We start from the raw sequence: 144,179 nt of genomic DNA, 5'->3' as shown, positions 1-144,179 counted from the left end.
CAATAACTAGCTGGTTTTAGTAGTAAGTCCTATCTAGGCAGTGCAGCAAGATGGAACTTCATAAGATTTAAAGTTAAAGTAGGAAGAGTAAATAGTTTGAGAGGCAGGAAGCAGAGTTTGAGGATGGAGAATAGAGTATCCTACTCTCTCCCTTTTTCTCGAAGCAGAAAAACAACAATTTAAATCAGAGAGAAACAATGGCAAAAGCAGGTCACTGTAGAACAGAGACCCTAAGAAGAGGAGAGAAGGTAAACCGAAGTGAAAGAAGGAGGAGGAAAGTCTTCATTTTCCACATCTATAAAATGAGGGTAGTAATAGTAGCAACCTCAGGACCACCACATCATAAAACTCCAGAGGAAAATGAGGCTACTCACCATTCTTATCAGGACTGGCCAAACACTGTGGCCCCAATCTCTACTGCAAAGAGTTCCTGCAATGATTAAACAAGAAAATATGTTGAGTGTATAGAGCAGTATCTGGCACACAGTTAATGCTAAAACAACTGCTCGCTATTCTATGCCCCCAATTGTTTCTTTTCTACTGCCTGGTTGCAGAGTGACCAGTTTCCCCTTTCATTCACCAATTTTCTCAACAATTCCATTTACTACTGAAGCTACAATCCTCCAAAACCTCTTCCTTAAGGCCTAGAGCACTGAAAACGTCCCAAAGAAAAGTCTAATTCCTAGCTCACATTATCTTCTCTGCTGGAACTCTGGCACTGCTTGTCAATGGATTTAGATCCATCCTCCACCTAGACCTGCACTGTCCAGTATGGAAGCCACGAGTGATCTTCAAACTGAGCACTTGAAACGGGAGGAATTAAAATATCTCATTAATAATGTTTCATATCATTAACTTTTAAAGTGATAAGATTTGAGATATATTGGGTTAAATAACATATATTACAAAAATTAATTCTGCCTCTGTCTTCTTGGTGTTTTTTTTTTGGGGGGGGGGGCACACCACATGGCTTCTGGGATTTTAGTTCCCTGACCCAGGATTGAACCCAGGCCCACAGCAACGAGAGTGCTGCATCTTAACCATTGGACTGACAGGGAATTCCCTCTTCTTGCTTTTTTAAATTTTTTTTTTTTTTTTTTTTTTTTTTGTGGTACGCGGGCCTCTCACTGCTGTGGCCCCTCCCATTGTGGAGCACAGGCTCCGGACGCGCAGGCTCAGCGGCCATGGCTCACGGGCCCAGCCGCTCTGCGGCATGTGGGATCTTCCCGGACCGGGACACGAACCCACGTCCCCTGCATTGGCAGGCGGACTCTCAACCACTGTGCCACCAGGGAAGCCCCTTGCTTTTTTTTAATGTTCCAACTGGAAAACTTTGGATGGCACATGTGCTTCACATTATGTTTCTATTGGACAGCATTGGTCTAGACCCTTTTTTTAAGACATACTAAATAAACATTTTGTTTGGGTCATTTATTAATGGCATTTGTATCTGTTCTCTCCACTCCCACCATGAACTGATCTCTCCCAGTTTTGTCCTCCTAATCTGGATGTGCTTAGTTCAGGCTTCACCCAACTCTCAGGGTCCCCAGGAACCCCTGACATAGCTCCCTCCAGTTGGGCTTATGCTGCTGCCCAGGGCCTCCCAATCCTGATGGCCCAGCAGAATCACTCACATGTGAGCTTCTCAGAACACCCAAGGACACAGCCCAAGCACCTGAAGTTTTTAAACCCTCTACAGATGACTCTGAGGTGCAGCCAGTTACAAATTACAGTTTCAAGTCCAAGTTCCGCAAAAGTTGATGTTTGGCAAAATATAACTATCACATATTTGTTGGGTAGAAAAAAATATAAGAATCAGTGAGCCATTTCTGTGTTACTCCTTCACAAATTATGGAAGAGAGAGCATGTTTACCCCTGGAGGAGCCCATGCCCCATGCTGACAAAAACATAAAGGCCACAGCAGAAACTAAGCCTACTTCCTTGTCTAGAAGCCAAAATTTACTGGACTCATTAGTATCTTGCGGGCGGAGAGAAGATAGCGGAAGAGTAAGATGCGGAGATGACCCTTCTCCCCACAAATACATCAGAAATACATCTACACGTGGAACTGCTCCTATAGAACACGCACTGAATGCTCGCAGAAGACCTCAGACCTCCCAAAAGGCAAGAAACTCCCCACGTACCTGGGTAGGGCAAAAGGAAGAAGAATAAACAGAGACAAAAGAATAGAGACGGGACCCACACCAGTGGGAGAGAGCTGTGAAGGAGGAAAGGTTCCCACAGACTAGAAGCCCCTTCATGGGCAGAGACTGCGGACGGTGGGAGCTTCGAAGCTGCGGAGGAGAGCGCAGTAACAGGGGTGCGGAGGGCAAAGCGGAGAGATTCCCGCACGGAGGACCGGTGCCGACCAGCACTCACCAGCCCGAGAGGCTTGTCTGCTCACCCGCCGGGAAGGCAGGGTCTGGGAGCTGAGGCTCGGGCTTCGGTCGGAAGCCGGGAGAGGACTGGGGTTGGCGGCGTGAACACAGCCTGAAGGCGTTAGTGCACCACAGCTAGCCGGGAGGGAGTCCAGTTGAAGTCTGGAGCTGCCGAAGAGGCAAGAGACCTTTTCTTCCCTCTTTGCTTCCTGGGGCGCGAGGAGAGGGGATTAAGCACGCCGCTTAAAGGAGCTCCAGAGACGGGCATGGAGCTGCCGAAGAGACAAGAGAATTTTTCTTGCCTCTTTTGTTTCCTGGTGCATGAGGAGAGGGGATTAAGCGCGCAGTGTAAAGGAGCTGTGTGAGCCGCGGCTGTAGGCGCGGACACCGGAGACGGGCGTGGGACGATAGGGCTGCTGCCGCCGCCTCCAAGAAGCCTGTGTGTGAGCACAGGTCACTCTCCACACCGCCTCTCCCGGGAGCCTGTGCAGCCCGCCACTGCCGGGGTCCCGGGATCCAGGGACAGCTTCCCCGAGAGAACGCGCGGTGCGCCTCGGGCTGGTGCAGCGTCACGCCGGCCTCTGCCGCCGCGGGCTCACTCCGCATACATGCCCCTCCCTCCCCGCGCACTGAGTGAGCCAGAGCCCACGCATCAGCTGCTCCTTTAACCCCGTCCTGTCTGAGCGAAGAGCAGACGACCTACGCACAGAGGCGGGGCCAAGTCCAAAGCTGAACACCAGGAGCTGTGCAAACAGAGGAGAGGGGGCGGTCTCTCCCAGCAGCCTCAGAAGCAGCTGATTAAAGCTCCACAATCAACTTGAAGTGCCCTGCATCTGTGGAAAACCTGAATAGACAGTGAATCCCAAGTTGAGGAGGTGGACTTTGGGAGCAAGATATATTATTATTTTCCCCTTTTTCTCTTTTTGTGAGTGTGTATGTGTGTGCTGCTGTGTGAGATGTTGTCTGTATAGCATTGCTTTCACCATTTGTCCTAGAGTTCTGACCAAACCGGTTTTTAGGGTTTTTTTAATAAAATTTTTCTTCTTAATAATTTTTTTTATTTTAATAACTTTATTTTATCCTACTTTATCTTCTTTCTTTCTTCCTTTCTTCTTTTCGTTCTTCCTGTCTTCCTTCATTCCCTCCTTTCTTCCTCCCTTTCTTCCTCCCTTCCTTCCTCCCTTCCTTCCTCCCTTTCTTCCTTTCTTCCTTCTTCCCTTTCTTCCTTCCTTTCTTGCTTCCTTCCTTCATTTCTTCCTTCCTTTCTTCCTTCCTTTCTTTCTTGCTTCATTTCTTCCTTCCTTTCTTCCTTCCTTCCTTTCCTGCTTTCTTCCTTCTTCCCTTCCTTTCTTCCTTCCTTCATTCATTTCTTCCTCCCTTCCTTCCTCCCTTTCTTCCTCTCTTCCTTCCTTCCTTTCTTTCTTTCCTTTCTATTTTTTCTCGCTTTTATTCTGAGCCATGTGAATTAAAGGCTCTCAGTGCCCCAGCCAGGCGTCAGGGCTGTGTCTCTGAGGTGGGAGAACCAACTTAAGGACACTGGTCCACAAGAGACCTCCAGCTCCACATAATATCAAATGGCAAAAATCTCCCAGAGATCTCCATCTCAACATCAAGACCCAGCTTCACTCAACGACCAGCAACCTACAGTGCTGGACACCCTATGCCCAAGAAATACCAAGAGAGGACTACAGCCCCATCCATTAGCAGAGAGGCTGCCTAAAATCATAATAAGGCTACCAACATCCCAAAACACACCACCAGACGTGGACCTGCCCTCCAGAAAGACAAGATCCAGCCTCAACCACCAGAACATAGGCACTAGTCCCCCCAACCAGGAAACCTAAACAACCCACTGAACCAACCTTAGCCACTGGGGACAGACACCAAAAACAATGGGAACTACAAACCTGCAGCCTGCGAAAAGGAGACCCCAAACACAGTAAGCAAAATGAAAAGACAGAAAAACACACAGCAGATGAAGGAGCAAGGTAAAAACCCACCAGACCTAACAAATGAAGAGGAAATAGGCAGTCTACCTGAAAAAGAATTCAGAATAATGATAGCAAAGATGATCCAAAATCTTGGAAATAGACAAAATGCAAGAAACATTTAACAAGGACCTAGAAGAAAGAAAGAGGAAGCAAGCAACGATGAGCAACACAATAAATGAAATTAAAAATACTCTAGATGAGATCAATAGCAGAAGAACTGAGGCAGAAGAACGGATAAGTGACCTGGAAGATAAAATAGTGGAAATAACTACAGCAGAGCAGAATAAAGAAAAAAGAATGAAAAGAACTGAGGACAGTCTCAGAGACCTCTGGCACAACATTAAACCCACCAACATTCGAATTATAGGGATCCCAGAAAAAGAACAGAAAAAGAAAGGGACTGAGAAAATATTTGAAGAGATTATAGTTGAAACTTCCCTAATATGGGAAAGGAAATAGTTAATCAAGTCCAGGAAGCACAGAGAGTCCCATACAGGATAAATCCAAGGAGAAACACGCCAAGACACATATTAATCAAACTATCAAAAATTAAATACAAAGAAAACATATTAAAAGCAGCAAGGGAAAAACAACAAATAACACACAAGGGAATCCCCATAAGGTTAACAGCTTACCTTTCAGCAGAAACTCTGCAAGCCAGAAGGGAGTGGCAGGACATATTTAAAGTGATGAAGGAGAAAAACCTACAACCAAGATTACTCTACCCAGCAAGGATGTCATTCAGATTTGATGGAGAAATTAAAACCTTTACAGACAAGCAAAAGCTGAAAGAGTTCAGCACGACCAAACCAGCTTTACAACAAATGCTAAAGGAACTTCTCTAGGCAAGAAATACAAGAGAAGGAAAAGACCTACAATAACAAACCCGAAACAATTAAGTAAATGGTAATAGGAACATACATACCGATAATTACCTTAAATGTAAATGGATTAAATGCTCCCACCAAAAGACACAGACTGGCTGAATGGATACAAAAACAAGACCCATATATATGCTGTCTACAAGAGACCCACTTCAGACCTAGGGACACATACAGACTGAAAGTGACAGGATGGAAAAAGATATTCCATGCAAATGGAAATCAGAAGAAAGCTGGAGTAGCAATTCTCATATCAGACAAAATAGACTTTAAAATAAAAACTATTACAAGAGACAAGGAAGGACACTACATAATGATCAAGGGATCGATCCATGAAGAAGATATAACAATTGTAAATATTTATGCACCCAACATAGGAGCACCTCAATACATAAGGCAAATACTAACAGCCATAAAAGGGGAAATCAACAGTAACACTATCATAGTAGGGGACTTTAACACCCAACTTTCACCAATGGACAGATCATCCAAAATGAAAATAAATAGGGAAACACAAGCTTTAAATGATACATTACACAAGATGGACTTAATTCATATTTATAAGACATTCCATCCAAAAACAACAGAATACACATTTTTCTCAAGTGCTCATGGAACATTCTCCAGGATAGATCATATCCTGGGTCACAAATCTAGCCTTGGTAAATTTAAGAAAATTGAAATCGTATCAAGTATCTTTTCCGACCACAATGCTATGAGACTAGATATCAATTACAGGAAAAGATCTGTAAAAAATACAAACACATGGAGGCTAAACAATACACTACTTAATAACGAAGTGATTACTGAAGAAGTCAAAGAGGAAATCAAAAAATACTTAGAAACAAATGACAATGGAGACACAATGACCCAAAACCTATGGGATGCAGCAAAAGCAGTTCTAAGAGGGAAGTTTACAGCAATACAATCCTACCTTAAGAAACACGAAACATCTCGAATAAACAACCTAACTTTGCACCTAAAGCAATTAGAGAAAACAGAACCAAAAAAACGCCAAATTTAGCAGAAGGAAAGAAATCATAAAGATCAGATCAGAAATAAATGAAAAAGAAATGAAGGAAATGATAGCAAAGATCAATAAAACTAAAAGGTGGTTCTTTAAGAAGATAAACAAAATTGATAAACCATTAGCCAGACTCATCAGAAAAAAAAGGGAGAAGACTCAAATCAATAGAATTAGAAATGAAAAAGGAGATGTAACAACGGACACTGCAGAAATACAAAAGATTATTAGAGATTACTACAAGCAACTGTATGCCAATAAAATGGACAACCTGGAAGAAATGGACAAATTCTTAGAAATGCACAAGCTGCCGAGACTGAACCAGGAAGAAATAGAAAATATGAACAGACCAATCACAAGCACTGAAATTGAAACTGTGGTTAAAAATCTTCCAACAAACAAAAGCCCAGGACCAGATGGCTTCACAGGCGAATTCTATCAAACATTTAGAGAAGAACTAACACCTATCCTTCTCAAACTCTTCCAAAAGATAGCAGAGGGAGGAACACTCTCAAACTCATCATATGAGGCCACCATAACCCTGATACTAAAACCAGACAAAGACGTCACAAAGAAAGAAAACTACAGGCCAATATCACTGATGAACATAGATGCAAAAATCCTCAACAAAATACTAACAAACAGAATCCAACAGCACATTAAAAGGATCATACACCATGATCAAGTGGGGTTTATCCCAGGAATGCAAGGATTCTTCAATATATGCAAATCAATCAACGTGATACACCATATCAACAAACTGAAGGAGAAAAACCATATGATCATCTCAATAGATGCAGAGAAAGTTTTTGACAAAATTCAATACCCATTTATGATAAAAACCCTGCAGAAAGTAGGCATAGAGGGAACTTTCCTCAACATAATAAAGGCCATATATGACAAACCCACAGTGAGCATCGTTCTCAATGGTGAAAAAATGAAACCATTTCCACTAAGATCAGGAACAAGACAAGGTTGCCCACTCTCACCACTCTTATTCAACATAGTTTTGGAAGTTTTAGCCACAGCAGTCGAGAAGAAAAAGAAATAAAAGGAATCCAAATCGGAAAAGAAGAAATAAAGCTGTCACTCTTTGCAGTTGATATGATACTATACATAGAGAATCCTAAGGATGCTACCAGAAAACTACTAGAGCTGATCAATGAATTTGGTAAAGTAGCAGGATACAAAATTAATGCACAGAAATCTCTGGCATTCTTATACACTAATGATGAAAAATCTGAGAGGGAAATTAAGAAAACACTCCCATTTACCATTGCAACAAAAAGAATAAAATATCTAGGAATAAACCTACGTGAGGAGACAAAAGACTTGTATGCAGAAAATTATAAGACACTGATGAAAGAAATTAAAGATGATACAAATAGATGGAGAGATATACCATGTTCTTGAATTGGAAGAATCAACATTGTGAAAATGACACTACTACCCAAAGCAATCTACAGACTCAATGCAATCCCTATCAAACAACCACTGGCATTTTTACAGAACTAGAACAAAAAAATTTCACAATTTGTATGGAAGCACAAAAGACCCCGAATAGCCAAAGCAATCTTGAGAACGAAAAATGGAGCTGGAGGAATCAGACTCCGACTTCAGACTATACTACAAAGCTACAGTAATCAAGACAGTATGGTACTGGCACAAAAACAGAAATATAGATCAATGGAACAGGATAGAAAGCCCAGAGATAAACCCACACACATATGGTCACCTTATCTTTCATAAAGGAGGCAAGAATATACAGTGGAGAAAAGACAGCCTCTTCAATAAATGGTGCTGGGAAAACTGGACAGGTACATGTAAAAGTATGAAATTAGAACACTCCCTAACACCATACACAAAAATAAACTCAAAATGGGTTAAAGACCTACATGTAAGGCCAGACACTATCAAACTCTTAGAGGAAAACATAGGCAGAACACTCTATGACATAAATCACAGCAAGATCCTTTTTGACCCACCTCCTAGAGAAATGGAAATAAAAACAAAAATAAACAAATGAGACCTAATGAAACTTAAAACTTTTGCACAGCAAAGGATACCATAAACAAGACCCAAAGACAACCCTCAGAATGGGAGAAAATATTTGCAAATGAAGTAACTGACAAAGGATTAATCTCCAAAATTTATAAGCGACTCATACAGCTCAATAACAAAAAAACAACCCAATCCAAAAATGGGCAGAAGAACTAAATAGACATTTCTCCAAAGAAGATATACAGATTGCAAACAAACACATGAAAGAATGCTCAACCTCATTAATCATTAGAGAAATGCAAATCAAAACTACAATGAGATATTATCTCACACTGGTCAGAATGGCCATCATCAAAAAATCTAGAAACATTAAATGCTGGAGAGGGTGTGGAGAAAAGGGAACACTCTTGCACTGCTGGTGGGAATGTAAATGGATACAGCCACTATGGAGAACAGTATGGAGGTTCCTTAAAAAACTAAAAATAGAACTACCATACGACCCTACAATCCCACTACTGGGCATATACACTGAGAAAACCATAATTCAAAAAGAGTCATGTACCAAAATGTTCATTGCAGCTCTATTTACAATAGCCAGGACATGGAAGCAACCTAAGTGTCCATCAACAAATGAATGGATAAAAAGATGTGGCACATATATACAATGGAATATTACTCAGCCATAAGAAGAAATGAAATTGAGTTATTTGTAATGAGGTGGGTAGACCTGGAGTCTGCATACAGAGTGAAGTAAGTCAGAAGGAGAAAAACAAATACCATATGCTAACACATATATATGGAATCTAAGAAAAAAAATGTCATGAAGAGACTAGGAGTAGGACGGGAATAAAACACAGACCTACTAGTCCATGGACTTGAGGATATGGGGAAGGGGAAGGGTAGGCTGTGACAAAGTGAGAGAGTGGCATGGACATATATACACCACCAAACGTAGGGTGGATAGCTAGTGGGAAGCAGCCGCATAGCACAGGGAGATCAGCTCGGTGGTTTGTGACCACCTAGAGGGGTGGGATAGGGAGGGTGGGAGGGAGGGAGACGTAAGAGGCAAGAGATATGGGAACATATGTATATGTATAACTGATTCACTTTGTTGTAAAGCAGAAACTAACACACCATTGTAAAACAGTTATACTCCAATAAAGATGTTAAAAAAAAAAGATATATCTTGTTTTTTTAGGGGAAGGCACTAATTTAAATATCAAGATGGTACATAAATTTAAGAATATAAATAGCTGATAACACTGCAAGCGGTTGATTTTCTTTCATACTAAATATTGAATTTTTTTATTGTTTGTTTTCCTTTCAGCTCATGTCTTTTCTCTCATTACATATCCCAGTGAGCTGCTCATTGATTTTTCACTAGTGACTATAGACGATGATTTGAAATGAGTCCTATTACATCTGGGAATCAGCCAAAGACTTGTTGGTTTAAGAGAGCTGTTTGATTTCCTAGGCCAGACTTATAATAATTCATAGGTCATTTATAGCAGTGCCCGCTGGTAGACTGCCTATCATGCACTTGCAGGACTGTGGAGACTGAAAGAAATGAATTGCCTCCCAATGTTACAGGTAAAGAAACTCTTGGCATTTAAGAATCTCCCTCCTGAGCAGAAAAGACAAAGATAATCCCACATGCAAAATTCAAAATGAGAAAATCAAGAATTTTTACCCTAAAATGCTCATGTGTTTACCCAACCCCTAGCACAGTCCAGAACATAACAGGTGCTTATGGAATATCTGTTGAAATAATTCATTAATAAGTTAATTATTTCTGAGAAAATGCTGGCTGATACTTTAATAAGCTTTGAACTTGACTATCAATAAGACCAAATGAAAATAATTTCAATGGAATTTTATAATCATTTATACATAATGACCATTTATATGCATCTTTTGTTGCAAAAGACAGCTTAGGTTAATACAATGTAGAATGGCAGAGTGATAATACTTTGGATGTCAGTGAGAATACTGAATTTGACACTAGTTAGGTAGATAACTTTTAGGCACATTACTTAACCTCACTGAACTTCACGTTTCACAATGAATATACATTAATTTCTTAAGTAGAAAAATAATAATAAATTTTAAAAGTAAAAACTGTGCTTTATGTAAAGGGCTGAGTATCTATCCCTAAAAGAGCATATAAATATGGTAAGATGCTAGAATTACAAAAGGTAGTTATTTGAAAAATGAGATATTGACCAGAAACAAAAGGGCAGCATTAGAAAAAAATTCCCCCCCCCCAAAAAAAAATAGAAAAGGAAAAAAAATGTAAAGAAGGAAATGTGGCCAAGTGGGAATTGCATTTCTAGAATTGCAAATGGTAACCTGGTAATTATAAAGACATCACATATGAAAATTACCTAACTAATAATATTCGCCTGGGAGGAGATGAGATTCTTTGGGGCTGGTTTGTCTTCCGTGTGCCCTGGCAGACTTCATCTACTGTTCTGGGAGACTCCAGACATGGAATTGAGAACACTTTGCAGATCACAGAATGCTTAGAGATCTGGAAAGAAAAGCCACCCCCATCTCTGGATCAGTGTGGATCCAGGAACCCTGAAAGAGAGGAAAAGAAGCCAGCGTTTCATTGGGGTTCAGACACAGAAAGACTTAGAAGAAATTGCACCTGAAAGAGAAGCGGTAGGGCCCCTAAGCCAGTCAGATGAGTGAAGGGGTCTGGCAGAGTGAGCCAGACTAAGCAGCTGGTCTGGGATTTGAAGGGAACATGATGTCCAGGTTCAGCTGAGAAAGAGACAGGAAGGAATAAAAGGGAATTCTAGTTAAAAAGTAGTAAACAGAACACATACATTTAGTTCTCCTCCCTCCCAGGCCCCTGTTAAAAATAACCATGTGGAATATTTAATAATGTTTTGAAATTTTCAATGGCTAATTTCAAGGGTCAAAAAAATGGGAAAGGAGAGGATTAAAAACAGAAATTGGAAAAGCAGAAGGGCTTGTAATAACCACTGCCGTAGACTTGAGAAAGTTGAACCCCAAAAGCCGATACTGTTAAAGCTGAGGAAGAAAATCAATTTGCTGTTCTCAGAAAAGGCTCAGGAGTTGATGGCTTCAGACATCTATGGGAAAGGTAACCAAAAACAGGAAGGTTAGTTGAAAGTGTGTTTAAAAAACAAATACTCCTGGGCTTCCCTGGTGGCGCAGTGGTTGAGAATCCGCCTGCCGATGCAGGGGATACGGGTTCGTGCCCCGGTCCGGGAAGATCCCACATGCCGCCGAGCGGCTGGGCCCGTGAGCCATGGCCGCTGAGCCTGCGCGTCCGGAGCCTGTGCTCCGCAACGGGAGAGGCCACAGCAGTGAGAGGCCCGCGAACCACAAAAAAAAAAAAAAAAAAAAAAGAAACAAATACTCCTTAAATCTTAAATCCTCTCCCCAACTCCATATTGATGGATACATTCCCCTTCCTCACCCCTGAAAACTATAAAAGAGAAAGTGGACTGGAGAATATCAGACACCCTAGAAGTTTGGAGATGCACAATCAACACAGAGAGATTAAGTGAAAATTCTCATACTAAATTTTGACACCATTCCCTGCAGGCTCTTATCACCAGTCAGCTACTAAAACAATGGAAGTAAGGCCCGTAGCCTCCATGAGGAAGACTGGAAGATTCTTCTCTGAGCATTCTGATTAGGCCAAGAGTAAGATGGTAAAGGTACTGACTTCTGGGTTCACCAAGGAAATGGTCAAGGCAACTTAATTTTCAGTGAAGCTCTGAGTTGACACATTCATATATACAGTGGTTCCAATCAGCTTTTCAGTGACTCGTTTCTCAGTGAGAGGACAGCCAAGGACCACACTGCTGCTAGGGAAGCCCTTACACAAAAAACTGAGATGAAAGCAACTTGGGAAAAATCAGAGATGCTACAGGCAGAAGAAAATTACAAAAATAAAACCATATTCTCAGAAAGATAAGAGAAGGTATTTCACCCATAAACTAGAATAGGATGAGGGCTCTTCTAATACAGCAGTTTAACATAAACGAAAACTTCAGTAGAAGGTTTGGAAGACAAAATTAAGAAAATCTTTCAGAAACTAAAGGAAAAAATGACAAGGAGATGCAGTATAAAACTGAAAAGATCAGGCAATAAGAGCCTAAGAGGACCAACCTGGATAATAGGCCTTTCAGAGAGAGAAAAAAATAAATAAAACAGAAAAAAAAAGAGGAGAAGATAATAAATAAATAATTCACGAAAAGTTTCCATCCCCGAAGGGATGTTTCCAGCACAAGAGAGCCTATTGTGTGCTCAGCATAGTGGACAAACGTAAATCCACATTAAGGGCACAGCATCATGATATGCTGGAGACAAATAGAAAAGTTTTAAGCATCCAGGGAATGCAACCAAAATACGAAGTCACAAATAAAAATTAGAATTCAAAGTGACTTGAGAATTCTCAGTCACAACACAGATAGCTAGAAGACAATAGGCGAAGGCCTTAAAAATGCTGAGGAGAACTGACTTCACCTTAGATTTCTATACTCTGATAGACTATCAGTGCATCATGATGATTAAAAAAAGAAAGTAAAAGTTTCAGATATTCAACACACCAATATTTTACCTCCCATACACATTTTCTTAGGAAGCTACTGGAAGACAGGCTCCACCAGTAAAAGAGAGTAAACCAAGAAAGAGGAAGGCATGGCATATAGGAAATAGGAAGGAAATAGGAAGACTATCGTAAGAAAGAGATGAAGGGTTCCCAGTCCAGTAGGAAGGGAGATCCCAGGTTGCCCTCTGTGCCACAGGAAACGAGGAAAGAGTGGAAGCAGACTGGAACAGGTCAGAAGACTCCTGGAGAGGCACCCCCAAGAAAATGCAAGTGAATTACCAGTAATTGTTTTTGTACAGAGAGAAGATTAAACAGTTGTGGGATAGTTTGTGGTTGGACTGCCATTAAATACCTAGAAATTTAAACAAAAATATGAGACTATTATTAATTCTAGGAAAAACAAAATGTGTAGTCAAGAAAAGGTAGTCATGGTTTTCCACATAGCTTACCCATGAAAATCAATTGCAATAGTCATAACAGCATCAGAGTACATACCCGATGCTTTGATATAACTATATTAAAGGGGTAAAAGGATGCAAAATAGGAAAAGAAACCTTCCAGAGTTGGAAGTCAATAGAAAATGGCTACCACTGGATAATTAAGGAATGGCCGTATAAATATTTTATTTAAGAAAAATGAGATGGCAAAAAAATAGAAATAGAGAAAATGGTTAAATAGAAAATTAAAAGAAACAAATAAATACCAAATGACTCAGATAAACTCAGAAATGGCTGATTGTGGGGATGTAACAGGGCAACAGGTAAGCATGAGACTGCTGTTTTCCATAACAAATCTTATAACAAGTAAGCTTTTGAAAGTATCCGTATTTTTGAGAAAAAGAAAACTGCCGGAAGCCGTCCAGCATTGCCAACCATTGCCTGAGCAAGGCTCGGCAAGAAGTGCTGGTGTGAGGAAGCAAGGCTCCTCCAGTGGTGGACGATGGAAGGCCCTCCTCCTCATTCTGGGAATATTGGGACAAAATTTTGTGGGAATTTCTGGAGGATTCAAACCGAAAAGATGGAAGTGGTACAAACCAAATCCCCCAACTTTTGACACCACAGTTCCTCCAATTACTACTAAGATATAGAGCACAGGAAGTGTTTTGTAGACATTTTAAAGATGAATTATTAATACAATTTAAATTTGAGGTAAGATGCCCTCCCCGGCGTTCAGAATGGTAGACCTTATAAGCTTGTACATAATGTTCCTAGTAGTATTAGTAGCATAAGGGAAGTGGGATAAGGGGAATTATGCTTGCTCAAGCGAAAAGAAGAAAATAGAGTATTGAGGTTAGACTAGCGGTATCCTGTCTCATGTGAAATTTACGAGAAACCTGGGTACAGTACAGCTTCTGCTTTTTAGATCTAGACATGAGATATCCTTCTTCTAGTTAAAAATAGTGAAAGAGCTTATGCAATGCCTAAGAAAGTATATAATGCTGTAGTCTGTCTTGAATAAAAAAGAAGAATCTCTGCACACATCTACCTGTCTCCTCTGAATTATTCTCCCCGCCGACGCCGTTGCCTCCATCTCGAGAATCCCTGGACTGCTGGGGCTGGACCCCAGCAGAAAACAATTTTAAAAGAAGTAGAAGGAGGAGGAGAAGAAAGATGAGGAGAGAACCATGTCGTTAGGAACCCCCCATTGCACTTCTCTGAAAATCTCAGGGGAAAGTTGGTCACAAGAAGCAAAAGTCACTTCCCTGCTGGCCAGAGAAGGAACAAGATCCTACAGGCTGACCTTTCAGAGATGGCTGGTAGCTCAGCAGTTGCCAGGGGCTGTGGGAAGTACAGCCACAATGGTCACTGGAAGGAAGAGAACCCAGAATAGGAGAGCTGCAGAAGTGCAGGCATAGCTCTGACCATGAATAGACACGTCCCTATCCACAACCGCCAACTCCACCTTAACTAGAAATGAGGTGGACCTCTTGCTAATCAAGCCAGACCACATTTAAAGTGTCAGTGGAAATAACACCAGCGACAGTGTTACGAAAGACTTCACAGTGCTTCCTGATTAACTGGCTATAAGGAGTCAGGGTAGGAAGAGTCCAATAGAGTGCTATGAATATGTAAATATATTTACCCAACTAAAATATATTTTGTAAGTTACAAATGGGTGTTACAATAACCGCTTCTTGTGGTACGGTCCAAAGGACAGATGAAAAATCTATGCGACTTAAAATATTTTTCCCACAAGTTTGCTAGATGTTGAACGTTCTCCATTCTTGATGTCACCCATGAAATTCCTGAGACACTGTGCATATAGCTAGCAAGATAATGGGATAGTAACTAAAAGCCCAGGTCTCGTAAGTAATTAGATTGAGGTTCAAATGCCAATGTCACTAGTTTCCTATTTTATGACCTTACAAAATGTTCTTTAAACTATGTCTTTGCTTGTTCTTGTGAAAAGTGGTAGAGTAATACTAAAAAAAAAAAAAAAAAAGATTGCTTTAAGGGTTATGAGAAAATGTGTGTAAATCACTTAGCACTGTGCCTTGCATACAGAAAATGTGAAATCATCAATAACAGATATTACTGTATTCTCAGGGAAGGACTATAGAACAACAGGGGCAAAGAAACCAATGTGTGTTGTTCTCCTCACATTCTAGAAATATTGTATGTGCTTTTATTTAAACTTCACAATTCATCCAAGGTCACAAAGATGGTAACTGGTAGAGTTTGGATTTGAATACAGGACTATCTGACTGCAAAGACCATGCACTTTTCACTAGAATTTCTAACCTGAATTCTCTTGGTGTATCATCAAAGGTTAATCAATCAGATCAAAACCCCCTCTCTCTTTCTGATCTCCACACATCCCTTAGAAAGGAACAGACCTTTGAGGACATAGTATAGCTGAGAGAAAATGTTTGATAAAAAGAATGAAATAAGCAAAGCCCCAGAAAGCTTGGCCCTACATAGAGGATCTAACACATGGGACCCCCAGGTATCAGGTGAACTCACCCAGATGCCAAAGGAGTGGAGGAGATGGAGGAGTGTGAGTGGAAAATGAGACAGTTTAGAACTATGAAGATGAAGCTACATAAGGGGCCCTATCCAAAGCCAAACACTTCTCAGGCCAAATATTTAAATTTGGAGTCATATCAGAAGTCTTAATATTTTATTATTGCTGGATCAAACACTGAAACTTACTTTGTTCTCAGTACAACAGTGGAAGTTCTCATGCATATCCCTTGTGGAAGACAGAATTCTAAGACAGCCCTCAAGGACTACTGCATAATTTTCCCCTTGAATACGGGTGGGATCCCAGAACATCTGGAATTTCACTCCTGTGATTAGATTACATTACCTGGCAAAAGGGAAGAGATTTTGCATATGCATTTAAGGTTCCAAATCAGTTGGGTTTGAGTTCATCGAAAGACAGATTATCCAGGGTGGGCCTGACTTCATAAGTCCCTAAAAGAGGAACTTGATCCTTCCTGAAGAGCAATTCTCTGGCTGGCCTTGAGGAACCAAACAACCATGAGTTCTAGAGCTGTGAGGAAATGAATTCTGCAGACAACCACCTGAGCTTGGAGAAGAACCCCAAGTCTCAGATGAGACCACAGCCCTAGACTACATCTAAATTGCAGCCTTGTCAGACCCTAGGCAAAGAACTCACCTAAGCCAAACTCAGACTTCTGAGTGAGAGACAATAAATCTGTGGGTTTTTTTTTTTTGAAACAAACAAACCAAAAAAAAAAAAGTTACTTTGTTCTAATTAATTAATACTTTGAATATCAGTGCCTGCATACTCTCTTGTTCCATAGAGATAGAAAAAAACAATCTGTACCTTTAGGGAGTTTACCAGGCGGTGCTTCTGGAAAGACATTCTCAGACAAAAACAACGCTAACAATACACCACCATGTTTGGGAAGCATCTAATGAGTGGTGCTCAGAGAATCTGTGAAAGGAACTCAGAAACCAAGAGAAAACTCTCATTTGGATGAAGCAGGGAAAGTTTCACTTGAGTTAAAGCTTGAAAATGTATTTGAAATAAAGGGGGAGGCAGGATTTTGGAGGAGGTGAAAGGGCATGAGGATACCATTGTATGTTGGAGGGGCAGTGATTAGCTTTGGCTGGTGATGAGAATCTAGGCTGAAAAGTTATAAAATATAAGGCTGAGAAAAACTGGCTTTTGCTGAATGACAGAAAACTTTCAGTGTCAGGCTATGGTGTTCGGGCTTTACTTTCTAATAGGAAGGAAAGGCTTGGGTTTTGTTTGTTGTCTTAGTCAAGAAATGATGACCAAGGGCTTCCCTGGTGGCGCAGTGGTTAAGAATCAGCCTGCCAATGCAGGGAACATGGGTTCAAGCCCCGGTCCAGAAAAGATCCCGAATGCGGTGGAGCAACTAAGCCGCTGCGCCACAACTACTGGGCCTGCGCTCCACAGCCCGCGTGCCACAACTACTAAAGCCCACGTGCCTCGAGCCCGTGCTTTACAACAAGAGAAGCCACGTCCATGAGAAGCCCGCGCACCGCAATGAACAGTAGCCCCCGCTCACCACAACTAGAGAAAGCCCTCGTGCAGCCACGAAGACCCAAGGCAGCCAAAAATAAATAAACAGAAAAAAATTAATATAATTTAAATTTTTTAAAAAAGAAATGATGATCAAAACCCCATTCCTCATCTCTTCCCCCCAGTTTGATCTATAGATTCAAAATGCAATCCCAATATAAATCCCATAAAGCTTTTTTGGGTAGATATTGACATGCTGATTCTAAAATGTACATGGAAAGGTAAGGGAACTAGAATAGCCAATTCTGAAATTCTGAAAAAGAAAAAAAATCTTTGCTGATGATCCTGCTGGATCCCTGTGTGCAGGAAGACATGGCTACTACGTGGTTCTCTGTGTCTCTCAAGGTGTATTTTGTTTTTTTTTGGCTTCTCCACACAGCATGTGGGATCTTAGTTCCCAGACCAGGGATCAAACCCAGGCCCCCTGCAGAGGAAGCATAGAGTCTTAACCACTGGACCACCAGGGAAGTCCCTCAAGGTGTATTTTTGATCACACTAGTCCCAAAAGAGGTACTTGAAAAGTTCCAAGAAAAAAAATTAAGGGCTTTGAATAAGCCTTGAATAAATCAACCTGTTTAACTTCAGCTCATGTAGTATTTCTCAAACTAGGTTGAACTCAGAATTTTTTCTTCATGTAAATATTTATTAACTTTCCTTGGAGGTGGTTTAGTAAGATACACTTTGAGAAGCACTTAGAGATGTTGGAATACACTTTTACACTTTGGATAATACTTGAAAGATTAATTTTATTACTTTTAATTTTTTTATAAATTTATTTATTTATTTGTTTTCAGCAGCGTTGGGTCCTCCTTGCTGCACGCGGGGCTTTTTTTAGTTGAGGCAAGCAGGGGCTACTCTTTGTTGTGGGCTTCTTATGGCAGTGGCCTCTCTTGTTGTGGAGCACGGGCTCTAGGCCCACGGGCTTCAGTAATTGTAGCTCCCAGGCTCCAGAGTGCAGGCTCAGTAGTTGTGGTGCACGGACTTAGTTGCTCCACGGCATGTGGGATCTTCCCGGACCAGGGCTCGAACCCATGTCCCCTGCATTGGCAGGTGGATTCTTAACCACTGCGCCAAGATTCTTAGCCCCAAGATTAATTTTAGAATTAATATTAGAATTAATTTTAGAATTAAGATTTAAGATTAATTTTTAAAAAAGTGTGTTAAGTCCTAAGAAATTTGACAGATTTGGGTAAACTGTTTTTACTGCCCATTTGGAGACTGTGTTGATATTCACGTTGCTAAGGTTCAGTCAGGATGCTCTGAGAAGCCAAATGGGAACATGAAGAGGAACTTGTAGGGTGATTTAAGGGAAGGTGTCTGAGTGACTACCTGTCCTGTGGATCCACACGAAGCATCTAGTGGTGGGCTTGGGGTAGCCGCTGGTCAGCAGGCAGAGCCCTTAGGAAGATGGAAGACAGCAAGGACAGGCTGGAACCGCTGGGTCTGATCTATTCTTTCAAAGTTGAAGACCTTTAGAGAGGAATGGCTGCCCTGGAGCTTCAGCCTTCTAGATCTTAGGCAGATCAGATCTCTTTGGCCAACTCTAACACAACTATACAGGGGAAAAGGATGCTGGAAAATGTGGTTCCCAGTTTGATGGCGTTGCACAGAGCAAACCACCACAGGGGTTACTAGTGAAATGAAAAAGAACAAAAAAGCATACCTCCTTTCAGTTTGAAAACAGCATTCATATGACTCAGACTTAAGGAGCTTTGGGGGAATTCCTACTCAGTGTCAGGCACTCTGCCAGATATTTTCACACCCACACATACACACACACACACACACCCCTACATAAACACAACTTCTCTAGTAGCATCACACCATATGCTACCTTTCCCCATATCTGTTGGTCACAATGAGAGAAAAATGAAGAAGAGTTTGGGCAGACCAGGAACTTTACTAACAAGATGTAAACAACAATACAGTTGAATATGATGTTGTGTCATAGTTAGAAGTGAAAGCTCTAGAGTTTCCAGGTCCAAATCGTGGGTCCTGTGACATGAGAGTTAAGTGATCTCGGGCAAAATATTTAATTCCTCTATTTCTCAGCATTGCCATTGCAAATTTCAGATAATACTCACCTTACTGGGTTGTTGTAATGATTATATGTTATAATATATGTACAGCACCTGGGGTTAAAAAAAAGAAAGCTCAGTTTAGGAATAATTGAAAAATAAGTATTAGTGAGATTTTTACTTGTGTCTATAAATGCATATATATTTTAAAATATTCTATTGCTGAAACAGAATGGTTTTAAATTATAGTTATGTATTTTTAACTCATGTTCTCTCTTTTTTTATTATCTATCAAAATGTTTATACCGATAACCAAATATGTTACATATATCACAGTCTCAAAATCCAGGATATTCAATTTTTAAAATTATAATTTGCAGTAGAATACATAAGTATGAAGTGACATAAATAATTCCAATTACTGAATAAACAATTTAAAATAATCGAGTGAAAGGCAGCAAAAGTTGCATTTTAATAACTTAAAAATTATGATAGGATAGTCTATTTCCCTGTATATTGTTAAATCTATATGTCTGTATAAAGTTCCTGTTAACTACAGCTTCATGATCTGGATTTTTGCCTAAATTAATGTCAACACATTAGCCCTTTCTCTTCATGATTTCCTGATAATCAATAGCAATCTCCTGTCCTTGATCCTTCCTTTACAGCTATTTGTCCTAAATGTTACAATGATTCATTCTGCTACAATAAGATCCCTTGGCTCTTTGACCATGACTCTCAAATCACTTGTCATTGACTCTCAGTTGTTCAATGCTTTGCACTCCTTCCTCGTAAGTTCTTTCCTTCAATCTTGATTAAACATAATATACTTCTCTGGATAATTTACAAGCTGCTTAAAACAAAAGACCTTAGGCAGAAAATACAGTTTGGCTAGCAAAAATGGGATGAATTTTAACTCATACTTAATATTGGCTGTTACCTTTTAAACATTCTGATCAATACTATTAGTACTGGCGTGTTCTTTGTACCTCATATTGAGTGCAAATTAACTGGAAAGGGTTTTGTTTTAACTGCTCTGTTCTTCCTTTTCATACACATGAAAACACAGCATTATTGATTGACTCTGTAAAGCTCATTTTAAATTAAAGGCTTATTTTTATCCATTGACATTACTCAGCAAAGTGAGAGAATCAGATTTAAGCTATTCATAGTTATCCATTTCAAAGAACAAGCGAGCACCTACCCACTGGTTACATTTCACATACACTATAATTTGTACGACTCTTAATCAAGGGGTTTTCTGATCTAGAAGGCAGTAAGTTATTCCCTAGCAATGATATCATTTAAAAATGCATGTCCTTAGTCAGGATGTGCTAAAACATATGGCATATATTCAGCTGACCATCGAAAGTTATCCTTAAAAGACCCATGACAATTTGCCTGAAGCTCATGCTTTATGAAGCAATGCCACATTTGGCCAGTAGATAGCACTCAAGATATTCCACTAAACGGAGAGAAGGCGCCTCGGTGCGATTATCACTCTGCCAGGGAAACATTAGACAAGTTCATTTTAGATCAGCAGAGGGGAAAAGAGATGCCCCCAAACACCTAGAAATTGGGATTTTTGTACAAAACGCCAGCAGCCACTAATGTAAATCTGTACTTTATTAGGGTAGGAAAACTAGCCCACTTGTTTCCTAACACAATTTCCAATTTCCATTGGAAGACAAGGAAAGTACCACTCATGTGACACAGACTGAAATAAAACATGAAAGCAGCACCTGAATGGTAATGTTGAGGTCCAGAGAGACCACAAGTGGAATATGCCAGTTGCCTTGCACAAAAAGACTAAAAAGGCAAAATGCTGTGACTCATCCATCCTGCTAAAAGGCCACATGCATTTCAGAATGCAATGTTTAAATAAATAAGAACCTGGTTATAAACAAAAAATGAATTGTAACTGCTTGAAGCCAATGGACAGTGCCTTGGCGTGATTAGACCTACGAATAAGGGTAACTACTGTTACGCTTTGATAAGTGACAGCTTCCACGGTGCGTAAGAACCAACTCATGTTTGCTCAGAGGCAGGAAGTGGTAAAGGGAGCTGCTCCCATGATTTGGAACTATCTCCCACATGTCGCGAGCTCAGTTCATTGGATACAGCAAGTACGGGTCTGTGTTAAACAAAGTAATGGTTATCAAGCTGCTGTCCAAGCAGACACAGAAAGCTGGAGTGTGAGAAGCTAGGAGATGAGAATCATTCAAATATCTATCAAAGAAAAAGTGGAGGCACATGAGCTAGGGAAGACCATGTCAAGGGAAAAAAGACATCTGAAAAAAAAATCAGTGAAAAACTAAAGAAACAACTTCAAATTCCTTCTGCAGAAAATTGGTGGTGTTTGGAAGGGAGGTGGTCAGGCTCTTACAAAAGTCAGTTCCTAGGAGGACAGGTTTTCATTCCCTGCTCTCCAGGGTCCAACCTTAAGCTTTCTACAGCTGTGCTCCCAGCCCACTTTCATGGACTTACACACAGAATGGCTAACCCAATATCCTGCTCAAAAATTTCTTAATTTAGCCTCAAATTGCCTGAAACTACCTTCAGCCTTTGAACTTACTGTTCCCATGAGCCATTAAATGGCTCTCTGTTGTAATTGCTCAACTTGTTTGAGCTGTGTTTGGTCATTTGCAACCAAAAGTCTCTTTTGACTGTGCTAGGCTTACTCTGGGCTAGGGTGGAGCTGTGGAGTGCCTACTGCCTGATCCACAATGATTACGAAGAAGACAGCAAGGGAAAAACACATTGATTACAGAATGCTATCTTAGCCAATCAAAGGAAAATTTTCCAATTTGAGAATGCTTAGGGTTCCTAGAAGGAAGACAGAAATCTGGGATGAAAAGAGATTGGATTGAGCTCTCCCTTGCACTGACCCTGGAGTCTAGCCTTCTTCTGCCACAGTCTGGCTGTGTGACCTTGAGAACATCACTTTCCATCTCTGGGCCTCAGTTTTTTCATCTATAAACTGAAGGGTTAAGCAAGATGTTCCAATTCTAACCTTCTATGGCTCTGTTCTGCCTTCTTTCCATATAGGAAGCTACATCTGAAAGAGGTTAAATGATTTCCTAGTAATGACATCCATCATATTCGATGCACCAGTAGAAAAGGTGACTATTCAGTCAAATAATCATGCATATATGAACAAGGCATGGGAACACACACAGAAAGACAGTGACAAGTTTGCAGAAGTCAGTCTGATTTGGTAGAGATGCTCTCTCCTGCCTTGTCGGTCTAGAGTGATGCTCTCTTCACCCAGGCACCTTCTTATCAGAGGACCCACTGGGACCCCCAGACTGCCTCTCTTCCCCTCCCTCCAGCCTCTCCCCTTGGCTGCTGACAGTGGCATCAGCCACCAGTACACCGCTGGCAGCATCTTCTGATGTCCAAGGGAAGAGCTGGTGAAGAGAGAGAGTTGCGGCAAAAAAACAATTTCACTGTAGAAGAATTCTTTGATTTGTGTTTGAACTTGGAACAACTGATACGTTTGTGTGATAAAACTTCATAAATTCCCCAGTCATGTCGAAATGCCTACAAAGAAAATGTCCAGTTCTCTCCTGAAAAGTTCTATAAAAACTAAGGATGTAAATAGGTTCTGATGATGTTCTGTTAAAGCCTGAGTGCATTCCAAATGTGGGGCCTATGATTCTGTAGGGGAAGGAAGGAAGGTGGGGGAGGGAGGGGGTAAGAAATGTTTCCAGTAAAGCAGTAGTTCTCAACCATGGCTATACAGTGAAAGCTCCGGGTGAAAAATACCAATGCTTGAGTCCACTTTTAAAGAGGTTAAAGTCCCCAGTGCCATCAGGGTTGAGAGTCAATGTAATACAGCATCATTTTAATAAAATAGCGACTCAAGAATATTCAATTACTCAACAAGAATGGCAACTCAAAAGGATTTTCATTGTTAAGAATTGCTACCACAAAGCCCACCAGCTTCTTATCACAGAGGTCTAAGAGGTCCAAAGGGTCCCAGAGAATTCCCTCTATCATTGGTGTAAGCACTGCCATGTTCTTGAGTCCCCAGTCCTCCTCCTCTGAGGCCTGCACAGCTGCTCTGAGCCCTGTACCATGTAATTCTCCATATCTCTCACCCTTCTAAAATTATTACCTGATCAGTGCTTCAGGCTCAGTACAGTCAAACCTCTTTTCCTGATAATAAGATCGACTCAGGGGCTTTTAACATCCGTAGATCATTCCTGTAACTCTTATTCGCTAAAGGTTCGTTCATTCACTACATCACAACTTTTACAACTGCTGGCCAGTTGAAAAATACCTGAGGCAGAGTGATGAATTGGAGACACCGCACCGAGAAACTGAAGGCCTTGAATCAAGCTTCAGATTTGCCCATGTCTCTCTCCAGATGATGTGATGCAAGTCACGTAACATTTTGAGCTTCCATTTCCTTAAAGGTAAAGTAAGAAATCTGGCTAATGTCTGATATCCACCGCAGCTCTGAAATGTTATACTGCAGATGATGTTCTTATCCACGTTCTGGTAATGATGCTAATGAACAGTAAAGGGTGAGAAGGTGGGCTTCCCTGGTGGCTCAGTGGTTGAGAGTCCACCTGCTGATGCAGGGGACACGGGTTCGTGCCCCGGTCCGGGAAGATCCCACATGCCGCGGAGCGGCTGGGCCCGTGAGCCATGGCCTCTGAGCCTGCGCATCTGGAGCCTGAGGTCCGCAATGGGAGAGGCCACAACAGTGAGAGGCCCGCGTACAAAAAAAAAAAAAAAAAAAAAAAAAATTTAAATTTAAAAAAGGGTGAGAAGGTAAGTGCAGAGGAGAAGCACAAGGAAAAAGCTAATGGTCCCGGTGAGCCACAAGTTGACAGACTGGCTCCCAAAGCATCGACAATATCCCTATAAGTTACCTTTTTAAAAGACTACAATGGAATCTTAAGGCAGTAAAATTTGGTAGGTTCTACTTTCTGCTACTTTGTCTATATGGAAAGACCATTTTAACTCCCCTCACACTGGGAAAACCACCCTTTCAAAATGAAAAGGCAATGATCTGATTCTCCAGTTGTTAAATTGCCTCTAAGAGGAAAAGGGATTATGTTTAAAAAAATTCCTCTAATATGCTAGAAAAGTTTTACAATATTCCAACCCCAAGTTCAGTTCCTTCTTCCTCTGTAGGAGCTCTTGCACCCACACCTCTTCATTCTTTTCTTTCCAGCAACCATGACCATCTCCTCATGCAGCTTCCTCCTTAAGACAATCCTGCCTGCTACCACTGCCTATATCTTAATGCTACTTGATGTCTGACTTTTCTACTCCAAAAAGTTTGAAGACCAAACTTTGGTCTTATTTCCTGCAGACCAAGTTAATCTATTGATATTTAGCCTGGCGTTCCCAGATCCCTACAGTCTAGCTTGTAACCTACTTTTTCTCTCCCTTTTTCTCAAAGCCAGTCTGATCCACTTTATTGTCCATCCCTCAGTTAAGTCACATGAAGTCCCTCCACTGGGCATTTGTTCATGCTGTTCCTTCCACATGGAATAGCTTTCCCCATTTCCTCCCACATAGACTAACCTTGGCCATTCTCAGAAACTGAGCCAGCTCACATTTTACCTCTGCCATGAAGCAGTCATGCTGGTTTACAATGATCTGTCCTTCCTCCAACTATACTAGGCGGCACTTAAACTTGAACTCCCCTGTATTGTCTGCCTTTTGTTTGTTGCATGTTTCCTGGTTAGACTGCCTGTTCAGAATGACAGTCCCTGTACTTAATGCTTCTTTCCCCCTTCTTTTCTCCCTCCCTCCCTCCTTCCCTCCTTCTTTTCTTCCTTCCTTCCACTTTCCCTTAGTACTTACAGTAAAACTTGGGGAATACACTAAATTAGCAGTGGTCACCTTATAAATAAACACAGTAATACCAGACTTTAGTCAAGGGGGTCCTTGGTGCTTCTCTCTTCTACAGTCAGATCAACGGGACACACATTCTCTTGTGTCCGTTAGCTCTTAGCTTGGAATCCAACACCCTTCAGCAAGTTCCATTGTGAGAATACTTAGTATTATTAGGACACATGTCCAAGTTTAGGTTCTAAAATTTTATGCATATATAAAATTCCCAAAAGGGTAGAAATGGTCGAAATAGGAACAAATTTAAAGAAAAGAGTGAAATATTCCAGTCATTAAATCACTTATTCATTTCAATAGTGTGTTAAGTCATGCGCTCCTCATTTAAAGAGCTAATGATAACAGAATCGGAAACTACTAAATCAAGAAGGGACCTCACCTTCTGGTTTTAGAGATGAGTCAGCTGGGGCTCCGGCAGAAACACTCTATATGAGGTACTGCCTCTTGCAATGCTATGTGCCTTCTTCCTCTTCTAGCAGCCCCTCTCCAAAAAGGGGTTCTTCTAATGTCTGCCAAACTCGTTCCTTATTAATCACTTCCCAAAGATTGTCTGTAAATAAAATGCAGAGACAAAGTTGGATAAGAAGATCAACCTACAGAGATCGCTCCCAATTTTTGAAATTATCTTATTTATGCTTCTAGGATAGAATAACTTTCTAGAAGTGAGCTCTAAGCCTAGGTAAAGAGAATTTTTGTGGAGGGGAAGGGTAGCTATAGGGAGGTGAGTTATATATTTAGATATGCAAATAATGATTTTGTTTGTTTTTGAGTCTGTTGCAAGGAAAAGGAAGAGCCTGAGGACAAACAGAAGTGGATTCTTGCTGCTGCAGCCTTTGCCATGGGCCCTAGAATCCCCCAGTCAGGCTAGGTGAGGCATTAGGAAGGATATACAACCCTAGCTTGTCTCTCTTCCTCCATACAGGGAATGGAGTTGTATTAGAGAGGTACCCCACCTGCAGCCTCAGGGACAACTTTCAAAGTCACATTGGGACCCCAGAACACTCTGGAATGACCTCCCTCCCCATCTGCACAAAATTGACACACCCAGTGAAAGGAAGGGTGGGACCTTGCCCTACCCAGGTCAGTCCTCCTGCCCTTGGTCCTGCACCATTCAAAGACTTACCAACTCCCCTTTCATTTTATTTGGGGGTAGAAGAGCGGTAAGTGGAGGAGATGGAAACGTTTTTCCCCTAAAATTCCAACCCAAATTTCACTTTTTGTGGTTTTATTTTTTTAAATAAAAATCTATCTCAATTCCACTCTCTTGCCTCAACTTGTTTTTCATTTGCAAGAGGATGTAGGAACTAGCCTTGCCTTGAGTGTTCTTTTGAAGTAGCTGCCTAGAGACTCGTCCCTGGAGAACTGATTTTACCTCTCTGGACCTTAGATTTCCCATCTGTTCAATAAAGAGGTTGATGGATGATGTCTAAATTCTCACTCGCCGCAAACGTGGGAGTACCTGAGCCCCAGTGCCCCTTGACTTTTCCACTCGAGGGTCCAGCACAGAGATAGTTAAAGGTTAAGGATCTCTCCAATGGAGAGTTGTTAACATGGGGTTGAGCGATCGCGGGCAGCAGGTTTCTGGCCTCGCCCAGCCGCGGCCTCAGAAATATCCCTCTCCAAGATTTCCCAACTGGGAGGCCCTGGCAGGGTCTCCTCTCCTTATTCTCCCCAGGCGCCCAGGCGCAGCTCTATCCTCCTCCTGGACACCAAGCAGCAGATAGCATCCTCAAACCCGAGTAAGCCTGGACCCCTACACCTAGCTCGGTTTCTCAGAGCCCTGTCGCTACCCCTCCTCAATGTCCCTCTAGGTGCCCACTACTTTCCACTTCCAGACATTCTTCCAGCCGCACCAGCCTCACTTTGGACCCCCTGCGCCAGGCTCTGAGAGCCAAGGCTGCCGCGGAGCGGGGCGCTCTCCCGGGGCGTCCCGGGCTCCAGCACCCCTCCACACCACCACGCCCCCGCCCCCCGCCCCGCCCCACCTCAGGACCCTGCCGTCGCCTTCCCCTCGAACTCCCTGAGTGCTCTCCCGGCGCGCTCCTTCCTACATCCACTCAGGGACACCACCCACCCCCCCCGCATCCCCGCTGCCACCTCCCCGGCAAAACAAGAGCTGGTCAGAGGGCAGGGTGCCTCGGCCCAACCGGCCCTCTGCTGGGCGGGGGCGGAGAAGGCCCCGAGCCTCGCAGGGCTCCCGGGCGCCCTCAGCTCTGCCGGGATCCCGAGAGCAACCTCGCGCGGGAACCCCGCATCAAAGCGCCGGAGCCGCAGCCTCCCGCCCGCGGGCGCCCACCGCGCTCACCCCGACCCCGGGACGCGGGAGCCCCGGGCGCCACTGGAACCCCGCGCAGCACGCCGGAGCTCGAGCGGCCCCACACGCTCCTTTTCCGGCCCCCTCCAAGGAGGGGCGCGCGGGGCCCCAGAAGCATCTCCCGCCCGCCCTCCCCCACCCCTTTCCCAGCCCGCCCACCGGACCCGCGCGGCGTGGCGCCGCGCTGCGCTCGGATTCCGGGAGGGAAGCGCCGCGCGGAGTCCCTGGCGTCCTCAGTCCTGCCCCGCGAAGTGGAGATGCGCGAGAGGCAGGCTAGGGCGCGCAGCTCGTGAGACGCCGCGCCAGCCGGCACCATGCGCCTGCGGCCGCTGCCCCTCGTCGTGGTCCCCGGCTTGCTGCAGCTGGTGAGTGCCCGGCCCGCCGCGCGCCCCGCGCCCCACGCGCCCAGGCCGCGTTTCGGCGGGAAAACAGCTCCGGCGGCCGACTCGGAAGCAGAGCCTGGGGCTGCTTGGGACATGGGGTCGGGGGCGCAGGCAGTGGAGGAAGTTTAGGGTTGCCTTAGAGGTTGAAGGGAAAGAATCACGGAATGGGGATCAGAGGGGACCCTGAAGCGAGTGCGGTGCTTATGGAGGACTGGGACTGGAGGGCTGGGCTAAAGACGGCAGAAAGTGTCAGGGAAGAAGGTGCGAGAGAAGGAAGACGTTTATTGAGGAGCGGTCGAGGAGGGGATAAGCGTAGACGGACGCGATGAAGATGGGCTGAAAGACCTGCCTCTAGCCCAGAGTTTAGGGGGCTTGGTGGTTATTTTGCCCGGATGCTCGCAAACACTTCTAAACCACGGCATCGTGCATCCTCGTTCTCAGGGCCGGTTGGTGGCTCCTTGCTGGGGAAAACTTAGGCAGAAGACCGATTTGGGAGGCAGATTGGATTTCTCTTCGTTTTCCGTCTGGCGCTGGGGACTAGGATGGGGTTTTGTGCCGGCGGGAACGCAGGATGTAACTTTCAAATCCAACTCCACACAGGAGCCCCCTCCCCGTCGTCGCTAAGCATTTTGTTCCCGAAGACCTCTCCTGTCTGGTCTGGGCGGCTCAGGGGGCGCTGAAGAATATGAAGGGTATTAGAAGGTGGTTGCAGGGTCCGCCAGGGAGGCTCTAGGCGACTGTTTCAGTGGTGCCTCTCATCTCTCCTCGCTTTTCCCGCGTGGCGCCACCCTCTTCTCCTTCCGAAATATACCTGTATGCTGTATGGATTGCTAGTTAATTCTGTTTAAGGGAGATCCCAAGTAAGACCTTCAGGACAACAACTTTTAAAGTAAAATTATAGAGGGGGATTGCTTTGGCGCAGTCCGCCTCTGTGACGGATTTCTCCTGCTCTTTTGGCGCTTGTCTTAATACGGTGCTATCAAGAGGGCTTTCTCCAGAAGCCAAGGTTTCTTTGGTCTTCATATTTAAGACTTTACCCAGTTTAATCTGGCTGTTAAAACAGGGTTAAGGAACCCAAGCATGATGATCCTTCCTTTTTTCCTTACTTCCTTCCTCCCTACCTTCCTTCTCTCTCTCTCTCTTTCTCTCTCTCTCTCTCTCTCTCTCTCTCTCTCTCTCTCTCTCTCTCTTTCTCCCTCCCTCTCTCCCTCTCTCTTATTTCCCTTTAGAGGGAAAGATCAAGTAACTTATTAAAGTTCCTCTATGATACATATGATATTGTAGACGCAAAGATACTCTGTAAGTTTGAGGATGGAAGGAACTCTAAAATGTCTTAGTGAAGGGGAGAGAGCACGAAAGGGCCTGTCCATTCCTTTCCCACAGAGATTAGCTTCACCTGCACAGCGTTAAGAAATTCTTCAATGGCATCAAGAAAAAAATGCAGTGATGTTCCCAAATGCCCTTAAGTGAGCCACAACATACTGCCTATATACAATATGGCATGTTAAAATAAATTTTACATCTAAGGCATTAAGCATGCCACATATATGTCATAATACTCTTCAGTATCCCTTGCTTTTTGAAATGTTTGATCTGGATTCCAATAAAAGGTGATTTAACAAAGCAACATTTGTATGGTGTGTGTAAGTAAAACTGTAAAAACCTGAGGAAATCAGGTTAGGTAGGATCTTCAGAATATCTTCATGGATCTCTTAGTTCATTCATTTAATTTTGCATTCAGTGATCATGAACTGTGTATCTGTTCCACTATATTAGACTCTTAAAGATGAGGAGCTATATTGGGGGATGTGTTGGGAAAAGTTCTATCAGTTTACTGTATTGGGAATGTTAGATTCTTTTTTTTTCACACCACCAGTCAATAGGGAATAAGAAATACATCTTGACAAGATTATATACCCTCCTTAAGAGCTAGATTCTAATATTACAGCGTGGCTTGATTTATCAGTTTTTAAGGAAGTGTATGTCAAATTCTAATCCATTTTTGGATTGTGCTTGGGTTGTAATGTTTTTTTCCTGGAGCACTTTATCATGGTAAGTGAGGTGGGGAGCTGCAGCTGTGTGATAAGCATACATTCCTTACACTGCCATCCTTTTGGACAATAAAAAGCTGTTTACATTCTCCACAATCTTAGAGCTGTTTCCAGCCTTATAACACAAGGGGGTTAGGATGTGAAAGGAAAACAGAGTGGCTGAGCGAGGTAGACTTAAATGAAAACACCCTTCAGTCCCACCATTCGCCCCACCCCAGTAGGTAATCAAAAAAAAAAAAAAAAGTTATAATTTGGCCCTTTGGATGGCTTATAGTTTTAGTTTACTTTTTCAGCTAATATTGAACTTCTTTGCTAAATCCCAATAGCAAGTGGATAAAATGTTTGAAAACTAATTTTTTCATTTTCTAGGAACCATGTGTACATAGCACATCTGCCCTTGGGGGGAGGGAGTGGAGATGAGGTTGGGTTATTGTTGGAACTGGATTTTACTTTTCCATTCCTACTGCCATCCTAAAATGCTAAATAGTTTTAAATGAGTAGTGGATTCATTTGGGGATATTGAAATTTTAATTTTAAGAAAATTGCCTGATTCATATGAAAACAGTCAGAGAGAGTTGGGCCCAAATAAGTCATTATCATATAATACTGATACAATAACTAGAAGATTTTTACTTATTTGGGGGATATTTATAAGTTTTAAGAAAACAATAAGCTGGATTGTTAAATATTGCAGGTAAACTATGAAGTATGTGTGCTTGTGATTTGTCCTTACCCAATTTTCCTGGCTTGTGTCTAGTGTTTTAACAGACAGGTTGCTATACCTAATTAATAAGATTACTAGGCATTTGCAGAATTAAGTATCAATCCTGAATATATTATTTTCTTTGAAATTCTTATTCAGCAACATATCTTTATAAAAATATTAATAGCACATTATTTCTTGTCTGCCATCTAATGAAGAGAAAATTAGCATTTGAAGTTAATATTATAATGAATGTTATTTTGTGACATGATACAAGGTAAAGACTTCACCAGTTGACAGCTTCTTACAGATTTGCATGATTATTTGTAACTCATAATAAGTGTAATTTTTGCCTCTAAGTAAAATGCAGATTGTAAAAAGATTAAATTTGAATTTAAATGGATGGTACGCTTGAGTTTAAGATAAAATTTAGTGGTGATTTTAAAAATTAGTTTGTTATACATTTCAACTTGTTTTTCTGTGATATAATGATGAGTTTATCAAGTAAAATATAAATTAAAAAAGCGATGCAAGTTAGCAAATTTTTAGAATCCTATAAAATCAGAATACTTGTGATGCAAAGTGTTACAATTTTAAGTTCATCCTCATTATATAGTATCATCCCACATGAACTTATTGAGGATATTTTTGTTTATCTTAACAAATTATTGATTTTAATATTTATTTAGTGTCATAGTCATAACATATATTTATTCCCAGTTCTGTATTTTCAAGAAGTGATAACTCATGGCTGTCTTCCATTCAGAAATCACAATTTCCCTCATACAGTTTTGATCAATTAACATCAAAACAGTATTTCCCAGTGTAGGATCAATAGTCGTCTGTTGCCTAGATGACAATGCAGAGGAGAAGAAAATACTGCCATATCATGGTTATGACTTAGAGTTGGCTGGGCTTTGAGATTGACTCCTCATTAAAAGTGTCATTATCTTAGACATTTTTAAAAATGAGAGCTAGGATTAGACAATTAAGTCCTCTATTCCAGCCACTCACCTCCCAGTATAAATTGTGTTCCCTTGGCCTATTTTAAGATTAGCTTGCTGTAGTTCAGTTTTAAATGCCTTCCACATAGGAAACTGACTCCTCTTGGGAACTTATTTTATAGCTCAATAGATTTCCGAATGGAAAAGAAAAGCCTTGTTACTTTTTGTTCCGTTGTTTTTTTCTTAATTTTCTTTTTCTTATTGTTTCTGATTAGTGGTCAAAATGCTAAATAAGGCAGAAGGCTTTTTTTAAAAAACTTTTAGAGGTTTTACATTCTCAGCTTAAAATGTGTAGCTCTTGCAAATCGAATAAATTAAGAAATGTTGATTTTTTACAACACACTGCCCACCTTTTATCTATTAAAGAGCTAATCAATACATTGTGAATGATTTCATTATTTAGTAGTAGCAATCAGAGATGAATATAAGTGTGTCACAGGTTTGTGATTTTGTAAAAGCTCCAGGACTGTCTCCTCCTGTTTACATATTCTGCTGTCTCTTTTACCTGAAGCTTTGCTGGGTAAGATTTGAAAAAAAGAACTATAGCCACACGCTCAAATGCCTACAGTTAGGGCTGTGTCAGCATTTCTGTGAAGAATCTCATTTCTATCTTAGCCATAAGCATTATTGCCGGTTAGAAGTTGGCATTTAATATCTTGATTTGGGAGTCAATTATTTTAAAGCTGCTTTAAAAAATTGGTCCAAATGATTTTGAACACTCATCCATGTGAGTTTACTCTCTAGATATTCTTATAGTATGTGGAATGATGATTTAAGAAACTAATTTCTGTATCATTCTTGCACAGCGGTTATAATTTAAAATGTAGCATGTTTAAATTATTTTCACTAATCTCTTCCAAGTTAACCTATTTATTGAACCACTGTAAGATATTGTAACACTGTTTCATCACGAATAATTTTAATTGTGCCAAATGGAGATGCCTTAGTTGGTCTTTATTAACGAACAATTGTATGAGTCTTTATTTGCTAACAATCTATTTGAATTTTTTATTACTTGTGATGTGACTAATGGTATTGATGACAACTCTGTTCTTTATTTCAAAATCTTGCTCAATAAAAATAGTGTCTAAAGCAATTTACAGTATAGATTTTCATATTATAGACTGAATTCTAAGATATGATTGATTGAAGACTTCCAATTTATGTTGTTTTTAGTTTATGAAGATCTAGATGAAAACCTTCATCTAAAAGGTTTGGTTCGTTATGCTGTAAGATCAGTATCTAAGAAGGAATTCTGTTTCTTTATACCATTAAAAATGAATATTTCAGGGCTTCCCTGGTGGCGCAGTGGTTGGGAGTCCGCCTGCCGATGCAGGGGACGTGGGTTCGTGCCCCGTTCCGGGAGGATCCCACATGGCGGCTGGGCCCCTGAGCCATGGCCGCTGAGCCTGTGTGTCCGGAGCCTGTGCTCCGCAACAGGAGAGGCCACAACAGTGAGAGGCCCACGTACTGCAAAAAAATGAAATAAAATAAAATAATGAATATTTCATTATCTAAACCCAAAAGCTATAAGAAATAATTTTCCTAGCCAGATCATTCAAGAAGTTAAAATAGTTGTCTTTAAAATTGTCATGCTTGTAAATTTTGCTTTTCTTAGATTTATGGACCCACAGTAAGAAAACTGGGAAGTTTTACAAATTTAAACTACAATGATAATAATGCTCTCTTAGATTTGCATATACCTACCTGTTTTCAAGTTTCTTTCACACAGTTTATCACATTCTGTTCTCCCAAAAAATCTACAAGAAGGACATGTTAAAAGTTTCCATTTGTATACTGGAAAGAACAAAGCATTTGGAGTCAAAAGACGAGTTCTATCTCTAAATAAATTGCATATTCAACAAATATTTACTATTTTGTCCCTGACTTTACACTGAGACTGTAGCAGACATTGAGGACATAATAGTAAACAAAATGGAACTGCCATGAGAATATGAGTGTGTGTGTGTGTGTGTGTGTGTGTGTGTGTGTGTGTCTGTGCGCACGCGTGTGTCTGTGTGTCTTGGGCTGATCATTTAACAACCTCTAAATCCGTCATCTGTACAATGACGTCATCAATGACAAAGAGAATGAAAAATGATTTCTAACATCTCTTTCCTTTTTTTAATGTACAGTAACAGTGTTACTGTATTTTTCTTTTTATGAATTATGTACACTTTACTGTACAATTTAAAGTATGTCTTACCTACAAACATAATTGCTTTAAATATAAGTTTTACATGGAGTTTGTGCTGTTAACCATATCACAAATGGTACATATATTTAGAAATAGATTTAAAATACTACAAGACTGATTAATGTTATATCTTCTTATGGAAAAGGACAATTTAGTGAAACTAGGCAAAGGGAATTGACAAATACTTATTTAACACATATAATCAGCAAAATCAATAAAATTTAAATTAAAATGGTACAATAAGGGCTTTTCTCCCTCTATACCATTTTAAAATTGTAAACCACTAACATCTACTCATTTCTTTAATTTAAATAAAAAGTAAATTGGCTCTCAGTTAAATTATAATTATTAAGATAAGCAGCATTACAGCTTAATACTGTACTTCAACCAGAAAACTAGCATGTGACTTTTTGTACGCCTCAGTAGAATCCAACCTATTTAAGTCAGGAATACTATTAACTAACTCCAAAGGTCTTGGGAGTTCTGATGTAAATGGTGTGAAATTTTAAAAAGAAAACCAAGGAAGAACTGGCATGTGAGACCTATCAAAGATGGAAGAAATTGTTAATGGTTTTAACATCAGGGGACAAGTCAACTGAAACAGACTGACTAGTCCTGGGGTTCAGTCCAACTATGTTTTAAACAACATGAATGTCTTTAAAAACGAAACTTGACTTTGTGATAGTGACGGTTTGGGCCAAATAAAAGGATTCTCAGGTCATAAACACACTTAAGTAAATCTCTTTATTCAAGATTATGCAAGATTTTGATTTTCAAGCATTACCATATATATTGACAGTTTTAAAATCTCATCAGTTTTACCTTAAGTTATATGGCATGTATATTTATTTATTCACTCAAAACTGTAACTTAGGAAATAGTTGAGATTACTTGAAGGGAGAGACCACATATGTAATTTATATGGCTGTTAAAAGTCCATGATCTGCATGATATTTTGAATGGATAATGTATACAGTAAGAGAATAGGGACTCAAAAGAACCATTTAACACTTTGTAGCAAGGATAACAATCATTTTTATTAATACAGTTTTTGCATTTGGATAAGCCAAACAGAAGACAGTTGGGTTCAGTATAAGAAATGTGGCTGCAGAAATGAAAAGGGAGGTGAAGTTTTCAAAAGTGTGTTTTCCACAGTCATGAATTCACCTGATGCTTCCATGTTAATGACTCCCAAATTTGTACCTCAATTCCTACACTACTGCACAGCCTCCAAGGCCATCTCTCCATAGCTCACTTTCTTTGCCTTGGGTGTTTTACTGCCAACTGACACTCAACATGTCCACAGCCACACACATCTTTCCTGAGCAAGTAACCTTCCAACATTCATGGATTCAGATCTTGAAGTCACTACCTTGTCCCCCTTTTTAATGTCTGGTATCTTTGTGTTGGGACAAGATAGCATGCTTCAGTATAAAGCATTACATGGTTTATAAGATCATTTCATGTGTGTGATCTCATGGTTCATCCTCACATCAGCTCTGGAAGGTAAACAGAGCAATAGTTTTTGCATCCATTTTTTAAAATGAACACACAAAGGCATGGAAGATTTCCAAGACGGACTGTATACAGACCACACCAAAGGCACAACTTGAATTGTCCACCCAGTCCATCCCCAAGGTCATGGTTGCATCTGTTTGTAGCAGAAGGCTGTGAGATCCATCACAGACCCCCAGAGAGAAGGGCTTGAGGGAAGTTTCCAGGAAATGTTCTGTTGTGCTCAGCAGCCATGCTGAGGCAGAAACCTTGACTCACTCATTCTAGGAAGGTTTTAAACAGATTTGCCATGAAGTCAAACAAGTTTAACAGAGTAAACAGATTTTTAGAGCCTGGCTCTTAATCGGGAGTCCTGTTTAGAATTTAGCCTCAGAGTTTAGTTTCCAGGTGCTCCAGCTTTTACAGCTTTAGGGCTAAGTGGATGGCCTTAGGGATGTGGTTCCAGTTAGGATCAGCAGAGGGTTTGAGAGTTCCTATAATTCCTCAAGATCTCAACCTGTCCCGCTTCAGATGGAAAAGGTGAACAAGAAGAGAGAAGGGCTTTAACGACTATGAAGGGCTACTTAATCTTGGTTTTTTAATGGACAGGTGGGAATATGAGAAGGAGCCAGTGGGGTCGGGGGAGGTTTCTAGTAGGTGCTGACACCTACTAGACTCGCAGAACTTGTGAGCTTTCGTAGAAGAATTTACTCTACCAGTAGCATTCTTGCTCTTGCCCTCTCTCCCTTTCTTTATGAAAATATGTATTTGATTACAGAGGTGGTATAGCATAGTGAATGTTATCGGCTTTCCACCCAGATCCCTTTGGATCTCTCTTTTTTTTTTTTTTTTTCAGTACGCAGTCCTCTCACTGTTGTGGCCTCTCCCGCTGCGGAGCACAGGCTCCGGACGCGCAGGCTCAGCGGCCATGGCTCATGGGCCCAGCCGCTCTGCGGGACGTGGGATCCTCCCGGACCGGGGCACGAACCCGTGTCCCCTGCATCGGCAGGCGGACTCTCAACCACTGCGCCACCAGGGAAGCCCTAACATGTATTTTTAATGCAATAATATACTGTGGCCATTTTTATACAATGTACAACTTATATTTTTGAGAATTCTTAGTATTTCATGGCATTGATGTGCCATAATGTATTTAATCAGTCTCTTATTAACGAGAATTTTGATTGTTTTGAATTTTTTCAGTACATTTGTGAGTATATTTATAAAATGAACTCCTAGGGGGGTGGTGGTGGGATGAATTGGGCGATTGGGATTGACATGTATACACTGATGTGTATAAAGTGGATGACTAATAAGAAAATAAATAAATAAACATTTTAAAAATAGGAAAAAAAATAAATAAATAAATAAAATGAATTCCTAGAATTGAAAATACTTGTCCAAGGCCGGGAATGTACAATATGAATTTTGATAAATATAAATTTTCTCCTTAATGACTATACCAAAATACAGTACCACTCACAGTGGAGATGCATCCTATATCCCTATCTGGATAGTGTTTTTTTGTTTGTTTGTTTACTTTTTCAATCTATTAGAGGAAAACACCTCATTGTTTTTAAAATCTGTTATATATTACTTATTAAGAAGGTGAAGTTTGTTCTTATATTTAATAACCCTTTGAATTTATTTTGTGATTCTTTCCTTTTTAAATAATTTCCCATTTTTCAATTCTTTTTGTCTACATCTTTTAAACTTTTATAGTTTTTTTTTTATATTGCTCTCGCACAATTGTTTATTTTACTATTCCTGGATATTTTATACATTATGGGGTTGTTGTGGCTACCATTTCTAGGCCTGATATTTTTAAATTGATTTTTGCTGGAATTTAAAGAAAGCTACTTATTTTAGTATATTTATTGTATCAGTTCTATTCATGAACTGGATTATTAGTTTTAATAATTTTTAATTTGATTCTCTTGAATTTTCTGTATAGACAATCATATTACCTGTAAATAATCGTATATTTGGTTCTTCCTATTGAACATTTATGCTTCTTAAATTAAAATTTAATCCCGTAGTGTACTGGGTAGAACCTTCAGAATATTATTGACTAACACTGTGAAAATGGATATTTTTTCATATTTCCCACTTCAGTGTAGACTTTACTAAATATGATGTTTGCTTTAGTTTCTAATAACCTATCAGGTTAAGAATATACTTTTATATTTCCTATATATTAAAATAAAGTTATGTGGCTCACAGAGGTTTATTTCAGATACCTATTTAGCATCCCTCAAAATGATCATAGATTTTTAAAATGTTAACTTATTTATGTTTGTTATTTATGAGCAGGCTTCCTAATATGCTTTTTTTGTTTGTTTTGTTTGTTTGTTTTTTTGTGTGGTACACGGGCCTCTCACTGTTGTGGCCTCTCCCGTTGCGGAGCACAGGCTCCGGACACGCAGGCTCAACGGCCATGGCTCACAGGCCCAGCCACTCTGCGGCATGTGGGATCTTCCCGGACCGGGGCACGAGCCCACGTCCCCTGCATCGGCAGGCGGACTCTCAACCACTGCGCCACCAGGGAAGCCCCCCTAATATGCTTTATAAACAAAGTTAAATTATCTATATTTTAATACACGATATATGTGTTTTATGTTTTTAGTATTTTATTTAGGACTGTGATGCCATATTCATAAGTAAAATATAGCAAAAGTGAAACATGTCAGGTTTCGCATCAGGATTATTCTAGGATCATAATTAGAAGACTTCTATTTTATTCCCCTCAGTTGTGGGAGAAGTTAAAATAGTTGAGAATTGTTTTTCCCTTGGAAGTTTGTCATGTTCTCATCCATTTGAACCTTTTTGTTTTAGGAGAGGAGATCTTTCATAAACATTTCATTTCCTTTATGGCTACTTATCCATCCAGGTTTTTTTTTTCAATGCTTATATGAATCCCTTTTACTAATTTTTAAAGAAAATTATGCATTTTTATGTCTTCACATTTACTTAGAATAAAATTATAATACCGTTATCTTAATGTTTAAAAATTTACTCCATACCTGTGATTTATGCTGTATTTTTCCCCTAGTTTGTATTAGTTGTTTTGGAATAGTAGCTAAGGGACTGCCTTATTCTCTTTCTAAGTCTACCACTGTAAATAGAAGCTTTCTGGGGCAGATTCCATAGCTAATTGACTAAGTGGTCTAGGTTGAATGAAGCCTGGAGTTAAGGGGTGAGCATTCAGGACCTCAGCCCTCTTTCTACTTTAATGAAGGACATGCATCCTCCTGGTAGCTGCCCTGCGCCTGCTTGCACTCCCAGCTCCTCCCGTGCTAATTTTGGTGGTGAGAAGAAAGGATTCTGTCGGGGTGTAAACCCCTGTTCAGGTACTATTCTCTTTTGCCTTTGTTTGGTTACTGGCTGCCCAGCACACTTGGCTTCTCCATCATTCTGATTCACTCTTCTTTACATCTTCCAGAGATTCTCACATTTTGTGGACCCTTGGCATCCTTTCCTCTTTGTAGCACCACTAGGCACTCATTCTTGTTTTTGCATTCCTAGTTCATTTCATTGGAAATTTGTGAGAGAGGCAAGGTAAATACATTCACTCATCTTTCCTCATTGCAACTCAAAATTTTTTAGTCATTTTTGGCTCATCTTTCTTCATCCCCTACAGTATCCATTCAGTTACAGAATTCTGTGAAATTTCCTTCCAGATCCATCTGTAAACTGTCTCTTTCTCTCCACCTGCTGCCATTTCATCACTACAGCAGCCTCCTAGCTGGTCTATTTTATTCCAACATGAGCCTGCTAAATGCATTCCACATGTCACAGATCATCTTTCTTAAATTCTCCTTTGATTTACTATGCCACTCCACTATTAAGGATGAGATTGTGATTCCCTTTTCCTTAATACATTGAGTCTAAGTTTCTCTTTCTGGTTTTCCAGCCTTAAATCTCCCATCCCATATTCATCACATACTCTTAACTGCAGCCAGGTCTGTATCCTCATACTCCATGAATACTTCAGAGTAAAGGGAAAGCATAGGTTTTGATGTCAGACTGACTTGGATTCCAATACTTTTTCTGGCACCTTGGACAAGAGAACACATCTACTCAATTTCAGTGGGGTTTTTTTCCTGAAATAATGGTAATTATAGCTATTTCTTAGGGTTATGGTGATTCTATACCAAAAAAGTGAAATGCCTAGTACTAGCATTAGCTTAACAAAGGTCAGTTTTCCTTTCCACCTGCAACAGCTTAGGTTCTTTGTGTGTAAGCAATAGAAACTGACTTTGACAAACTTAGAGAAGAAATTCGTGAAAACAGTGTAGCTCACAGGAAAGGTTGGAGAATCAGGCATGTCTAGAGCAAAATCAAGGGTTTAGGTATCGGGAAAGTATCAGTTGGCCAAGATGATGAATAAATGTCCATCTTTTTTTCTTGAGTTTTTCTTTCACTTCATTTAAGATGCCATGTTCTGGTTGAGAGAGCCTAGATGGCTTGGGTCATATGCCTTGGCTTGAGAAGGGTGGGACACTTTGATGAACAGTTCCATGCATCCTAGGGAATCAACACTATATGTTCCTGTTAGAGAACCTGTGATCAGAACTCCCACCACAGGAAGAACTCAGAGAAAGAGACCCAAGCACCCACAATGAAGACCCATTCCAGCTTTGTGTTAATCAACCAGATCTCCACTGGTAAATAGACATAGACCACAAGATCACCAGACATTTAAGTGAAATCTTCAGCAAAAAATAATAAGAAGGAGAAGGACAAAGAGAAACTAACAGAACCTACCCTGGAAGAAACAAATAATACAGGGGACAGATTTCAATTTTTAAAATTCCTAATTAGGATTCTCAGAGAGTCAAGAAGATATTGCATCCTAAAAATAAGGCCTTTTCACAGACTGCTATGAAGAAAGATCAACTGGGTAATAAGAAGGAGTTCTTGGAAGTGAAATATATGACAAAATTAAAACATCAGGGAAGGGCTTCCCTGGTGGCACAGTGGTTGAGAATCTGCCTGCCAATGCAGGGAACACGGGTTCGAGCCCTGGTCTGGGAAGATCCCACATGCTGCCGAGCATCTAGGCCCGTGTGCCACAATTACTGAGCCTGCGCGTCTGGAGCCTGTGCTCCGCAACAAGAGAGGCCACAACAGTGAGAGGCCCGCGCGTGCCACAGCTAGAGAAAGCCCACACACAGAAACGAAGACCCAACACAGCCAAAAATAAATAAGTAAAAAAATAAAAAATTTTTTTTAAAAAAAGATGATAAATTTTTTAAAAAAATAAAAAACGTCAGGGAGAAGGTTAGGAAGAATAGGAACAGAGATCATGCTGGTGAACTGTAAGGTGAAGTCAAAGGAACCTGCCATGACAGAGCCAAAAGACCAACATGGAAAATACAAGAACAGCGACAACACATAGAGGATAAATCCAGCGAGGAGCCCCAGAAACAGAGAACAGGAGGCTATGAGGGGAAGGAACATAGTCAACAGGGTTGAATGGGCTGATAGAAAAAATAAAACCCTGGTGAAATTCCTGAACTCAAAGGAGAAAATAGAAAACCCTAAGAGCTTTCAGAGATTACTAACAAAACAAACATACACCTCATCAACCACACTGGATGTTAGAAGCAATGGAGCAATGCCTTCAAATTTCTGAATATTCTGAAAGAATATTGAACCAACAGCCAAATTATCAATCAAACATGAAGGGGAAAAGTAGGAGGAAGGGAAGGAAGAGAAAATAAACAATGACATTTGGAGCATGCAGGCGTCTCGGGGGAGTTACCACTCACTCCATATGGAAAAAATCCTCAAAGAAGTACATCAGCAAAGCAAGAAAGAATATAGCACAAGGGGATGATGTGGGGTAGCGTGGTATCTGAGTATGACTCAGAAGAAGTGAAGGAGGCTACAGAAGGGCCCGTTAGCCTCTGACCCAGGGGAGATGTGGGTTCTGTTTCCTTCTGTGTGGTCCAGTCACACTGTGGCCCTACTGGGAATTTCATTTAAACCATTCAGTTTTATAAATGCTATTTATTAATTTGCTGTGTTTAAAATGGATTTGTACGCAAAGCAGGAATGATTTAAACATAGTTTAAGAATGGAATGTAACTATAATAAATGTTAATGAACTGAAATAATATAATAAAAACTGGAGGTAAAGGAAATACAAGAGGTGAAGCTAGGTGAGCATATCAGCTTCCTTGTTTATCATAGTAAGAACTTAAGCTGTCTAATGTTAATAAATTAAGAAGTAGACTTAAGGGCTTCCCTGGTGGTGCAGTGGTTGAGAATCCGCCTGCCAATGCAGGGGACACGGGTTTGTGCCCCGGTCCGGGAAGATCCCACATGCCACGGAGTGGCTGCGCCCATGAGCCATGGCCACCAAGCCTGTGCGTCCGGAGCCTGTGCTCCGCAACGGGAGAGGCCACAACAGTGAGAAGCCCGCGTACCACAAAGAAAAAAAAAAAGAAGTAGACTTAAGAATAATAATACAACCAACCAAAACCAAGAATTGGAGAAAGGGAGATAGGCACAGTCATCACCCTTCATAAAAAGAAGTCAATGATATTATTTAAACTGAAACAGAGTAGTAAAAAAATCAAAAAATTTAAAAAAATATTCATGGTGAAAGAAATAGGCTTAAAGCCTTAAAATCTACCAAATAATAGAATTGAAAATAATACAACCAACAAAAATTCAGTATGTAAGTTTATTTACTCTGTGCTCTAATTTCTTCTATCATTTAAATAGATTAGAAAATGAATATTAACATCTGGAAAAGGCATTTTGACCTTAAAATGTGATTTGTATTTGTGCCCTTCTTTTTCTGTAGTGCTTTTGACAAATATCATTCCTCAGTGAATTTCAAGATAAAGGAGGTCTTTTCAGTGGAAGGAGCTGTCCAGCAGTTGTAAAGACATGCTCAGGACATGGCCATACGTGCGCCTTCCCTAGGAGGTGATAGATACGTTTATGGTATAGATTGTGACTTGATGGTTTTTCACAGGTGTATACTTATCTCCAAACTCATCAACTTGTATACATTAAATATGTCTAGCTTTCCATGTGTCAATCATTCCTCCAAAAAAGTCATTTTATAAAAAAGAGGTAAGCAAAGGCCATCTGTTGGGTCATGCCTCAGGGAAGGGTTTCTCAGCCTCAGCACTACTGACATGTTGGGCCAGATAATTACTTGAGTGGGTGGAAGGGGTGGGAGAGAAGTGGCTGCCCTGTGCCCTGTAGGATGCTTAACAGCATCCCTGGCCTCTACCCACTTAGATGCCAGCAGCACACTCTCCCAATTGTGACAACCCAAACTATCTCCAGACATTGATAAATGTCCCCTGAGACTCTCCCAGTTGTGACAACCCAAACTATCTCCAGACATTGATAAATGTCCCCTGAGAAGCAAACACACCCCAACTGAGAACCACCAATGAAGGGAATTCCTGGCTGTGAGAAGCTAAACCAGGTGAGCTCTTTGGCCTCTCCCAATTAAATACTTTGTCTTTGAACTGTTGGGAAGGGGTCAGCATTTTGCAAAGATCTAGTTTATTTCTCAACACTTCTTTCCATCTCAGGCAAGTTTCCTTCAGTTCAGTTTTTGAGTGCCAAGTCCATCAGGCACTATGCCCAGTGCACACATCTCTGACAAATTTTCCTTTTTGAGGGAAATGATTGATGAGTGACCCTGCTGATATTCCTCTCCTGGATAAGAGTTCCCTCCAAGAAAAGTTCACACATTTCATCTTGCCTCAGGTACGCAACTTACCAGTTGTTAGGGCTGGCTCCAAGAGTTTTAGGAAAGCTTTCGAATTTCCATATTTTACAATGCAGTAATGAGGAAGCATTACTTTGTAATAAAGATAGCAAATACAACTGAAAATGATAACCATAAATAATAGTTAGTTAATAAAAATGTGAACTAAATCACCCTCGATGTGCCTATTTGTTATAATTAAAATATAGTGGGGTTACATTCTTCAAAGAATTTATCACAAACCCGGATTACACTATGGATATCAAAACAGGACAGTAACACTTTTGAGTGGAAGATTTGATCTAGTTTTGAGATTTTTAAAATGTAGCTTAAAACTATTCAGTTTAACTCTTTGGGGCTAGAAAGCATTTCTTTTTGTTGAAAATTGGGGATTTTCAAGTTTACAGATGTAAACTGTGAGTTACTCTATTTTTTATAAATGGTATATGAATCACTTTCTCCTACCTCAGAATGCATTTTTAATTAAGTTTCTCCTTTAAGGCAATTCTCATTTCTTAAGAAATTGTATCTATGAAGGTACTATAAGACTTGCATCTTCTTCCCCAGAGATAAACATGGTAAGAAAAAAGTAAAAAGAATCCCAGCTGGTGTTAAAATTTGAAATAGAGTATATTTTCATGAAATTAAAGCTATACATAAATAATGACCTTACTTATTGGGATAAAATCTGAGAACTCCAGTGAACTGCAGCTGGGCTGCCACTCCAGGGATGTATAAAGGGATATATCCCTTTATGTCAAGGGGGGTGGGCCTTTGTACAGGCTCCTGTAGCTTTCTGAGTGAGTGTGTTACAGACACGCCAGGCAGGTCAGGGCTCCTGCATTCCAGCCCATGCCTTTAATACATACACACATACATGCACACAGATGACATTCTCCTACTGAACCTTTCCCACTACATCAAAAGTGGTGTCTTTTCCCTTGCAAGAGGATGTGTTGTCTCTACCGTGAAAGTTACAGACCTGTATAATGCTTCTGTCACTGTACAAATGCCTAAATAAGCCGTTACTTACTGATATACTCTTAGCTTCCGTCAAAGATTAATGTAGGATGTGGCTGTAGGAAAACACTTTTTTGGTTAACACATTTTCACATTTTCATTCATTGCTTTATTCGACAGTTGAAGTGTCTACTGTAGGCATGGCACTATGCTAAGCCTTTCTTTAGAATATATTCCTAAGGACAAAAACCTGTTTTCCTGATAAATCAAGTATCCTTATTTAAAGAATGAGAGTTTCAACTCAATTTGGTTCCTTTTTCACTTTTCCTACCAGGAAGAGCAGAGGTAATTTATAGCTCATTTCAATAAATACCTTTATTAAGCCCATTTTCTTTTTTTTTAAAATAAATTTATTTATGTTTATTTATTTTTGGCTGTGTTGGGTCTTTGTTGCTGTGTGTGGGCTTTTTCTAGCTGCAGAGAGCGGGGGCTACTCTTCATTGCAGTGCATGGGCTATTCATTGCGGTGGCTTTTGCTGCGGAGCACGGGCCCTAGAGCACAGCCTCAGTAGTTGTGGCGCATGGGCTTTAGTAGTTGTGGCACATGGGCTCAGTAGTTGTGGCTTGTGGGCCCTAGAGTGCAGGCTCAGTAATTGAGGCACACAGGCTTAGTTACTCCGGGCATGTGGGACCTTCCCAGACTAGGGCTCGAACCCATGTCCCCTGCATTGGCAGGTGGATTCTTAACCACTGTGCCACCAGGGAAATCCAAGCCCAGTTTTCTTGACATTTTCTCTCCTATTATATAGTTCTTGACCTTGTACAAATGGTCCTGTTTTATATGGCTTATATAATGCACCTTGGAAATGCTCTTTGAAAGTATTTGGGCCAAAATTTTCTTTGCCAGCTGTTCCACCATTGCTGTCCTAATGTGCCCGAAATCTGATATAGTCACTTCAGTCCTGTGGGTGTGAATTTCCTCTAAAATTCTCCTTCTGAAAATGGAGGTGATTGGAGTCGGTGATGCCCAAACGCTAGTTCATGGGCCGGCTGCAGCGAGAGTGTTTTCAGAGTCTCCAGGCATGTTACATCAGTGCCTCCAGGCTGGGGCCCAGGCACCAGGTGATGCTGGGGCCCAGCCAGACTTGGGAACCCCTAGAGCAGATGGTCTTTTAGATGTTCCTTGGCTTTATGAATTTATAATGCTGCTGGAACCTTGGCCCTTGGTTGGTGGATTATAAGCCAGACCCAAGGAAAAGAGCTGCAGTTATACAGATTACACTGCCAGTGACACAGGAGGAAGAATGCCTCAGGTCTCCAGGGGTCACCTAGCTTTTCAGATCTCCCCTCCAAAGATACCTTTGTGTTAAGTGTGTCCCTCTGGGCTCCTGCACACTGTGCATACCTCCACTGTAGTATTTATCTCATGGCACTGTATCTGCAGGTGCTCTCTTTGCATTCCACTTAACCCAAGTGAAATCTATGAACACAGAATGTGGATGTCAGTCTGTGTAACACCACAGCCCGTCCCATAGTAGGCGTCCAGTAAGTGCTCAAATGAATGAATGAATGAGTGAACCATTGAGAGAAATCACTCAGTATCCTTCCTGAGAGGCTGTGTTTCCAAGTCAATGGAAAACTACCTGTGACTGACTACAGAGAAGTTTGGCTGGCAAATTAAATCCAAGCCCTAAATCTGCTAGTTGCTGAACTCCTTCAAAGTGTTCTTGAAGCCCTTTTGTTCTGAAGCTCTGGATTTACATGGGAAAAGGCCCTTAACTTTTCTTATTCTTAGCAGTATCATAAGGCTCCTTTGGGACAAAACTTCTACACCTAGGTTAAAGTGCCAAGCTAAAATAGACTGTTATTTGTTCTGTCTGATTCTCTCAAGACTATGTCTGTTTTTTTATATTAGAACAAAGAAAGGATATTCTCAGTAGCCAAGGAACTGGTTTGTTCCATTTTTTACCCTTTTAGAAGTAAATACAGGTAAGCCACAAAAGATGTTTATCCACAAATATCCACTTTGTAATGCTTTACAATCTCTTCCTATCATTATTGACTCGTGTTTTTAGTACAATATGCCATGCTCTTGTCCTTTTTAATATCAATATTTATATAATTAGAGAAGAAATAATATAGGGAAAAATTATTTCTAAAGTTTATAGTCAATCATAAGGTGGAAAAATACCTTGAAAATAAGGATTTAGATATTCAGCAATTTTAAATTTATGATCAAGATTTCTGATCTGGTTTTTAACTGTGATATTTTAGTGCTTTTCTACATTAAGCTCCTTATTTCATTTATTTATTTTTTTTGTGAGGTAATAGGTTTAATTTGCTGACATTTATATACTAAGGGCTTTTTCTTAGTATAGATTAACTTACTCTCTTTTCAAATTGCAATCACTATGAATCAGATTTTTATTTAACATTAATTAAGGTGATCATTTCATGATTTAGATTATTTTAAAAATTTCAAAGACCAGCTATGGTTTTAACAGTCATCACTTTCCCTACCAATAAGCACTGTAACTTTGTTGTAACAATGAGATATGCCACAGCTCTCCCACCTTCTGTACAAGTAGATGAAACGTTACATAATGGTGCATGTAGGTAGGGACAGCCTGACCTGAGGCACCAGGCATGACTCTGTAGGGAAAGGTCCCTCTTCTCATTATACTAAACTAGCATATTTCCAGCAGATAAGGGAGAGATCTACTTTCAGTTGAAGAGCGCTATCTGGTTTAAGCAGGACACAGCCCACAAGCTCCCATGAGATAAAGGCATCCTCTGTTTATCCACAGCAACCCCATAGAGGCTGTCAGGGAAGGAATTTTTCATCCAGGAAAGGCTTTTCTTCTGGGTTCTGAACAACAAAAATATCAGGGTATAATGAGCCCTTCTCATATGTTGCACAACGTTTGAGTTGGTAGACTAAAACTGACACAGTGAAGGCACAATGACCGAGTAATTAAGTGCATTCCTTCTATAATATTTGGTTTTGATTTGTTTGTCTTTGGATTTATATTGGGGAGATGTAGAGGCAAAGCATCTGTATCCAAGTTGTTACTAAATGAAATGCCTACAATGGAAGAACAGTCTTTTATGAGTGCCTGCAGTGAGCAAAAGCTGTCAGCTTTGAATGTTATTAATGAGAGATTTGAAGTTTGTATTAAGAATTCTGGGATGTTCAAGGCTTCTGGGTAAACTGCTAAGCATGGGGAGAGACGTGCCAGTATTGGCATGAAATCTGGTTCCTTTGCTGATGTAACAACTGTCATAGCTCGTGGACTTCTTTTATGTCAAGTTGACCTTGTTGACGATAAAATAGAGTGTAGTTCAAGGCTCTCATCTCCAGATATGTCAGGGGTAGGCTAAAGGGTGTGCTATGAAAGAAGCAGAAGTCTTGCTTTTTGTCCTCACATCTGCTCCCTTCTCTCCTCTCACATACACTCAGCTTTGAATCTGCTTAATATGCTTTCCAACAGAAGCGCCTGCTAAGCTCTTTCTCTGGGGACCCATGTTGTCCTGGCTACTTCCCGGTTCTGTATATACCATCCTTCTCTAATCCAGGAAAGAAACTCTCTTAAATTTCAGTTGTACCTGACCCTTATGCTACTCTGGATTTTAAGAAGCCCAAACCTTTGCCACTGTAGACTCTGAAATGTGATGACCTTTTGTATATTTAGCACGACTCCCATGACATCCCCTTCGAACACCTACAAGCACTTTTAAATGGTTTGCTTCAGACGCCTGGCTTTTACTTTTCTAAATTTCAGAGCTGCTAGGTTTCTCTTTAACTGAATCTGCCAACCTTCTTTTTTATCTTCAGATGATACATACATTTAAATGCACACGATAAAACGTATTTTGCTTCAGATATGTACTTCAATCAGAATCTTTGAGAGTTAAATATTCTCATAGCTGCAAGCGGCCGGAAAACTACTTTCCCAACTTTATTTTAGTGAACTTTGTGGGTGGGAAGATGTACTCGGGTACTGATGCCCCATCCAGGATCCTTGTTTCTCAGCTTCAAATGGCACAGGAAACCCCCTTCAGATTTCCAACATACTCTCAGAATAGCACTCATTTCTGTTGCCACAGAACATGCTTCAGCTTCTTGCTAAAACCAACAGGAGGCACAGCAGATGTATTAGTAAATCACAGAAATTTCAAAACTGCAAAGAAATACAGCCACATCACATTGAAAAGCTCTGATGCATAGGTGTGACTGGGAAGTGGGCTGCGGCCCCTGACTGTTGGGGACCTGGCCAAGAAGCTGGGTGTCAAGGCTGCCCCATTGCTAGAGCAATTGACAGCCATAGGTGAGTGGTAAGGTCAGGTAATACAGATCAGAGAGAATGTTTGGCATAGGGGTTAGCCCTGGGCAGCCAGAGAACATTTTAGAGACTGCTCTGGTGAAATAATTAGTTGAGGTTCGGCAGAGCCCAGGCAGAAAAGACTGGAACGGCCTGGATAAGGTCAAATGGAGGGGAGGGTTGAGGCATACGGCAGCAGTAGGTCAGGCACAAGGACAAAACTTTGGAACTTTATGGATCTCTGAGTTTCAGGTAAAGCTAGCTCCAGCACCCTGAAATCCCTTTAGGATAGTAGATGTTTACCTGGTCATGGTATTAGTCAGTTGGAGGCTTGTAGGTGCAGAGCCTGGTTTAGTCAGGTGGCCACTCTTGCTCCGAATATTCACTCGGCAAAGGGAGATCAGGCCTTTGTCCAGAGCATGGTTTATGTAAAGAACTGAAATTATTCTTCTCCCGCCAGCATTTGGCTTCAGAAAGAAGGTCCACGTCTGGTCTGACTGAGAACTCTGCCAGCCTGTCCACTCAGCCTATGCGTCTGGAATGTTAATCTAGGAAAGTGGCTCTCAACTTTGAGTATGCAGCCACCTGGGAAGATTGCTAAAGATGCACATTCTTGGGCTGGTGCTCAGGAGATATAGATACCAGGTGTTGAAGTTTGGGCCCAGGAGCCTGAATTTTAAGCAGCATCTTGCAGGGCTTCCGAGGCAGATTTTGGAGGCAATTTGAGAAACACTAGCCTAAAGGGAGCTGGTTCTACTTTGTTTTAGAAAATATTCCTCTAAGGACATTATGGCTTTTTTTTTTTTTTTTTTTTTTTTAATTTTTTTGGCTGTGCTGCATGTGAGATCCTAGCTCCCCGACCAGGGATCAAACCCGCACTGGAAGAGCAGTCTTAACCACTGGACTGCCAGGGAAGTCCCGACATTATGGCTTTTAATGACAGACCATTAGCTAAGGATCTTGACAGCATTTCTCCTCCAAAGCAGGGACCCTTTATGTGGCGAATGAGATGTGGTTCCCCATATTCTACATGTAGCTTCTCAGGATGTCACTGTTGGTGAGCATGTTTCTAACAGACAGCTCTTTCTGTTTCAGAGGGTCAGGCTGAGTGATCTTAAAACTTAAACAGATACTGAGTATGGGGATAGACTCAGAACATGCAACAAGGAAAAGAGAATGGTTTGCAGATGAGTTTATTATTGCCCCCTAGTGGCTGGGGAGCAGGTAGCCCACTTACTTTACTGCTGTGTCACTAAGATATATAGGTATTTGTTCAACGTAGGGTTGGGTTTCTTAATTTTCCCAGTTGTCTTTGAGAATGAACAAATTGTAGGTGAGTTTTAACTTTTTAATTGGGGGAAAAAATTTTTAGGTTGTGAACAGGAAGCCTTTTTCAGAATGATTGTTAATTTAAACACTTTATAGAAGAATAGTAGCAGAGGAATCTATAACAGTCACTATTGGCTGGCTGCCCCAATCATCGTCTACAACTTCTTTGTTCTTTGTAAAATTCTAACACAAGGTAGCTTATAAGACCTAGGTATGGCCAATGTCATATGAGTAGAAATTTACTGAGTGCTACTGCCAGGAAATCTTTTCCTTTTTTGATTAGAATAAGGATAAATTTGGCTGGAATGCCTTTTTCCCTTTGGCACTTTGCCCCTTTCCCACCTTCCTCCTGGATTATAGAATTGTAGCTAGGGGATGCAGCAGCCATTCTGTGAACATGAGGCAGCAAGCATGGGCTGAGGGCTACATCTTGAGAATGGCAGAGAAGAATGATGACAAAGCCTATGTCTCTTATGGCTTTGTGAGCATCTGTGCCAGCCCTAGTCTGCCTGTCTCATGACTTCTCGTTTCTTGAGTTTCTGCCTATTTAAGCCACTGTGGTAATTAAGTTTTTGTTAGTTGAAGCCACATGCTGTCCTAACAGACACAGGGTACTAAAATATTTTGTGAATGCATGACCTTAATAAAAAATAACCATTAACAAAGATAGCTGTGAACAATTATGAATGGGATGTGTTTGTTTTAAAAAGGAAGAAATAAAATCCTTAAAAGCCACACACCAGAGTCTTATGGGGTTCAGAAGGAGTTACAAGGAGTTTCAAATGACAGTTTTCCTCCCCCAGCATATATATTGCTTTCTAAATTGCTTTATAACTCAAGGCGGGGGGCACAAAATGTCTCAGGAACCGAGATGGTGACTTCTGTATCTCCTAAGGTAGCCAAAGGAAACACTTCCGTGACATAAATGTATTGTGACTGGACCAGCTCTCATCCTCTCGGAGACCGAGAACAAAATGTCCTGGAACCGTTTTTGAGTGAACTTTTGGCTGGTGTTCTTGGTGAGGTACGAAGCAAAGTCTGATGACTTCAGGATTCTCCAGACATGGTACACCATCAGGGAAATAGATCTCTAAGGCCACAGTCTCTAATTATGAGTCTTTCAATTTTGAGAACTGGAATTTGCAAATGCAAACATGTGACTTAACAAATGTAGGACGTTTGATAGTGAGGCAGGGCGTGTTTCAGCCAGAAGACTTATGTGGGAGTTTGCAGGGCCTGATAGGTGAAGACATGAGTCAGGCACAGAAATAGTATCATGTAGGGCACTCTGGCTTGGGGGCAGGAAATCAAACTTGAACACTGAACTCTTCTCGTTGACCAGCTGTGTGACTCTGAGCAAGTCACAATATCACTGAACCTAAATGTTCTTTTGTAAATATTATATGAGCTTTAAAGTTGTGCTCAGACCTGAAATTCTATGATTCTACAGTTATTTCACAAAGATAGAGGAATACGTCCTTTGGGTCATAGCACATTTCAAGCAGAGGTCTCCTAGGTCCCTGGATAGCTCCTTGGTAATAATATTTAACAATGTGATACATAGAACCCAGGTGATAATATTTAAAATCAGTGACCAGATTTTTCAAAAGAGGTACAATCTTATTCAATTTTGATTTTTCATTTTTCTGGACTTCTCTGTTTTATAAAGGGTGTTGGCCTCTTTTATAAGAGTTAGTCTGTGGATTTAGGAAATAGAAATTTTCCTAAAAACTTGAGTCTATCTGAGAGTCAAACAGACTCATCCCTGATTCATCCTTGTGCCTCTACCTTCTCTCATCACACAGCTTATTGAAGGCAAAATCGTAACAGTGGTACTGCTTGGACCATTATTCCTGTCATTCAGAAATGACTCTGGGAGAAAGTTCATGGTTGTGTGTATTAGGGGTCCGCTAGACAAGCAGAACCAAGGGAGGATTAGATAGATAGATAGATAGATAGATAGATAGATAGATAGATAGATAGACAGACATTACATATATATATATATACATACATACACACATATATATCCATCCATCTGTATATGCATATTACAAATAGATACATACATACATACATACATGCATATACATACATATACACACATATATCTGTCTATATATGTGTGTGGTGCACATATACCTATATATATATATACACATATAGATTATATATATATATATATATATATATATATATATATATATGAGAGAGAGATTTGTGTGTGTGTGCACATAATTGGATCTATTATAAGGACTGACCTAATGCAATCTGGCGGCTGGTTAAGCTGTCTCTGTAAGGCTCTTGTCTCTGCATTTGATGCTAGAACTTGAAGGCCAGCCACACAGGCAGTCAAGAAGGGGAGATGACAGGCTGGCTAGAACCGACAAGGATGAGCTGCAACCCCACAAGGGTAGACCACAACCTATGTCAGGTCTCATTAACTCTGACCTTGGTGACAAGGCTTTCCTACAGAAGCCAGGGCTCTTCAGCACGAGCTAAGCACACATACCTGGCCCAGGAGTAGAGGAGGTGGGGAGAATCCAGGGGAAGGTGGCGTGTTGGCAGACCCACCTGCTGCTTCGTCTCAACACAACAGCTCAACAACACGTGTGACCCACCAAATGGCCCTCTCCTTCCCTCTGCTTTCCAAATCTCACAAGAATCTCTCTTGTGGGCCACCCGACCAGCTTAAAGAAAATTCTGCGACATGCAGTCCAGCCTAGCCAAATTGGCCCATTCCACAGCTAACACGGTGAGGAATACGAGGACGTTTAAAGCATATGTCTTGCCCCCAGGAACTTTATGACTTGCTCAAATTAATGGGAATCACTATGTAAAAGCGCTCAGCATAATTCTTATAAACCGCTAGTTCCCTTTCCCAGGGAGCTTTGTTTTGTGGAGGATTTAAACCCATGTTCATTCTTTTCTGTTTCAGTCATGCTCCTTATAGACAGTCACACTTTCACAAAATAAAAAAGACTACGTGTTACATCACTTTGCCTAGTGTGAGAGCTTAGTTGTTAAAATGAGTGGGTCACAGACCTGCCGAGTGCTGCCTCATTTGTTCATTGATCCAAAAGTAATGCTGTAATTTAATACAGTAAATTACCTTTTAACCCATTTAACTGGTTTGCCAGTCTCACTAGTGGCTTCATTTCTCTCTGTCAAACTCCTATGTGGCACTGAGTTTGAGGTCACCAGATACCTTTCTGAGAACTTTCTCAGTACAATAGAGTTGCTGTTATCAAGTCAGCACCCATCTTATTCATACCACCTCTGTTCTCGTGATTCTGTAGTTAATTATTACTGTAAACTGATAAAAGCTGAAAGGCATTTTTATTTCTAAATAGTATTTAGTTAAATGCCTTTGAAAGGTTAAATAAAAGCTAATTTTTTTTTTAATCACCAGAAAATTAGGATGGGCAAGGCAACTGGGAAAAAAGCAAAAAAATTGAAAAACAAAAACTAGAACTCTAGGCAGATTCTGTACGCAGATTACTTTGCAGGTATGTTCATTGTGGGGCAGGGGAGTGGTACTTAAAAAACTGGCACTGGGGGGCTTCCCTGGTGACGCAGTGGTTGAGAGTCCGCCTGCCGATGCAGGGGACACGGGTTCGTGCCCCGGTCCGGGAAGACCCCACATACTGCGGAGCAGCTGGGCCCGTGAGCCATGGCCACTGAGCCTGCGCGTCCGGAGCCTGTGCTCCACAACGGGAGAGGCCACAACAGTGAGAGGACCACGTACCACAAAAAAAACAAAAAACAAAACAAACAAACAAAAAAACTGGCACTGAAAATCTTAGAAAAGCTGTGGTTTTTATAGGAAATATGATGCCTAACTCCCATCACTGGGCCCATTCTCAGGGAAAGGTCTTGGCCTTACAATGAAAGATTGGCATATTTATATGTTTTGATCAAAATGTTAAATGTTTATATTAGGAGTCTTAACTAATGCATTGAGACAAGGAAAATAAGTAAATCCTGTTCATATTAGAAAGGAATGAATAAAACTCTTTATTCATGGATGACATGATTGTATAACTAGAATATCCCAAAGAATCAACAGCAATAACAACAAAAAGTCCTGGAAGTAATAAGTGAGTATAGCAAGGTCTCAGGATACAAGGTTAATATGCAAAAGTCAGTTTCTTTCCAATATACCAGCAAAGAACAATTGGACTTTAACATTTTTTTTAAAAATACCTTTTACAACAGCACCAAAAATAATGAAGTACTTAAGTATAAATCTAACAAACTGTGTCAGGATCTATATGTAAAAAACTACAAAAGTGATGAAAGAAAACAAAGAAGATCTAAGTAAATGGAAAGATATGCTTGCTATGTTCATAGATTGGAAGTCTCAATATTGTTAAGATGTTATTTCTAACTTGATCTACAGATTCAATGCAATACCAGTTAAAATCCTCAGCAAGCCATTTTGTAGTTACTGACAAACTGGTTCTAAAATTTACATGGAAAGACAAAGAACTCGAATAACCAACATAGTACTGAAGCAGAAGAACCATGTTCGAGGACTAACACTACTCAATTTTAAGACTTACTACTAGACTATAATAATCAATACAGTGTAGAGTTGGTAAAATAGACACACAGATCAATGCAACAGGATAGGGAGCTCAGAAATGGATTTACACAAATATAGTCTGCTGATCTTTGACAAAGGAGCAAAAGCAGTTCAACAGAGAAAGGACAGTCTTTTCAACAAATGGTGCTGGAACAATTGGACATCCATATACAAAAACTGTACCTAGACACAGACCTTACATCTGTCACAAAAACTAACTCAAAATGGATCATAAACCTAAATGTAGAATACAAAACTATGAAAATTCTAAACAAAAATATAGGAGAAAATCTAGGTGACCTTGGGTTTGGGTTTGTTGATGAGTTTTTAAATAAAAAACCAAAAGCAGTCTGTGAAAGAAAAAAAACTTCATGGTGGAAGGACTAATAAGAAAATGAAAAGATAAGCCATAAGCTGAAAGAAAATATTTGCTGAATACATATCTGATAAGGAACTTTTGTGCAAAATATACAAGGAACTTTTATAGCTCAACAATAAAAACTAATTTTAAAATCGGCAAAAGATCCGAACCTCATCATAGAAGACGTACAAATGGCAAATAAGCTTGTGAAAAGATGCTCAACATCACTTGTCATTAGGGAATTGCAAATTAAAACAGTTATGAAATATCACTACGCATCTATTAGAATGCCTACAATCCAAGTAACTTTCAATACCAATTGCTGGCAGGGATGTTGTGGAGCAACAAGAACTCTCATTTGTTGCTGATGGGAATGTAAAATGGTACAGACACTTTGGAAGACAGTTTGGCAGTTTCTTACAAAGTTAAATATAGTTTTATCATATGATTCAGCATCTGAGCTCCTAGGTATTTACTCAACAGATTTCAAAACCTATTTGCACACCAAAACCTACATGAAAATGTTTATAGCATCTTAGTTCAGAATCATCAAAAACTGGAAGCTCTCAAGATGTCCTTCAGTAAGTAAACAGATAAACTATGTCACACCCCATAATAGAATATTATTCAATGATAAAAAATTTGAGTTATCAACCTTTGAAAATATATGGATGATTCTGAAACATATACTGGTAAGTGAAAGAAACCAGACTGAATGGCTATATAGTTTATGATTCCAATTACATGACAGTTTGGAAAAGGCAAAATTATAGAGATGGTCAAAAGATCAGTGATTGCCAAGGGTTCAGGGGGCAGAGGAGAGTTTGAATGGTAAAGCACAGGAGAGCTTTTAGGACAGTGAAACTATTCTATAGGCTACTATAATGGTAGATCCATGACATTATGCGTTTGTTAAAGCACATACCGTTTTGCAGCACAGAGTGAATCTTCATGCGTGTAAATTTTTAAAAATTATATAGAATTTGACTGAACTGAAAGAGTTTCCAGTGGTCAAAGCTGTATGATGTGGGCAACAAAGTCAATTAGTATTACTCAAAACCCAAAGTTTAAAATAAATAACTCTGAGTCCTTACTGATACAAATTACTAAATAAACAAGTGGGGGAGAATAAACAAATCTCCCAGGCAGGAGAATTCCAAACGATTTATCGAGATGCTCCACCTTCAAGGATATGGACCATAACTCCACTTGTTAAGCTCAGGTTGCCCTAAGTGACTTCCTTCCAAACTGTATGGAAAGGGGAAAAAATGCACATGTGGTAAGGAAAACTGGCAAACTTTGGTCATCCAGGTGACCAAAGTTAAAATTAATAGTGATGTCATATTGATAGTCTATTTCCTTGATATAATGGAATCAAAAAGGCAATTTAACTCTGTGGTCTTCCTCCTAAAAACAGTCTGATCATGAGAAAAGCATCAGACAAATCTCAGGGGGGGGACATTTCTCAAAATACCTGACCAGGACCCCTCAAAACTGCTAAGGTCCTCAGAAACAAAGTAAGTGTGAGAAACTGTCACAGCCAATAGGAGCCTAAGGAGAAATGAGAACTAAATGGACTGTGTATCCTGGATGGGATCCTGGAACAGGAAAGGACATTGGGGGAAAACTAAGAGGATCTGAACAAAGCATGGGCTTTAGTTAATAATAAAGTATCAATATTGGTTTTTTTAATCACAGTAAACAAATATACCATACTGATGTAAGGTGTTGATAATAGGGGAAATCAGGTATGGTCACAATTTTCTATAAACTTAAAAATGTTCTAAAATAAGTTTATTTTTTAAAATTTTATTGGGGGTATAGTTAATTTATAATGTGTTAGTTTCAGGTGTACAGTGTAGTGATTCAGTTATACAGATACGTGTATCTATTTTTTCAAATTCTTTTCCCATTTAGGTTATTAGAGTACTGAGTAGAGTTCCCTGTGCTATCCAGTAGGTCCTTGTTTGGTTATCTGTTTTATATATAGCAGTGTGTGTGTTAATCCCAAGCTCCCAATTTATCCCTCCCCTGCCACATTTCCCCTTTGGTAACCACAAGTTTGTATTCAAAATCTGTAAGTCTGTTTCTGTTTTGTAAATAAGTTCATTTATATCATTTTTAAATTAAATTCCACCTATGAGTGATATATGATATGTGTCTATCTCTTTCTGACTTACTTAGTATGATAATCTCTAGGTCCATCCATGTTGCTTAAAAAGTTTACTTTTAAAAAAATGTTTAAGGTATGCATGATGTATGTACACATCTCAGATAGAGATGTCTCTTGAACTGGCTGAGTGCCAGGTCTAAACTCATCAAATAAGAGGACTTCTCCTGAAACCTCTGCCATTAATTCAGGACCGGGAATTCCACCTGATGCTTTCCTTTTACTATATCATCCAGTCCCAAACATAACCCCAAGAGACAGTGTTTTTCTTCAGATCTGTGAATAAGGAGACTAATGCTGAAAGAAAATAAAGGATTTATCAGAATTCTATAGCTCGTTAATAAGATTGGAGTGGAAAAGAAATCATATGTGGACTTTTTCTCTTTACATTTCCTTTTCACATCGTTAGATTCAGGAGGCCTTTTAAACCATGTTGTTAGCTAGAATTAAATCATTCTTTACTACTCTATTCTCAAAATTTATTTTTTAATCCCTTCAGGGCTCCATTTCATAGTTTAATGTATCTTTGAGACCAAACTGAAAGTAATTTAGGCATCTCAAATATTCCTAAAGTTATCTCCCCACAATTTCAATGATGTCTGTTAATCAATTTAGTATCGGGTATTTAATGTTGAGTATTAAATGTAATATTTAGTATTACAATTTAAATTCAGTATTCCTCACAGCCTTTCAAATAAGAATTGAAGATACCCTGGAAAGAAAAATAGAGTAAAATTAATTTGAAAACATCTAAACAGAATTACGAGAGGATAAACAAATACTTTAACCGTAAAAGTTAATACAGTTGTTAAAATTCATCATGAAAGCTGCCACTGTTTTACCCGGTGGCCAAGAAAAACAAGGAATGTGATCAAATTATATGTCTCCTTTGAAGAGGAAAAATACCAGTTTCTCAGAGAGGCAAAACAAAACTTTCCCCTGTTCCAGATTCTGAAAGAATTTATTATTTAGGGTATTTCAAGGGGGTAAAACAAAAAATTTGTTCACGATAGCTTCACAGCCAATATGGAAATAAAATGTATACGTTTGTTTCCCATAAAACCTAACTAAAAGATGGAAGCCATAATAGTAAATGGTAATTCTATACACATAGTTATTTGAGTTGATATTCTAATGTGATCCATGTATATTTTAATATATTCCAAATTCTATTTCACTTTGAGAATATGTTAGATAACCAAGAGCAGTATATACATATATGGATACACAGGCCTGTCTGACATGACATGTGAGCTGGGACCAGAGTGAAGTGAAGAAGCCAGAAGTGGGAATAGCTGGGGAAAGAGAATCTGTATCCAGGAAGAGGGTACAGAAATGCAATGATGCCCATTACTTCCTATTTTCGGTATTAGTAGATTGAATAACAACAGCATTGAAATAGTAGATATAAATTTCAAAGGAAGGATGCTAAGGCTTGTTCTGGTATGACACCATTTAATATTGTCTGGTTCAGCAAGAAGCCTTTTTGCCTCCCCTTGATGATGGTGGGGCTACTACAAGGCAGCTTTTGAAAGAGTAGTTTAATAAAACTGGAGATTGTGTCCTTGAAAGATGTAAATAGACTTATATTTTTCTTGGAATATTTTTCCATAAGATGAGAAAGACTGTAATGGGAACAGACTTGCTTCTTCCAAAAAAAAAAAATACATTGGATTGATAGACATAAATTTGCCATTTATTAAAAACAAATTTTTAAAGCTAGGAATAATATTGAAATGCAGTATTGAATGAGCCTAGTAAAGTCATAGGCCTGCCTTTGTAAAAAAGCAAAATGTATGGTAATTGTAATTATACTTTTAATTTATCTGCAGGAAATCAACTCTGAACTAAAGGGTAAAATTAGGAAAATAATCTGTGAATAGCCAATGGCAGGGTTTAGATTTAGCAGAGAGAAGTATTTGAAGAGGTCTTCTTGCCTTATCTAGCAAGAGGGTTAGGGCCGTGGAATTTGAAGTATATTTCCTAGAATAGAAAGCTTTATGTTATTACTCTAAGGTTATGTCATACACCGTTCACCAAATAAATATGTTTCCAAACTGACCATAGTTCTAAGAGCTAAACCTAGTGCCTCCTGTGGGGTTTATTTTATATTTTTTTCAAGTAACAAAGCATTTGTTAGAAAATATTTAATAAAATAAACTCTGTTTAATTTAACTCAGTGCCATTGACTAACTCTTGGTTAGTTTTTTAACAACCTAGAAATGTTTTTTTCTTTCCAATTATTTTTATCATGTTCAGGGGTACATTTGTCTGACCACAGAATGTTTTCATTCAATCAGTCTTGTCAGGTCCTTCAATGGAAAGAGCTGTCCTATGCCAGTGTGAAAAAGCCTGTAATATTTAGGGTTTTTTTTAGTTGTCTTAAAGTTTCTGGGGCTGTGCATACATCTCCTTTTCCTGTTAATTTGATTTTTAAAGTCATGTTATTATCCAGTAGATTTGTCGTCATCCACTTGTCTATAAGGCCTTCATAGGCAAGAACGGTGTCTTATTCACCTTTGTGTCCCTAATATCTAAGCAGAGTTCATGGCCTTACAGTAGCACTCAATACATGTTTGCTGAATGAATGAATGAATGAATGAATGAACAGACAGATGAATGAGGCTTCATGCTGCTTTTACACATTTACAGCTCTACTTGCTGGGCTAGATCATGATATTTGTAATATCTAGTTACTCTAGATAGAACTTTTTCTTATTTCATGAGTTTCTTTTGTTTTGTATCCAAAAAGTGATGAGTCATTTCATCCTTCGCTTGCTTGTATTGTCGGCTATATTTGGACTGTATATTACCATTTAGAATTAAATTATTTGCATATATTCCAAGTTTGGGGGGTTTTGCGAGACACTAAAAGGAGAACACACAAGGACTTTCACATTCATAAAATGCTTCTTTTGAACATAGTAAATGGTGAACTATAAAAAGAAACATCTTTTCGGTCTTTACCATGGAAAAGAGTAACGTAAGAAGACCTGTATTTTGGAGGCAACAAAAGATTGCATTATTATTTTCCTTCTGTAGGAGCCTCGTGTCACTGAATATCATTGTGTGTGTACACACCCTGGTGTGTTTTCTGTTTAGGGCCAAGAGGGAAAGATGTTTAAACTGAAATGCCCCCTAATCAGTGAAATGCCCGGTATGCTATGTCCTTGCCTTCCCTGAGATCCACGGGTAATACGAGCACCAGTGGCCTGGGTTCCTGGCTGCAGCCTGACTTCTAAGCATTTTTGAAATGAAAAACAAAACAAGTCCTTTATGTAAGCAACACACTCCCTGCTATTGGCTTGCTTTAGATACCAGGAAACCCTTGCACTGGTCTTAAATTAAGTTGGTAGAGGAATGTTTGCTCATTTAAATTCATCCCTTATGAGGAACAAAACTTAGACTGTGGTGTTTTCATAAAAGAAATATTTCATGTCAGTGAATTTATTATTTTATCCTGACATTATAAACTGTACTCTTAACTATTTGTGATTTAAAATCATCACTCTTTCTTTTTCTTTTCTCTGTAGTTCAAGCAACCATCCTCAAACCCTTGAATGTTTTTGCTGTTTTATTTTTTAAACTGAGAATTCTGCTTGGGTTAAAGAGGCAGATAAAAGATAATGGGTATGGAAACCTCTAACTCTTGAACTTGTGTTAAATTTTTGTTTTTTTCTTTAATAAAGAGTTTATTCTTTGAATATCTTACATGTCAAAATCCATCATTAGAAAATTTAAATGCATATTGGTAATATAAAGTATATGAACATAATTTGATAAACATAAAGAAATATATGAGGCATATATGGAAATCTCTGCACATTAAGTTTAGAATTACTTCAAAATAAAACTTTTTTTAAAAAGGTGGGGGAAAAAATGAAATATATAAGGTATTATCATTAATAGTAACTTTACTAATCAAACCTAAAAATTTAGGACTAAATGAACTAAGTCATAAGAAATGTGGCCTTTTGGTAAGAGAAGTAGATGTAGAAGCGAGAATGCAAAACTATTTTTCTTTTGTTCCATTTTATTATGTAATCACAGAGTAGTCCTTAAGCTTGCTGACCACAATGCACAATTTTCTTTTTAAAAAAAATGCCATTCTTAGTCTAACAACAGGTGCTCTGTTTTGTATATTGATTCCTCTTATTTTTAGTTTGTAGTAGCATGCCATCTTTGACTTCTAAAAGCAAATCCAATAGTAAGTGGAAGTTCCTATTTCTGCTGTTTCAACATGGCAATTTCTTCCTCTCACAATAAATACATTGCCGGCAGTATATTATTGTGTGTGGGTACAGTGTGCGCGTGTGTTTGTGTGAATCTCCAATCTCATTTTCCATTTCTGGCCCATTTCTATCCATTTCGGTAATGAATCTTTCTAGCTGGTACCATAATTTTGGCCCACCTTTTTGTTGTTTCTGCTATCATTCTTGTGCAAGGATTGGACCGTGATGGGGAGCCGACCCAGAACTGGCCTTACTGGGCAACAGGATGCCTTGTTGCAATGCTGACCTGTGGAGGATATAAATGATCACACTGAGCTAAGGTTTAATGAGCGCTCACTCTCAAACACCGTGCTAAAAGCTTCACAGCAGACCTTACAACAGTCCTCTGAGATCAGTATAGCCATTTCATTCCTGCATTACGGAGGAGAAAACTGAGTTCAGCAAGATTAAACAAACATTAATTGTTCATCATTCTTCTTCCTTCCTGACACACTGCAATGTCACTAGCACCTAGCACAGTGCCTGGCACATAACAGCATTCATAAAACATTGGTTGAATGAATACATGAATATGCTTGCCCTGGTAAATGACAAAGCCATGCAGGAATCCATGGCGTCGGATTTCAAACCCATTCACCTAATCTCAAAAATAAGGTAGAGAGGGCTTCCCTGGTGGCGCAGTGGTTGAGAGTCCGCCTGCTGATGCAGGGGACGCGGGTTCATGCCCCGGTCCAGGAGGATCCCAGGTGCCGCGGAGCGGCTGGGCCCGTGAGCCGTGGCCGCTGGACCTGCACGTCCGGAGCCTGTGCTCTGCAACGGGAGAGGCCACAGAAGTGAGAGGCCTGTGTACCACAAAATAATAATAATAATAATAAGGTAGAGAGAAGCTGTTAAAATCATGGTAGGGAAACGAATCCAGAAAGGAAGATCTGAGCAAGAAAGGCAGAGGATGAAGAACGAGGGGAGGTGTGCAGGTTAAAATGAGTCCGAGGCAGGGTAGATGAAGGCAGGCAACTGAAACTGGAAAAAAGAGAGATAATCTAGACAAATTCTGGAGAGACCGTTGATACCCATAAATGGATTTTATGAGTGGTTGGCATATTTTTTTTTGTGGTCAGGCTGGGTCAACTTCAAGCAGGGAAGGTACTCTCCCAGCATGCCTTCTCAAGCCTCTGTCCCCGGCAGGATGGACCCGACCAGAGTTTGCCTGATTTCAGACAAAAAGCTCTTAAAGTGCATTGATGTGTGTGTGTGTGGTGAGATTTATGTCCACCTTTCTGGTCCACACTCTTCCTAGAGCAAAAGCCCAGGCACAGCAGGGCCTCCAGCATCACAATGGTGCCATGTTCCAAAGAGCATCCATCAACACTGTGACGCTCTCACAGCCATGGCAGGAAAAAGGTCATAATCTGGGGCCAAGTGTACCATGTGGGGCCCCCCAACAGCCTTTGGGATTGTATTAAGAGTTTCAGTTGGACCTTCAGTGGTCCTTAACAGTGGTCCATCCAGATGGTGTCAAAGCACAGTCCCCAGACTCGGGTATGTGCCTCCTTGACTGTATGTCCTAATAAACCAGGCCCTCCCCAAACTCTGCACCCAGCACAACCAGCCCCAGGACACTCACCATTTCAGCAAGGTTTGTTAGGCAAGGGCACCATTTTTCTCTCCCTGCCAGATCTCCATCAGGCTTAATAGGAACTGAACTGTCATAACCTCGTCGAGCTTGAGGATGTTTGATAAATGTGCATGAATGTCCATCACAGCACTGTTTATGACAGCAAATAATTAGGAACAATTATCAACAGGAGGATGCTCAAGTAACTTGAGATTTATCTTCATAGTGGAGTGTTTAACCCCAGGTGGGCAGGAAATATAACATACTTGATGAACCCCTGAAATAGGTTGGCACCTATAAATTTAAGGAGAAGCTTCTCACAAGGCAGGGCCAGGCACTGCGTCTATCATATAGTTACTCGTCTTTAGTGTCTCCTGGTCTAAAAACATCTTTCTTTGTAGGAAATCTACTTGGGGGAAGAAAACTAAAGGAAGTATGTGGTGGCATTGGGTCCTTCTGATGTGAATTCTGATGTGGAAATGATGGTGAGAATTATTCAGGGATAATGCAGTCATGGGGCTTTAAGTAAGAGAGGCCACGGTGAGTAGGATGTGAGCCACAGAGAGCAGTAGTCTTTTGTTGCCTTCCCATCTGCTTAGTTCAATATTTTTGTTTACAAGGAAGATTAGCAATATCCTTACTCACCAGGGGAGTCTTGGTCAGGTGGGCAGCAGGGCATACTGGGCAGGGTTTGGCTACCAAAGATCCCTGTTGCTCTGAGAGCTATCACAGGGCAACAGCTATCACCCTACAGTCAGGTACAAGTCACCTTTCATTCTCTGTATGACTGGAGCCAGGTACAACAAGGGAGCTTCGAAAGTCTTGGCCAATTTCTACACAAGGGGTGCTCTTAGTTGCAGAAGTTGTATCGCCAGGTATTTGCAGGCAAAGTGAACCGCCCCTTCACAGTATATAGGTAGTTAATCTGTCTAATAGCTTGTCCTTTCTTGAGATCCTAATGAGGGATAAACATAGACAGATATCAGAGGGATTGATGGCGGCCATGAAGAGGTCTCCATTGGTTCCCAGGGGCATCTCCCATTATTATGTCGAAATTGATGAGACTGGAGAATTTGGTGGGCTTGGTTGTTACAGCAGGCTCAACATGCAACATCACCTTAATGCCTTCATAGAATGGGCCCAGGGTGACAGCTTCATCCAGTCAGACAGCCACACAAGAAGGAAGTCCAGTTGTGGGCGGCCGCCTTCCTCACCCCAATCCCCATGGCTGTCAACACTTCCACAAGAATTTCACATGGTCAATAAAGATTTGACCGTCACTTGGTGGAGTACGCCACCAGCTATGTCGCCCCATGTGAGTAGGATGTCCATACTGACACCAAATGGAGTTATGACCCTTTAATCATCTTGTAATTATGAAGTATATCAAATTCAATAAATATAACATTATAGACACAATTAAAGCTCTTTCCTACTGTCCGTGCTCCCGCTCTGAACCATGGATAGGATCCAGGTTAAAATTCTCTGGAGTAATGCCAGATTCCTTTGAAATGCACTTGTGAAAGAGAAGCATTAGCAAATCTGAAGGAAGAGGAAAGAAACACCTACTTTTATTCTCTCTTCCCCCAAAGCCTCATTGTACACAGCTTTCTTCCATTCTGTTCTACCACTTCTGAAACTTTAACAAGCAAGGTAGAAGTAAATACTAAAAACATTCTTTATACCGCTTTACTAATTAGTTCTGGTGGTTAATGATGTCACTTAGATGAGAAAATTTAAAATTTACAGAATGTTTCCTACCATAATTTGGTAGGAAACAAAATTTGGTTTCCTACCACTCTCCCACCTCAAATGCAGTAGCGCTGAAATTGCTCCTGTAATTGTAGAGTGGCTTTTCCTGACATGTTACATGCTTTAATACATATAAATAAATTTATTATAATTTAGGACTATTCTCTGTGTTTTAAAAATGTACATAAATCATATCATACAATGAATATCCGTTTACAACTGTTTAACCCAATATTATGTTTCTAAGAATTTTCCTTCCACTTGCAGGTTTCTCCTATTTTTTTCTCAATTAGAAATTATTAAGCGTAAGACTTCAAACCCCTAACAGGTCCAAATAATTCAGTTAAAAAAATAAAGAATATACGTAATGAGCAACGTGAAAACTTAATGAACAAAAGAGAAAACATCAGTAGTCAGTACACATTTGAAAGCATTTTCAACCTCACTAATAATCACTAGCAAAAAGATTCTATTCCATATCCATCTGTGTGTTGGGAGAATTTAGGTAAACCGACTCTCTTAAACACGACTCTCAGAGTGTAAATTGGAAGAACCACTTTAGAAAACAATTTGTTAGGATCCAGTGCAAACCCTGTGATCTCCTTGGTCCCGTTTTAGGGGATACTCTTCTCTCTGCTTCTCCTTTCTAGCAAAAGACAAGAATCGTTAGCCGTTCTGTTTGCTCAGCACGCTACGTGTCTGGCGCACCCAGCAACGGTTTTAACCAGAGCAATGAGCGGAGCAGCGTGAGGGCTTTCGCTGTTAGGCTTTGGAGCTGCAAGAGCCGAGGTATGGGTGGAACTCAGGCTCACCTTGTCAGCACAGCAGTGGCTGCGGCAATTCCCACAGCTTTGCCAACTACACGTGGAAAGGTGACAGCGGGGCACACATTTCTGCACGTGCACCCTGAAGGCTGCTAAGGTCCGGCTAAGGGTCCCGGACTCTCCAGGAACACGGGACCACTTAATTATCCAATGTGTAGCGGCCTGGGGATGGGAAGAAGCCTCTGGAAGCAGCAGTCTGCACTCAGAGATTCCCCCACCCAACCAGGGAAGAAGTGAGCCTGACTCTCGGTCCTCGTGTGGTGAGGCTGGAGCCAGGAAGAACTCTTCCCCTCACACAGTGGAAGAAGCCAGACCTTAAGAACCAGAGCTGCACCCAAGGGAGAGTAACTGGGAAACATGTTCAAGTTGGGCCGTTAAAGTAAGGGAGGTTCGGGCTTCCTTGGTGGCGCAGTGGTTGAGAGCCCGCCTGCCGATTCAGGGGACGCGGGTTCGTGCCCCGGTCCGGGCAGATCCCACGAGCCATGGCCGCTGCGCCTGCGCGTCCGGAGCGTGTGCTCCGCAACGGGAGAGGCCACAACAGTGAGAGGCCCGCGTACCGCAAAAAAAAAAAAAAAAAAAAAAAAAAAGTAAGGGAGGTTCAAGAAGAGGAAGGGGGTCTGGACACCTAAAGGAGGGAGAGGTAGGGAAGATGGCAGCAAAGGGTAGCACTTTAAGGGCATCGGTAAGTGTCAGGAAGATCAGATGGACACCTACCTACTGCCCAAACATTGAGCTAATCAAGGAAAATGAGTCTAAGAGGTGATTTTGGACACTCAAAAACAGCCAGTTTATACAAGCCTGTAAAGACCAATGTGAAATAGTAGGACCAGTACCAAAGATGACAATAAATTACCATTCTGCCTCTTTCTCCCTCTGTAAAAGCCTCTTTTTTGTCGTATTCTTTTTCACTTTCCTTTATATTGACAAGAAAGAGATCCATTATTAACTCGGTCATCAATTCACAAATTATTTATCTGTACTAATTAGAGGGAAAAACTTGTTGCCTATTTTATTTATAGTAAGAAAATTCTTTTTTTATATATAAATTTATTTATTTTTGACTGCATTGGGTCTTCGTTGCTGCGCGCAGGCTTTCTCTAGTTGCGGCGAGTGGGGACTACTCTCTGTTGCGGTGCACAGGTTTCGCATTGCGGTGGCTTCTCTTGTTGCAGAGCACGGACTAGGTGCGTGGGCTTCAGTAGCTGTGGCACGCAGGCTCAGTAGTTGTGGCGTACGGGCTTAGTTGCTCCGCGGCATGTGGGATCTTCCCGAACCAGGGCTTGGCTCGAACCCGTGTCCCCTGCATTGGCAGGCGTATTTCTAACCACTGCGCCACCAGGGAAGTCCCTATGGTAAGAAAATTCTTTAAAAAAATCCCTACATTCTAATGGTCACAACAAATTCATAACATTATACCTACTGAAAGAATAGTTTTTACTATAGCCACGTCAGCCCTCTACTAATAATGTTCTTAAAGAGAGTAGGATAAAGACATGGCAAAAAAAATAAATTAAAATAACAGGATCACTTCAGTCATTTTTATAACAGTTTCATTGAGATAGAATTCATAGACCATAAAATTCACCCTTTCAAAGTGTACAGTTCAATGCGTTTTAGTATAGTCACAGACTTGTACAACCATCACTACTAGTTTTAATTTTAGAACATTTTCATCACCCCAAAGGAAATGCCATACCTATTAATAGTTACTCTCCATCTTTTCCCTCCCTTCCAACCCTAGACAATTTGAATTTACTCCTCATATGGATTTGCTTATTCTGGACATTCATGCAAATGGAATCATATGATAATGTAGTCTTTTGTGACCGGCTTCTTTCACATAGCATAATGTTTGCAAGGTCCTTCCATATTGTAGCATGTATCAGTACTTCATCCCTTTTTATGACTGAATAATATTCCATTGTATGAACATATACCACATTTTGTTTATCCATTCAGCAGTTGATGGACATTAGTTTCAGTCCGTTTCTCCTAGAACTGGATCCTGCCCAGATGACCTTGATTTCAAAGAGGTACCTCATAACATACGCAAAATCCATTTCTCCTTGCATTGGGAAACCTTATTTAATCGATGCAGACCAACTGCCTTTGTCACAAACAATCAAAAGAACTACTTTGACACTATAATAACTCTCTTGAAATACATTTTCAAATGATTTCTTTTGGCAAGTTTTTTGAATTGTGAGTTGCCAGTGTTTACCAGAGAGAACAGTCCTGCAAATAAGAAATGATCTCACTAAATTATACCAATATGCATGGATTTAGAAGTGAAAATGCAAGATAAAATATTGTTGTGTTTGCCATACCTAAGACCAAGTAATACTGGCCATTTTTTACCCCAGCCATATCTCTACTGTGATATAGTTCATTCTATTCAAGGTCAATCTCTAGGCTTCCTAGATATCTGGAACCTGACCTTCAGAAACACTGTTGACATTGCAAAACTTGAGTCAAGATTTATATTGTCACTATTTTTTTATTTGAGTTCATCTAATAAAGTTGACTTTCTCTGAGCTCAGCAGCAAGGGCAGATGCATGCTTGCTAAGAGTGGATGTAGTTTCAGCCATTTGGGAGATTTGCACTGCTCCTCCATGTGTCCTGCTGGGGTCTCACACACACTCCTGTCACATGCATACATCATGGGATCAACTGTTGTCAGTGGACATTCATGGTGTGTTGGAAACCTTAGGACAAAACCTTTCATCTTATCTGACTCTACAATCGTACCAGAGTTTTTTGAAATGAATATTCACCAAAAATATTAGTAAGACTCAAATTCAACTCTTGCTTATCAAAAGCAACTACTGTTTTTTTTTCAATATGCTTTATTAAAAAGCCCTCACTTCATCCCAGGATTCCTCAGTATTTTAATGTTTGTAGGTTCCAGTAAAAAACCACACTTATTTCAGGTCTCCAGCCTCTCATCACAGCAAAGCACCTGAAGATAGTCAGAGGTATCTCACGTCTGTGAAGCTGGACACCCAGCTCTGAAGTTGTTGAGGTTAAATAAAACAATCTAAATTGGGAGCCCAAGACTCATTATTCCTGGGATTAATACCTCTGTAATGAACTGGTTCAATTCGAGCCAAATTTTGTGTTGATCTCTTTCACTTGGAATGCTGACAGTTGGCCAGAATAATGGGCAAATTATGGCACGGGATTGACTTTGCAAGGCCACTAAATAAGAGAGCAATATGCTAGATTCTGTGGAAGGTGTAACCATGAATTAGCAGTAACACATTTTACCATGGCAATATTCTCCCCATTAATGCCCAAATCAAGCCCAATACTGGGGTTTCTTTGCTTTGAGCATCCTCTACTTCTGTCTGTTCTGCATCCAGTTAATTATATAAAGGCAGAAGGAAATAGAAGTAAATGTGGTTGATATCCCAGTCATTTCTAGCAGCAATACAGGGTAGGATTAGATGTAAACACTACAGAAAGTATATAATACACTATGTACCTTGCTTTCAAGTCAATGTTTGTTACTTTTGTTGCTTTAGTCTAGATATTTTTTTAGTTAAATTTGGACGTTGTGTCTAGGTTACTTCATTTTGCCATGATCGTATAGTGGTTAGTACTATGCATTATGTTTAGGTTATTTCATTTTAGGATTCCAAGTAGCTTATGAGTGGTACTACTTAGTTAAATGACAAGAAGTGCCATCCCCAGTTGAGAAATCAGTTTGTTTATCTCTTCCAGAAATCACTACAATTTCAGAACTTCATTAGTGAGAAATATGGGGCAGGGGGAGTGGGGGATGATTTCCCACTTTTCTAGCATTTTTGAAAATCACTTCAAAGAGAAGGTAAGCAAAGGTAGCTGTCAGGGACTCTGGCCTAATACTTCACCATTTCTGAACTCCCTGGGATCATCCTTGTTTGAGTGGCTGGATGAATGAGTGTGTGCAAGGCTGTGCAGGCCACCCATCTCTTGGACCAAGGGTGTCCAGGGCTCTGCCAGCACTATCCTGGCCGGAGATATAACAGCCTGTGAACATCATGCTTCTGTGGACTGATTCCTCCTGCAGGCCTCACTGGTTCCCATGCACAACAAAGCGGAAACATCAACAGCATTCATGGAGAATCCAGCCAAGTTGTCAAACAAAGGTGTTTTCATTCCCTTTCTCCGAGCTGTTAAGTGGATTTCTGTTCTGTTATATTTTAAAATCAGTCATTTGCACCAGGAATGGATACAGCGCCTATGACTTGCCAGGAAAAGGTGGAGAGGGAGGCGGGAAGTGAGGGGATTGTCCCAACATGGCTCTTCACTTTAAGGGTCTATTTCAAGGCGTATTTTTCCCACCCAGCCCCCACTCACAGCTCGAGTTGTATCGGCTGTTCTAAAGTGCAGGAGGAACCAGCGCGCGTTTCCAACATTGCTTTAGCAGAATTTGCAGCATGCAGTTATGCATGTCATTTCAGGCCTATTACGTAGCCTTCCTTTCTCCCTCAAGCCCCATTGTGAACAAAATTTTTACTGTGATCTATTAAGCAAGCAAGAGACTTTCAACTTTAGAATGCAATAAGAATTAAAATTTTGGATGGTAAAAGTTATTACACATGAGTGAGTTTGTCTCTCCAAATCAAGGAAATGAATTACATTCCCTACTCTGTAGCATATGGTATCCTCAGAATTGCCTGCATATAATTATAACTCTGTTTATTAAAAAGAATTATGTAACAATATGGTTGATTTATTCTGATGTGATTGGATTAGTAACTTAATTGGACTGAGCAGCATACCCAAGATAAAATTAATTTAATTAGCTGATTCATTTCAGGATGACTGGAACCCCTCATCCCACTTTGATAATCTTCTGCAAAGGTGTGCAAGTAGGGCTTCCCTGGTGGCGCAGTGGTTGAGAGTCCGCCTGCCGATGCAGGGGACACGGGTTCGTGCCCCGGTCTGGGAGGATCCCACATGCCACGGAGTGGCTGGGCCTGTGAGCTGAGCCCATGGCCGCTGAGCCTGCGCATCCGGAGCCTGTGCTCCGCAACGGGAGAGGCCAGTACAGTGAGAGGCCCGTGTACCGCAAAAAAAAAAAAAAAAAAAAAAAGGTGTGCAAGCACACAAGCAAAGCTCAGAAACAATTGGACCCCTGTGTGGCATATTGAGTAAGAGAGGAAACAGGAAAAACAGAGCATCTCCAGCCAAAAAGTTGAAGAATAGTACTTTACCTTGTGCTCCTAATTCTTTTTTTCCCCAAAGGACAGACTTTGTCTAAGACATCTGTGGTTCTGGGACCCTCTCTTCCTAAGGTGACTAGGATGACCCAGTTGCCAAAATCTCCCCTGGTTCCTGAACTGCCCCATCCTCTTCTGCTGCAGTGTTGCAGCTGATCTCTAGCTGCTCAGGCCCTTTGTCCCACCTGAGCATGAACTTGAGCCTGGCGTGGGCCTATTGGCATGATTGTTTTCTGTGGTTATGGAGCACCGTGGCACCAAACTGCACCGTTTCACACAAGAGGATTATACTGAACGGATGTAGGTAGCTTAGGGCAAAAATACCACAGTCATTACAAAAACAACTGAGACTCTGTCCATCCAGATAATTCCAGAGTCAAGAACTACATCTCTCCATCTCTTTCCTATCTGTTGTCCCTGGTTCTGTTTGTGTGTTTTTTCTTCTCATTCTAATCCATTCTGTATGGTGACACTATATTTTACATATATTTCTGTTTCTTTCTTTCTCTCTTTCTTTCTTTCTTTCTTTTCTTTCTTTCTTTCTACATACTTAAAGATCTTACCTCGTTCCAAAAAAGGACCTGAGGCAGCTTCACAACTGCTAGGTTAACCTTGCACCGCACCTTTGATCATATGTCACTTCCCTACTGGAGAGCAGGTGGCTTTCCATCAACTAAACTGCAGAAGAGAATCACACTCCCTCAACCTGGCATCCAAGTGTCTCTACGGCTTGCTCCCACCGTATTCCTCCCACCTGGCCTAGCGCAATCCCACTGTGGGCACCCTGTGTGGCCAGCCCCTGGGACTTCTTGCCGTGTCCTCCCTTGGCTGTTTCTTTCATCCTCCTTTGTGCCCTCCATGCCTTAGCTCGTCTCAATAGTTCCAAAGTAATTCCTCACTACATTGTATATGAAGCCTTTCCTGATCAGCATGGCCAGTAATTACTTCTCCATCTTCCAAATATGTGTGTGTATGAAATTTTGGCGTCAAATATCGTGGTGTTTGTACATGACCAGTTGCTGCATTACACAGGAGCAGTGGCCCTTCTTCCCAGAGCCACCTAGCACAGCAGTGTCGTATGGAATCTAAGAGGGAATTCAGTGGTTACTTGCGGCATGAATGAAAATGCATGATGATGATGATGATGATGATGATGATGATGACAGTGTTGGCGGTTGTGGTTATTATTGTGGATATTTTATTTTTATCATTGATGCAGTGCTTTGTTGTCTCTGCTCCTCCAGCAATACAGCATTGCCGGTGGAAACAATAATTGCAGTCGTATGCACCATCCTCCATCCAATGTGGACTTTAACCCATTGTTTTAACAAGTTTCTCCTCTTAAAAAAAAAATAGACCCTGTTTCCCAGGAGTTCATTAATTATTAGAGACAAGATGTCTTTTGGGGTTTGCTGATTTTCGTTGTACTCTCTAGAGCTTCTATGAGTCATAAGCAGACAAGGTCTCTGAGGATGGTGTTATAGGTCTGTCCATCCCCAAAGAAGCTGATGAGAGGTTAAATTCCCAATTCACCCGATTCTGTTCCCTTTGATGCAGTGGCACATACAGCATGAGCGGGACACATATTTCCCCGCAAGCAGGACTCACCGGGCAGACAAGGGGAGCGAATTCAGATAGTCCCCTTGGTTCTGACTCTTTGTTTCAATGTAGTTAGATCAGAGTTGCACTGCATTGCATTGAACTTGAGTGATTTGATTTCCTTTGTTGTAGGAACAAAAGTGTAAAAGAGAGAATAGAACAGAGGTGCTTCTGCAATGCACCAAGGTGATGGAGGAAATCTATATTGGACAAAAGACCCATTTATCAGTGTCAAGACAGTCCTTTGAATAACCACAGTGTGTTTTTTTTCTTAGTGCTTTACCTTGTGGACCAAAGTAATAGGTACATCTCTAAAGGCTAGATAAAGATTTTTGCACACAAGGAGGAGAGGTGAAAATATGTTTTCCAAAATAAAATTAGAAATAGTAATTACCATTTGGGGGTGAGTCCACGAAATGCATGCATTATTCCAAGTGTATTTTTCTTCTCCTTCATTTTATTTAATTATAAGAACAGTCCCATTCGTTATATATCATTCCCATTTTACAGATAAAGAAAATAAGTTTTAGAAAGTAATAGAGTCAGATTTGGAACCCAAAACCTAATCCAAATTCTACTATAATGGACTGGGTCTACGTATGAGAATGAAGATGTTCTGTTTAACAGGGCAATAGAATACCTCCTTTGTGTTGATACTGGATTGATTTTTCACCACAAATTAGACTGGCAGTGTCTTTCAAAGGATGACACACAAAATAATAATTCAAAGAAGTGCTCTACTTATTAGTTGCCTGAAAATCATGTAAATATATTTAGACACTGATTAGGATACCAGCAATTTAAATGCTGTGACGTGTATAATCAATGGCAGTGAGCAAACTTCTAAACGTAGACTAAAAGGAATAAGCAATGGAACGAAGAAGAGCCACATTATTCAGAATTATGAGGAGTCAGTTATCAGGACTTCAAATAAAAGGTCAAGGCCACAAACTAGACTCAGAATACCAGCAGAGGGAACATTTAAAAGACCCTATAGGCTCAGAGGGAGACTGGGATTGACATATATACACCACTATATATAAAGCAGATAACTAATGAGAAGCTACTGCATAGCACAGGGAACTCTACTCAATGCTCTGTGGTGACCTACATGGGAAGGAAATCTAAAAAAGAGTGTGTAATGCATATGTGTAACTGATTCACTATGCTGTACAGCAGAAACTAATACAACATTGTAAAGCAACTATACTCCAATAAAAATTAATAATAATAAAATAAAAAGACCCTAGGCTCAGGAAGAGACGTCAAAGAGATAACAGCACAGGTTCTTAAAGCCAAGGTGATAAGGCAGTCGAGAAGGTCAGGGCCCACATGGGGAAGATTTGAGGTGTAGGAATCAGAAGGTGAGACCACCAGACATGAGAGAGCCAAGGGATCTCCCCTCATTTAGAAAAGGTCTGCAGCCTCCAGTCTAACGTTGACAGAATTTTACAGGAGACCTTCTCGTGAAAGAAGCCCCCATCCTCACAGTGGGGACTTTTGAACGGTGCCTTTTACCTCTCTTCTGGTGCTGTCCCTATGACAGATCACCCGAGGAGCTCCCTGGTCCCCTCTTCTCCTCTCTGATTTCCCATGGACCAAATTTCTCTACAGTAGTATCCTAAAAATACTTCTGATGCCTGAGATGATACATCCCTAATCCCAGAGCCCCCCTTCTGACATAGCATGTATGCTATCAACAAAACTTGGAAAGCAATGCTGTCTTTAGTGTCTTCTTTCCAGTTTGACACACTCCAGATTTAAACCAAGATTTCTGAGGACCATCAAGCCGTTCCTTAATCTCCTTTGCCACATCAGTCATGTTTTTCTCATTTCTGTTTCCTCTTAATCCACGTCTTCAACCACACCGGCCCACTTGGAGCAGCCTACCCAGACATCATGTTCAGAATTTGGGCACAGGTGCATACACGCAGATCACACAGGTTGAGGCAGCGTACAACTCATGAGAACTGAGAAATTAACGAGAAACAACTGTAGGACTTTGGGGGCAGAAACAGAGGCACTATTTCAGAAAGAAGTGACTCTTAGGAATTGTGAAGTCGGACTCGTCAAGCCCATGCCATCACCTCCCCCTCCTCCTTGTGATGGTTTGATGGCTCTGCTCACGATAGACCAGAATGCTGATCTTAGGTCCCAAGTCTCCCGTCCTGTCCTTCATCCCCTAAGCCTCCAGTTCTCCCCTCGGGTTGACCGCTCTCATTTCTAACAGATCTCTCTACAAGTCTGCTTAAATCTTTCATCTTTGGCGTCCATAGACTTCTAAAGGCTTAGGCTGGCATTTATGGGAGAAGGTAGAAACAACCAAGCACAGACAGGGTTGAGCATTTTTATAGTCTCATCACTTTGACGCCTACCTTAAGTTGCCAAGGGCCTGGAGAGACTATTGCCAAAATGCAGACTATTTGCAAGTTGCCACAGTGCTCTCTCCCCTCCAGGATTTATTTAACATGTGGTGTTCCTGGTTGTCACTGCTTCCTCAGCTGCTAGATTAGAGCTAGCAAGAACAGGTGCTCAGTAAAAGCATACTGCTTACATGTAACCGAGCCTCTTCCTAAATCTGATCAGTTTACTTTCAATGACTTTTTTGTAACCAGAACAGAGCAATACTGAACCCACAGTCATTTATCTATTCAACAGATATTCCCCAGCCCCTTGTGATGAACGCATAGAGCATATCCTATGCTCAGTGAACAAGTGAAAAGTGGTTCGTGCTCTTAAAAAGAAAGTAGTATCATGGAAGACAGAGACTGAAAAATTGAAGAATTAGATACTGTTAATAGAAGCTCTGAAGGAGAAGAACAGGGAACTCTAAGACAAATGAAAAGGGGTACTTTACATTGGTAGTCAGAGGAGGAGACGTCTCTAAGGAGGTGATGGGAGAGAAAAGAGCCTATGTGAACCTCTCCCCCCAAGATGCTGTTAGAGTTACTTATTGCTGCATAATAAACTACCCTCAACTTAGTGACATAAAGTAGCTGATTTACTGTGCTCATTAGCCCTGTGGGTCAGGAATATGGATAGGGTGCAGCTGGAATGGCTTGTCTCTGCTCCATAAAGTATGGGACATCACCTGAGGCGACTCAAAATATCCGGATAACTTGGATTACTAGAGGCCAAAATGAGCCAGAGTTGTTAGGACTTCACTCCCATGTCTGGCTCTTGTGCTAGCATGACTCAAAGGCTAGGCTGTGTTCACAGCAGCACTATTTACAATAACGAAGGCTTGGAAGCAACCTAAATGAATGGATAAAGAAGATGTGGTACATATATGCACTGGAATACTACTCAGCCGTAAGAAAAGAATGAAATAATGCCAATTGCAGCAACGTGGATGGACCTAGAAATTATCATGCTAAGTGAAGTGAGCCAGAAAGAGAAAGACAAATATATGATATCACTTATATGTGGAATCTAAAATGTGATACAAATAAACTTATTTACAAAAGAGAAACAGACTCACAGACATAGAAGACAAACTTATGATTACCAAAGGGGAAGGGTGGGGAGGGATAAATTCGGAGTTTGGGATTAGCAGATACAAACTACTATATATAGAATAAATAAACAAGAAGGTCCTACTGTATAGCACAGGGAACTATATTCAATATCCTGTAATAAATCATCATGGAAAAGAACATGAAAATTTTGATACATGTATATATATATATATATAACTGAATCACTGTGCTATACACCTGAAGCTTAACACATCATTGTAAATCAACTGTTCAATAAAAAATTTTTTAAAAAAGAGGCTAGGCTTAGCTGGGGTCATGAACCCAAGCATGGCCTGGCCAACAGCTTGGTCTTCCTCATAGCATGGTGTCTTGGGGTAATCATATTTCTTACCTTGTGGCTCAGGGCCTCAAGAATTAGCAATGGATGATGCTTAACTTTTATAACCTGGCCTCAGAAGTGTTATGGGCTGAATATATCCCCCAGAATTTATATGTTGGAGTCCTGTCCTCCAGTACTTCAGAATGCAACTATATTTGGAGTTAGGACTTTTAAAGTGGTATTTAAGGTGAAATGAGCTCATATGGGTGGGCCCTTCCAATATGACTGGGTCCTTAAAAGAGGAAGTTAGGACACAGACAACACAGACAAAGGGATGGCCATGTGAGGACACATGGCTTGTCTACAAGCCAAAGACAGATGCCTCAGAAGAAACTGTCTTAGACTTCCAGCCTCCAGAACTGTGAGAAAATACTTCTTTTAAGCCACCCAGTCTGTGGTATTTGTTATGGCAGCCCAAGCACTTTCATACATCACAAAACATCACTTCTGATGTACTCTATTAGTCAGAGCATTCACAAACCCACCCAAACAGGGGAACCATGTACCCCACTTCTTCATGACAGGAGTGTCAAAAGTTATGGGACCATGTTTTAAAACTGCAACATGTTGGAAGGAGCTTGGCAGTCAGAGGAACTAAAAGGCCAGTGTAGCTGGGCCATAGTGGGCAAGGCACCACATGGGAAGAAGTCATGTCAGAAGGTAGGTGGGATCCACTATTTGAGGACGTTTTAGCCACTGCAAAGAATTCAGAGCGTGCTCTAAGTGCAGCAGGAAAATTTGAGGTTAATCGGGAGGATGATGTTTTGATTTGTATTTTTAAAAGACATTAAAACAGCTGTGGGGAAGGGGATAAGAGGAAGCAGAGTGACTGATTCTGAGGCCCACTGAGCAGCTCAGGTGCACAAAGCTGTTGGCTTGGACGAAGGTAGTGGTGGTGAAGACAGAGAGTGATGGGTGGATACAAAGTAGGGTTTGAAGGTGAAACTGACAAGTCTTGAGGAAGAACTGAATGTGCTAATGGAGAGAACTGAAAGTATGAAGGATCACTACCAGTTTCTGGCTTGAGAAATGAATGGTGATATTTACTGGGGTGGGAAAACCAAGGATATACAGATTGGGACAGGAAGAGGAAAACAAATCAAAAGTTTTATTTTGGATCCAAAATGTATCTTCTGAACTTTCCTCAAATAGGGTTTAACAAATCTTCCCTAAAACAATAATCCGGAAATGAAAAAGGGTCCTTAATTATTATTCACATTTTTCTCATGTAACACAAGCAGATCAGAAAGAAATTATCTGGAACTATTGAAGACAAACACCAGGAAGGTCGCCTCTAACATCCAATCCCTTACTTCCCCACCTCATCCCCAGTTGAAGGTGGACTCCTAGCATGCAAGTATGTACTGGAAACTGTGCTTTCAATTAAAAAAAAAAATAGATTAAACTTGTTTGAGCATCAATCTCACTTTATAAAAGAAGAAATATCATTTCTTCTAAGGAACAAGTAAATCCAATTTGTCCAGGAAAATAATTGGAATGATATTAAAACTCTGTATACATCTAGAAAAAAATTGAACTTTAAGCAGAATTCAACATCTACCTCATTTTTCAGAAGAGGAAATAACATATTTTCTTTTAAGAACAACAACTACAACCTCTTACCTGATAAAATATTTAGCAAAACATAAGGATAGTTCTGAACATCGGGAGAAGAATGGACCCATACAAAGTAATCTAAAATGTTTTCTCTGAAAAGCAGATAATCTTGTATAATAATTGGGCCAATATGTATAAGAAGAAAAATAAGTAAAGTTCTGATCAAATTTAACCCTAAAAATTAAGTAGATTCATAAGGTATTTTAATAACTACCAGGAAATGGCTTAAACCCTTTAGCATAACTTTGTGTCTACATGAATCCCAACAGTTAGAATGAAAAATGAAAACAGAAGTCATTAAAATATTTTGTAAAGTCACATCTGGATTTTTTAAACTGATTTTCCCAATTGTGTTCTATAATTTTGGCTTTGTTTATTATGTAAATCTTGATGTCTAGATAATGGCAAACATTTTTATCAGAGAATAAGTGTGTCTACATTGTTGTTCTGGCAGTATTTTCATCTAGGAATTTTTAAATTTACATCTGTGTTTGTAAGCATTGTTTATTCTTTAAGAAAGAATGTGTTTTAGGTGAAAGCCTTCTGTTTGACTTCTAGCACACGAAGCAAACTCTTTTTTTTTTTTTTTTTGCGGTACGCGGGCCTCTCACCGCTGTGGCCTCTCCCGTTGCGGAGCACAGGCTCCGGACGCGCAGGCTCAGCGGCCGTGGCTCACGCAGCCAGCTGCTCCGCGGCATGTGGGATCTTCCCGGACTGGGGCACGAACCCGTGTCCCCTGCATCAGAAGGCGGACTCTCAACCACTGCGCCACCAGGGAAGCCAGAAGCAAACTCTTATCAAAAATAATAAAAGCTAATATTTATATTGAGATCCTTCAATATGTCAAGTACTATGCTAAGTAACTGAAATGACTTTCTTTTTAATTCAAATACTCCTTATCAGGTATGTGCTATTTTTATACCCAGAAGGTTGAAAACTCTGTTTTAGAGATTATATTAGTCTTCTAGAACTGTTATAAGAAAATACCACAGACTGGGTGGCTTAAACAACAGAAATTGATTTTCTCACAATTTTGGAGTCTGGTAGTCCAAGATCAAGGTGCCAGCAGGGTTAGAAAACAGATGGCTACCTTCTCACCATGTCCTCACGTGGCCTTTCCTAGGTGCCTTCAGAGAGAGAGCTCTGGTGTCACTTCCTCTTTTTATAAGGACACCTGTCCTATCAGATTAGAGCCCCACCTTATGACCTCATTTAACTTTAATAACCTCTTTAAAAGCCGTATCTACAAATACAAGCACATTGGGGGTTAGAGTTTCAAAGTATGAATTTTGGGGGAACACAGTACAGTCTGTAACAGAGATGGGAAGAAACCTACCCAAGGTCAAATACCCAGGAAATATGAGAGCTAAGTTTGGAATCCAGGCAGCCTGACTCTGGAGCCTTGAGCCTCCAACTACTATTTTATATTTTCATTCACTTAGCCTTATATAGTAACATCTGTCTCTGTCTTCCAGAAACCTTGGCAGGGTGCACAACAATTAGAGTAAACTCAGTTGGCGGAAATTTATTTAGGTCAAATAATATGAAAACATGTCTCATATACGCAACAAATAAAGTTTGGTCTTTGGTGCTGTGTTGGAGATATTTTATGCATATTCCTTTTTTATTTTTTTTCAAATTGATACAAATTAAGCAGCTGATTTTGGTATGGATTGAATATTTTTAATCTCTAGAAATCCTAAGGAAAGTATTACAGTAATAATAATGGTTCATTTCAGCAACACAATTTCTACATCTTGGTTAATATTCTAGGGGGAAATATATCAACATTATGTTAATTAAACTCTAAGCTGGCGGTACCAAGGGAGATATTATGAATGGTGCTGAGGAGAAAAAGTCAATATGCAAATAGTTACAATATCAAGATATAGTCAGGAAATTGTAGCACAGATGAAACAAAGTTGTATATCTAGGAAAGAAGAATATAAATGGAGATAATGTGAATGACAGTAAATACTAGAAGCAGGCATCCCAAAACAATGATAATACTTCTTACCTGCGCATTTGAAAATTCTCTACACACAGTAAATGGATTTTTTAATGCAGGAAAATAAAAAAGCACAGAGAGACTGTCAGGGAAAGCCACTGATCATTGAAGCTGGAAAATACAATTCATTATCAGAAGACTATTTTGAAATACAAAGAACAACTATATACATAGTTTGGTGGAACAAATGTGGGATAACTCAAGAATAAGAAGCAGTGTATCTGCAATGCCAAATATTATGTAACATAAGTTACATCTGTAACAACCTGTTGCCACAATCCTGAATTAAGACTATCTGTGAAAAAAAGCTTCATGAACTTTACCTAAAACAGTCACGATTTAGTATGTATTATTTGCCTTCAATAAACAAGTGTTCAGTCAACAAAAGTTTACTGAATCAGACACTCATATCACATAAGAAATCACAGCTTTGTGGATTTATCTCTTTTCTCCATCCTCCCCCAAGGATCTAATATTTATCAAAGATTGGGACACTAGTAAATACAGTAAAATCTGAGTTCAGAGGATGGGTAAATATGTGTGTCTGTCTTACCTATTTGGGGATGCAGAGTCCATTAACAAAGCATCAAGTGAAAAATTTAAAAATCGACCACTTAGTAAATATTTGTAGTGCATTACCTCAAATACCTGCACATTTTAAAACTTACAGAGGTTTGAAGTAGCAGAATAAAATATTCCAATAATTAACTCACCTCTCAACTCTTTTGTTATGGAATCGACATAATCCATGTCATGTTCAACAGTGAACAGTGATCTGCTGAACTCTCCCCACCAACCCATACAGAATGCTTCATACAGTGTTTGTAAGTGCACACACACACACACACACACACACATATACACACACACACACCATAAGCCCATTGCACAGCAGTGGTTTGCTGAAATTGTCTGACATGAGTTCATTCCTTGCTGAAGCTTCATCACTTATTGTAAACTCTGAAGACATGGAGTAAAGCCGTCATGCTAAGTGTGATGCGGTACTCCCTAAAGTTGATAAAATCTTCTATCTGCCTACTGTTGCTCCTGATACAAGTATTAATAAACCATGAAATGAATGGTTTAGGCATAATGGCGAAATAATCCAGGGGCCATACATACTAGCCAGTGAGAGAGAAGGACATCTGAGGCCACAGAGGAGAGGCCTGGCCATCTGTCTCAGCTCAGTCAGATGTAACATCTATGGGCTGGGGGTGAGTGACCTGGCCTCTCTTAGTCTCAAGTTCCACCTCTGAAAATTGGAAATAACGATAGTCAATCCAGAATGCTACTGAGAGAGTTAAACTGAGTTCCGAGGACCTGACAGGAGGCAGAGGGCCAGTAAAAGTTGGTATCCCTTTATGATCTAAAAGCTAAGGACCGGAACTTCCCTGGAGGTCCAGTGGTTAAGATTTAACCTTCCGTTGCAGGGGGTACAGGTTTGATCCCTGCTCGGGGAGCTAAAATGCCACATGCCGTGCGGCCAAAAAAACCAAAACATAAAACAGAAGCAATATTGTAACAAGTTCAATAAAGACTTTAAAAATGGTCCACATCAAAAAAAAATCTTTAAAAAAATAATAAATAAATAAAATAAAACCTAAGGGCTTTTTAGATGCCTAACCCTAGGAACTGAACTGCTTGCCTTGGTTTTCTTAGTATCCTGATTTTTCTGGCTGTATCTGCACATAAAACGCTGCACCTTGCCCATTCAGTTCCTAGGATTAGGCATCTAAAATATGTGGAATCTAGAAAAATGATACAGATGAACTTATTTGCAAAGCAGAAATAAAGACACAGACATAGAGAACAAATGTATGGATACCAAGGGAGGAAGGAGGGGTGGGGTGAATTGGGAGATTGGGATTGACATATATACACTACTATGTATAAAATAGAGAACTAATGAGAACCTACTGTATAGCACAGGGAACTCTATTCAATATTCTGTGGTGACCTAAATGGGAAGGAAGTCCAAAAAAAGAGGAGATATATGTATATATATAACTGATTCACTTTGCTGTACAGCAGAAACTAACACAGCATGGTAAAGCAACTATATCCCAATAAAATTAATTTAGAAAGAAAAACAAACCAAGGCTGCTGCCCTAACAATTGACCTAACATGAAAACCTCACTTGAAAAGAGGCCTTACAGCTTAGTCATTGAAAACTAGATTCCTGGGACAGGTTTGGGTCAAAGGGATTAGTTTCTCCTCAAATGTCAGGTATTCTGGTAGGTACACTTAACCATGTTTGGGTTTTTTTTCATCCATTTTTCATTTTTTTCAGTATTTATAATGTTCAGTGAATTTCTTTTTTTCATTGCTTTCTCTGGAACTAAATTCTCTGCCACTGTTGATTGTTGCTTTTCAAACCTTCATTAAAGCTACTTGGAAAAAAGCTTTGAGTCTTGAGAAACACAGTTTGTGTGTTTATTTCTGTTGCTTGGCTGTGCTTCAATGCGAAAACCTACAATGAATCTCCTCAGTGCTGTTCTGAGAAAGAAAATATCTCATCTCAAGGAGTTCTTGTCTCTGCTTGCCCTGGCGATAGATATAAAATAATGCGACACTTAACCTCTTTATTTTTGTTCACCCAGAAAACAAGTAGTCCAGGACACAGGAAGCAGTAGATAATAACTGAAAAAGCATCTTATGCCACTTTTTTCCCCTTTATTTTATTCTATTCTCCTCTCCCATGTCATTTATGATTTGGGCCTTTATTGATGAGGAGAGAACTTCTGGCGAAAAATCTAAACTCAGATCTAGTTGGTACAGAGTTTCCTACTATTCTTTCATCCTTCTTTCCCCCCTGTACCACTCATGGCTAAGCTCTTCTTGGGCCAAGCATCTGGAGAGGCTAAAAAAACCTCAAAGGAAGGAGGAAGGGAACGCATGTTTTTGAGCAACTATCACATTCTAGGCATTTTATTTCCTTTGCTTTATTCTTACAAGACCAGCCAAAAATTTCTTGAGCCAAAGTTCCCACCTTAGCCATCCATCAGCAAATCCTGTCAACACCACCTTCTTAAAACATCCAGAGTATAAGCACTCCACAATACCTCTACTTCCTAGTCGAATCTAGATCCTCTTCATGGCTCTACTAATCCTTCATAGTATCTCCTCACTGTGGGAATTGATGCTGCCCCCGACACCCCCTACAGTCTGTACTCAACACTGCAGCCCCAGCGAGGCTCGGGCAAGTCAGGTGGTGGCGCCCCTGCTCTGCTCAGGACTCCTTGCCATCTCTCTGATGACTCAGAGACGATGCTGGCCTGGATGCCTACCAGTGCTTCCTAAGCGAGCCTCCACGCTGCCTGAGGATCCCACTGTGATCTGACCTGCACCCCATCCCTGACCTCATCTCCACCACTTTTCTTCTCCCACCACACATGACTCCTTGATGTTCCTTCCCCCATGCCCAGCTTACTTCCACATCAGAGCCTTCACACGTGCTGTGTTCGAAGCCTAGAATTCTGTCTTCCCCAAACATCTTCAAAGTTTACTCCCTCACTTCCTGCAGGTGGGTGCTCAAAACCCTATCTCAGATGCCTTCATTGATCACCTTATATAAAAAGTGGTTCTCAGTTACTCTCTTATCCCCTCACACTGCTGTGTTCTTCTTTACTACCCAGACCGTCTTTGCAATACATTTGTTTATTGATGTCACCTCAGCTTCCATATTTCATGAGAGAGGCACTTACAGATGAGATTGAGTCTCTGGGGACATTGACTCACTTACCCATAGTGAAAATGGAGCAGCTAGACCACAACCTCCAGTCTGACTTCCTCTGCTGCCCATGATCTCTCTGCTAAATCAAGCAGGGACAAGCAAAAATAGCCAAGCTCCATCCATTGCTCGTGTGGGTCTGAACATTCAACAAAGACAGAATGGTCAAAGCACTGTTGCACTCTCATATCTACCTGCTGCATCTAAATCCTGCAGACTTACAGGCATTACCCACCTGCTGACAAGGTTGCTCAGCCTGGGGAACTTTAAGCCTCTGTCACTCTTAGGTTTGCAGAGGAGGGAAGAAAGTAAGAGAGCAAGATGGAACCTAACGATGGATTCCTTAATTCCCAGAGTTTGTGTCACTTGTCTAACTATTCAACATACTCATTTTTATTAGCTTTTTTCTGCACACATCATATCTCACCCACTGCAACTTCAAAAAAAAAAAAAAGGTCTAATGCTTCTATTGAAATAATGTGATCTTCCTGCCTGCATTGTTACCACCAAGCCCTCCCTCCAGATTCCTCCAGGACATCCTCTGTACTGTTCCCAGGAAGGTCTTTATAAAACATGAATCTCATTATTTTACTCCATTTTGAAAAAGAAAAACTGCTGTACCATATAATCATGATTCCTCGACCTGGCATGCTAGCCTACAAGGCCCTTTTTCTAACTGAATTCCTGTGCTTCTCTCAGCCTTCTGCCCAGACGTCCCCCCTCTGGCCACTTTTAATTTCACAATGCACGAGTATTTACCAAAGCCCCACCTACATCATTCAGTTTCACATTTAAACACTTTTTTCTACTCCAGACACTCTGAAATACTGCCTTCTCTGCCCAGTTTTTGCCTGCTGTACATTTCTGATTGTCCGTCATTTCGAGCATCTATTGAGAGCCTGCTATGTGTCAGGTGTTGTTCAAGGGGCTTTATGTATTGTTTAATGCTTACAGCAGCCCTGCTCACAAGCAGTTCTAGCCATCTTTTCAGATAAAGGAACTGAAGCTAAGAGAGCCCAAGACCCCATGACTAGACAGTGGAAGAGCAGGCATCTGAGTCACACTTTCTTGTCATGGCACCAGTGCCCACAATTTTCACACTGTGCTGGGTGTCATGCATCTACCTTTGTGACAGTATCTCCCCCTAAGTGATGCAAGGCTCTCGGTGGCAGAGCTTTTTTTTTTTTTTCTTTTTGCAGCTACAGTGCCTCCATGACCTGGGTCATCAGTTTTACAGTTACATAAAATTCATTGTCCGTGTAAAAAACGATGACTGGGGGCTTCCCTGGTGGCGCAGTGGTTGAGAGTCCGCCTGCCGATGCAGGGGACTCGGGTTCGTGCCCCGGTCCGGGAGGATCCCACATGTCGCGGAGCCGCTGGGACCGTGAGCCATGGCCGCTGAGGCTGCGCGTCCGGAGCCTGTGCTCCGCAACGGGAGAGGCCACAACAGCGAGAGGCCCACGCACCGCAAAAAAAAAACACAAAAAAACCATGACTGGGAATTAATCTCACACCACCAGTTGTAGACCAGTAAGCCCTTTAACCACGTGACCTGGTCCCTCACCACCCATTCAAAGCTGGCTAAGAAAAGCCCCATACTTTGCTGAGGTTACTCTTTCAGTTTATGATAACCCGAGCCGTGCACACACACTCATGTTTTGTTACTGTCTACCGACAAGGACGTTTCCTGCCATACTTATCTTTTCCGTTAGCCAGGATTTTGTTTGACGCATGAAGATGGAGTCCTCTACTACTCACTGCTTGTGCTCCTCATACAATCAGCAGGAGGCCTGCTTTGCATTGTCCTCCCTTTGGTGAAAATGCCCTCTGTTGATTTAACCATACTGCTTTTTTATTTAAAAAAAAAATTTATTACACTTATAATGCATGTTTCATGTAATCCCCCCAGAATTCAACAGATTTATTTTTGGTACTGAACTGGATGATTTAAAAGTTCATATGTAAAAATAAATGCAGGGATGCTCAAGAATGTAAGAGGAGAAAGAATAATGAGGTGGTACAGGTAGCACGAGATAGTGGAATTTACTTTAAAGCGAATGTAATAAAAAAAAATGCTCTTTGCACAAGAAAAAGCAAATATAGCAGGGAATAGAATCAAACTGAGAAACATATATAAGTAAATGTGGAATGTTACTATATGATAATGAGAGCATTTCCATGCCATGGGAATTAGAGTTCATTTAATAAACAATATTGGCATTATTGGCTATTGAAGCAAAAGAATATAATAATATATTAAGAAGGAAGTAAGGAAGAAAAAAAAGTAAGGAAGAAAGTAAGAACACTATACACTTATAAATTTACATTTTTGACTTGTTACAACACATATTACCTTTGTAATTTAAAAGTAATATTTACATATTACATATTATATATTACATATTTCTAACATTAAAACAATTCAGAAGTTTTAGCAGTAAATACTGAAAGACTCCTTCCTTTCCCCAGTACTGTCAGTTTATAGTTTCTCCTCCCTGATATTTACATATATATATGCACACAGATATATTTTTTTTACCTTAGTGAGGATGACACAATATTATGTTGCAAATTCCTTTCTTTTTTTACATTAAACATGTAATTGTGGACAACCTTGCATAAAAATATACGTTGACAAATCTCATTCTTTCCAAAGGCTCTACAGTATTTCATTATCTGATTCCACTTCAATTTATTTAAGTAATCCTTTACTGATAAGGGAGGTATTTAATGTATTTTTTAAAGTCTAATCATACAGAAGGGTCAAAACTGAAATGTCCAGCTATCTTCTACTATATTTTGAATATTCTCCCCCAGGAATAAACACATGGAAGTTTCTGTGTTATAGTTCTTCTGGGGTTATCACTACTGCTTAAATGATATTTTTCTCTCTCTCCTTCTTTTTTTTTTTTTTTTTTTTTTTCAGTTTGAGAGAGTAGCTATTGACTTCCTGGTATGAAAATTATACCATCTAATGAGTGATACTATGTCTCCCATCTCCTCTACTTCCCTACATCTGCTGTTCCATGACTATGATTATTTATCCCATGTTTAGTCTATAGGCTAATGCAAAATTTTTAACCCCAACTTAAGAGGCTTTAATAAGATTATGCTCTTATAAATATTTACTGTACAACCAGGTTATGCTATTGGATTTAGAGAGAAAGCAATATAATGTTAAGACACTAATCTCCAGCCACTCAAAGGATGATGATCCAAGCATGACAGTAGTGGTTTCTCTTCTAATTTCTTTTGAGTTTTTCCTCTTTCCTCGTAAGGCATTTCAGCTCCTGTGGCTCATGGTGTACTCTTTTTGTTTTTAATTTTATTGGAGTATAGTTGATTTACAATGTTGTGTTAATTTTAGGTGTACAGCAAAGCAGTTCAGTTATACATATACATATATGCATTCTTTTTCAGCTTCTTTTCCCATATAGGTTATTACAGATTACTGAGTAGAGTTCCCTGTGCTATACAGCGGGTCCTTGTTGGTTATCTATTTTAATATATATAATAGTGTGTGTATGTAAATCCCAAGCTCCTAATTTATCCCTCCCCCCCTAAACTTCCCCTTCGGTAACTGTAAGTTTGTTTTCGAAATCTGAGTCTGTTTCTGTTTTGTAAATAAGTTCATTTCTATCATTTTTTAATTAGATTCCACAATGAGTGATATCATATATTTGTCTTTCTCTTTCTGACTTACTTCCTTTAGTTTGGTAATCTCTATGTCTATCCATGTTGCTGCAAGTGGCATTATTTCATTCATTTTTATGGCCGAGTAATATTCCATTGTATATATGTACCACATCTTCTTTATCCGTTCCTCTGTCAGTGGACATTTAGGCTGCTTCCATGTCTTGAGTATTGTAAACAGTGAACACTGGGGTGCATGTATCTTGTAGGAGGGTTCCCTTTTCTCCACACCATCTCCAACATTTATTGTTTGAAGACTTTTTGATGATGGCCATTCTGACCTGTGTGAGGTGATACCTCATTGTAGTTTTTACTTGCATTTCTCTGATAATTAGTGATGATGAGCATCTTTTCATGTGCTTTTGTCCATCTGTATGTCTTCTTTGGAGAAATGTCTGTTTAGATCTTCTGTCCATTTTCTGATTTTTTTTAATATGTAGAGCTGCATGAGATGTTTGTATATTTTGGAAATTAATCCCTTGTTGGTTGCTTCATTTGCAAATATTTTCTCCCATTCTGTGGTTTGTCTTTTCATTTTGTTCATGGTTTCCTTTACTGTGCAAAAGCTTTTAAGTTTAATTAGGTCTTTTTAAATTTATTTATTGTTTGATCTGCTTACTATTCAGTAAGAGCCTTATTGAATAATGCTTATGGACAGCTTGTGAGGGTGATCAACTTTCTGAGAATTTGTATGACTGAAAATGTTACATAAAATAATAGTTTAAATATAGAATTCTAAATCCAGAGTCATTACCCCAGCAAGTTTTTGGATGGTTTTTGTTCCTTTGAGTTTAGTGTTCGGTGCTGCTAATGGAATATCTGCTGTTAATCTGATTCTCCTTGCTTTATAAATGACCTCGTTTTTTTGTCTTTTTGGACATTTTTTAAATTGTCTTTCTAGAAATTTCAACAGAGAGTATTTAAGTATGGATCTTTTTTTCCATCTACCTCACCTAGCCTTGATGAGACTTATTCAATATGAGGGCTCTTGTTTTTTCAGTCTTGGATATTTTTATTCCCCAATTTCTTTTATTATCCCCCCTCTTTCCTATCTATTCTTTTCTCTTGGAACTTATTTTCATCAACAATTGAGCTTCTTGGACTCTTTCTCCATATTTTTAAATTTTCTTTCTTATTTTTGTGTCATTTTTTTGTTTGTTTTGGACTGTTGGAAATTTCCTTGCTTGAGCTTCCAAATCAATAATTGTTTTTTAACTCTATTATAATATGTGGTGATTGAATTTTTTATTTCAGCAATCATATTTTAAAATTATTTTTATTTGGTAAGTATAATAACCTCCCTAATTTTCCTACAGATAATATTTAGAATTTTTAGGTCATTTGGGATCCTTTGTGTTTCCTCACCTTTCTGTTGATATTCTGCTATTTGTTCATATTTGTGAATTATATAGGTTGACCTGAGGTGCCATGCCATCGGTATTGTTAAAATTTCTGCAGGTGATTCTCATGTGGAGAAAAGAACTAGGGGTATTTCTGCTGGGTAATAGAGAAGCTGTATGATTATGTGCATTCTTCTTTACCTTGTCTTCTTTAGTCAATAATATGTCCTGTAGATTTTTCCTTATCAGTGTATAAAAAGCTTTCTCCTTTGTTAGGGCTTCATAGTATTCCATCGTGTAGGTATACCATAGTTATTTAATTACTTCTCTATTGATTTGAAACACTTTAATTCTTTCAGATATTAGAGGTAGGAATTCTTTCCTTTAATGCTCAATGAATGATTTTATCCATCTATCATTTTGTACATGTGTACCTACAAGATAAATTCTCTAAAGATGGAATGCTGGCTGAAAAGTTAAATGTATTTTTAATTTTGATAAATATTGACAAATTGTTCTTCCATTTTAAACAGGAGGAAACAGCCCTAGAAAGGTGAGGTGACTTGATCATAGTGACATAAGTTTATGTCCATATGGGGAATGGAACCCTGTGCTTTGTGTCATTCAGTCCTGCATTTCTTCTACTATATGATACTTCTTTCACTGTGTCCTATGAACAAGGACTACAGCTATATCAGGTAACTTGGTGAAACTGATCATCAGAGGTTATTCATGATATCATGAATTGGTGTCTAGAAAAGACTAAATAGCTACCTCCCATTTTCCATGGCCACATAAAATAATAAAAAAGATATATACATATGGAGACAATGCAACAATGATTGAAGATAAAGCAAGACAAAATAAAAATGAAGTTGACAATGGGCAAAAAAATTTAAGGAAATTTTGGAAAGAGACAGCCAGAAACACCAGAGATAAGAATAGTTCTTCTTGAGATAGCTTCCAAAGAAACTATAAATACAGTCAGGACAAAGGCAAGAGTAGATCATCAGGCAAACACCAAGATTTTTTAAGTTAAGAACTACATTTACAGCAGTCAGTCCAGCTCCTTCCCTAACTCTCACCCCACCCCAATATACAGAGCCTAGCAAGGGAATATTTTGCCCTTAGTATTGAAGACCTGTTCTCTAATGAGTAGGTGGCTAATGAGATTGGGAAAGAATCCTAGAAAATGTACTGGACGTGAGAGAGAAAAGAAATGAAGATTTAGGTAATTCTAGACCTCTACTTCAGAGAGTGAAGGAAAATATAAAAGAAGCAGCTCTGTCCAGGAATAAAAACAGGAAAGCCCTCTACCACCAGAGTAGGTCTTTTTTTCCTTGACTCTTGTGGGATTCCTAGCCTCCTGTCTGCTCCAAGCCAGCATGTACCTGTCAGCATGCCAGAGCACTATCACTGATGAATTCTGCCCTCCAAGTCAGGAGAGGAAGCGTTTGGTAAGCCAACCTGCACCAGGAGTGTGTCACTTTGTTATAATTCATCCAGCTACACACGTAAAATTTGTGCAAAATTATATACATCAAAAAACTCACCAAGTAACTCTAAGTTGCAGCCAGGATTGAGAAACCCTGCTCTAAACAACTGAACTGAATATGTTTCTATGTGTCTAGTATAAAATGATCTCTGCTTTTTAAAAATTGATTTTAGAGTGAAAAATCAAATTCTACTTCGACTTAATAGATAACAACTTTTGTGCCAAGAGAGCTATTAGCGTATAGTCAATTATAATAAATGCACAGGGACTCAAGTGAAAAGCAAAGTGTCTGTAGTGAACCTACAATGCAGTAGAATCCTTTTCAGCATCTTTGGACGAGTGTACCTAGAGTCGACGGAACACAGTGTCTCCATCACTAATACAATCAGTGAATAATCTGTATTTTCCTTCAAGTTTCACATCTCCTCTTTGTCACTGGTGTTCAGGAATTTCACTATGATGTATCTACTCATGGAATTGTTTTTACTTATCCTCTTTGGATTACTATTTGTAGATTAATGTCATTTATAATTTCTGGAAAATTCTCAGTCATTACTTGTTCAAATATTTCTTCTCCATTCTCTCTCTACTCTCCTTCTGAGATTCTAATTAGACATATGCTAGAACTTTTCATTCACTTCATATTTTGAAACCTTTCTTTCATATTTCCATCTTCTTGTCTCTCTCTGATGATATTTTCTTCAGAGTTCTCTTTCTGTCCACTAATTCTCTCTTTAGCTTTATCCAAATGGCACTTTTGTGTTTAGTGTCCCTCCAAAATTTTCCATTTTTAGAGTTTATATCTGATTTTACATAGAAAGTTTATATTTTACATAGCAATGTGGTCATTCCTGATAATCCCTTGCTTCTCGCTTTTATTTTTAATTTCTATATTATTTCTTTGAATTGTTTACAGATAACTATTCTAATTCTATATCAGGCAATTTCAGTGTCTGCATCCTTGAAGGCCCAGATCTATTCCTTGTCATTTCCTTTGACTCTCACTCATGGAGCTTGCCTTCTCTTGTGCTTGTCATTCTTTTTTTTTAAAATAAAGTGTTTTTTTGTGTTTTTTTTTGGCTACGCCACATGGCATGTGGGATCTTAGTTCCCCAACCAGGGGTCGAACCCACACCCCCTGCATTGGAAGCATGGAGTCTTTGTTTTTTGTTGTTTTTTTTTTAGCAGTACACGGGCCTCCCACCGTTGTGGTCTCTCCCATTGCGGAGCACAGGCTCCGGACGCACAGGCTCAGCAGCCATGGCTCACAGGCCCAGCCGCTCCGCGGCATGTGGGATCTTCCCGGACCGTGGCGCGAACCCGTGTCCCCTGCATCGGCAGGCGGACTCTCAACCACTGCGCCACCAGGGAAGCCCGGAAGCATGGAGTCTTAACCATTGGACTGCCAGGGAATTCTCTGCTTGTGGATATTTGATTTCAGGCTTTTTGTTTCTTCTTCATTGGTGGGGATTCTAAGGTGTTGCTTTCCTCAGGAGAGTGTTTGTATCTGCCTCTGCTATGAAGTAAGGGTTTACACCAATCTGGGACCATTTGGTCTCTTTAAGAGTCACAATTCAAGACAGGATTCTCAGGCTCAGCCTGTCAATGTTGTTGTAGACCCACTGCTCAGTATCAAATTTACTGCACCTCTATAGGCATAAGACCTCAGAGCAACCCTGCCCCCTCCCTCTACTTCTAGTTCTGAGCACCTCATGGTTTGGTTTTTTATTATAATCAGAAAGCATGCCCTCATTAGGATCTTTTCTACAGCAGAAGGGTCCCTCACAGCAACACTGGTCCAGTTATCATAAAATAGTTTTAGCAATGTTCTGGGAAGCCATGAGTGATTATATCAAAAGTAAATAAGCATAGGATGAAACAATTTGGTTAGTTAAGACAAACTGTAATAAAAAATATTAATACAGTGAAAACAACTTTCTTTCTGATCTCTTTTGTATTAGCCCAGAATCTATTTTCTAACATCTCTAATTAAATCCTAAATTAATTTGCTTGGCCAGAAGGTATTATGGATTTTCATTTAAAAGTGTGAGAAAAATGTGTTAATAAGCCTTTTAACTAACTTTGCAAGTAACTCTGCTGGCTCTATTGCACATATGTAGTGCTTTCTGTGATTTCCTTTGTTTCTCTGGATAAAGGAATCACAGAGCTAATGCTAATGGACAGCAACAAATTGAAAAAAAAAGTATCAGCATCTATCTATCTACCTTGTATATGTATATGCCTTTAGAGGTTACAATATTTGGCATGAAGTTAGGTTGTTTTAGTACATGGTCTAGTTTCTTTCAGGTTCTAGATTCTGTTCTTGTGCTATTTTGCATAAATCTATTGAAACAAACTAGATAATGTGGTGGGAGGACGTGGTGGAAATAAAGTAATTCTCATGTCTTAACACCGTTATCTCAGAGGTGGACCTAGTTCTTTAGTACCTCACCTTATATTTTTTATCAGGCCATCGGAGCAAGGTGTGTTATTTCCAGTTTGTGGGGCAGTGAACACAAGTGATTCTTCTGTGTTTAGAAAAATCCAGCACTCGCCTTGCACATCATCTTCAAAAAGACTGCAACATTCTTCCTAAGGTGCTGGGAATAGGGAAGTCTTATGTTTATGTGAGAAGGGTTACTCCATTTCTAGGAATTCAAAGAAATTCAGGATATGAAGATCGGCTAAATGAGGGTATATACAGCATCAAGTGAGGTACATGCATGACAGGCACTTAATAAATATTTGTTGAATAAATGAAAAAAATGAATGGATGTACTTTTTAAAATAAGGAACCAATAACATAAAACTATCATACTAGGAGTGAGCTGATGGTGAGATTTTATTTGCTCTTTTACTTAACACCTCCCCATCACATATACACACAGAAGAGAGAGAAGCAGGAATAGAAAATAAATTTAATTTATTCCAGTATAAATTTGAGGCCAGAAAGAACCAATAATTGTAATCCAAATGAGTGATATATTGCGTTAGGACATGTATTTAAGCACCTACACTTTTCTGACGACAAGAAAAAGGGAAGAAGCTCTTCTCACTGACTTTTCTAGACTATTTTGTTCCACTAACTGTAGGGTTTTTCCTTTTTTTAACATAATTTGAGAGCGGTGCACTGAATAGGAATGTGCTAATAGAAACTGAAATTTATCTTGTGAGGAGATAAAAATCAGTATCTGGAGGATTGTTCAGTAATTCACACTGAAAACAGGAAGGTTCGATAAGAAACTTATTGGATTCCCCTGAAGGGTCCATTGTTGAGTCTTTCTGAAACAAAAGGCAGGGAAGCATCCCCTGTGCCCTCTGTCCTGTCCCAGTCCTATTGTCTGGGCCCACAGCCTCATCACAGAACATGCTTCGAGATAGCATTTCTCTTGGGACCCTCAGCAAGTGGAGATTTTGCTTGCACCAATTTTGCAGAGTTTTTCTTTTCTTTTTTTTTTTTTTTTTTTTTTTTGAGATTTCTACAACTGACTTTAAGTGCAGTGAAAGCCAGTCTTTAGAAAGGGTTTTCCATTCTCGTGTTCTCCTTTCTATTCTTTCCCTTTCCCTCATTGAAATCAGAAGATGAGAACTGAGCACCCCGGATCACCCAGTACCGTGCAGCAAAGCTGGGAGCGATGTTCACTCAGTTTGCATCTTGTCTCCCTCTGGAGCATCTAAAGATGTCAGGGGAAAAAAATATCTGTTACTCCTAATGAATAAGGGTTCCTCTTCAGACTGCTGGGGCCAGCAACACAGCTGAGGAAATCCGGCATGTTCTCCTGTAACTCTGAGACTTGCTGCTCCAGTCAAGGGAGGCCAGATTCTCAGACAGGCAGCGGCCAAAGGCCCAGTCCCAGCCCCAAGTAAGAGCCACTTGGCAGGGTGGAAGCAGAACCCGAATAACCTCCAAATCCAGTTTTCTCCCCAAAGGAAGCCCTTTTCAACTTAGCAGAGACTGTTTCTCCACAGTTAACCATTGAAGGCCTGGATGCATTGGATAATTAATTTTTTTTTTTTTGCGGTCCGTGGGCCTCTCACTGTTGTGGCCTCTCCTGTTGCGGAGCACAGGCTCTGAACGCGCAGGCTCAGCGGCCATGGCTCACGGGCCCAGCCGCTCCGCCGCACGTGGGATCTTCCCGGACCGGGGCACGAACCTGTGTCCCCTACATCGGCAGGCGGATTCTCAACCACTGTGCCATCAGGGAAGCCCAATTTTCTTTCATTTTTAAAATTTGAATTTATTTAATTTCATTCAGAGCATTTTCGTGAACAACCAACATTAAAAATTATCAAGACAATCACAAATGGTAGACACAACTGAGAGAAGGAAGAATTGGAGGGAATTTATCATGGAATATTTACTAAGTTGTTTCTTTTCTCAATAGTATTAGCTGAATACCTGCTGTGTGGTAGGTAGGCTGTATAGGGTGTAGACAGACCTACAAGACACTGGACTACTCCTCAAAGAGTTTTCCATCCAGACGTGGAAATAAAGGCTGAGCCCAAGTACTTATAGTGCAATAGAGTTAGTGCTCAGTGCCACAGAATAATCAGTGCATGGCAGAACAATAAAGTCCGTCCTAAGAGCTTAGAGAAGGGGGAAAATAGCTTTGCCTCTGGGAGGTAAACGGGGAAGGTACACTTAGACACGTTCACAGGAGTTGCCCTTGGTTTGAAGGTAAGCTGCAGACAGTGTGCTGCTGCACATTTCAGGAAAACAAAGCTACACTCAAAGGTGCCTGAATGTCTCAAGGCATGTGTTAGGGCTGGGAGAGGTGATACTGAGGTGAAGTGTATTTAGGCTGTTTGGAGAAAACGGAATCGACAGAAGGTCGTCAGCCCAGAGAGGAGGGAACTCCGAAGTTCAATGCTCATCGGCCTGAGGAGATAAGCCGTTCAGACCCTGTGACAAAGGAGTCCCCATTTTGGGTCATCGACCAGTCACTTGCCCTGATTCTTCAGTCACTTAATATTCTGGTTAGAAATTGGCTTCTAATTTAAGTCTGTCCATCTGGGAGAGACTCTTCTGCTCATGTGACTCATGGGCTTCTATCCCTGTAGGTTATAGTTGTCATTATAAATTAATTAATGTCATGGCCTCCTACAATGTGTACACACACACACACACACACACCCTAGTTCTATAAGCTCAGGTAACATGTACCCATTCCTAAGAAATAATACTGCCCAACATAAGCTTTCAAAGCCAGGTTCCCCACCTACCAGTCTGAGGAGAGCACCTGATGTTAGTGACTGTCCCAAGGTGACCTGATTGAGACCATTTGGCAGCCGGACGTCTGCCCTCTTCTAGCAGCACCCCAAGCTCACCAAATACTTTTCAGATCAAACTAAAACGTAAACCAAGTGCTTTAAACTACACGAGACCAGCAGAGTATATGCATTGCACTTCTCGCTGGAGTCATCACAGAAACTCTATCCTTGAACAAGTGTAGAGGTTCATTAGGCAAAGGGCCTCGGTGAACGAGAACCCAAAAGCCAAGTCATGAGCCAGATGCAGAGGACGTGCATGGCCTGGGCAGACAAGAAACACAGCTAGGAAACAGTAGCCGATCACGAGGGGAATGTGAGTTGGGCCATCGTGGGAAGTTGGGCCAACTGCGGGAGTTAGGTGTTGGAATCATCTTGAGTAGGAACCAAGGGAGAGTTGAAGGGGGTTTGAGTGAAAGAATTTGTGCTGTATGAGCTATACTGTGATTGCAGTTGACAAGATGGATTCGACTAAGGTGCACTTCAGAGGCAGTGAGACAAGTCTGGACAAGTGTGGAAGCTGTTGCCGTGAGATAAGTACAGCCGCAAGCAGGATGGAGGCAGATGGAGGACTGAAAGGAAAGTGTAAATGCTAGAAAAAGGTGAAGCAAATTCCTATAAGAGTGTCCATTAATTATCAGCCTCCTTTCTCTGGCTAAGAGTTTTACGTAGAATTCAGTTACTGCGGCTATAAGACTGCATTCATTGAATTAGAAGCAGCATCTCGCCTCATCTTGGTAAGAGGGGAGCCAGCCCTAGGAAGATGGCAGCAAGAGGAATGTTCACTAAGGAGCAGCGGGGATATCAGGAAGAAATGCTGAGGGCTCAAGTGAGGTCAGGCAGAGGCCGAGGAACTGGTGATGGGTATGCCTACTTGGATAAACGTTGGCCCTGGGTGGTTTAGATGAGTTCGATTCGGAGGTGGATTAGACTTTTCAGCAGAGAGGGAGATGGAGAGTGAATGAATGAAGGCTACGTTAATGGGAGAGTAATTAGCCTAAAGCATAGAAAAAAAGGTGTTAGTGAAGGAAACTCCCCAGGGCAACTGTAGGTCTGGGGCTGGTAAACTGTAATAGCTTATAGTAAAATTTATCTTTTGGAGTCTGAGGTGGAGTAAGGATGCCAGGTAACTTCATGGTAACTGTCAGTTGAACTAACCACTATGCCTGGGTCTCCATATAAGTTGCAAACTCCTGCGCACTCCTGGTTGGAATGTAAAATGGTGCATTTGCTGTGGAAATCAGTTTGGCCGTTCCTCAGAAAGCTAAACATGGAATTACCTTATGAGGCAGCAATCCCACTCCTCGGTATCGAAAAACAAGAAAATTGAAAACAGGACTGAAACATATACTTGTCGGGCTTCCCTGGTGGCGCAGTGGTTGGGAGTCCGCCTGCCGATGCGGGGGACGCGGGTTCGTGCCCCGGTCCAGGAAGATCCCACATGACGCGGAGCGGCTGCGCCCGTGAGCCATGGCCGCTGAGCCTGCGCGTCCGGAGCCTGTGCTCCGCAGCCGGAGAGGGCGCGGCAGTGGGGGGCCCGCGTGCCGCAAAACAAACAAACAAACAAAAACATATATTTGTCCACCAGTGTTCATTGAAGAATCTATTCACGATAGCCAAAGGTGAAGACAAACCAAGTGTCCATCACCAGATGAACCGATGAGCAAAACATGGTACGTACATACAACAGAATGTTATTCAGCCATAGGAAGGAATGCAGTCCTAATATATGCTACAACATGGATGAATCTTGAAAGCATTATGCTAAGTAAAATAAACCAGACACAGATGGACAAATACTGTGTGAGTCTGCTTAAACACAGTATTTAGAAGAAGCAAAGTTACAGAGCCAGAAAGTAGGTTACCAGGGCCTTGGGGTGAATGGGGAGTTATTGCTTAATGGTTACAGAGTTTCTGTTTGGGGTGATGAAGAAGTTTTGGAACTAGATAATGGTATTGGTTGCACAACAATGTGAATGTACTTAATGCTGCTGAATTTGTACACTTAAAAATCATTAAAATGTAAATTTTATGTTATGTATATTTTAAAATATTTTTAAAAGAGAGAAGCTGCAAAGGTTGCTTGTAGGATTTAAGAGTGAGAGAAAAATGCAGTGCCTGAGGGGCCCTCCCTCTCCTCCTCCTTGGCGATGCTGGGTCCCACTGCTACCTATCATCGTGAGATACTGCAGGACCACAGGCGAAACTGCCAGCCCACATCCCAGCTTCCCAAGGTGACTCTCAGAGTCAGTCCTGTGGGGTCTAAATAGCTAGTCCTGCTGCTAGAACACATATGGGAGCCAGGGGAACAGTGAAGTGCTGGTTTCTGCAGCTTTGGGTTTGGTAGAATGCCAGAGAACACAGCTTTTGCTGTCATAATTGGTCTAAATTTAAACGCTCACTTGTTTTTGTTTCCAATTGGTGTATGTGTATGTGGACATAGCCTAGGTCTGTGGGCATAGAGTATTTTGTCAACATGGAGACAGTGAATCAGAGTGTTTTGTTGTCTAAACCAGCCCTTGTTTTCAGTCTTGATTTCCCTATGAGTTGATAATGTCCTCCAGCCTTTGAGTAAAGGAGAGGTTGGAATCCAACCATTTAATTGGAGGTTTTCCATTTCACAGTAGTTAACTTTTCTACAACTTGTCTGCTTAATTTAGAACAACATTCAAGAATAATAAGCACTCTATCTCACATTAGTTTGGGCCTATTTCTAGACCTCTGTGTGGAATATTCGAACACATTTATTGTCTTTCAGGAGTTTTCAGTAAAATTGTGAAGAAAGAAAACAAAGCCATCTTGAATTTTATTAGAGATTTTCAGTCAAATTGCTAAGTGGGGTTATTTAATATTTTTCAGTGAATGCAGCATTAATTTGCATATTAAATCACATTACATCTGCCTCTATTAATGAAATTATTTTTAGATTTAGGCAATCAATATAGTCTTTTGCAATATTCAAATCCTGATGTAAGAAATAGTGCTGGCTCAATTGTATGTTCAGATAGTTTCTAAAACATCTTAATTTGTCTGTGCTCATTCTTCTCCCAAGTTTAGGTTCATGGCTTTGGGGATCGTTTCAGAGCAGTTTGTGTGTCTGATGGCTGGGGAAAGTAGCAGCTGTTTTTTGGTTTTGTTTTTGTTTTTCCAGATAGGCTTTCCTTATCGTCCTATGCCAGAAGAAAGAATGAAATTCTCTGATCTAAATACATTAAATGCTCTGTGTATTAGACTAAATGCAATTGTGGACAAGACAGGGAAAGCAACACATATGAGGCTTTGCCGAAAGACAGCCCTGGCATCTTGGGACAGTCAGAGTTGTGATTGCAAGCACAAATTATTCCAGTGAGGAAGAAATGGAGGAAGTATCTATAGTCATCAGCTTGACTGCCGAGGGAGCCTTCTGACAAGGTCAGATTTTAAAAGGGCAGACATAAGTCTTACTTATTAAATTAGCTGATGACATGAGGCTCAGAGAGACAGGGGCGAGATATGTTGGTTGACAGGATTCAAAAAGATCTCAACAGGCTAGAATGATGGACCAAATCCACAAAGAAGAAAGTTAAAAGGGATCATTTTAAGGTCTGGCACTTGGATACAAAAAGAACAGCACCACCAGAAGATAAACGATATATGGTGAGAAAATATGGAAAAGTTTTAGTTGAAATAAACTAAAGTTTTGAGTCATCAATATGGCCAAAGCTTTCCAAGTGTGCCTAAGTTTTACAGAATGCTTATGCAACCCTAGACTGTATTAATAGACTGTGGTATTTAGTAAGAGAAAAGTGATAGCATAAAGCATTCACAGGCAGTATACACAGATGTCAAGCAAATGCTCTTTGGGGTCAGACAACTGTTTTTCAGATTGCATCTCCAGTTTATCATAGCAACTCTTTAAGTGATTCATAAAACTATCAAATGTGCATTAAATCTTTTAACTTCAACTATGAATGTTCATTCTTTTACAAATTTTTTGGTGTAGGATCAAGACTTTTCCTTTGCTGGTGGAGCTGACTTTCCACCAATACACCCTGATATGGCCATATCTGTGGTTTGTGACTGGCCTCCATTCTCATTTGCTAGGCATATGTTCTAACTAGTTATAATAATATTTGGAATATCATCCCCCTGCATATGGGTCCCCTGACTGGAGTTTTTCATTTTCTCATTTAAACAAACCCCATCATTAATTATCTAAGATTTCTAGCTGCTTTTTTTTTTTTTTTTTTTTTTTTTGTGGTACGCGGGCCTCTCACTGTCGTGGCCTCTCCCGTTGCGGAGCACAGGCTCCGGACGCGCAGGCTCAACGGCCATGCCTCACGGGCCCAGTTGCTCCGCGGCATGTGGGATCTTCCCGGACCGGGGCACGAACCCGTGTCCCCTGCATCGGCAGGCGGATTCTCAACCACTGCGCCACCAGGGAAGCCCATAGCTGCTTTTTTTTTTAATGGAGCAATTACTTAAAGACAACTTCCAATCAATTCAAATCTTTTTAGAATTTTTTTTCTTTTGTCCTTTTACAGTTTTCTTGCTCTCACTTAGTTCGACAGAAATATTTTAAGAGACTCATCTGCAACAAGTTTCTCTAAGCATTCAACTTGATTTTCATATAAATGATAACTTTCTTTTCTCAGTCATATTTCATCAGCTTATGTAATATTGTATTAAGTTATATAATTTAAATGACCAATATAAGTGGCATAAACAGGATGAGGACAAATAGCTATTTCACATTCAACTCAGAAGAAGAGCCCACTAGCGGTGAACAATGTACTGCGAAACAGTATCAATAAGAGCAAAGTCACCAGGATGGTTATGGGAACTGAAGGACAGCTTAAGATTGAAGCAAGTGGAGGCATTTAGTCTAAAGAGGGGCTGGTTCAATGATATGAATGTCCTCCACTGTTAGAAGGTTTATTGTATAGATTCACTGAGCTTCTTCTCTGGGACTCCAGAGAGAGACTGAGAGAGAGAGAGAGAGAGGGAGAGAACACAGACCACTCAATAATACTATAGGCAGGCAATGTTCACCTCATATCAGGATGAACTTTAATAGAGAATTTAAAGATGACATAGGATCTCTTGGGAGATACCTGTCACTGGACATGTTTAAACACAGACAGGATGACCAACTTGCCAGTGATGGTATAGAACAAATTCAGAATAAAGTGGAGAATTCAATTAGATAATGGTAACTTCTCGAATTGTAATGACAATGCAGGAAATCAGTAATTGAAGAAAATCTACTAAGAAGGATTAGGCAGAAGACATTCCTTGGGCTTTTAGATTGCCAAAATAAGGACAGTTTGAAGTGTCATTGCTTCATCTTAACTTTAAAAAACACATTTTCTTTGTAGAAGAATGATTATTAAGATGTCTGGTATCTAAGAATACATGTGATATATATGTGTATATATCATATATATATATATAGAGAGAGAGAGAAAGAAAGAGAGAGATTCACAGTATGAGAATTCCATATCTCAAATCAAGGATAAAGAAACAAAGAAACACAGATCTTATTAATATTAATAATAATAATATTGTCCAGAAGAGGATTATTTTGCATCTCCACTACACAAATATTTGTTATATCAATTTGAAATGATTTACAAATCTGAAAAGAAGTATATTAGATTGATAATGCTCAATAGTGCTTACTTTGAAAAATATGGTGATGTGTTCTACCCTGTTGAATAAGATCCACTTGACATAGTTACAGCTCTCAGAGTACAGCAATCTAATAGCATAGATATCCCTTTATTTTCTTATTGGGAGACAAGATACTGCATTATGGTAGTCTTTAACTCTAGATGGCTGTCACATTTTGAGGGACATAATTTAAACCCCAGTGCACCTTAGCTCCATTTCACAACGGAGTTTAACTCTACTTCATAGCCAGTGTGTACTCATAAATTTCCAATTTGAATACCTTTAAAGCACATCTATATGGATAAGAAAAATATCTTCCCTTCACATGTGGCCTCATCTATCCAAATTAACTCAGATGTCTTCATCTAGGGATTCATCCCGTTTGGACCCTTTGACATGAAAGGTTATAGCCTGTGTCTGTTCTGATTGGTGGGCACTGACCAGCCACCATTCTGATTGGCTAGTACCTGTGCTGAGCCAGTTGTTAGATCTATTGAGTATCACCACATTAGAATCCCCTGAGGAGCTTAATACCCAGGAGATGCTCAGTCTCCACATCCCTCGCATTCTGAATTAATTGGTCTGAGGTGGCACAAGCTTTCTAGGTCAGTGTTTCTCAAACCATTTTTTGTAAACGACCAGTTGTCGCCGTTGTTGCTTGTTTTAAGTTCCAATCTGATACTTTCATAAAATGAAAAACCACATGATTGGATGCTGTTGCAAATGGCAAATTGCTATAAAAGTTCCTAAACACAGAAGGATTTATCTTGGACTGGTGACAGTTTGTGGATTATACTCGAAGGAGCACTGATTCTCACACAAGGCCAGAGTAATGAACCACAGACTTAGAGAGGCTGAACTGTCAGTCATTGCCTCCCTTGTAACTGCTTACATTTTACACTTTAATAGCCTAAAGACACTTTTTTTAGTCAGAACCATTTATTGTATCCTTACTGGTCCATATGATTATGGAGGCTGGCAAGTCCCAAGGTCTGCAGGGCGAGTCGGCAAGCTGGAGATCCAGGAGAGGAACCAGTGGTGCGGTTCCAGTCCAAAGGCCAGCAGGCTCAAAACTCAGGAAGAGCCAATATATTTCAGTTCAAGTTCGAAGGCAAGGAAAAAAGCTAATGTTCCAGTTTGAAGGCTGGCAGGCAGGAAGTCTTCTGTCTTACTCAGGGGAGGGTCAGTCTTTTTGTTCTATTCAGACCTTCAGCTGATTGGAGGAAGCCCACCTACATTAGGGAGAGTGATCTGCTTTACTCAGTCTACTGATTTAAATGCTAATTTCATCCAAAAACACTCTTACAGAAACACCCAGAATAATGTTTCACCAAATATCTAAGCACCCCAAGGCCCAGTCAAATTGACCATAAAATTAACCTTCACACTATGACACATAGGAAAATACTAAGACCTTTTATTAAATATATGTATTACAGGCATCATCTAAGGCTCTGAGGGACAGAAGGTGACTCGGATCCAAGTTTTGCCCTCAGTAGGCTCACATCTGGTATGGGCAAGGCGGGTGTAGCTAGCATGCATTCAAACCATTACAGTGCATTTTAGTAACTGGTGTAATAAAGCCATATCCTGGGAGTTGTTGTAGGAGAAGTCTGTAGTTCCCAAGGGTTCCATAGTTTGGAATGAAGCCCTAACCATTTGTATTTGTTATAAAATCCCACTAACCCACCTTATAAATGATAAATAGGAATAGACACATAATGCATTCCCAATAAGTACCATTTCTCAATTAAGAGTACATTTGCCATCCTTTTTATATGATAGCTGTATTACCATGATAAGCATCCTTAACAATGTACAAAAAGAATCACTGTCAGTTGTGTTTCATTATATTGGCCAGATGATTCCCATTTAATCACAGCATGTCCCAAACATTGTAACTGAAGTAGAATCCTCGAGACTCCCTTAAAACAGAAGTAACAGTAAAAGCTGTTCTTACTTAAAACTTGGTGTGGTTAAGAACTTGTGCTGGGTTTTAGTAATAAACCACTCGGACGCCTACTGAGCTACTAGCTAATGACCCCCAGGATCTTTCAGTTGTACTCAAGTAGCTGGAAATAGTTTGCTGAGGCACCTCTGCCTTTAAAAGGCACTGGGGACTTATTATTTTAATCCTTGTACAGCCTGATTTATCCCTTCAAACATCTGTCAGCTGTGCTTTGTCTTGAAATTGGTACCGATGCTGCTGCTGATTTTTCAACAGCAGCTGGGAGACGTTCATTAGACTCTCAGAGGGTGTGTATGGCTGTAATATTTTCTTTTACCAATGATCTCTGAAGCATTAAATATTATGCATCCCATATCTACAGGAAATCTTGAATTTTTATTTCCCTGCTTCAAGATTTGAAGCATTAGGTTTTACTCAATTAGCTAAATTATTAACAATCCAGTCCCTGGGTCCTAGAGATATAAAAGAAAAATGGACTGTAATTTCCTGGGTTAAATGATTGTTATTTAACACAAGGGAGAGATCATAGCCCATTCTCTCCAGCAGATATAAATAAGAGCTGAAGCACAATTTTTCTTAAACGATTTCCAAATTAATCTGTCAATAGAGCATCCCTTGATTTAGCTCTCATTAAGCTTGGCTTAGCTCTCACTTGCTTTACCTCCTTCTACACTCAGAACAGAAGAAGAGGTTTTTTTGTCCTCCTAAACTTCTCTATCTTCCCTTTGGTTGGCCATTGTTGAAACACTTACGTGTCTGCTCAAAGATTTAAAAGATCTTTCCCTTTTTTTGTTCTTAGCACCTAAGGAGACTTACTTCTCACATGTAGACAAAGGCAAGCAGCATTTTACACTGTACTTGAAGCGCCGGCTATTCGCTGTCAAAGTCATCTGCCCCTCCAGCCGCAGTGTTGCTATGCTTCCATCATTATTATTTTTTCCTCAGGTTAATTTATTCAAGCATTGTGCGGATGAAGGGGGTAGAGTTGGAAGGTAACTCAAGAAAAATTCTGAATCTCTTGTAATTCTGGTGGTGGACGCTGTATGTGGGAACCAGGAGGTGATACGATCTATGGGCCAACGTTAGTTTTGCTCAAGTTAGGACTGAGTCTGGAACATATTAAAAGATAAAGAAACAGCCTCTAGAAAATGGTAAAGTAGCCTCAGTGTTGTGGAGAATTCTCCCTGCATTCCTCCACGCTTGCCTTGCCCTATGCCAGAGTAAGAGACCCCCCCGAGCCCCTGCACCTCTCCTCTCCAATCGTGGGCAGCAGGCAAGACCCGCTCCCTACAAACAAAGCTAGCTCTGCGCATGCGCGGGGGCGACATTCACGTAGACGTGAAATGCTCAGAAGTGAATTTCCCCAAATGCCCTAAGGCAGATTCTCTAAACAGGCCAGAGCCCTCTCGGTTAAATGAAGCAAGTTTCTGTAGCATATGGATGACACTGCTTTTACAATTTATACCATAGGCCATGAACTCTTTGAAGGAAGGATTCCTGTCTTATTCATCGCTGTACCTCTCTGAAATATTGAAGAACAATGTCTCATAATGTAAAAGCTATAGAGTTAGACAACCAGGGTCCCAAACCCAAATTCTGATCTCTCCAAGCCTCGTTTTCCTCATTTGTACAATGAAGATAAAACCCATCTGACCCAAAGACCCGAATCACCAAGCACGTCATAAACATTCAGTGAATGGTCCCTTTTAACCTCTCTCCTTGTGTGTAGCTCGTGCTCAAAAATTACTGCTGCTCCCTAGGATGTGTTTTTTCTTCCTCTTGCTGTTTCCTCTATCCTATCCTTCTTTTTATTCCTATTTCCTTTTTAAAAACCCTTTCTGTTTTATTCATTTTGTCTTTTTTTTTTTCTTTCTCACATATTTATACCTTAAGTCTGAGAATTGTACTCAGTTCTGCCATCCAAAGGGCATTTCCTTGTCTGGCGGATACCATTCCAGGCTAAAGATATCGTTGACCTTTCTCTTAAAACAAGGAATAACCTACCCCACCCTGCTCCCACTGATTGGGCCAGCAGATTGCAAACCCTCCAGGAATTAGATTAGCTGCTGCTCAGTTAAAATCCTCCCAACCTGAACAGGACTATTACCTGCTATGCTTCCGATGTGATTGCTTTTGTATTTTCCCCAGAAGGTATTATCATGAATACTTTTACAATGGAGTCTATTTACCATATTTACAATTATTCCTGCTTGCCTTTGTTGCTCTTCTTAAAATACAGCTCTCTCCATCTTTTTCAAACTGCCTTATTTCGAGTGAGTGCCAAGGTAACTCTTGCTGGAGGAGCCAGGGGATGAGAACAGATGTGAAATTCTCCTGCAGTTCGAAGATATCAGTGCCACTGTGGTTCAACCGCTGATATGAACCAACAGATAATTACAGTTTAAAATTAGTATTTTAATGAACCAGCCTTAGCAAACGTAAAGTGAAATCTCCCAGGCATTCAAAAAATGAGCAGGAGAGAGGACATTAACTAAGAAGTCCAGCCGACGGATGATGGTCAGCAGATGCTGGTCTGATGGAGAGCTGAATAGTCCAGTTTTTACATGCTGCACAAGGCAGGGAAAAGCCCATATTTAAAGGTGAAGAGAAACACCCAAAGAGCAATGTCAAATTCTAATCAGTCATAGATCTGAGGCTTCAATCCAAAAACCTCAAATTAAATATCAGTGCAAAATATAGGGAAATAAATTCCTTATCCATTTAAACCTAATGTCAAGGTTCCCTTTCAGAAATTAATGGCATCATTAAATATTTATGTGGTCTGATACCCAGCAGTAATTGTTAGCAATATCATAAACTGTTTCAGCACAATAGAAATGCTAGAAACCAGGTAGGAGTAGGTGAAAAGCTTGTTGAATTGTTACGGTTTATTTTTTAAGTGTTTGTAGTGCTAAATATATATTTTACTAAGGGCTTGGTTGTTATACAACTTATTCAATTAGAAGAAAAGTCTTAGGTTATGTTAAAATGGTTTGAATGCTGGATTAAAATGGACTATTAGATGCACCCCTGTAAGGGTAATAAAAGGAACTGGGCTCTGTTTATTTTCCATGGCTCACTTGCTTGGGGAACTTGGATTAGTTGCTTAAACTTTCTGTTCCCTGATAGCTCAGCTGCAAAATGAGGTTATTACAGTTTGCCTTACATAGCTTACTGGGAAATAGGGAAAATGGAATTCACTGATGTCCTCAAACTGCAGGGCAGCACAATGACACAACCAGCACATGAATGGAACAATGTTTCATTATTACACAAGAGTGCACGTTAGCACACATGCCTCAGTTTATATCTTAATATATTTTGGCCTCCTGCAGGATTTTGAATTCAAGGTTACTATTAACAAGAAAATAAATATGAACAAATTCCCACAGCTGGTGCTTTGTACCCCAGTAGGAGAGGGGCTAGGATCAGGTATGAGACTTGCTAACCCAAAGCTCTGACTCAGTCTAATCCCAGCAGAAAATACCCCTCTTGCTAGAATCTATCTCTCTCAGAAACTGGGCACAGCAAGATCTGCCCTCGCTCTTACCCCACCGTGGCCTAGCTCCCTGAGCTCACTTGGACCTTGAACCCTATTCATCTGTTCTCACTGCTCTTTCATGTTTTACTTTTCCACCAGCAATGTATGAGTTTTAGTTAATTCACATCTTTGCCACCATTTGGTACTGTCAGTCTTTTTAATGTTAGCCATTCTGGTGGGAATGTAGTACTATCTCATGTGGATTTCATTTTAATTTTCCTGATGACTAATGAGTATTTTATAATGAGCGTATTGGACATTTGTATATCTTTAGTGAAATATATCTTCTTTTGTTCACCTATTTTTCCCATTTAAAAAAAATTGTTTGTCTTCTTATGGTTGAGTTGAATGAGTTCTTTACTATTATCTGGATACAACCCTTGTAAGATAACTGTATTGTGAATATGTTTTCCCAGACTGTGGATTGTCTTTCATTTTCTCAACAGTGCATTTCAAAGAGCAGACAGATATTGTTAATTTTGGTGACATACAATTTTATCAGTTTTTTTTCTTTTATGATTCCTGCTCTTTAAATCCTATCTATCTAAGAAAACTTTGCTTATGCCAAGGTCTTGAAAATTATTTCCTTTTGTAAAAATATGTCTTATAGTTTTAAATTTTACATTTAGGTCTAATATCCATTAGATCCAGCAATTAAATCTAGTGGATCTAATTATTATGTATAAGAGGTTCATTTGTTCCATGTGGATATCCGGACACTTCAACACCATTTGTTGAAAAGACCACTGTTTTCCCATTTAATTAGTTTGGCACTTTGATCGAAAATCAGTTGACCATCTATTTGTGAGTTTATTTCTGGGCACTTTCTTCTGTTCCATTGCTCTATTTGTCTCTCCATATATCAGTACTTTGGGGCATCCTTTTGTTTTAGGGTAAATTCCCAAAACTTGGAATATTGGGTTTGAGGGTATCACAGTTCTTATGGCTATAGATTCATGTGCCTAAATGTCTCTCTAGGAAGACTGCATCTGTTTATTTTTCCAGGCACTTTCCCAACCTTCAACATTGGTTGTTTCACTTAAAAAACTCCAACCTAACTTTTGGAAAATATTATGTCATTATTTTTATGTCATTATTTTTAAATGGATATTTGTGTGTTTATCACAATATTCATTGTCTATTTGTATGTCTTTTCCTGTGAATTATGTCTTTATCCTTGTGTATGTTTTCATTGTGATTTTTTACTCCTTTTTCTTAATGATATGTATTGATAAAATCTCTATATATGATAAGGTTAGGAAGCTTTTTTCTACCATATTTATTCTAAATAGTTTATCAATTTGTGTTTGCATTTTAATTTCATTAGTCAGAATTCCAATACCAAGAGATGTTGAACGTTTATTATTTTATTTCTGAATGGACTTTAAAATCATTTTTTATGTTCTCCAAAAAATCCTGTTCGAACTTTTAGATCAAATTACACAAAATATATACATTTATTTGAGTAGAAGTAATACCTTCACACTATCCATTCTTCCCAGTCAAGCACATTGTATGTCTCCATTTAATGTAGACTTCTTTTATTTCTCTTCGTAGAGTTCTATAAACTTACTCACAGACGTCCTAGGCCACCCCTACATATGTTAAATTTTATGTTGCTACCATGAACAGCATCTTTTTCAAATTACATTCTAATACAATTAGTACTAAAATATAGAAAACTATTTATCTTTGCTTATTAATCTCTTATTTAGTTACTATGCTGGACTAGTATCAATTTGGAATCTTTTTCATTTCATTTCCTTGGATTTCCTGTTTATCCAACATATTTTTCTCAGCAGGTAATAATAATTTAGTCATTTCATTGCTAGGAGTTTTTCCGACTATTTTTCTTTATGCCTTATTGAATTGGCCAGAACTTCTGCAACAGTATTAAATAATAATGGTGATACATGATCTTATTAAAACCTCAAATATCATTTACAGACCATATAAAAGTATATTAAAAATGAAGGCTATTTTGAGACTGGAAGAAACATAAAGGTTATCTAAGTGAATACTTAGTTGATTTATGAATTTCCTTATAACCTCAGATATTCTGCTTTAACATCTCAAGTGATGAAGACAGGGAAACTAACCACCTGTGTTAGTTTTCTAGGGCCACCATAACAAAGTACTGCAAACTATGGGGCTTAAAACAGCAGACATTTATTCTGTAACAGTCTGCAGGCTACAAGTCTGTAATCAAGGTGTTGGCCAAGAGCATGCTCCCTTGGAAGCTTCTAAGGGAGGAGGCTTCCTTGCCTCTTCCAGCTTCTGGTAACCCTAAGTGTTCCTGGGCTGGTGGCAGCAAAACTCCGATTCTGTCTCCCTCTTCAGAGACTGTCTTTGTGTCTCTCTCTTCATATGGTGTTTTACCTGTGTGTTTTTTCTTCTCTTAAAAAGACCCCATGATATTGGATTAGGGCCCACCCTAATGACCTCATCTTAAGTTGATTACATCTGCAAAGACTATTTCCAAATAAAGTCACATTCACAGGTACCAGGGGTTAGGACTTCGACATATCCTTTTGGGAGTACACAACTCAACCCATTACACCGTCATAGGAGCAGGCTGTTCTACTGACGGATAGTCCTCATGGTTAGAAATCACTTCCTTTTACCAACTACAGTCTGCTTACCTTCTGTCTCCATACTTATACCCAGGGCAAACCGTTAGAAATCTCACCTGGCTTCTATTGGACAGACGTTCAGATACACCAAAAGAGTTCTCATAGCTCACTGTTTAGATATAGTCACATTTTGATGAAACAAATCAAGAAATGGCCACAATTAAGGATGTGTAAAGTATATGGCAGCTCGCAGACATGGACCTTATCTTACATTTTTAGCCTGACCAAAGGCTTGTAATAGAGACACTCTCACACCTTTGTAACGGTGAGTTTTGTCCTACAGCTGTTGGTAAAGAAGTAGGTGATCAACATTTCTATTTTTTAATCCTTCTTTTATTTTTATTTTTTAACATCTTTATTGGAGTATAGCTGCTCTACAATGGTGTGTTAGTTGCTGCTTTATAACAAAGTGAATCAGCTATACATATACATATATCCCAATACGTCCTCCCTCTTGCGTCTCCCTCCCAGCCTCCATATCCCACCCCTCTAGGTGGTCACAAAGCACTGAGCTGAACTCGCTGTGCTATGAGGCTGCTTCCCACTAGCTGTCTATTTTACATTTGGTAGTGTATATATGTACATATCACTCTCTCACTTCATCCCAGCTTACCCTTCCCCCTCCTCGTGTCCTCAAGTCCATTCTCTACATCTGCATCTTTATTCCTGTCCTGCCCTTAGGTTCTTCAGAACCATTTTTTTTTTTTTTTTAGATTCCAGATATATGTGTTAGCATATGGTATTTGTTTTTCTCTTTCTGACTTACTTCACTCTGTATGACAGACTCTAGGTCCATCCATCTCACTACAAATAACTCAATTTCATTTCCTTTTATGGCTGAGTAATATTCCACTGTATATATGTACCACATCTTCTTTATCCATTCATCTGTTGATGGACACTTAGATTGCTTCCATGTCCTGGCTATTGTAAAGAGAGCTGCAATGAACGTTGTGGTACCTGACTGTTTATGAATTATGGTTTGCTCAGGGTATATGCCCAGTAGAATCCTTCTTTTAATTGACCATAGTGACGAGAACAGATGCTCTCTTAAGTGTTTCAGCCATGTTGAGAGACAAAGCTTGAGAAGCATAAGTGCATTTATGAGGCAAAGCATGAAAAGAAATCATGTAAAGCTATTTAAAAAGGAGATAATATGGAAAAGAGGCAAGCAGGGTGTTAAGTGTTATTAATCGTTAATTCCTTGTTGGAAATTTCTTATAAAAACGATATGCATGAGATGAAAATATAACTTATGTGCACTGTATAACAAGGAAAAATTTTAATTTATTCAAAAAAGGCTTTCTTACAGTTCTGACAACTGACTTAAGAAATTAAGCCTCTTCTGATCGTTTTCTCCTCTGCGATCCTTGACGTGATTCCTTTATAAACATTACAAATCTCCAAGTATTCTGAGGCACCCACTCTTTAGAATTAGGTCATATCAAGATGAGAAGTGAGATATATTTAAAGATCAAATAAGCTATGTATAAAAATGATGTCTGTTGTGAGTATATTATTACATAAATAAAACCCAACAATCATGAGTTTCACCTGCTTTCTATTAGCCTAGCTTAACAGTGCCTGCTTGATCATTTTTTTTCTCTTTTGCTGTCCTTTCATGCACAGGCTCCGGACATGCAGGCTCAGCAGCCATGGCTCCCGGGCCCAGCCGCTCTGCGGCATGTGGGATCTAACCGGACCGGGGCACGAACCCGTGTCCCCTGCATCGGCAGGCGGATTCTCAACCACTGCGCCACCAGAGAAGCCCTGTATTATTATTCTTAAGTCTACTTCTTTTTTTTTTTTTTTTGTGGTACTTGGGCCTCTCACTGTTGTGGCCTCTCCCGTTGCGGAGCACAGGCTCCAGACGTGCAGGCTCAGTGGCCATTGGCTCACGGGCCCAGCCGCTCCGCGGCATGTGGGATCTTCCCAGACCGGGGCACGAACCCGCGTCCCTTGCATCGACAGGTGGACTCTCAACCACTGAGCCACCAGGGAAGCCCAAATGCTGACATTTTTAACTGATAAAAGAAAAATCAACTTATTGACAAAGTTAACCACATCTACAAAATACCTTCACAGCAACACCTGGTATTTGCACCTTGTGTTTGAATACTGAGTACTAGAGCCTAGCCTAGTTGGCAATTAAAACTAACCCTCAGAGGCAGTATGTGCTAATTGCTGGATTACTGGTACCTGAAGATTGAAATATCAAATAGATTTGATGGTAGAGTACAAAGCCATACACAGTACACCTCTCCTAACCCCTGTCTCCTGCCCTGTCCACCCACCAACCTGCCATGTTTCCTCATCCTGCATTGAAATTATGCCTAAACTGGCATAAAAAATACAATATCTGCCATTTCCGCTTCTCCTTTCACTGCTATTCTCTCTGTTGCAAACTTTCCTTTTTAAATGCCAACTTTTTGGGGTCAAGACACAGATGCCTGTTGTCTTTCCCAGGCCATTATATTTCAGAAGTATTTATGTGTTCCCATCACACAAAGCTCTTCTCTCTCATTGAAAACTTGGATGGGGCTTCTAAGGATGGGGTGTGAAAAGAGACAGTTCCACTTACCATGCTGAGTCACTTATTCCTTAACAGTGAAAGGACTGTTTCTATTAGGTGATCAAAAGAATACCTTCTGTGACTTTGCAAAACTTGGGTTAAATGAGATTGCACTCTGACCCTGTTTTACTTGGGAAGTATAGCCATAGCCTAACATTTAGCAGCCCTCTACCACAAGGCATCTTAAAATTTACTTCTAGTCTGTTCATAATTTGTTAAAGAGCCCCTTTTATACAGCTTGCGAATGCAAAAAGAAATCTGTTTTCTTTCACACCATTTCTTTTATTTTTTATTGAAATATAGTTGATTTACAATGTTGTGTTAGTTTCAGGTATACAGCAAACTGATTCAGTTTTATATCTATCTATCTATATATATATATATATATTCTTTTTAAGATTCTTTTCCCTTATAAGTTATTACAAAATGTTGAGTACAGTTCCCTGTGCTATACAGTAGATCCTTGTTGGTTCTCTATTTTATATATAGTAGTGTGTGTCTGTTAATCCCAAACTCCTAATTTATCCCTCCGCCTCAACCTTTGGTAACCATAAGTTTGTTTTCTGTCTGTGGTTCTATTTCTGTTCTGTATATAAGTCCATTTGTATAATTTTTTTTATATTCCACATAAAAGTGATATCATATGATATTTATCTTTCTCTGTCTGGCTTAATTCACTTAGTATCACACTATTTCTTTTAAATGTTTACAGAAATTATGGTATGTGCATGCACACATGCGTTTATACACGTGATATTTCTGTGTGTCAGAATGTGGGCTTGTGTGTGTGTGTGTGTAAGATTTTTTGCAGAGGTTGTGTCATCGATTTTCCAGATTACTGTCATCAAGATAAAATAAGAATTGCCATATTTAACCTTAGCAATAAAACTATGCCAAGCCTTGCAATCTAGCTTTTTGGCTCTTACTACTAAGATTTCTGTCTTCACATTTATGTTTCCTGTTAGTTCCTATATCAATTTAGAAAAATGTAAAGGGTAGCTATTAAAAGATATCTGGAAGGTAAAATGAATTTGCTACTCTCAGCAGAAAGGACGTCCATTGTTTAGCTTTCTTCTCCTAAGCAATCATTTGTTTTTCAACTTGCAAGATAAATTTTGAAACAATGCCACATTATGCCACAAAATATTAATAGGTACAATTAATACATTGATATATGTTTGATTCTGTCATTCTTCATTCCCTTTATGTCATTCTTCTTTTAATCTGCTGTGACAGTTCTGTAATGGAGCACCAGAAATATGACTTTAGGGCAAGCCACACTACTAATCATCAATATAGCATTGTAGGTTGTCCAGCAGATACGTGTTCTTTTGTCAGCAGGGATGATACTCTGCAAAATTTCGACCCAGAGAAAATGCTTTCCAAAATTTGTTTACAAGCAAAAAATTTAATGGGATGCTAATTTCGATCATAACAGGGTTTTTCCTTTTTCTTCCTGCTGAGTAGTTCGTTGTTTCATTTTAACTGAAGGATATGGGACAGAATTGTTAGAGCAATCCAGCTATATAAGCTATATATATATGCAACATAAATGATGCCTTAGACCACGTTTCATTATTGGCTCTATAATTGTTCAGCTATAGTGGGATCTGCAGGCCACCTCTATGTTGTATAGCAGTGGTCACTTTGGGGGTACTTGGCTTGAACTATTACTACCCCAGTGAAATAATTAATGGATTCTATCAGGAACAGCACTATAAACAAATCTATTAAACAAACCAGTTATTCTTCCAAACTGGCACTTAGCAATGATTGTCACTGTGAAAAAAAACATTAATAAATGCTTCCAGGATATCCAGGGGGGCAAGCCAGCTGCCTTTAAAAATATTTGTACAGATCTGTATCAATTTATCTCTAGTAGCATATGCCAGTCTTGTTATCATGGAAAAGCCAATCCTCCCAGCTTGGTATAAATCCACAAGTTTGGAGCACTCAGCTCATTCTGCCTGATCCTGGAAAGTCTTAATTATTTTTCTTTGATGGACAGAGGACTACATATTTTTGATGTACTATAAAATAGTCAAGGGTACAGCCTTCCTTGTTAATGGAAGGTGATCTATTCAATCTATGCATGGTGCATTATTTCTATTATTGCAAGCATTTCACAGAAAAGCAGTATGGGCTATAAATATTTTATATTCAGTGTAAACACCCAAAACTGAAAACATCCACTTGAGGTATAGATGCTATGATTACGGGAAAAAAATTTGGTTGTTTTGTTTTATCTTTTATTCATTTTGTTTTTTTCAACATCTTTATTGGAGTATAATTGTGTTACATTGTGTTAGTTTCTGCTGTATAACAAAGTGAATCAGCTATATGTATAAATACACCCCCATTACCCTCCTTCTTGCATCTCCCTCCCACCCACCTTATCCCACCCCTCTAGTAGGTCACAAAGCACCCAGCTAATCTCCCTGTGCTATGCGGCTGCTTCCCACTAACTATCTAGTTTATATTTGGTAGTGTGTATATGTCCATGCCACTCTCTCACTTCGTCCCAGCTTAATGTTGTTGCATTTAATGTTGTCCCAGAGGTTTCTTAGGCTGTCTTCATTTCTTTTCATTCTTTTTTCTTTATTCTCTTCTGCAGCAGTGAATTCCATCATTCTGTCTTCCAGGTCACTTATCCATTCTTCTGCCTCAGTTATTCTGCTATTGAGTCCTTCTAGTGTAGTTTTCATTTCAGTTATTGTATTGTTCATCTCTGTTTCTTTGTTCTTTAATTCTTCTAAGTCTTTGTTAAACATTCCTTGCATCTTCTCGATCTTTGCCTCCATTGTTTTTCCGAGGTCCTGGATCATCTTCACTATCATTATTCTGAATTCTTTTTCTGGAAGGTTGCCTATCTCCACTTCATTTAGTTGTTTTTCTGGGATTTTATCTTGTTCCTTCGTCTGGTACATAGCCCTCTGCCTTTTCCTCTTGTCTCTCTTTCTGTGAATGTGGTTTTTGTTCCACAGGCTGCAGGATTGTAGTTCTTCTTGCTTCTGCTGTCTGCCCTCTGTCCTCAATTCTTTTCATTCTTTTTTCTTTATTCTGCTCTGTGGTAGTTATTTCCACTATTTTATCTTCCAGGTCACTTATCCATTCTTCTGCCTCAGTTATACTGCTATTAATTCCTTCTAGAGAATTTTTAATTTCATTGATTGTGTCATTTATCATTGGTTGTTTGCTCTTTAGTTCTTCTAGGTCCTTGTTAAACGTTTCTTGTATTTTCTCCATTCTGTGTCCAAGATTTTGGATCATCTTTACTCTCACTACTCTGAATTCTTTTTTCAGGTAGTCTGCCTACTTCCTCTTCATTTGTTTGGTCTGGTGGGTTTTTATCTTGCTCCTTCATCTGCTGCATATTTCTCTGTCTTCTCATTTTGCTTAACTTACTGTGTTTGGGGTCTTCTTTTGACAGGCTGCATGTTCATAGTTCCCGTTGTTTTTGATGTCTGCCCCCAGTTGGTAAGATTGGTTCAGTGGGTTGTGTAGGCTTCCTTGTGGAGGGGACTGGTGCCTGTGTTCTGGTGGATGAGGCTGGATCTTGTCCTTCTGGTGGGCTGGACCAAGTCCGGTGGTGTGTTTTGAAGTGTCTGTGAACTTAACTATGATTTTACCCAGGCTGTCTGCTAATGGGTGGGTTGTGTTTCTGTCTTGCTAGTTGTTTGGCATAAGGTGTCCAACAATGGAGATTGCTGGTCCTTGGGTGGAGCTCGGTCTTAACGTTGAGACAGAGATCTCTGGGAGAGCTCTGGCCGATTGATATTACATGGGGCCAGGAGGTCTCTGCCGTTCCAGTGTCCTGAACTCAGCTCTCCCACGTCAGAGGCTCAGGCCTGACAGCTGGCTGGAGCACCAAGACCCTGTTAGCCACATGGCTTAGAAGAAAAGGGAGAAAAAAAAAAAAGAAAGGAAAAAAAATTGTTTTTTAAATAAAATAAAGTTATTAAAATAAAAAGTTAAAAAATATATTATTAAAATAAAAGTAATTTTTTTAAAAAGAGAGAGCAACCAAACCAATAAACAAATCCACCAATGACAACAAGTGCTAAAATCTAAACTAAGACAAACATATAAATCAGAAACTAGTCAGTAACATACAGCAAACCCCAAGTCTATAGTTGCTCCCAAAGTCCACCACCTCAATTTTGGGATAAGTCATTGTCTATTCAGGTATTCCACAGATGCAGGGTACATCAAGTTGTTTGTGGAGATTTAATCTGCTGCTCCTGAGGCTGCTGGGAGAGATTTCCCTTTCTCTTCTTTGTTCCCACAGCTCCTGGGGTTCAGCTTTGGATTTGGCCCCGCCTCTGCATGGAGGTCACCCTCTGGCATCTGTTCTTTGTCCAGACAGGAGGGGGTTAAAGGAGCGTCTGTTTAGGGGGCTCTGGCTCACTCAGGCTGCTGGGGAGGGAGGATTATGGAATGAGGGACGAGCCTGCGGCAGCAGAGGCCAACATAACATTGCAACAGTCTGAGGCGCGCCATGTGTTCTCCCCCGGACGTTGTCCCTGGATCCCTGGCAGTGGCGGGCTGCACAGGCTCCCAGGAGGGGAGGTGTGGAGAGTGACTTGTGCTCGCGCACACAGGCTTCTTCTTGGTGGCGGCAGCAGCAGCCTTAGAGTCTCATGCCCGTCTGATATCCGCTGATATCCGCGGCTCACGCCCGTCTCTGAAACTCATTTAGGCGGTGGTCTGAATCCCCTCTCCTTGTGCACCCTGAAACAATGGTCCCTTGCCTCTTCGGCAGCTCCAGACTTCAACCGGACTCCCTCCCGGCCAGCCGTGGCGCACTAGCCCCTTCAGGCTGTGTTCACGCCACCAACCCCAGTCCTCTCCCTGCGATCCGACTGAAGCCCGAGGCTCAGCTTCCAGCCCCGCCCGCCCCGGCAGGTGAGCAGACGAGCCTCTCGGGCTGGTGAGTGCTGGTCGGCACCGATCCTCTGCGGGAATCTCTCCGCTTTGCCCTCCACACCCCTGTGGCTGTGCTCTCCTCCATGGCTCCGAAGCTTCCTCCCTCCGCCACCCGCCATCTCTGCCCATGAGGGGGCTTCTAGTGTGTGGAAACCTTTCCTCCTTCACAGCTCCCTCCCACTGGTGCAAGTCCCATCCGTATTCTCTCGACTCTTGTTTTTTCTTTTTTCTTTTGCCCTACCCAGGTACGTGGGGAGTTTCCTGCCTTTTGGAAAATCTGAGGTCTTCTGGTAACGTTCAGTAGGTGTTCCGTAGGAGTTGTTCCACATGTAGATGTATTCCTGATGTATTTGTGGTGAGAAATGTGATCTCCACGTCTTACTCCTCTGTCATCTTGAAAGTCCTCTCTACCTTTCATTTAGAGCATTCATCAGTTCTTGTGAAAATCATAGACATTAGCCAGATTTTTTGACTATTTGCATATCTTAACACACCTATAAACATAAAGACAAACCTACATTATTTCAAAATATTGTTATTTACCCAGAACATACTTGGTTCATTATCAAGAAGCATTAATATATATTGTAATAATTATGTAGGATAATAGAAAAGTGTTACACCACAATTATGGCAAAGGTCTGACTGTCCTAGAACCCAAAAAATATCTATTATTACCTTCAACAGCTCTTAGGAGGTTTAAGGGTGAAACACAAAGCCTGCTAAGGTTGCCACCCCCAAGCACAAGACCTCCAAGTAAGGCATTTAGCACTGACTGAAACTTGGAGCCTATTTATTGTTAAAAGAAATGGACATGTGCTTTAAATTATAAGATAAATAAGTTCTGAGCATCTAACGTATGGCATGGTGACTGTAATTGATAATACTGTATTGTATAATTGAAATTTACTAAGAACCCTATCTTAAGGGTTCTCACCCAAAAAAAAGAAAAGAAAAAAGGTAGCTATGTGAAGGGATGGATGTGTTACTTAAATTACTTGACGGTAGGAATCCTCTCACAATGTAAGCATATATGAAATCATCATGTTGTACAGCCTAAATATATTACTATTTCATTTGTCAATTATACCTCAATAAAGCTGGAAAAGAAAAGAAGAAATGAGTGTTTCACTAGGAAAAATATAACTGTTGTCTTACATTGTTATCACACTTTCATTAATAATTACAAACAAATCAGTATATGATTTGGAGCAAGATGAAAAGAAATATAAATACCAAGATTGATTCATTTTCTTGTCACTGATTCATTCATTTTCAACAATCAACCAGTATATCTTGGGTTTCATTTCTCTATAAGGAATAAATATATTAATTTCTCAATTCTGTTCACCCCCTGCCCTTTGCCTCCCTTTATTAGGACTAGTGCTCCCTGCCTGATATATCTATCTGTTCATAGATAGATGATAGATAGATAGATATAGACATATATACACATATTTCCAGGCCCTTATGATGACTATATATCAGTGGGATGTTATTTACGATTATATATGTAATGTTCCTTTTCCCCAATATTCTGCAAATCGCATGAAGACAGGCACTGCATTTGCCCTGTTTAGCAGTGTGTTCCCAGGGCCCAGAGCACAGATGCTGAACCTGGAAGGCATTTGATAGATACATGTTGAATCAGTGATTAAAAATGAATGCATTCAAAAGGTACATGCACCCCAATGTTCACTGCAGCACTATTTACAATAGCCAAGACATGGCAACAACCTAAATGTCCATCAACAGATGAATGGATAAAGAAGATGTGGTACATATATGCAATGGAATACTACTCAGGCATAAAAAAGAATGAAATAATGCCATTTGCAGCAACATAGATGGGCCTAGATATTACGACACTAAGTAAGTCAGACAGAGAAAGACAAATATCATATGATATCACTTACATGTGGAATCTAAAGTATGACACAAATGAACTTATTTACAAAACAGACACAGACTCACAAACATAGGAAACAAACTTATGGTTACCAAAGAGGAACAGGGAGAGGGATAAATTAGGAGCTTGGGGTTAACAGATACACACTACTATATGTAAAATAGATAAACAACAAGGTCTTACTGTATAGTGCAGGAAACCATATTCAATATCTTGTAATAAACCTATAATGGAAAAGAATCTGAAAAATAATATGTATATATGTGTGTATGTATATATATATATAACTGAATCACTTTGCTGTATACCTGAAACTAACACAGTATTATAAATCAACTATAATTTAATTTTTTAAAAAAAGAAAATAAGTGAACACATGCATTTGTGACCAAGGTTCCCAGCCTCCCCACTTCTCCCCTGGACTACAGAACTCACCTCCTTACAGGAGTTCCTACCCCTGGACCCACCTCACTCTAGCTCATTTCCTACCTCAGAGCCTCCTTCGTCTACTTGAAGTGCAACTCCAACCTTTCCTTTTCACCATTTAACTTTTGACAAGACCAGGCTCAGGAAGGCACATGGCTTGCACAAGACTATGGGACCTAAGTGACAGTACCAGTTTTCCATCCCAGGGTTCCTGACTCCAGCTCCTTCCAGGAAATCAAAGCATTACTGCTTCCATTGCTTTCTTTTTCCTGCTTTGGTTTTTACCTGTTCTGATTAAGTTCATCACCCCTGCTTCTTTCATTCATTCCTTCACTCTTAGAACAATCTTTTACTTACGGAAATTCAGCCACTGGAGGACGTGCCAACTGATTCTTTTCTGCAATGCACAGATTTGATTGGGACACTCCACTTTTTCTCTCAGTCCAATAATTTGCAAGTGCCATGTGGGAGTACCGTAGCACTCATAGGATTGCAGGCAAAGATAAAAATCAGTGGAGCCATAAACTTACTCCTGCAAAAATAAAGTGGGAATGTTTCTAAACTGTTTGAGGTTTCCCACTTTCTTAAACAAGGTGTGTTAAGTTCATCCAGTCTCTTGAGCTGTATTTCGAAGCAGTGAGCTTGAAGAGCTAAGCTTCAACTCCTTAGGAAATTGAAGCATCTCCTTCAACTTCCTGGTGCTGTGTAAGTGAAGAGTCGATAGGGGCTAAATAAACGTGTCAATTAGAATTGCTAAACCCCAGACTGGGACAGCAAGGCTGGTCTTGATATTTCATCCACAGGTGTTTCTTCAAATAATAAATTAAAAACAATACCTGTTAGAATAGAGCTACTTGAACTGATAATGGCATGGTATACATTGAATGGAATTTGAACCCCAGAGGCTCACATTTTAAATGCCCTTCATTTCCTTTCTATTACTCATGGGTGTAGACAAATCTCCTCCCCCTCTTCTTCCCCTGCCCCCCACAGTTTAGGACCCATCCCTACATGCAGCGACAGGGAAAAAGCAAAGCTATCACAATGAGGGACATATAGAAGATGGTTATCCCATAATTACGGCAAAGGTCTGTCTCAGATGCCAAGGGAAATCAAGCAGTGGTCATGGTCCTGCAGCACCCAGTTTACTATGAATGTAGAACTCTGCTTTGTGAGGCTCTCTTTCCTTAGCTCCATTCCCCTTGGTAAACAGACCTGCAAAGAAAGCCCCACATAAATGTTGATACTGACTCATTGGATGTATAGAGTCAAGTAAGATGGAGCTCCAAAACTGAGAAAAGGTACATTTGAATCTAATATGTTAAGCAAGTAATTCCAACTCCATGTGAGATATTTATAGACTAAGCTCTTCTTTATTGAACTATCAATTATCAAAATGGACCCCATTTTTAAGAAATAAATACTAAATAAAATAAAATTGCAATAATAATAACTGATGATGACAGATATACTTATAGCACATAAGAGTGCCAGAATAATTTATGAATAGTGTAGGATTTCCTAAACAACTCTGAGGTTATTTGAGATAATTCAGTGATGTGGTTAAGGGTTATAAATTGAAATGCTTGAGAGTTCCTGACATTTTTTTAAAAATCAATCCTAAACCAAGTGCCACTGAATTAAATGTAAATTAAACTAAGCTTATGATAACAAAAATGTACAAGCCTTGTGAAAATTCTGAAAGCAAAACTTAAAAAAAAACTTCCCTACCTAAGCCAGAGATTAACATCAACAGTGATTAAGTCACACTGCTAGCATGTACCCTTGAGATGAAGTGATGAAAACGGCACCATACTTCTGTATTCTTCCTCCTCAAGGCCCCGTCTAATCATGAGAAAAACATCAGACAAACTCAAATTGAAAGGCATTCTACAAAATGCCTAACCAGTGCTCCCTGAAACATTCAAGGTAATCAAAAACAAGGAATGACCAAGAAATGGTCACAGCCAAGACAAGCCTAAAAATTCGTAATGACCAAATGTCATGTGGGACCCTAGATGGCATCCTGGAGCGGATAAAGGACATTAAGGAAAAACTAAAGAAATCTGAATAAAGTATGGACTTTAGTTAATAATACGGTATAAGCATTGGATCATTAGTTGTGACAAGTGTAATATGTAAGATGTTAACAATATAGGAAACTGGGTACAGGGTATATGGTAACTCTTTGTACCACCCAACTTTTCTGTAAACTAAAACTATTCTAAAATAAAATGTTTATTGAAAAATACATAACAAATATAGTTGAAAAAAAAGATCTTCTGGTATAGTATTTGCAAAGGAAGATGCTTTTTAGTTTATAAATTATTTCCATAATTTGTGACAGTTCTCACATCTGCTACTATAAAATTCATTGCACCCTCTCTGCCTCTTGGAAAAAAATGCATTTAATTATCAGTGAAATTCAACTCCAGCCTGTTATGATGAATGATTTGAACCTGTCAGCTTCTTTTCCCCCCTAAAAACAAAAGAACTGAAATGAAATACAGTCTTCTTCCTCTATTTCCTTCCTTCCACCTGCTTCACTTAATTGATGAAGGTTTGAGGTTTTATTAATCTTTTTGAGCTCCTCTCTAAGATGCAGAGAAAGCTAATATGATATCATTGTATCTAGCTAATGTGTGTGCTTTGTGAAATTGATACACCCTGCCAAGACATAAATTACTTAAGCTTTGATAAATGTGTTGAAATCAGGGAATGTTCAAACAGATAAAGCACAGCAATTCCTCTTTTTCTCCCTTTTTTAAACTCCATTTTGTGCATGCCGTTAAATGTTTTTGCATTATTATTGTAATAAGGTGGGACAAAAGATAGCAGTGATACTGATATTAGCACAGGAAGCCCCAGCAAGTACAAAAGTAATGGGGGATACAGCTTTGTGTTTTGCAGATAACATCTAACAACCTTGCCTTGGACAGAGTGGTTTGCCAACAGGCTCAGAACCACCTACGGTCCTCTCCCAGCATGCTGTATCACCGAAATTGTCTATATAGGAATGAGGGCACCTGCCAGACACATTGTACTTTCAGATCCTTTGCTGACTCATTTGGTAGGTTGGAATCAAAGATCCACAAACACATTTTGTTGGCAAAAAGAGCTCACCTGTCCCTGTGATATGGATATGACTCAGATGTCAGCGAGACTTAGAAACACGAGGAAGCATTTGATTGATGCTCTGGGATTGAGAAGGTCAATTTCTACTCGTTAATGTATCATATGGCACTGAACAAGTTGCTTGATTAACCACTAATCAGTTTCCTGGAGACCGGAGAATCCATATAATCCTTTGAAAACAATTCTTGGATAGGAGGCATGGGACTACCCTTTGTACCATGCAAGAGCCAGCAGTCACTGAATGCCTTTTGCAAGAGATTGGGCTCAGTAACTTCTATCCATTCTTTTTCTTTTCTTTTTGGCTGCATCGGGTCTTAGTTGCAGCACGTTGGATCTTTGTTGAGGCCTGCAGAATCTTTCCTTGCAGCATGGGCTCTGTAGTTTGCGGCACGCAGGCTCTCTCATTGAGGCATGCAAGCTAGGTAGTTGTGGCACAAGGGCTTACTTAGTTGCCCCGCATCATGTGGGATCCTAGTTCCCCAACCAGGGATAGAACCTGCATCCCCTGCAGTGGAAGGCAGATTCTTTACCACTGGACCACCAGGGAAGTCACCATGCATTCTTTTATTTAGTCCTTACAATCAACCAGCAAAGGACATAAAGGTGAGAAAATTTGGGCTCACATCAAATACTTCAAGCTAAGGGGGTGATGAGGTCATCAGGCACCAAACCCTATGCTTTTGCCACCATGCTGCTTTCATATTGGGAGTTTATGGATGAGTGCAGGCAGGGTTGTGGTTGATCCAAACCCCAGTTGTCCCTGGTTAGGTCTTTTGAGGTGAAGCATGAGCCCTGCGGACTTTGGTCACACAACTGTCTTTGTAGACCTGTTTAGGAGAGGGTGCCCTCTCAGCAGTGACGCATGCCTTTAAGAAAATGTTCCAGGGAGAAGGCTGAACAAGTTACACCGAAGGGAGAGGAAGTTGGGAGAGGAGGTACAATTGTTGGCTTTTTAAGACAACTAGAAATATATTTACCTTTTTAATTATACTCTTCTACCAATAAATCATCATCCAATAGTTTTTTAAAATTTGGGTTTAGATTTGGAAATCAGTACTTGTAAGAACCATCGATGCATTTTAGAGTAAAAAACAGATGAAGTTATACACAGCTTTTCTCACCTTGTTTAAAGTTATCAAAGCAAGTGACAAATGTGATGGTCTAGGGCAAAGCAAAAAAAATAAAAGGTACATCCATCTACTTTTTTTGTCGAAGGAACTGTCAGTGACTGTTTTTCATTGGAACAGAGAACAATTATAGACCTGTGCTTAATAGTTAAATTTGTTTATTTTTATATAGGCCAACCTTAAAATCAAGGGCTCCTTGAGCAGGTTTGAACCTGAAGAGTATTGTGTTAGAATATTTTTTAGGACTCAAATTTCATTTTAAATTCTCATCTGGAGAATCTTTTCTGAAGAACTGAAGAGCCTTTCTAAAAGCAAATAATCATATCTGACGTATCTGTTTGATAAGCTTAGGTTTGTTTTTTTTTTTTTACACTCATATTTCTTTAGGATGAGTCACATATGTTTGGGTCAAGTTGCTACAGCATGTTACTACAAAGAAAATCTTCAGTTTTTTTAAAAGTCAATAAATGACTTTTTGAGTAATTATTATTGACTAGTCTCAGAACCATCACATCAGAAGTCCACGGGATAAGAGAAGAATCACATAATGTCTATCTCATAAGGGAGCCCATCATGTATTCTAAAATACGCTAATACCAGTTAACTTGAGACTCTACATGATTGAAGACTTCTTGTTGAACAATGGGTTCAATGTTGGTAGGTTTTCAATAATAGAAAAGGAAGGAGAAAAATCAGGCAAAGGACTAAATCAAGAAAAATGATCCAGGAAGAAAAAACACAGGAAAATGTGTAGTGTAAAACAAACATTTTAAGAAAAAAAGAGAGCATGTTTCTCCTGGTAGTGAAGAGTGTTGTCATACTTGTAAGCGAAAAAATATTTTTGAACGGAAAATGGATCTTAATTCTGCTAATAAAGTATTCATCAGGAGCATGGTGTGTAAAAGTAAGAATTGAGATTTGGGCAAGCTAACAGGGGAAATTTACCCTGTGAAAGAGAGAAAGGAAGGCAGGAGCGAGGGAAGAAGTTAGGGAGTTGTACAAATAGGGGAGTTGAGATCAGGAAGTAAAGGATAAGCTCTTGAGTACCAGTGATTCTCAGGAACGGTAGTTGTGACCGTCAGCAATGACCAAGCAAGGCACATCTCGTGAAATACCGGAAACAGGTAAAAAATAGATAATAGACAGCAAGAATCATAATCAGAGAGAAGAGAAATTGGACCTTGATCAGCAAGGGGTTTCTTATCTGCCCAAGTGTCCTTGAACGTCTCCCTGGAGAGAGAACAGGACAAGTCACTTGGACCAGGTTGCATCAGTTCTCAGGAAACTCAAGTCATATCTGGAGCCTGTACTGACCTTCATGGGCTGTATGACCAGTTGATCTGAATGAGGTTTTGTGCACATTATAATTAATAAGAGTGTTCAAAGACAGAAAGCTAGTTACAGTATCAGAAATACCCAGAATATTTTGAGCCAGAAATCCTGAGTAGTGATCCCTCTTTTCCTAGTGAATATGCCAGCCCTTTAACGCCAGGAGAGAGAAAGAAGCATCAACTCAGGATGTGTAAGCCCCTAAGAAGAGGTAGTACGGATTTAGGTTTTCAAAACAGTAAGAACGTGCAGCATGCAGTTTGACAAACCTCAGTAATTTAAGTAAAGAGAAAAGAATTTCTAAAAATACCAGACCTGAGTGGAGGAAAGTCTTCGGGAAATTAATCAAAGGGACCAATACATTATTATGTGCTCCCTCCCCACCAAAGCAAAAAAAGGAAAAATCTACACATATATTTAAGTCCTTGGACTCCTCCTCTAAAGTGTTTGGGTACAAGCTATAGGTGAAAACACTTCTCACAAACCTCTATTAGAACTTAAAACTTTTATGAATATATAAAATGTAACCTCATATTATTAAACTCTACCATGTAGTTAAGTGCAATATTAATAATCCAAGCTTTTTTTTTTTCAAAATTGTATTGAAAGCAATAATTTTTGTAACAATCTCAGACTGGTTTTACCAGGTGCTTTGCCAAGTTTGAAAGGGTTGGGGAAACTACATAAACACAGCCCCACTTCTTTCTCATCCTTTTCATCTTGCTGACAGTTTTCCAGAGAATCATTACCAGAGTGGTTTGTGCCATTCGAGATAAGAGGCTGTCTGTGTTTCCACTAGAAACCTCTATTTTCCAAACTTCATAACTCATCCATAAATATTCACTCCAGGTAACACTTTCATATATTATGATTCTGTCCCTCAAAATTCATATTGACTTAGCTAAATGATTTTTAGAAATCATGAGGACTCTTACACTACAAAAAGAATAAGAAAAATCAAATGCAAATAAAGTGCTATGTTTCAGTGGGTATGATTTGAGTCAAAATACTGTGGAATCCATAAAATACACGCACATGACTCCTGGGAATCCTATCTTTCAGGGTATTATTCAGTTGTAACAAAATTTAATTTATCAACAATAGGTCTATTAATTAATTCAAAATGTACATTTCCAATTTATTTCTGTTTCTATAAAGGCAACTAAATTTGAAATTATATTTTTTCAACTAAAACTTTTGTAGAACTTCCTATTCACACTACTTTTCATTACAGAATTTGAAGTCGAATTATATCAGAAGTTATGAAATTATATGACATAAGCTTTGAATACAATAATACCCTTAGTATCTGCAAAATTATTTTAAGAGTCTTATCAATATCTTATATTCAGGTGGTTTCTAGCTCCATGGTAGAAACCTCAGCATTCTAGAGTTGTTTTCTACCTAAAATAAAGATCTTACAAATTTAATGTTTTTATGAAATAAGAGACCAAAATATACTATTTCTCCCAGTCTGGGAAGATAGAATTGTAAAGATTGGGGAACAGAGACTAAAACCACATCAACCCATTAAAATGAAATACAATCAACCCTTGATATCCATGGGGGATTGGTTTCAGGATCCCCTTGGATACCAAAATCCAGGGATGTTTAAGTCCCTTACATAAAATAGTTTAGTATTTTCATGTAACCTATGCACATCCTCCTGTATATTTTAAATCATCTCTAGATTACTTGTAATACCTAATACAATGTAAATAGTTGCCAGAGCATGACAAATTCAAGTTTTGCTTTTTGGAAATCTCTGGCTGGGGGCAGGAGTGTTGGAGGGGGTTTTTGTTTGTTTTTAACTTAATTCAGTGTTGGTCGAATCCACTGGATTCAGAACCTGCAGATACAAAGAGCCAACCGTACTCTCTCCTTGATCTCATCATTTCCGTTTTCGTACTCATGGATTTACATTGCTTGAATTAAATGGTCGTCTTGTTACACTGTGGAGCCCAGCTGTGTGTGCGAAATGCTATTTAGCAGGAATTGAAATAAATTACAAGAATTAACCTGGTGCTTTGGCTTTGGTATGTGTGCACTCAAAGCCTAACCTAAAGTGTGTTTCTCTTTCTTCTTTTCGAACAGCTATTTTGTGACAGTAAAAAGGTGGTGCATGCCACAGAAGGGCTGGATTGGGAAGACAAAGATGCTGCGGCGACACTGGTGGGAAACGTGGTACACTCAAGGATCATCAATCCTCTGCGCCTGTTTGTTAAACAGTCTCCAGTCCCCAAGCCCGGACACTTGGCGTATGCGGACAGCTTGGAGAACTTTTGGGATTGGCTAGCCAACATCACGGAGGTTCAGGAGCCCTTGGCAAGAACTAAACGGAGGCCAATAGTGAAAACGGGAAAATTTAAGAAAATGTTTGGCTGGGGCGACTTCCATTCCAACATTAAAACTGTTAAGCTCAACCTCCTCATCACAGGGAAAATCGTTGACCATGGAAATGGAACCTTCAGTGTTTATTTCCGACATAATTCCACAGGCCTAGGCAATGTTTCAGTGAGTTTGGTACCCCCCTCCAAAGTGGTGGAATTTGAAGTTTCCCCGCAGTCTACCTTGGAGACCAAGGAATCCAAATCTTTCAATTGTCGCATTGAGTATGAAAAAACAGATCGGGCGAAGAAGACTGCCCTGTGCAACTTCGACCCATCCAAGATCTGCTACCAGGAGCAGACTCAGAGCCACGTTTCCTGGTTGTGTTCCAAGCCCTTCAAAGTCATTTGCATCTACATTGCCTTTTACAGTGTTGATTATAAACTTGTGCAAAAGGTCTGTCCTGACTACAATTACCATAGTGAGACTCCATACTTATCTTCTGGCTGAATCTTTCTACAGCCAATAGAAAGGAAGGACAAATATATATTCACTTAGAATGACCAAGAACCAAGCCCAGCTCTTCATGGTAAAGGATCCCTTTTGTTTCTGGCAGTGAACCTTCATTCCCTATAAGGTTTTCAAACCTAAAAGAAAAAGAAACATCTTTAAATGTGAATTGTGTTTGTTTTGATCCTAAGTACCTGAATCTAAAGAGTAAAACTGTGTATGAAGCCATCGCTCTCACATAGGATGGCTAAGCCCTCCAGTTATTGTTTCTCTAAGAGTCGATGGTAGCAACATGTAACAGGAAAGAACCAAATTATGCATGTGAGGAACATTGCTCTTGAAATGAGCCTGCCTTTGAAGTATGTTTTGGAAGATTACCTTAAAAATAGCAGATTCAGTAAAGCAACTGAAAAGATTGTATTTGGTAGATGAATCGCATTTCTGACACTGAATTCTTTTTTTATTGCTGTCTTTTCTCCCACATCTGTGCTGTTACTGATATGAGAGATGAAGGGGTAAAATTTGTTTCAAAACTCATGTGTGAAGTTACAGTGCCACAATGGAACAAAATACATAATTATCTGAGCTAGAATTGAGTGGAGTGGGATTTAAACACTTAGCCCTGGTTTGGTCACCATCCTCAGGATTCTCATGTGAGTAGTAACATTAATGTATTAAGAAAGCAAGTGTGGATATACTGTAAGTCAGTTCAACAATAATGACGATCAGGATTTTTTAGATTGTTTTGTCAAATTCGGTGCTGTGAGGTGGTCAAAAATATCATAAATCTGTATTCACCCTTTAACCTCATTCTATTCATTTGGTAGTATGATTTTTATATACACGTGTAGAACAACTCTTAAATTGAGAGAAAGTGACTGTTTCCTAGGCTAGAATGGGAAAGAAATTGAAATTGGAAGGAGGAAATTCTGGGATGATATATTCATTATTTCTAGCCTCTTAGATTAAGTTCTCCTTGCATTTAATTATTTACATGAGGGATCAAATTGTGGAAATAAAGAGTATATTTAAACATTGCTAATTATTATTAAGTGTTAATAACCAAGATGCATGATTCACCAGTCTTTTTTTTAAACGGAGCACAGGCTCTGGATGCGCAGGTTCAGCGGCCATGGCTCACGGGCCCAGCCGCTCCGCGGCATGTGGGATCTTCCCGGACCGGGGCACGAACCCGTGTCCCCTGCATCGGCAGGCGGACTCTCAACCACTGCGCCACCAGGGAAGCCCCGATTCACCAGTCTTTTGAGATGACTTCCTAATAATGTTGCTTCACAACCGTGTCCTCCTCATCTTCTCTGAGGGGGTCTACGGGCATCCTGTGTCATAGAACTGGATGGTCTTTGAATTAGCACAGAAAGATAGTCTGGCTGACCAGTACAAAGGTTTCTAGAACCTGTAAGACTCATGGAATGGTTACTCTTTTTTACGATAGACATTAACTTTTTTCCCCGTTCTTATCTGTAAAATATCAGTTAAAGTAAAACATTAAATTGAGGACTAAAGAAAGACCAGTCCTAACCAACAAAAATGCTCTTGCTACATTGTTCAAAAAGCCAGCAGCACTCATCCCTATCTTGCATCTCTATTCCTTTCCTTTTCTTGGTGATATCTGCACAGTGTTGGGTTTTTGTCTTTTGTAAAAATTGTACTAGACTTAGTGTGTGGTAGTACAGGCTTGATATTTTTGCTCTGAGTTCATTGGGCGCTTTTGTAATTTTGTGGTTGGTGTGAAATATTTTGAGACATCTTTTAATTTTCACCTAGAAACAAGTTTAAGATACTATTTATTGTAAAATATGTGGGAACCATCTATGTATATAAACTTAGAATTTTCTGTGTACAGAGAAAGTATGTGTACACATTTCTATGTAAATAAAAAGAATTTGCTAAATCTGTCACATGGCTTCAGGGTTGTTTTTTTTTAAAGACTGTTCTTGTTTCTTTTCCTCACAGTGGTTTAGTGTGTGTGCACGTGCGTGCGTGTATGTGTGTGTGTGTGTGTTTTATCAACTGAGCATTAAGATTTTCCGTATGTTCATATTAAACAGAACAGCTAGGCTATAGAGACTTTAAAGTAGAGTAAAAGAATCACTCATATAAACCACTTGACACATAGCTGGGCATCTAATAAGAATTCTGTAAGTGTGAGCTGCTATTATGATTGTTATAATTATTATTACAAATGAAAAGCGATTTAAAACTATCTGATGTTCAAAAGTTGAGTGGTATAAACATTATATCCATGCAAAGAAAAAAAAACTAAATCAGTCTACACGATTCTTAGATTTTAGCAGGATCTGTGGAATTAAAAGAAAGAAAGTTCCCCAGGCATATTTTTAAATTGGCATAGAAAATATGCCACATATATTTTTTAGTCATAATTTCATTTCAAAGCCTACATAATTGTCATTAATGGTACTTGGCACAATACAAATCAGATCCCATTTAAACATGCAAATGCACACATTTCCACAAAACCATTTTTGCCTTTGAGTACTGCAGTTGAGGAAAAGGACATTCATGTAAGCTAATTTTATACCCAATCACAAATTGTTCAAAATGTAAAGGAATAGACCCTTTTAAAGATGAAAATCAAACTAATAGATGAACACCTGAAAACAGTATAATGTGTGTCAATTATGCCTCAATAAAAAAATTAATTAAAAAAATTAAAAACCACTAGCAGAAATTTAATCTTCAAGGAGGTGTTAGTTATCTTTGCAGGATGTCTCTAGGCCAGCTGTTTATGAGAAAGCAAACTAGTTTGAAGACCTTTTCACCCCTCAGCAGAAACAATCTTGTTACTCATCACCACACAGAATCAGAAAAGAGGTCATATTTCCATGACTCTGGACAACGCGATCATACCAGCTACAGGGTCTGTAAAATCTGGGGAAGGGAAATAAGAGAAAAAAACCTGTGGACACCATGTAGCACAGCATAATCAGTAAAAAGGAAACAACTTTCTTTCTTCTTACTGCTTGGTACTTAGAATTTCAACACATTCTCATGATCTAGAATAACAGAGCAAGAGTGAGTGTGGTTCTCTGGCGTGGGTACTCATAAGAAAACCTGATTCATGTCACATTATATTTTTTAATCTGTATTCTGCAACACTGTTCTTCTTTATATGATTCAGATGCTACATGACCCACAATTGCTACACCTTAAACATTCCACAACTGGCTAATTCTTTCTCCATTCAAGACATGGTTCTGCTGAGTGGGAGCTGCCATTAAGGCTTAGAGGGTCCTGATACTCAAAGTGCAGTCGGGGGCTTCCCCGGTGGTGCAGTGGTTGAGAGTCCGCCTGCTGATTCAGGGGACACGGGTTCGTGCCCCGGTCCGGGAAGATCCCACATGCCGCGGAGCGGCTGGGCCCGTGAGCCATGGCCGCTGAGCCTGCGCGTCCGGACCCTGTGTTCTGCAATGGGAGAGGTCACAACAGTGAGAGGCCTGCATACTGCAAAAAAAAAAAAAAAAAAAAAAAGAACATTGAGACCATAGGTTACTAGTAGGCTATAAGCTACTTTATTGTGAGGAAATAACTTGATGGGAAGAGGAATCACATTTTATTTAAGCTGATTCTATGGTACCTGATGTTGTACCACGTAATTTTATACATTACATAAGTACTTGATCAGGACAATGACAGTGATAATAGATTTGCTTCTCTTCCAGCATGGATTCAGAGAGTGTATTTCTATTTTCCTGATTATGCAATGTAGAAAAAGGGAAAAGTGTACTGTAGTTCTCAAAGATTTTAAGTAACAAAAAACTGAGGGTGTTTTTTGCAAAAGACAATCCTGAGTTGTGGGATTCTACAAGTGATTTATTCTGCTACATCACGGGAAAATAAATGCTCTTTCCAACTGACTGAGACTCTTCTCATTTGTCAACTATTGATCCCCTCCCACAACCTCTCTACTTAGTGCCATGATTCTTCTTGAGGTTAAACCAATGAAGCCCAGTCCCATTTATTTCTTCCTACTTTATGCTGTGGTATCACCACGATAACATCAGAGCAGCCAGCCACTCATCTTCAGTTAGTAGCTCTGTGGCAGACTCTAGCTAGAAGGAAGCTTTCAGAGGTTGTCTAGGTATTTCCTTTCAGAACCTAATAATATAAATTAAACCCTGAAAGGAACTACAGAACGCATATTTTTAAGAATTATTTCCTTTCAATTTTATAAGCATCTACATCTGCAGTGCCCCTTTGTTTGCATTCTAAGGAGAGAGCAAGAAAGAAAGTCATAACAGGTATTAGCACCTTCTATATAAGGTAGGAGGTGGGCAGGTTCCAAGAGAGATAATGAAGCGAATGGGCCAAGTTGAAGGTCAAAGAAAAATCCGCCATGACTCCCAAATGCTCCTGCACAGATGACGTTCCTCTAACTTTTAGTTCCTCAAATCTTGCTGAAGAACTTTTTGCTCCCAAAGAATTTGTATTTATTGTTTCTAATTCATTAATCACTACTCCCTATTTCTGAGCTATTGTGCAAAGATGCCCATCTCCCTCTGAAGTCCTCCCATTAGGGAATTTCCTGGCAGTCCGGTGGTTAGGACTCCGAACTTCCAATGCAGAGGGCGATGGTTCGATCCCTGGACAGGAACGCATACGGAGCAGCACGGCCAAAAAAAAATAAGTCCTCCCATTAAATTGACATGGTTCTGAACACACCAGGGATCTAGACTCCTCCACAAACACTTAGACTACCCAAACACTAGCTTATATTGTGGAAGTGAGAGGCCAAAAGAAAACATCTGTGTCTGTCTAAATAATTTTTGTTGATTCCTTTCGATCGATCAGTAATTTTGTCATTTGAAGGACATTATCATTTGAATTGTACTGACTTTCTTTTTAGACTGAAAGCTACATAATTTTTTAAAAATGTTTCTCAGCTTCTTTTCTAGTCTATGAAATATTAATAGCTGCTCATGTGCCCTCAGTGATGCTTGACCAATATTATTAAAAGTCCCAGGAGATCAGTCTCTCTATTTATTTACTTACGTTTCATCTTGTCCAAGAAATTATTTAAGGTGGCTTAGAGGGAAAGTTTTTTAATACAAAATGCTATAGATCAATGATGACAAATGGCTTTTATGCTACAAGAAACTTTGTTTAGTAGTGGAGGCCCAGAAAATGTGTTGAAAAGGATTTGCAGTCTGCTTTGCTGCTCACTAAGAATGAGTGACATAACCAATTAGCAATGTCTGCCCTGAGTGTGGGAAGGGAACACAGCAGATATACCATCGTAGTTTTTTTAGGTGAAAACTGAAACCTAAGTTTTATTTATTTATTTTGCGGTCCGTGGGCCTCTCACCGTTGTGGCCTCTCCCGTTGCGGAGCACAGGCTCCGGACGCACAGGCTCAGTGGCCATGGCTCACGGGCCCAGCCTCTCCGCGGCATGTGGGATCCTCCCGGACCGGGGCACGAACCTGTGTCCCCTGCATCGGCAGACGGACTCTCAACCACTGCGCCACCAGGGAATCCCTGAAACCTAAGTTTTAAATGAAAATATAAGTGAATAATCATGTAGTGGAGAAGGTTTCCCCAAGTATGACACTAAGGCAGAAACTATAAAAACAGAAGACTGGTAAATTTGATCATGGAATTTTTTAAATACCAAAAGAGACCACACAAAAAAATTTTTAAATTAAAAGCTGGAAAAGATTTGGCAATACTCATTAAATAGCTGTTTTCATACCCTTTAAATCAAAAGAGCTTTTCTAGATTAATAACAAAAATATGGTCTTCACAATTAAATAGGGGCAGAGAACATATCAGCTCCACCTAAAAAACACCCAGCTTAGAATGGCTTAAGCAAATAAAGGTTTTGTTGTTTTCATGTAAAATTAGTCTGGAGGTTAGCAGGGAAATCTAGGGCCGTTATGAAAGCATCATTATGTAATCTTGCCAACAGGGACCAGGCTCTTCTTGCTGTGCCATCCCTAGCAGGTGGCTTTCCTTTCCTCCTTACCACACAGTGAAAAGGTTTGCATCAATGCAGTCTTATATCAGGCGGGAGGAAAAGGAAAAACAGTGGGCAAAGCCAAAACAATGAAACAGGCTGGTTTATCTACCCCATGTTAAAGGGCTTTCCCCGAAGCCCCTCCCAGTGACGTCCACGTCACATTCCCTAAGACGGCACAATCCCAGCTGTGAGATAGGCTGAGAAAACAGTTGTTGGTATTGTTTGGGATCCTCAACATTTTCTTCCACAAAACATGGTTACAAGAGTTTGAACCTGAAAATCATTCTAAGGAGGAGGAAACCCAACAGCTATCCTTCCCCAAACAAACTCTCAATAAAGCCCTTATCGACTGATTGCCAGTTTTCATCAATGAAAGTTATTTTCTGATGTACTCTAGAAAACGAACTACTTCCAAAATGTATACTGAGGGAAATACATGAAGTTACTTTGCAATAAAGCATTCTTATTTATTAAGGATGTTTACCAAAAATCACAACTTCATTTAGGAAAAAAGCTATAGCCTTTTTCCCGCAAAAATCAGGAAGAAGCTTTTGTTCAGGTCTTTTCTACCTCAATATAATAAAATCCTATCTGCTGCAAATAAAAGAATGGTCATCTTTCTGTTCATTGTAGTAAAGGTTGGGGGGAAAGCAGGCAAGATGCAAGATGTGATTAACTCATTCACAAATAGTATGAATGTGTAAGAAACAAGCCAAAGAGAAAACATTTCAAAACACATGCTGAGGTTACCCAGCTGGAAATGTTTAACTCTTTCATCCCCAAACTTTCCCACCTGACCTTCATGGAGCTCTTGTCTAAGTATAAATATAGAGAGTTCCATGCTGAGTGTGAGCACTTTAGTCCAAGGACAGGTCAATAAAACCTCAACTCATCAAATATTATTTTACATGATTTTCTATGAGGTGGTAATAAATATAACATGGTCTATGGCAGAATAACTGTGTCCAGAGACCACGTGCTTCTTAAAAGATGTTGCCTTGAGGTGCAACCTTAGTGACATGATATCTGGCCAGGGTACAATGTGGGCACAATGATAAACAGCAAGTATATAATTTGTGTTAAAAAAGCACTCTCCTGGGCTTCCCTGGTGGCGCAGTGGTTGAGAGTCTGCCTGCCGATGCAGGGGACACGGGTTCGTGCCCCGGTCCGGGAGGATCCCACATGCCGCAGAGCGGCTGGGCCTGTGAGCCACGGCTGCTAAGCCTGCGCGTCCGGAGCCTGTGCTCTGCAACGGGAGAGGCCACAGCGGTGAGAGGCCCCAAAGCACTCTCCTTTTGACTAGATTGTCCACTTGCTCAGACCATGGATCTCTTCCTCATTGTTCTTATTCACCATTCTTCCCTAGCACTTAGCAAAAGTGCTAGTATGCCCAGTAATTTGTGTTTAATTCACTTGACCATGAGGAGGCTACCTTCTGGGTCCCTCCATTTGGGGCCATATTGTGGAATCAGTGAAGTGCACCCTTAGGTGATACATCTGTCAGTCAATATTCCAGCAGGAAACAAAAGACACCCAGAAGAGGTATTCTGAAAAAAATTTAATGAGGGACTTCTTTACAGAGGTATTGCAAGGGTTGAGGAACGACCAAGGGGTGTTGAGACACCCAGGGAAGGCAGCAGTGGGAATTCCCTACTACTCCCAAGCCTGAAGGGAAGGAAGGAAACAGGAAAAAAGTCACAAGAACAACAAAAACAAAAATCAGTGAATTGGAGCTACTACCGAAGAAAGTGTGTTCAACAAGAGCTGAGCCATGAAGGGATGAAGACCCATCAGAATTTTAGTCTGGAGCAGGGATGGAGCTGAGGAAGAAATGCCCCAACCTTTCTCTCCTCCCACCTTCCAATCTCCTGTTGGTGCTTCCACTGATCAAGTCAACCATAAGCCAAAGAGCAATGGGGGATACACAGTACAACATGTAGAGGTCAGATTTCCGTGGCACAAGGCAGAGCCAAGAAAGGCAGAAAACGGATTGGTTTGGAAGAGGCAGCAGCAAACGAAGACGGACCAGCACTGGGGGAATATGGTTTCCCTTGAGACGTGTTATTCGGAGTGTGAGGGACCATTTCTGAGACTCAGTCAGAAAGAATGAGCAGATAAACTGGGTTTGTAAATATGGGAGAAATGAGCCTCTCAAGTATGTACGGTTTTCTAAACATTACTCATCAGGACCATGTTTTACCACCTCACTCTTTTTTCACTTAAAAAAGAACTACTAAACTTAGGTTCTCCACAAGGTTTTACTCTGCATTTTGAAGAGAAATTTATAACGTGCTTTAAGTTTTGCAAGACCGTTTATGAGTAATTCTTATAAACTATACTTTGGTTTTGCTTGGTTGTGAGGAAAAGAAAAATAAGTCTTCCCCCTACCCTTCTAGGTTTTTGGCTGAGACCACCCCCCCCCATAATAAAAAAGAGATTAACAGGAGAAAAACAAATTTAATTGAATTTTGTATGTACGGGGACCCCAAAGATATGAGACTCAAAGAGGTGACCAGAGCAGGCAGGTTTTATACATTTTTAGACAAAGAAATGATAAATTCATGAAGAATTGATAACACAAGTTTGAGCATAGGGTAGTAAATTACTGAGGAAGTAACGAAGTTTGTTTATACAGCTTTCTCGGACCTGATTTCCCTGTCTCTGGTGATAAGGATGTCTCTCTAACTCCTGGTACAGGGAGGGTACCTTTCACATGAGAGATTTATCTCTCTTTTATTTATCTCTCATTTATTCTTGCACCTGATGTTTCTTAAGTAACTTTAATTCAAAATAATCAATATGTCAAAGTGGTATATTTGGGGGTGGCCTCCCCTGAACCTCATCAGTTGGCTTGTTTTTGTTTTGCTTTAACTTTTCAGCTACAAGGCCTTCTCAGGAAAAATCAAGCAATAGGATATTGGAACCATATTTGTTGAGACATATTTTATTAGATAGGTAAAATCAGTTTTAAGTGATTTTCAATGTTCAGTTCCTTTAAAAGAAAGAAAACCTCTACCTCTACATGCCTAAAGCCAAGTGTTATATTGTCCTTAAGTCTGAAAGCCTTTGAATCCATCATATTCAACAGCACCTTGCCCTTCTCAGGCCTTTGGGTTCCCCAAATTTCTGAAACGGCTATATTCGGGACTAAAACAAAAGGAGCCTCTCCCCTGAACTCCAGACCCATACACCCCTCTGTCTATTTGACATCTCCATGTGGATGCCACAGGCATCTCAACCCTAACTAATACAAACTCAATCTCTTAATCTTCAACCAAAGTTGGCTTCGCCCACAGGCTTCCATCATCTTTCCCGTTACTCACCCCCAAAACCTCGGAGTCATACTTGGCTGTGCTTTTTCTCGTACCTCATATCCAACCGAATTGCAGGTCCCGTTGGAGCTGCCACTTCAGTTGCCTGCCCTGTTCTAAACCACATCACCACTGGAATGGATTATTGCCTCCTAACTGGCTCGCCTCCGTCTCTTCAGGCTTCTGACAGTCTATTCTCAAGTAGCAGGCAGATTAACCCTTCAAAATGTAAGTCAGGTCATATTACCCTTTTGCCCACAATTTTGCAAGACCCACCTTCTCATTCAGAGAAAAGCCAAAGTTCCTCCAATCAGCCCTCATCATCTGACTTTGCTATGTCTTCTCTCACCTTGTTTCCTTCGGCTTCACCGCATTGCAGGCACACTTGCCTCCTCGGGTCCTACTAACTCAGCAGGCATGTTCATGCCTTAAGATACTGGCCCTCTCGCCGACTCGGCGGGGGCTTCTGCCCCAGAGCCACATGGCAACCTTCTTCCACCTCCATCAGGTCTCAGCTCAAATATCCGCTCATCACATGAGGCTTTCCCTAACCACCCTATTTCAACTACCCATCCCTCACTCTCCTCCTTTCCTGCTCTATTATTCTTCATAGCATGCATCGCCATCAACATTCTATATATCTTTATTTTCATTTTTTTTTCTTTTCATCACGCTTTCCCTACTCCCAAGAATAAAGCTTCAAGGTGATGGGAGATTTTCCCAATTATCTGTGCACCTGGCACATAGTATGTACTTGATAAGTAATTATTAGGTGAATGAAAGATGGAATGAATAGTAGAATAATGTTGCAGTAGAGATGTGGATAAACTTTTTTTTTCTATAGCTATTATTTGACTTCTCACATTCTGTTCAATAAAAACTTTTTGATTTTTTTTTTTCATTTAAATCAGTATATCTCTCTCTAAAATTACATTGCATTAGGAAGTGAACTTCTCATTCCTCAGTTTCTCTAGATTGGAGATCAGCACATTTTTTTCTTAAAAGTCAAGTAGTAAATATTTTTAGCTTGCGGGCCAAAGGGTCTCTATCACAACTACTCAACTCTCCCTCTGTATTGCTAAAGCTGCCCTGGGTACAATACTAGACAAAAGGGCATGACTGAGAGCCAGTGAAACTCTATTTATAAAAACAGCTGTGAACCAGATTTGGCTCTTAGACTGTGGTTTGTCAACCCCTGCTCTAGATGAAATCCCAACAGATTTATTACTAATCCTGGGGTATAGATTACCACAAATCACCAGCTCTGCCAAAAACTACCAATGCTTGAATACACTCAACAGAGTAGAATCTGAGCAGAAACCAACTTGATTCTTGCTTTCATTGCCTTCCAGCCTGCTCTGTGAACTATGTTTTCTTTTCTCTCCCCTGGACAAAATCTCAGATTGATCCGATAGCTTTTTCAGTCTCTCTCAGATTAAAAAAAAAAGTTTCTGCTCCCTTTGAGATAGCATAAAGTCCACTACAACATTTTAACCACATAACTACGTGACCTGTCCAAATTCTCCTGTTCCTTCAGGACCTTACTCTTCCCTAAGTCTCCTCTGATCGTTTCAGCCTATGGCACCCTTTCAGCTCCTACTCCACCCCAGCTTCAGTGTAGTCTCTGGTCTGCATGTTAATTTTGTTAACATATCCTGCCATACAGTTTCATGTTTTGTACCTTTTCTCTCTAACTGCAGACCTCAGAGATACTGCAGGTTCAGTCTCAGACCATGGCAATCAATCAAGCATTGCAATAAAGCCAGACACACAAATATTTTTGTTTCCCAGTGCACATAAAAGTTATGTTTACACTGTACTGTAGTCCATTAATTGTGCAATAGCATTATGTCTAAAAAAAATATTGATACATGCCTCAATTAAAAAATACTTTACTGTTAAAAAATGCTAACCATCATCAGAGCCTTCAGTGAGTTGTAATCTTTCTGCAACAGTAACATCAAAGATCACTGATAAGAGATCACGGTAGCAAATAAAATAATGAAAAAGTTTGAAATACTGAGAAAATTACCAAAATATGACACAGAGACAGAAAGTGAGCAAATGCTGTTGAAAAAAATGGCCCATAGACTTGCTCAAAGCAGTTGCCACAAATTGAATGTTTGTAAAAAATGCAATATTTGTGAAGCACAATAAAACAAGGTACACCTGTATTATAGTAAGTTCTAAATATCGTAGACGTCAGACTGAGGAGTCTCCCCACCTCCCCATATTCCTTGTATGGGAAAGTTTCATTGATTTTACTCCCAAATCATCCACTCACCATGCCATGGTACAACCATCACCTGCTCCTGTGTGCACTGACCTGGGCCCTAAGTAATGATCTCATTCCCTCTTGACCACCGCCCTTGAATTTATTATCCACTTTACAGAGAGAATCGTCTTTCTACTGCAAAATGTAAATCTGATCCTCTCTCCAGACCCACCCAGTCTTTCCCCCTCAAACTCCCTTTAAAACATTTACTGACTTGCCATTTGCTCTGAGAATTAAGACACTCCTCTTGACTTAAAAGATAACACACTTGGGCTTCCCTGGTGGCGCAGTGGTTGAGAATCCGCCTGCCGATGCAGGGGACACGGGTTCGTGCCCCGGTCCGGGAAGATCCACATGTCGCGGAGCGGCTGGGCCCGTGAGCCATGGCCGCTGAGCCTGCGCGTCCGGAGCCTGCGCCTCGCAAAAAAGAATTTGAAAAAGAATAGATACGTATATGTATAACTGAATCACTTCGCTGTATAATCAACTGTGCTACAATATAAAATTAAAAGTTTTTTAAAAAAAAGATAACATTGGCCTGATCTGACCCTCCCAACTTTCCCAGGCTTGCGTGGTACTCACTCGTCCCCTCATCCACGCTGGCTATACTTAGTTCCTTGTCTCCACCTCTCCTTCCCACCAGAGTTCTTTCACGGGCTCCAACATCTGCCCACATGCTCCTTTCTCTGCACTTCCCTCCATCAACTCACATTAAACCTTCCTCCATCCATTTAATTGTCATCTCCCCTTATTACTTGACTTTAAAAAACAAGTTGAGGAATACATCATGTACAAAAATAGCAAATTAATTCTGTGTGTTTGCAGTTTCGTTTACTGCTATTTTCACTTAATTATATCAGGTAAGGTGTTTTCATGTGTAAGTAACCAAAACTCCAGATCAGACTGGCTTAAACCATCAAAGACATTTCTTTATTCCTGCAATAGAAAATTCCAAAAGTAGGGCTTTTTTCAGGAATCCAACTTCTCATCGTTTGTAGCCGCAAAAACGACCATTTCAGTTGCAGACTTTGAACCCATATACCACAGCAGCCAGAAGGGAATCGAGAGAAGACTTCCCTCTGAATCTTTAAGCAGAAGCCCGCAGTTTCATTCCCAAGCCCCACCGAGGGGAGGTGGTCCTCCTTAGCGACAGAGCGGTTGAGCTGATGAACTTGACCCCATGAGAGTTCACCCTGGAGCTGGCAGGTGGGGAAGGTAGGGTCTATTCTCCCCAAACTCCACAGCTGCTCCACCAAGGGAAGGGGTAACTTTATAAATGGAACGTCAGGCTACTTTTGCAGAAGGAACAGAGGACTGAATGCTTGGAAAACCAAGTCCTCCTGTATGTGTAATAATAAACGGTAACATTTCCCTGCCATATTTAATTGTGGGCTAAAACATTGCATTTAAAGCCCTCACAGTCACTGCGGTGTAATGTTTCCATCTCATGAACCCATGAATATGCCACCCTAATTTATTAGACAAAGAAGTCATTTCCAATGTTTTGAAATATTGTTTCAATGATTATTCTCCCTTGTCTTCCTTTGTGAGGTTCATTTTTCTTTTCACCATAGGCACTTCATTTAGCTATTATAAATAGCTATTATAAATAATACTGAGATAAACATGGTTTTGTGCATAAGTATTTTCCCACCTCTCTGATTATTTTCTTAGGATAAATTAATAAAGATGCAATCAATGGGTCAAAGACCAAGGCTGTTGAAATATAAATTGTCCTCCAGGAAGACTGTACCAATTTGGACTGTACAGCAGAACCTCAGGGTGTGATGGTGCTGATTTCCTAACATTCTTGCTAATTAACCCAAGCCCCGCCCCCACCCCCACCCACCAAGTGTCAAGTTCTGTCACCTACATGACTTTGTTTCTTTTGTATACTCAGCCTGGCTAATGTTACTCCCCTTCCAATGCTTCTGAGCTTATCTTGAAAACATTTCCTCACCAATCTCTGCCAGCTCCTCTTTGTTCTATGTTTCTGTCATATTTCTGGCATCCCACCAAATATAATACATTGCAATGATTTGTTCATTTGTCTGTCCCTTAAACTAGGCAGTGAATTATTTGAGGAAAAAGACTATATATTTATTTTTTTTTAATTTTCATTTATATTGGAACATAGTTGATTAATAATGTTGTGTTAGCTTCAGGAGTACAGCAAAGTGATTCAGTTATACATATACACATATCTGTTCCTTTTCAAATATTTTCCCATTTAGGTTATTAAAGAATATTGAGCAGCATTTCCTGTGCTATACAGTAGGTCCTTGTTGCTTATCTACTTTAAGATATAGCAGTGTGTACACGTCAATCAAAAGGATTATTAATAAATAGTGATTTTTAATATTAATATTCAACCCTGTAACCTCACCATTTAGCACCATCTGGAATACAGGACATACTCAGACTGTGTTTCAAATTGAAGAAACCTGGAAGCCAACCATCCTCATGGTGCGATCTAAGCACGATCCATCAATTCCCATAGCTCTGTCACTCCATTCAGCTTGGTCCAAGTAGTGTGAGTCTAGGACTGGCCCAGCTCTGGAGCAGAGTGTTTCTCTCCAGACTACCACAGGACTTGGCTGGATATGGGAGGTGGCCAGCCCCTTTAGGTGTTGCTGCTAGCCTGTCTTTGGGGTGCTAAAAGCAGCAAGAGATCATCAGATCAGGGAGACGGGCACCTGAGGTTGACAGAGCTCTAGACCAGATAGATGTCACTCTACCCTCTTTCCTCCAGGATCTGTTCACATCCATCAGTAGGATTGGCGCATGTTTTGTTACTCAGAAAAGAGGGGGAAATTTGAATGTTAGAAGACTGGGAAGTAGATGAGGAAGGCCTGAGTGGGTGCTAGGAAACTAGGAGCAGAAAACCATTGCCCCCCATTTGGCCAATAAACTTTATTAGAGTCTCTGTGACAAAATGGAAGGACCAGAAAAAGACAGAACTGTTTTTGTTAGTATGATTGTTTGTTATTTGATGAAAGTATTGGGGAGACATCAGGGCATGAGTGAAAGCCAGAAGCTGATGGAAACCCTGCGCCCCTGAGCTCAAGCTGAGTGTCCTTGGGGCCAAGTGGTGGAAAGAGGCAGAGACTTGCCTTCCCTTCATCGGTTCCAGGCTGTTGGCTAACGCGCTTGGTGGAGCTGGAGGTGTGATGGGAGGGACCAATGTGTCCAGGGTCAGATTTTCAGCTGGTGTGGTCAGGAGATTGAGCAAACAAATAAATACAGTGAGAACTATGAAAGCCAGGTTTTTCACTGTCAGATAAAGGAGTTAGAATTAAGGAAATGGGAATACTAATCACCTTATAGCGCTGGACTGGACTGAACTGGCCTGTAATAGAAAGACAGGCAGGTAGGCAGGTAGGTAGATAGATGATAGATGGATTAAACAGGTATAGGTATATATGTGTGCATCCATACATTGATTGATACATTCAGAGACTCTAGAAGCAACAACACTCTAAAGGCTGCTCTTGCTTGCTTGCTTTCTTTTTTTTTTTTTTTTTTTTTTTTTGCGGTACGCGAGCCTCTCACTGATGTGGCCTCTCCCGTTGCGGAGCACAGGCTCCCGACGCGCAGGCTCAGTGGCCATGGCTCACGGGCCCAGCCGCTCCGCGGCACGTGGGATCCTCCCGGACCGGGGCACAAACTTGTGTCCCCTGCATCGGCAGGCGGACTCTCAACCACTGCGCCACCAGGGAAGGCCTGCTCTTGCTTTCTTAATGCCATTTTCCATTAAAAGGAACCTGGGCTTCTTGAAGAAATGGCTCTCTCCAGGACTGGGGCAAGAAAAATACATAATGAAACTAACACCTTTTGTGCTAGAAATTAAGGAAACGCTGGAGTGACGAAGGAGACATCAGAAGAGCACACGAATAAGGACAGTTTGAGTATAAAAATAATAATTGTAACATACTGTAACCCCTTGAGTAAAATGGAAAGCCGTGAGTACATGCTGATACAAATGAATCAATAAATGGAGGAGAAGGGAAAGTTCCACCCTGCAATAGATTGCCAATTCACAAATCTAGAAGGGATGATGGAATTAGAAAATCTCCATCTGACATTGCCTGGTTCAACCTCTGTGGTAAACAGAAACAGCAGATATGTGAGTTGTTCTCCCTCTCTTCTTTGGCGAGATTCATCTTTCTCTTCACTTATATGCACCTTATTTATCATTTTGGATATTTTTTTGGTAAGTCCCATCTATTTTCCCACCATCTACCGTTATTTTTCAGTCCCTGAATTTGACCTCTTCGCATTTTGGTTAAATGGGACCTGCCCGTTGAGGCTCTTCTACCCTTTTCCACCATGTCCATCATTTCCATCATGGGTCTGGCCTGTCGTACCTTCCCTCACCCCCAACTGCAACCCAAATCTGGAGCTCTCAGACAGGGGCAAAACCAGATTAACTTCTGCTTTGTGATATAAGGACAATGGATGGAGTTTTCCCTTCTGTTCCTTCCAACAGCTCATCCTACTTTCCCCACTCAATCTGAGATGTGTTTCTTGCCACATTACTATGGTATTGGAGACTGCTGAGGATTCTCCCAGTCCTTTCCTAGTTGAAATAATACAAGTGTTATCAAATACTCTATCCTTTCCATAGAATGTATTCTGCATCTACTAGGAGGGTGAAGAGTGGATATGGAAGGGAAAACATTATCCTGCACACTTTGTTTCCCTCCCTTTTTTTCTTTCATCTTATTGATTCCTCTTTTTCTCCTTCAGCACAGGAATTATTATTTTGATTATAGGATAGATGAAGAAGCAGTGGGCAAGCAGCCCCCAAATCTGGATGGTAGTCTAATTCTGCCAGCACAAATTATATGATCTGACATGAGCAACTTAATCATTCGAGCCTTAGTTTCTTCACTGAAAAGATGAGAATTTAACCGAATAACTTCTTAGAGCCTTTTAATTCCTGAGTCCATGAGTCTATGATTTGAGCTTTAAATATTGGAGCGCTCTTGGACATGGTCCTCAAAATTCTTTTCTCTACTGACACTTGGTGATCTCAAGAAGTCTCTTGGTTTCATATACCAACACCCTGACAACTCCAAACTTTATATCTCCAGTACCAAACTCTCCTTTCCTCCCACCATGAGCTTCCCATCTCCAATTGCCCACCTGATATCTTCACTGGCTGTTCAACAGGCATTCCAGACGTAATGTCTAGAAGAGAATTCTTCATTTATGTCTGCTTCTCCTTCTCCAGGCTTCCTCATCTCCGTGAGTGGCACGATCTGTTACCTAGATTCTCAGACAAAAAAATTTAGCAAACTTCATTGATTCCTCTGTTTCTTATACTCTCCACATCCAATTTAACAACTCCTGTTTGCTTTTCCATCAAAAGTATATTCACTCAGACCAACTTTCAGCACTTTAC

General features: G+C 40.1%; 1 protein-coding gene across 1 annotated transcript; it reads left to right on the top strand.

Annotated features, from left to right (window-relative positions):
- The first annotated feature begins 27,277 nt into the window (after window positions 1-27,277).
- Window positions 27,278-129,205, top strand: NXPH2 (neurexophilin 2). The gene is made up of 2 exons (XM_059052340.2): window positions 27,278-27,952; window positions 126,447-129,205. The coding sequence occupies exons 1-2, from the start codon at window positions 27,902-27,904 to the stop codon at window positions 127,188-127,190; spliced, it is 795 nt and encodes a 264-aa protein (XP_058908323.1). The 5' UTR covers window positions 27,278-27,901; the 3' UTR covers window positions 127,191-129,205.
- The last annotated feature ends 14,974 nt before the right edge of the window (window positions 129,206-144,179 follow it).

This window comes from Kogia breviceps, chromosome 2, assembly GCF_026419965.1.
Source record: "Kogia breviceps isolate mKogBre1 chromosome 2, mKogBre1 haplotype 1, whole genome shotgun sequence".
NCBI classification, from domain to species: domain Eukaryota; kingdom Metazoa; phylum Chordata; class Mammalia; order Artiodactyla; family Physeteridae; genus Kogia; species Kogia breviceps.
This window is presented reverse-complemented; position numbering and strand designations above follow the sequence as displayed.

Bases quoted from the DNA above. Each gene is read 5' to 3' on its own strand.
- NXPH2 (XM_059052340.2), top strand. From the start codon at position 27,902: ATGCGCCTGCGGCCGCTGCCCCTCGTCGTGGTCCCCGGCTTGCTGCAG. The intron at 27,953-126,446 runs GTGAGTGCCCGG...CTTTTCGAACAG, and splicing joins TCCCCGGCTTGCTGCAGCTG to CTATTTTGTGACAGTAAAAA.